Below are 144179 nucleotides of genomic sequence, written 5' to 3'. Positions count from 1 at the left end.
TTTGTGTGCATGCATTAATATGGATACTACAGATTACATTTGTGATTCCTGTAGTTTCTAATTATAAACATATATCTTCAGTTCAAAAGTTGTGTGAATTTGATTTTTCACCAAACTATTGCTTTAAGATACACTGAAGGTGCCCTTAATATCCAATACGGTACTTGAAGAACTGAAAAAATACATTTTAGATGCCACAAAATTTTACTGGAGTAATCCTTGATAGTCTAAAAGCACTTGCAGGTTCATCTAACTAGCTACCTGAGTTCCATCAGGCACCACGTTTTAGCTCTAGGTTCCAGAAGGAACCTTATACAGGAACACCCACAGAGCATTAACTTTGTGCAAAATAACTTTTTCAAAAATCTGCACATTTTCATTATATTTAGTATTTAAATGCTACACTGAGATAGCACTGACCTTGTGTTTGGAATGGGAAAATAGAAGAAGCAGCTAACTTCAGCTTCATCTAATCTCTATCCACTGTATGAGATCAAGTTACAATCAGCAAACTGGTCCTCTCCGACATTGGTTTTAGCACTTAGCATAAAAATTCTGGACTAGTAACACTGACTGCCGTTCACAATGTCATAGTAAATGGGTGTATAGAAATAGGACTATGTTAAAATAGCTTTTTACATTAACTTACATTATATGTTGAGGTTGATTTTCCTTCTCCTGAAGAGTTATCTTGTTGGAGATCTAAGGTTTTGTTCCAACAGAAATATTATGCTTAACCTTAGCCTTTAATGAATTGCAATAAGTCAGTTGGCTGTTAGATATTAGATATTGCCATCTTCAGACATGTCCATGTGTACATGTCTCCACATCTAAAACACTGTTGCTAATTTCTCCAGCCCCGTGGGGACAGATGAGATTTTCCATGTGTGCAGCAGACTAAGTGCTCTAAATGCACTTGAGCCTATATCTGCAGGGAGCTGGTGAAAAACACTGCTGCATGAAGTATTAGCAACACTCTTATGATGTCTCAATGGCAAGCATGTTACTGCTGCTCTGTTAAACGACAGGTGTTGTGTGTTTGTTGGAAGTGTATGTGGTTTGTTCTGATAGCTTTATCAAACGTACCGATATTCAGAGACTTTGTCCTCTATAAATCGGTTTAATCTGCTCCAGAGTGGTTACGATGCACGAATGTGTATGTTGACCGTAGTGAAATTCAGTAAAAGAAAAGCAGAAATTAGAAAAGCTGACAATAAAGATAATTTAACTAAAATAACTGCACTAAAATTACTACAGCTAGCAGGGCCCTTTCTGTTTTTATGCTGTATTCTGCATATTAAGCTGGAAATTGTGTGTTAAAGTGCTATCAAACTTGTAGTGGAGAAGTTGTTGGGTGTTACTCCTTTTGATGCACAGCACGAACAGAGATTATAAATCACTTGTCTTCATAGAAACTGTAGACTAGGTCCATATGGCATCACTTTCACTGTTTATCCTCTGTTGCTCAAACTGATTGAACATGTCTGTGTTGACTAGCTCAGGAATGTGAAAGGAACAGCACTTTTGTCACTGCTTCTCATTTTCTTTACTATTAATTTTCTTTGTCACATTTCATTGTATGTGCCTATTTAATGTGTTATTTTGAGTCAAAATCGTAATATGTTTTTCTCTTTCACGTGAAAACCAACAGTACTGTTTTTTGGTCAGTGGCTAAAATTTCAGTGCATCCCTTGCAAAATATAGCAGCGTGTGGAACTGGAGTGTTCTGTGTGCTAGCATGCTTTCCATCCATATATAAAAGAAGCTCCATGCTGCCTTTCTAAGCAAGCATACATTCAGAATGCAATTCATATTGCTATGGGAACACTTACTATTGATTTATTTTAGCAGAGTAACAATAAAAGTAAAGACTGAAGTATTCATGTTTGCTCAAAATGGTAGTTTCTCAAAATAAATGTTTTTTTTTTTTGCTTACATGCAAAGAAAGCTTCTATTTCAAGAAAACTTGCAAGCAAAATCAGCATTTTGGTGAAAGTAACTCTGTTACTTACTGCTGTGGAGATTGTCAACAAATTGTTAGTGTGGTAAACTGACCCCTATTTTTCTAAATTGTTTCAAGCTGTGTCCAAGTTTAAGCAGAAGGTCACCATTGTCAGCATTTAAATACAGTGAAGAGAGGAGCACCTTAAAATAATCACTTTAAAACATGCAAAGCAGCCGAGACACAGTGGGCAGTGTGAATATTTATGAGAAATTGGATTAAGGAAATGGAGAGAACAGAATAATAAGACACCCACAGTAATAATAAAACACCCAAAACTGCTGATATGGTTAACAATGAATGGAAACCAGTGGAAATGAGGACAACTCAGCATAGTTTAAACATTAAAGTCTTCAGCATTCAAATGGCCAATTTTACACATTTTCACATATTACACGGTTGGACATGTAGAAAGATGTAGGAGAATGTTAAGAAAATGTTGGTAAACAAAATGTAATGAGATGTTATAACACACAACAATTTAGTAAAAGGACATATATTTAGAGTGCGTTACTAATTTCCAATTATATTTCATTACGTTATATATTATACATTTACATTGTTAATATTTATTTATTTATTTATTTATTATGAATGTGAAAGGCCACAGACCCCATATAGTGTTTTTTTTTTCGTTTTGTTTTGTTTTTTGGTCATGTAATCAAGCTAACATTAGCATGATGGCTAATTAGTTGTCCTGCCTAGTTTGTATTAGCTTCAACAGCCTGGTTCTGCTCAATAGCGTAGCATTTTAAACTGGAAACCCAGTGTTATGTAGCCACTCCAAACACAAACCTAAATTCATTAAAAGGAAACTCTGACCAAACTGAAAAATGTAACTGTCGACAAACCTGTTATAAACATGTCTACTTGTCTTTAATAGCAGTGCTACAGTAGTCTTTATAGTGAGATAAACACTCAGAAGGCTCCTGATTATGTATCTTGATAGTGGAAGTGAATTTTGAAAGACTACTGCATTGTAGTGGACACTTGATTAGGGTTGTTTGAATTTTTTTATTTATTTGTTTGTTTATTTAATAGCATTTTTAATAATATATTATAATTATATATCTTTTGCAAGCTCACTGAGTAATTCAATTAAAACTACTTTGACAACCAATTAAGCTTAGTGCTGTACAGTGGCACACTGTCAGTTTTTAGCACTAGGCCTTCAATTTGGGCCATAAATGTCATAACTTGGTCAAAACATGAGGAAAAAGCCCACCTCTACGACAATGCTGACTTTTGCTAGCATCCTTATGGGATTCCAGTAGTTTTAGCGTTGAGCTACTGACAGTTCCATGTTTTACTTGAAACTTGTGACTGACATATTAACATTGACTTTACCTTCCCACTTCTAACATCCCACTGATTTGGCTGCCTCTAGTATTCACAGTCAGTGACATATCTAGGACTTCCAAAAGACCTAGAGCAGTGGTCTTCAGCCCTGGTCCTGGAGAGCTATGTGCTGGCAGAGTTTAGTTCCAACCTGTGTCAAATATGCTGCCTTGCCCCTTACTTAAGCCTAATACTAATTAACCAGCCAATCAGGGGCTTGAGAAGAAGTTGATTAGCTGGAGCAGGGGTGGCAAACTGTGGATGGAATTGGGCTCTGCAGGAAGGTAGCTCTCCAGGTGCAGAGCTGGAGACCACTGGCCTAGTGACATTTTTTTCTCATGAAATTAGTCCTGCCTGTGGAAAAGTGATTGGATGAATCCTCTGTCACTTCATAATTATGCTGATAGTTAATCTAATGTGTTAGGACTTCTCTTCAGCTCTTGAGGTCCTAACCAACAGGAGAGCTCACTTAGTTAAATCTACCTAGATACAGAGAAAAACAGTACCTAATTGGCCAATTTTCCACTCTGTTTCAAAACCCTTTTGTTTTCATCCAAAGCTTAACAATGACACATGTGAGTTTAAACACAGGCATGATTCTATTGTAAAATTACAGACATGATTTTTTTTTTTTAGTTCCCAAAAATCATTAGACCTTCTCTGAAGGCCTAAAAGGCCCTGAGGGTTCCCCTTTAGTGCTATATAACTAATCACTAATGTTAGCTAGCACCACAGACTATGTGTTCACCTCTAGATGAGTTCAAGTTACAGTCAGGTTCTGTTAAGCATTGTAAAGATTTGCAATGGTTGTGTAATGTATTTGCATCATGGAAATGCATGCATGACAATGACATACAATCGTGAATTCTGTCTGTCTGATGAGACTGAGGGTGCAATGCTGCACTGAACACTGCATAACATAACAAATAACGTATTGAATGCTATTTTTAGGCTGGAATGCCTCTAAGTATAATGGAGTTTTTGCCAGCGTTTGGTAAAGCTTGTCCAACAGTTGCTAAAGAAAAGTGCCCCTGTGGGCGGCAAATGAAAGGTCAGTTTACATTGCCTGATATTTATTAGTCCAAATTCCATCCCATAAATAGTCAATAATAACAAAAGATATGTACTGTATATCCCACAAATCTTATGATGTAGGAAAATTTAAATCAGAGTGAAAATGTGTCTTTGGCTGGATGGTGATTGTGGCATGTGGGTGAAATCTGCGTATTACAGATGAAGCAGGGATTTCAGTGCTTGCTCTATTCTCATTATTTGCATAAGCCAGACATTTAGCTTTGTAGTGTGCCTGGCAAACCCATATTTGATTGAAATATTTTGAAAGGGCACAGACTCTCCAGCAGAGAGCCTAACAGCTCAACTACATAGCTATGGAGAATATCATCACTGTGTATCTGCAAAATGGTAGCATGATGGTTACAGGAGAAGGGAACATGTTCATTAACGTACATTAATATAATGAGATTTTAATATATGTAATTTTGGACCATTATATTGGTTCATTCATCATCATTAACTATTCACACTACATAACGGCCAGCTGGCTTTTTTATACAGTGTATAAAAAATATAATGATGTGATCGTGATTATGTGGAAAGAGAGAGAGACAGATAGACAGGTAGTGACCTCCTGTATTGCCTTGTAAGGTCACCTCTGCACTCCACTGGCCAGATGGTAATTTTGTGTACATTGCAGTCACTGTGTGTGTGTGTGTGTGTGTGTGTGTGTGTGTGTGTGTGTGTGTAAGAGAAAGAGAGAAGGAGCGATGCGAGAAATTTGGCAGAGTAACAGCATGTGGAGTAGTGTGACAGCAGGGAGAGAAGAAAACAGAGATGGAGGAGGGGAATCCTCACTCCCCTCATCTTCCCTTCTTTCCCTTTTCTATATTCCACTCTAAATTACCTCCTCGCTCACCTCATTTCTCTGATATTCCACAGAAGATGATGATGATAAGAAGAAGGCAGCACATTTCTTCATACCCTAGGATGCTTTAGAATTGGATGACAATATCAATATACCAAAATCTGATACACAGATACCATCAAACTAGATCTATCAGATTGAATAATGTAATGAATGTCGTATATGTCATATATGTCCTTATATTTGACACAGATAGACATACAGCACAGGTAGACGTATAGCACCATCGCCACATTTTGGCACCCCTGCTAAACATGAGCGAATCAGGCTGTAAGAACATTCTTTGATGCTTTTCCTCTTGACTTTTCATATAAAATATCAACAGAAACATGTTATATTTCAAGGACAATGACTGAAAGAAAAAATCTAAATCTTATCATAAAAAAATATTTTTCTCAAATCTATATGTGCCACAATTGTTGGCACCCCTAGTAATTCTTCAAAATGAAATCTAACTGAAATATATTCCCATTCATATCAGCAATTAGGAACACTTAAATGGTCAGCCATGACTTCTTAATTCACTGTGGACTATAGATGAAATGAAGCACAAACCAAATTCCCTTAGTCATCCATCGTTATGAGAAAGACCAGAAAACACAGCACTGATATATGACAAAGGGTTGTTAAGCTGCACAAATCAGGAAATGGCTACAAGAAAATAGCTAAACAGTAAAAAATGCCTATTTGCTGTGTCAGAGCAAGTAATTAAGAAGTTTAAAGCAACTGAAGATGTTAGGAATCTGCCGGTAAGAGATCATATGTCTATACTGACCCCACACACAGTGAGGAGGATGTGGCCAAAGCATCTCCAAAGATATTGGGTGTCAGAAAGTCTCCAAAACTACAAACACCACCTATAAAACCTATAAAATCACAAGTTGTTTGGAGGGATGCCAGAAGAAAGTTTCTGCTGTCAAGGATCAACAAACTCAAGCTCCTACAGTCCTTTCAGTGGGACTGTGTTTTATGGTCAGATGTGACCACAATAGAGTTTTTTGGCAACAAACACTAGAGGTGAGTTTACTGTGGACACAAAGATAGCCATGCAGAAAAGTACCTCATCTCCACTGTGAAATATGGTGGTGGATCTTTCATATTATGGAAATGTTTTTCTTTTAAAGTCCCTGGACAACTTATTGGGATACATGGCATCACACACTCCGGGAAGTACCAGCAGAAATAAAGTCACGACCTTACTGCCTCAGCCAGAAAGCTTAAACTGGGCCATAGTTTGGATCTTCCAGCAGGGCAATGATCCAAAGCACACCGCAAAATCAACATCATAATGTCTCAGTGACAGCCACCCCGGTCCCCTCGCCTAAAATCCAGAGAAAACTTGTGGGATGACATGAAAAGGACGGTCCACAGGCATGGAATCTGTAGGATCTGGAGTGGTTCTGTATGGAGAAATGGTCTCAGATCTCTTGCCATGTGTTCTTCAGTCCCATTCAGCATTATAAGTGAAGACTCAGAGCTGTTACACTTGCAGTGGGAGGCTGCACAAAGTATTAAATGAAGGGGTACCAACAATTGTGGCACACACAGATTTCAGAAAAGATATGTATTTCTTTCAATCATTGTGCTTCAAATAAGGTTTTGTTAATATTTTGAATAAAGGATCAAAAGTATGAGCAATAAAGAATATTTTTTTACAGCTTGTTTTGCTCACGTTTACCAGGGGTGCCAATATTTGTGCAGGACACAAATATGACCACAACAATATATATATATATATATATTATATATATATATATATATATATATATATATATATATATTGTTGTGGTCATATAAAAAATAACTCCATTGTTTTCAGCTTTCATTTACTGCTTTAGGCTTTAACATGCTATGACATGCGATGTGTATATATAATATACCTCCAGTTACTCATTGCATTGTGTTGAAACTTTGTGATGAACAGACCAAAATAAATGGTCCAAAATTACTTACATTAACTTCCATGAGTGAGAGAGTGAGACAGGGAGAGAATATGGGATGTTGCGAGCTCATTGAGAAGGGAAGAAAAAGGCACAAGCTGACACTTTGGGCACAGACTGGAACACAGTAGTCGAGTCCATAGAACTCCTAATGAATCCCATATAACTCAGAGAAGCTGTAAAAGAAGCTTAAAGATGGTAATTTGCATCTGAAGGTCATTCACATCGTCAAGTCCAGCAGCATTTGCCTTTGCACTAATTAGACAACAGTGGACACTCACGAAAAACTCATTTTTATTAGGAAGCACAAATGGCTCCTTCATCATAAAACGTTTTTAATTTTCTGTCTTTTCACAGTAAGGATAAACGACCACTTTCAGCTGAAAGTAAACACAACATTTAAGGAATTAATCCAGCATTTTTCACCTCAATTTTTCTCTGCCCAACCTATAGCATACGGTTGACTATGATAGACAATACGTCTGAGATGTTTCTCTGTCCTTAGAAACAAAGCCAAATGTGTTTTGAGTCAACAGATTTTCTGTTCATTTGTGAGTTAGGGACTGTGGTAAACAACCATACACTGCAAATGTGGCAGGTAGAGAGTAGGTTGAAAAACATTCCTTTTAAAATGAGTATATAATAATCATAATGTACACACACATTATATAACTACTGGTATAATTGTTGGTATTATAAATTGGTTCAAATAGTAATAATGATATATGCATATCATCGCTGTCCAAAGAAAAACAAGTATGTCAGGTTTACAGGAGAGGTCAGAAATGTTGTTTACTTTCAATGTGAGTTAATGTACACTGTAAAAAGTGTCTCGTCAGATCTACTTAAATTACTTCTTCTGGTAACAATTAAATCAACTAGTTTTTATTCAACCTAAATAGATACTTTGAATGAACGATTCTTTCAACCATATCATTTTGGATTATTTCTATCAGTCCATTTTCTTCACTATATTAAGGACAACTGCTGTGTTCAAATGCAGAAAGGGGATACGTGAAAAATATGATACATGCTTTTCTTTGGACAGCGACAACATTCCAATTTGAATTCTGCCATTATAATGAGGTCCAATCCTACGCGGAGGGGGACATGAGACGTTGTGTATATCTATTTCTGATCTTAGAGATTTGAGAGTAATGGGTAATAATGAGGATATTCATGACAGAAGTTAAATAAATGCTAACTAGGTTTGAAAAAATAAGGGAAAAAAGTCTCTCCTTACTGTCAGTTAAATGTGCCATTAGATCCCACTTTAAATGCCAGCCATGGCATCAACAGTGACCAATTAGGCCTTATTGTCACAATGGTTGTCATTCAGGCTTTTTCTCCCTGTGTATTTAATTTCTGACACAAGTGATGAGAATCTATCCATTTGAGGCTACCAGAGGTCCTATTTTAAATCCCATGGAAAACCTTGAACCAGTACACTAGTGTTACCATGCTTCTGTCCTAAGAATATAGCACCAAAAAGGTTCTTCTACTGATACAAGCCTGACATCATAACAATGGCAGAACCCTTTTTGGTGCTACATAGAACAATTTACAGCACACCCTCCAACAGTCCTTTAATCATGCAAAGGGTTCTTTGAGTGTTCATGGTTGTATATAGATCCATTTTCTTGACTAAAGAACTCTTGAAGAACCATCTTTTTTTAGGTGTGTACAGTCATTAGATGGCAGCCAGATTCACCCCAAAGCTTAATATGTTGCTAAATAGGTGGCAGCTGCTGTTTTGTTGTGTGGATGTAGGAGCTGAAATAGTGGGAAGTGATTCAGTGCACAATTACATGTTGGGCAGATTAGGTACTGTGCATTCAGTACATTGAAAGCAGTTCTTGTTGACTCTAATGACAAGCACACCAACTGTCATGCGTCCCAACTAACTACATGCTCACTGATGGTACTCGTTTTACATAAATGAAAGCACCTGGGTAATCCCTCTTGACCTCAAGAGTCAGGAGGGGTCAGACCAAAGGAAAACTGAAGCTGAATGCTAATGCTGCTCTTACGTGCTCTGCAGATGGGCCTGTTTCCCATTTCAGAAATCATAATTATGTCTTTAAGTAATTACACCTTTTTGTTCAAGTGCTTTGTTTAGAAACATGAACAATTTGCTGTCTAAGCCTATTTGGTAAACACATCACTAATCTTAGCTCGCTACACTGTAAAATGGCTCAACCTAAAAAAATGAGTGTAGTTTAATTTTATTCAACCTAAATAAATACTTGAATGAACAATTATTTCAATGAAAGGTACATTTTTGAGTTGAATAAAACTACTTCAATTGCTTTTTACTATATGAGGTAATTTTTTAGGTTGATCTGACCAGCCATTCAGCTAACCTGAACTGTTTTGGTATCTTCCGAATATTTCCCAGTGTTATGAATGTTTATTTAGCATACAAAAATTCCCAGTTTAAAAACGCACACAATGCAACCAGCAATTGCAGATGTAAGTAAAAATCAATGGCCTAATTGGTGACTTTTAAAATGACGTTGTGTGCGAAATGAAAGAATTATGGTTTCAGTGCCATCAACCATTCCAACCATCCTTTGCTCTATGCTTGATGAAAAGGGTTCAAAGAAAAAGAAAAGGAAACGAGTTGGAAAGTCAGGTATTGTTTCCGAGACTCGAGCTTGCAATTAACTTAATGATTCCATAGCAACTTTAACATTCAATAGCAACTTTTAAGGTGTGTGAAGCCAGTCATGATGTCACCAACATTGGTGCTTGTGACAGCCACAAGCTCTCCTAGTCAGTCAAGAATCACTTCCACACTAAACAACAGGAAATCCCTTTCGACTGAATTGTCCTTGGCCTGGTCTGCGGGTGTTAAAATGTCACTAGCAGTGGTTGCTGCTGCTAGCTCTGTACTGTAATTTAGATTTTCCGTCACTTCCACATGCCCCGCCCTCCTGACATCCCACTCACAGCATTTGATTGACAGGAAGCTTTGTTGACAGTAATAATGTGATCGCAAACAGGTTTCCAAATACATTTTACTTTTGCTTTCCCATTAAATTTTCCAGCCATCACACACAGGAATGTAAACACAAATACGTGTTTTGCATGTGAATTCGAATTGTCTTAAATACAGAACTCTCACATGGGAAATGCAAATGAAAGTACACAATTTAATTAGCATTTTCAAATTTGCATTTGATTTTGAAAAAGTTCAGAATATGCTGCCATAAGCTCACTCTTTGGGGTAGTATAAAAAAGTATAATATGTGTACATCACAGTCCTGTTTTGGAAAAAAAACCCAAAAAACATGAAATTGGTGTTTTACTGAACTGTTGGTCTGTATATTTTATCCTATTTCCCACCTTAGCTTTTCTATTTTAAGACTGAGGCCCTATAAAATGATCGGCTAACATACATCAACCTACACTTTTTTTTTGCTCGCAATCGCAAAAATAAACTATTTAAGAAGCAACAGAAGGGACAGGCAAAGAATTGTTAAATAAATTAGTAAAATAAGATGACCTCATAACAGGCTGCCATTGCATTACCTTCTTGCTACTGTCTTGCTATAACTGTAACTCTAAATATGTCTTTTTTATGAAAAATGAAGTTGTTCTGTGCTCTAGAAGTACCGAATATATAGTCAGAAAGAAAGTATTGCGACATTACCCATCATGATAACCACATCCCATCATACTGCCCACCCCTAGGAGCCCATACGTACGATAATTTAATCCGCACATGAAGGTTGTGCCTGTGGCCAGAGAAGAGTAAAGGCACCCGCAGCGGCTTTGCCAGCCCCCGGGCAATGTTTTCACTCTGATGGACTGAAATGTAGCTTCAGCCAACATTACTCTGCAGAAGCCTGGCAATCTGGGCTAATAACGAACGAGAAACGAGAATCAAAAGTGCCAGTCGGGTCATCTGCCGTCGTCTTTGTGCCTCGGCTCACATCTCCTCCTCTCCGTCCATTTCCCTCTTCCTACTCTTTCTCTAAAGATACAGACACATCTCCTCTCTATATTGCTAAATTATGCAGCATACACCAAAGTGATCCTGCATGTATTGCCTGGAGGCTCACCACACGCTGCACATGGGGTTAGATCTCCTAGCTGGGTTTGCAGGGATAGAAAAAGAAGTCATAAATCAGGAAAAAAACCACCTGTTTGAAAGAGCAACTAGCCTACATGCTTTAAAATGGCAATGGTTATATAAGCATGACGACATAAAGAACCATTCACTGCTTAAATGATTTGCCATTCTAGTCATGCTACAGCTGACCCACATGGTTTTAATGATCAGTTGTTATATCAGTTGTGATTATTATTATATTTATTTTATGAAGCATAGTTAAAAGCAATGGTTCTTTAAGGGTTCTTTAGTAAAGAGAATGGTTCTATATAGAATGCTCTATATTACATGATTAAACAGTTCTTTGCATCGTGAAATTGTTCTTCAGACTGATGGAGAATGTGCTGTAGATGGTTCTATATATCACCAAAAAGGGTTCTTCTGTTGTTACGATGTCAAGCTTGTAACAATAGAACAGCTGTTTTACCATCATGTTGCTGTCCTCGGGCGCTGATGTAATCGAACTGAATAAGCAGACAACAGAAATATGGTATAATTTCTGATAATCTGTAAAAAAAAAATGCTATTGAAAGTCTGTTTGACAACCTGTAGCACATATGAAAAGCATTACCATTGTTCTTAAGAAATGAATTAAAACGTTCTCAAGGAAAATATTAGGTTTTTTTTATGAGGTTTTTTGTGAGAATTGCATTTAAGAACATTGGGCCTCATTCACCAACCGTTAAAACCCACTTACACAGTCTCAACAAATATTCTGATATTCACCAGTGCTGTCTTATTTGGGATTTGTTCTTTGGTAAGAACAGAATCTACACAAACCAAAGAGCACAAAGGTGCAAACAGTTCTGCGGTTTAAGAACACGTCATGAATCTGACTTTTTTAGGATGTTTCTCAAGAACAAATTAAAGGAAAAAAAGGAAGATACTGGTCAATGAGGCCCATTTTTAGGAACTTCTTAGTGTCTTAAGATTCTTTGCAGGTTTTTTTTTTCCTTGCGAAAGCTGTTATGGATCTGGCTCCAGGTAAACATTTGTTTTTAAATGGTGGTTTAATAACGACTGAATTTCCGTGAGAAATTTTCATTAGACATACCAGCAATGCTCAGTCAGCTTTGATGAAACAGAGCTGGCTGCAAACAGTCTGACCCAAAGCAGTGGACGGTGCTCTACAATGAGCAAAACATCTATCTCTAAGGTGTGAGAATATGTTCCCAAGGTAGCAAGAAGCAAAGTGGAGATATTCTAAATTAGTTTTAGCTAAGCTGAAAACAAATGTTGTGGTATCTGATGACAGACTCCGTAGCATGGTGACTGTGATCAGGCAAGGTGAAATAGGGACAAGACTGACAGTGTGACAAATGGCAGTGCATTGACGCTCTGAGAGTGAGTGTGTGTGTGTGTGTGTATGTGTGTGTATGTGTGTGTAGAAGAGGGATATGGTGCTGGCAGAATGTTCACAGGTGTCAGCATCTTCTGTACTCTGGGGAGATAAGGAGGAACTACCATTAATTGCCACAAGAATACCTAATCAACGTGACACAGCCACTAAAAACAGCTACAGGCTCCCAGGAGAGTCTAATGCATTAGTACAGTTCCTTCAGGAATGGATGGATTTAACTAACTTAAATCAAGCTTCCATTGCAGCACCATAAATAAAGACGGCTGTGTAGTTTTCTCTCCATAGTGGTAACTTTAGTGGTTACTTACTGCGGATTCCAGCATTTACACATGACACATGACGTTTTTCTGACAACCTACACTCCTAAAAAAAGATGGTTCTTTAGGCGTTCTTTGGCGGCCTAAAATGCAGCCTTACTCAACTGCATCCTCGGCTTTGAAACACAGCTAATGGGAAGCAGTTTCCTCAGGCAGAAGAGATAAGCCCATTTTATCCCCAACATACTGTTGCAACCAGCAGTGCAACATATTGCTGGCATGTTTTATGGAACTGTGGTCCCACAGTAAAAATATGAAAATCTGTGGGGCAACTTTCTATTGGGAGGTGGCTGTCCCTAACTTTTCATTTTCCTTGAATTTTTTTTTCAATTTCTTTTAAAGATTTTTTGGATTCCTTTAAAGTAAGGTTTAAGATTTACATTTATCATGAGTTTAATTTTTAAATGAACAAAAATTTTAAACATCATTAACGTAACATGAAGAATCGTCACTTCTGAAAAACTCATTTTCTGCATGAGTTTTCTTAACTAAACTTTTTTACTAGAAAAAACATGGTTTAAAAAAAAAGAAAAAAGTTTTAAAAAAGTTTCAAAATTGTGTGTACAGCTGTTCAAAGCTGTGTTTGCTAGTCATGTACATTTGGTAAAGTTTTGGCAGAGTTATGACTGTTTTAGTATAGAATGTTAAGTCATAATTAAAGTTTAGGGTCATTCAAAGCAAAAGGATTTCAGTCTAAAGTCCAGGCCCAGTTAAAAGCTGGAAATGGGTTGCAAACTCCGACTTGAACCAGTTTGTTAAAGATCCACATAAAACACATAATGAAGAATTTAGTCTAACACTGCAACAAAGTTAATAATATGTTAGCTGAATTTCTTTGAAGAGTCATATATCCTTATTTGTGTTAGAAATGGCTAGAAAAGGAGGGAAAGTCGGTGTTTAGTGCCGTTAGCTTGGCACTAATGTAAAAGTAATGTTCCCATGTAACATAAGGGCCTGTTGCCCTTTACATTGTATGTACATTTCATGGACCAAAAGAAATGGTCCCAGGAGTACTTGGAAAAAAGTCCAGTTACATTGATTTACATTTTAAGTAAAGTATGTTTTTTTTCTCCTGTAAAGTTACCATTTTGACAGCAGCGATATATATTTATAAAGACAGACACCAATCTGCCCAGTAGATTGTCAGCATGCTCGGCAGATCTCTTTTGACATCAGGTAAAACTCGTGAATAAATGTTCAAAACTCACTTTATAGCATCGCTGCTTCGGCTCAGTTCAAGATGTTTAACTGACAGAATTTTTGACAGAATCCAGTGTTCATCCAGCTGTTCTAGGTCACATCTGTGCAGTTAAAGAATACTCTAGTGTCTTTCAACCTGAACTCCATTTACAGCATCTGTGAGATACAGCTTATTACCATGTATAATTTCTTTTATTTGGTGGTGATAATTTCATATTTATTCTTAATTAATATCATTTAGGGGATACAGGCTTTACTTCATCTTACTTTTAGTGAAATCCAAATAACAGTATGATAAATATAAATCTACTCTGTAAACCGAATTTTCTGTCATTTAGGCAATAGTTATAAGTTTGGAATCATTATCATCAGTAATATAAAACAATTTGCTCACAGATACGTGTATATATTTATTCTAATATGCTATTACTGTGCAAATTCACAGATTTCAAATTGTAAACAATATAAATTGTTATTTATCAGTTAATAACTTCCCGATATACTTGACTAAAACATCTAGGAATACATTGTGTCTAGTTTATAATGTTTAAATATACATTTGACCTTATTATTTATTATTATTATTTTAAAGGAAATAATATGACCACAGATTCCAAATTTTGAACGGCCATGAATGATAATATAACAGGTGCTGTTTTTCAAGCCTAAGTAAATCAGAGGGCTATTGCCAGTTTGGAAGCACAGTGAGTTCAGACAGCACAATCATCTGGCAGTTGAGGCTATAGACTGGCGTAATCAAATTTGGCTCACAAACCCATAAACTCATCCGTCCTCTCGTTGCTATTCTCAGCAGTTGTGGTCTGTAATGTCTGTCAAATAGGGGACAGGCAGAGGTCACTAGGAACAAAGCACCGTCCTCCACTGAACAGAGTTTGTGGGGGAAGGGTTGCCATGGATACGTCAGGTGGTAATTGGGTGGGATCTGATAAGGTCATAAAGAAGCGCGGCGATGAGGAATGGGAACGTGTGTGGAGATTCTGCTCTCAAATTCCAATTAGCTATAATGGATATGTCGGCCCACTGGTAATGGGGTAATAGGCTTATAATAGCTAATGCATGAACATGAAGAGATTGGGTCTAGAGTGGAATCGCCTCGGTACCAGACGCCTGGAGTTCCGCAAGGACACCCGGTTCCCAGAAACGTTTGCTTTGGAATTGAATCTAGTGGCATCTGGTTGGCTGCGATGGCTCCGATCTCTTGTCTGTCAACCAGAACGTCCTGCCCAGCCTTCATGACTGCCCAGATATTCCATCCCTCAAACAAGCCCCCATAGCAAGAGGGGTCAACTAGCTAAGAGATGAGCAGTCAGACAAAGTGAATATGTTTTTGATATGAACCTTTGGGTCACAGTTATTATCATCTGTGAAAACAAAAGTGAGGCATAATATGATATTAATTATTTCTCACTTGTAGCTTTTTGAAACAAGCCGGAAATTCTGTGGGAACATCAGTTGGGTTGACTGTCAAACTTTCAATCCGTACCACATGTGTTTGTAAATACACAGAGTTTTATTATGATTTGAATGTAATGACGAGTTGTTGGTGTGTGTACAGTCCTGGTTTGTGGAAGGAAAGACAAGTCCTTTGTTTTTTTCCACATTTTTTTGTCGCTGACATCAAAACAAAAAAGAAAATGCAGAAGTGCAGATTTGGAGGTGTTGATACGGAATATAAATCAAATATAAATGTAATTCTCCATAGAACAAATGATGTAATTATCCACGTACAACAAAGGGCTGACCTTTCTAAAGTATATCACATTCATTTGACCAAAGTGATTCAACTCTTTTGTTGTGTGAGGAAGAACAAGTCAGCTGATGATCCATTTACCAAACATTGAGTCCATGCTGAAATCCTCACCTTGATTTTTGACCACGCCCTAGTTATCTGTGATTCGCTAGAAGCAAATGACTTGGAGGGCTAATTTTTCACAGTGGTGCTTCTATGAACCTTGTTGATGTTGCATCAATAGCCAGTACACAGTGACCCCAAGAAAGACCTGGACATTTGTGCCGTGCAAAAAAAAATGTCAGACTAAATGGCATTTATTTTAAACCGACCACTCCAAGACTCTTGTTTTCTTTTTGGTTTTCTATCAAAAGGCAGCTGGTGTGTTTCAGATTGTTGTTATTTGACTAATCTCTGTATATTTGCATACAAAATGCATAACACCTTAGTGAAAATGGTTCTGGATAGCACCGAAAAGGGGTTTTCTATAGTCATTGACATTGTCACAATAAAAGAACCCTTTTTGGTGCTAGCCCAGCTAGCAGGAAAAGTTCCCATACGTACAAGTTCTAATAATGCTTAAAGAAAACCTTTTAATCTGATGTTTAAAGACCGTTTTAAGGATGTTTATCATTTCAAATAATGTTCCTATAAGGTTAAATATTAAATAATGTTTAACTGCAACATTCAGACAATGTTGTAAGGATGTTGTCAGGGCCACAGATTAGGATAAGGCACCAGTTTCAAAAAGGTTCTAAATGAAACCATATACAAAATAGAACAATTGTATTTACCAAAGAACCCTTGAAAGACTGTCTTTTTTAAGTGTGTAGCCTAAAGAATTTAATCAAAGATTACCAATGGTTAAAGCTCTTTTTGAGGCCCCTATGTGTGTGTGTGTGTGTGCGTGTGTGTGTGTGCGCGTGCACGTGCGTGTGTGTGTTTCACACGTACTCATACATACACACACTTCAAGCCAAACAATTGAGTGCAGCACTCTGGAAAAATAAGCATGGATATTTTATTTTCTCAAGAGTTCATGTATAGTAATGTGTTTACCGTTGATAAAACAGGACAAAAGAGTGTGAATTTTTGTTTTATACTCATGTCCAGTGTTCAGATGCTCCTGAATCCTTGTTGAACTTTACCAGGTTGAATTAGGAGTTTGCAGATAATTATGCTGCTCAGTGTAAGGGATGGTTAATAACAAAGGCTGTAAAGGCTTTTCCCATGTAATACACTACAGTTAGTGTGCATCACTGCAAACCAATTGAATGTTTAGGAAAAAACGTCTGGTTAAACATGTCGTATTGTTGGCAAACAGACTCTTTTGGAAAATCTTTTAGAAAAAAAAATAGCCATATCGTTCGAGGTCTACATGCACACAAACTTTACTCATAGTTTTCCAGTATCCCACATGGTCCCAGTGGAGATCTAGAGTCTAGAATGAGGAACGCCAGTGCTCTGTAAAAAGCTACACTTATCCTATGGGTTAAAAAAGAGGGTTAAATAAGTCTCTGGGAGACACACACATGTGCTGCTGCTGAATTTTCCACTGAGATCAGACTGCTGTGTTTTGATGTTCCACACTGGGCGGATCTCTTCAGATGCTCTTGAGGTTAATCCTCCACACACACACACAGAGAACACACTGTCCCTGAACCAGAGGGAGGAAAGATGAGAGATTCTAAGAGTTTAATTGGACTCGCTTAAATGAGTCATTCCAAGTCTCTTTTTCTCTCACACACACACCCACACCCACACACCCACACCCACACACACACACACACACACACACGTCTTACTACCTTTATGGGTGTTTTTTATGTTACCATATATCATCAGTGCATAAATACTGATTATATGTTACCATAGCCAGTTTTTTTAGATGTACCACCAAACCTCCAACCTGTCGGGTAACAATTACACAATCAATTATACAGTCCCCTAGGTTCTACGTATTAACAAGGTAAGTGTAAGTTACAAACTCTAAAGTACTAGATAATTATTTGGGGTAAGATAATGGTATGTTCTGAGACAAGTATGTGTGGGGAACAATCCAAAGTGCTGTGTCATTATTGTGGGTAAAATGAGGGTAAATACCAACTACATTACACCGAAATGACTGACAGGTTGTAGCTATTAGGATATAGTAAAATATCTCAGAAATATTTGCAGTAAGTGCACTCATACACTACATTTCAATGTAATGTCATGTTAAAGAGGGAAAGTAGACCTCTTAGCAAAGGTTATTATTATGTGGCAAAAAATACAGTTTTATGCCATTATTTAGTTACTTTTCTGAAGTACCTACTCAGAACACAGTAAAACTCAGTGCTTTTGTTTGCAGCCCAGATTTAATGCATAATCTTTTTACATCATATAACTACCTGGTACTTTTTACTCAGAACAATTTCACAGCACCATGGAGTTTGTACCACAAACCTACCGAGTTAATACCTAGAACCTGATGGATATTTCAGTCTAAATTAGTTAAACTGCTTTAGAATTTACCGCCATGTTATCCAAAATTGGTCCCTTTTAATTTGGAGCTTGTATCTCAAACCTATTTGGACAATACCTAGAACTTAAAGCAGCATTATGTGAGAATTGCTATTTTTTGCTGTTGGGCTGTGGAGCATGGTAGCGCAGTGGATAGCGCTGTTAAGACCAGGGTCCTTTCTGTGTGGAGTTTCTGAGCATGTTCTGCCCGTGTCTGCGTGGGTTTCCTCTGGGGGCTCCGGTTTCCTCCCACAGTCCAAAGACATGCTGTCAGGCCAATTGGACATGCTAAATTGCGCCTAGGTGTGAGGGAATGTGTTTGTCTGTGTGTCTGCCCTGTGATGGACTGGTGACCTGTCCAGGGTGTTTCCTGCCTTCTGCCCAATTACTGCTGGGTTCACATGCATGCACATCACACAGGCATATAGAAGCTACAGATTACACTAGCAATTTCTACGTATCTATATGTAAACAGCTGAAACTGGGAGGGTAATCTGAAGCATCTGTGTGCCTGCATGATGCACGTGCACACAAAGGGGAGTCAGATTTTGCCAGCAAGACAGAATTTGGCAAAACATCTGCAAAGATGAGAAAGCAGCTTGTCAATTTACAAGGTCGAATAATATTACAGGATTTTATTACAGTAGGTTGCAAACTTTCAAGGCTTATTTGGTGTAAGATTGCCAAAGACTGACCAAACATTCTGGCTTGAGAAGAATTTACTTTGCATGCTAGCCTGAAACGGGACTGAGGTTAGATGGCTTTTGACTTCCCATAAAACTACCAAGCTCAGTGAGACAGGAATGACAGATATAGTTACAGCCTACAGCCTTTGTGTGATGATGCCATAAAGTGTTGAGCAGTTCTCATGAGAGGTCTCATCCCGCTCCTCCTAAGTTACATATGCAATAGCAGGCATTCCGGGCCCACAGTGGCAGTGACAGAGACAGCATACTCCCTATTATAAGTCAGTGTACCATCAAAATGATTTTGAAGATGTTATTTTATGGTAAAATTGTTACATAATGTTGCTTTAAGGGACTATAAAAGAAAGTATTACCAAGCCTGCCTGGCTAATTTTCACAAAAAATCTGTATATAATTTGTACTTTTTACTGAACCTCTTGTTTTCTTTGCAAAGGAATTGATTCCTTTATAACAATCAAGTACAATTTAAATAATTATGAATTTATCACCTGTAAAACTACTGTTCATTGTTCAGATTATAACTATGTGACCATGTGGTGTTCTGGCGCAAGCTTTGTAGGGAGACAGTAGGTAATTTCCTTCCAATGTAGCCATAGTCATACATGTATTGGTATAATTGGGATGTTATTTGATGCTGTGCAAAAAAATATTGAAAAGTAAATAAATAAATTAGTGAGTGGGACCCCATATAAAAATTGTTTTCAATTTAGCGAAAAAAGAAATGATCATGTAATTTGTTTATTTGCTTGCTATTGTTATCTTTTAGCCACATTGGTACTCTGTTAGATAACAGTCGAAGTACATTGTCACAAGTCATAGGTATGAAATTGAGAAGAGAAGCAATAAAAGGGCTTCAGTAAAGACGTCACCATGCCTGTACTGTCAGCAGTTACCCTGCTATGTACATGGTTTTCAGAATTAATAAGGGTATATTTATCATTGGGTTTTATACTGTGGTGAGCCAGTGAAACTGGTAATTGTCCCATCCATACCACATCTGGTCCCCTTAAGGAGAGCAAAACAGTTCTACGCCTGCACTTGCTAAAAACAGACTCTCTCTTCTCCACTCTGTTCCGTCCTCGTCCGCCCACGCATTCCTCACTGTACCCATTTTCATCAGTTTGATCCTCATTTTCTTTTTTTCCTTGTCAGAAATTCATCTTCCATTCTAATCACCAAATCATCCTCCAAGCCAACGCAATCTTGGCAACAGCACCAGCATGCAAACCCAGACATTGACCTGGTTATTCAGAACGCTCTGAGCGGCTGAACTCTAACACCAGAGCTGGTTGGAAACACGCTTTTCATTCTTTGATCACTCCTACATACATATGTATGAGAACTAATTGGTGCACATAAAGTAGCTGCTTATTTTGATTGAGAAGGAACAGACTTAATGAATTACGGCATTAGAGACAAGGGAAACGCTTGCAGGAATAAAAGAAAGCAATAAGCTTTGAAAGCCCCCAGACTAAACAAAGGCAAATTATTCATTCAGCCTATAAAAGCTTTATTTGCTCAGACTCATTCTGTACACATGTACAAGACACGCTTCCTTTGGCAGGGATTTTGCTTGGTTACAGGATTTTCAAATGGTGCTGTTAATACAAGTTAATGTTGTTTTAATCAGGATCATGAATAACTTTCTACCAAAATATATTGCAGTGTTCACAGTTCACATGTACTTTTATATGATACATACATGATGTATAGCAAAACATACTAGTTTGCACCTGCTTTGGTAGTACAAGCTGTCTATGTCTTCATAATGAAAGACAAATTTCAAGCCCATATGCCCTGTTAAATCCTCAAATTGAAAAATACTGACACAAAATGAGTTTTCCATGTCAATATGATGTGTTTCATTCTTAATCATTCTGAGACACTTGGTAAGTATGAGGCAGAAAACAACTTAAAAATGAAGGTGGGGGGTGGATGGTCCTGTCCATGACCAGTGATGTGAATACAGTCAGTCAGATAAAGTGTACAAACAGACATCATGCAAGTTGATGAGCCTCAATCTGACACAAAACAGTAAACACGTACACTTACTGGCTACTTTATTAGAAATACCTACAGTTGTACGCAAACATGTATTGATTACTTTGATTTTTGTTTATTTTTGAAGCAAGCAGAAGTAAACATTAGAAGACTCTTCCATGCAGATCATGTTTGTACAAGTGAACAGTGGTCTACCACTCCTGTGTCAGCTAAAGCTTCCAGCACATCTTTTGCTGTCATATGGGGGTTTTTGCTTTGCCTTTCTGGCCAGCGTATGAGTCTGAGAGTTTCTTGGTTTTCCAGATCTTGCCTTAACTTGCAATAGTTCACCCTAACTGACATTTCTTATTGACATTCCAGTGTGTGGAAATTTGCAAGCTGGAAGGGCTTTTATATCTTTTTCTAGCTTTCCCCTGCTTTGTAGGTATCAATTAACTTAATTCTCAGACATTCAGCCAACTGCTTAGAGTTGTTCTTTGTTAGCACAAGTTTGAAGAGTCAGAGAATTTATTACACTCTGGAATGACTATTCCTAATGACAATTCTTAACTTCCCTTCCATCAGTTAGGGCCTAATAAGACTTTGAGAGAGACTTTGAGACTTTTGTTGAGTTGAGACTTTACAACTGGAGGGGGGTCCAAACTTTTGCACGTCACAATTACTATGTTTTTTTCTAATTTTTCTGTTGTTGCTTTTTTTCTATTTTTAAAATGAGAACTAGATGAAAAAATTATTTTGGTCCAGCGGAGGTTCCTTTCTATTGATGGAGGTAATAAATTGTGCAACAACAAAAGGACTACAGTCAACAAAGTTCAGCTATATGGTAGGTGTTTCTGATGAAATGATAATTGCAAGTACAAGGTAGTTGTTTCCAAGGGCCTTTCACACTTGTCCCGAATACTTGAGTCTGCACCCAGGATCGATTTATGGGAGGTACTAGGTACAAACTAGGTACTAGTTTGCTGTTTTTTATTATTTTCCTTGGATATGAACCACAAAAAAGGCTCTTGTGTGAAAACGCCTCAACAGTCTGGCAACTCAGTGTACGCACCAGCAGAAATTGCACATTGATTCTGGCATAAAGGAATGAACAGTTGATTGAAAGACATGCAAACAACAGTCGGTGAATCCAGATAAGACCTGTTGTAAAAATGTAAATGTCTTTAATTTGGATAGATGTACAGATCAGCTGATCTCATAATCTGGCAGGTGTCAACTATATCCACCTACAGTTGCTGACTCAATAGTTACTTCCCTAGACAGAAATGAGAGGGGGAAAAAAATCAATTTGTTCTCCTTTGAAATGTCACTCCTGCTGGGGCCGTTTATTCATGAAAGCATAGATCACATTAATAGACCAAAGGAAAACATAAAATGACAGACTTGAGCTTCTGCACACACAGAGAAGGTCATATCTGATTTAGCCCTGTAACTTCTTGAATTCAAAAGTCTTAATTGCTCAGATCTCAAGCTAATATTTTGAGCGGAACTGATTAAAAAGCCTCAGAGTCAGTGATGTTTTCCGTTTGCAGGCTTTAATATTCATTAATGTTCCAAGAAGCGGTGCAGGAGTACAGGTGGCAGGGGTGACTATTGTGAGATTGGCAGTTAGATAGAGGATGGGTGCTGAAAGCTAATCTGTGTGTGTGTGTGTGTGTGTGTGTGTGTGTGCGTGTGTCCTCATGAATTACCTGTATTTTATTTAATTAACTTATTTTATTTGTTGATAGGGACAATACAGATAAACACTACATGTTGCATACAATGCAGCATATGTAATGCAACCAGCTTAAGCTAATTTGCAGCCAGTCTCTGGTTAGAAGAAAAAAAAACAAAAAATAACACAGCATGTATAGCAAACATGCATATCTATCTGAATGATTATATTTGAGTACATAAATGCATTTTTATATCCATATAGCGGTTAGAACTGGCAAAATGTTCGCAGGTTGTATCTTTTTGAGCAAATGTTTCACCTTTGTGTTACAAACTTGGAATTCGTTTTGTGTTTTGATTTCTGAGAGTTATACATTCCATAACTGTACTCCTTTAACTGTAAAAGATGACGACTGACCAAAGGCTATTCTGTACATTGGCATTCTACAGTTGCTGCTAACTGCTCACTCCATTGTTTTCCTGCTTTGTAAAAAACTGGCAAAGTATTTATGGGGCAAGATTGTTTATGAACTTATAAGTTTGAAGAATAAAAAAAAAAATCTAAAATTGTCAAAACTCAAACAAATTGTATTTCATCAGAATTTGACAGTGATGCCATTTCACTGGTTTCTGATCCATTGTATGCAAAGCCTGTTTTATATATATATATATATATATTTGTTGTTGTTGTTTGTAAGTGTATATATAACAATTTTTATGGGTTTAACAGCTAATTGACAATCTTGACAGTCACACAGTAAGACGTAGGTAATACAATCATGGCACACACATACATCTGTGCAGCCTTGAGTGCAATGCAAGGTCTTATCAGTTGAAAACAGTTTAAATTGGTTTTGATAGTCTTGGTCAGTGTCTGTATGTGAGCATTATATTTTAATTGGGGATCCAGTGTAACTCCTAAATATTTAAACCCACAGAACAGTTAAATTGGATTACACAAAGCATGTTTTTTCCACAGCACAGAGTACCAAAATTATGCTGTTCCATTGGCCATCAGTCCAGAATGTTCAGGCTTTATGGTTTTTGGTACCAACAGGACCTAACTGTACTCCACCCAGATAGCAAGCATATATCGGTCCGCTGACTTGATAAGCTCGTCACTGTGCTGACTGTTTGCCACTGCTGGTCCACTCTTGGACCACCCTGATTGTCCTGCATACAAGATCTAACTAGTTTCTAATCTTAATCTTAATCAAATAGATTTTAAAATCACATAGGCTTTTATTTTGGAAAATAAACCAGTTCTTTCAAATAATTAAGAAAAAATGACCAGGCCTAATATAAAATAATTTTTCACTGAACTAATTTAAAAAGGATAAAGACAAAAATGAAGGGAGAAGGGAAAATAAGTAAATTGGGCTGTGAGGGGGGAAAATGAGCACTGAAAATTGGCTTTGTTGTCTATTACTCTGCTTAACCACCTGTGGGCTACCCAGGCTTTATAGCCAGTGGTCCGCCAGCAGGCCAACAGTGGCCCACTATCCTCTTGCTATCTAGGTGGGGTGTTCTCCTCTGTGTTTGCTAACACTTGCAGCTGAAGCCAACAAGACATTAGCGAATTCTTAACTTTTCCAGGTGAAGATAAAGTCGCTAAGCACTAGTAAATGACCAGTGCACAAGAATGTAAACTAGAGTGGTATGTTGGTGTGTTTATTGCTATTTTTTGAAGTACTTTGTAAAGAGTTGACTAAGGAGATTTACGCTAGCTAGGAAGCTAACACTAGTCGCAGTTATGCTAGAAGACAAACTAGTGGTTTTGATCATAATTTCACACAACCAAATGTTAGCAGGATAGCTCATGCATCAGCTAACACTCTCGAGAGAAGCTTGTAAGCTTTGCTTGATTCTACACATGATTTTGTGTACTTGTTCTTGTTTTTATGTGTGTTTGAATGAAGAAGTTACACAACTAGCAAGCAATACAGCCAATTAGCCAAACTAGAAGCTTCAGAGTGGTTGTGGGTCTGTCCAGCTGTCTCTCAAGCAGGAGGAAGAGGTAGAACTGTGATTCTGCTGGTTCTCATCTGGGTCAGTTCTTGTTTATGATTGTGCAATGGAAAAGCACGTCACTGTTTATCTCTTATTGGACACTGTTTGACCAATTTCACATGTTTACCAAAGTCTCTGTGTGAAATTTTTAGATCTGTTTTAAATATTGTTTGGCATTTCATACAACCTAGATTATTTGTTTAACAATATTTGAAAACACCAGCTGTCCTTTGCCTCGTGTGAACATTTTCATGGTCAGTAGACCAATAAAAATAGTACAAAATTTCATAGAAAGCTGACATTTTCAAGATACAAGACTTTGTTACAGTAGTGGCAATAAACTGTACATTCATATAGACACATTGCATGTAAACAAATATTTAACAAGTTGTATGAAGCCAAATCTGGAATGAAAAAACAGAAGACTAATTAAATTGAAGAACTAAAAAAGGATTTGAATGAGGCCTGGGCCTTACCTCACCTTGCTGCCAAGTGAATTCCAGCAGGAGCCCAGGTGACTCTGAAACTTTGCGAAGCGTTGGGTGAAATGCTGCACTACTACAAACTCTGCACGGATGACGAGTACCAGATGGTTCTTATGATTGTCTCTGGGCTGACAGAACCATGGCAGGATCTGTTAGGGTTCATACCAGTCAACCCGACAACCTTCAAACAGAGGCTAGGACACAGTAGAGTGAGTTTAACTTTGTTTGAGAAAGTGAAAGAGGTATTAGAGCACTGAATTCATTGGGTTTGAAGAAGAAAAAAAGATGGTGCAGATCTAGAAGATACCAAAAGAACACAACTATCCCTCTATAGAGCAATTAAGACAACTACAGTGACTAATAATGCAGATTATTTTTGACTGATCTTGAGGATTAACACTTAAGTCTAGAATTATTACAGGACCTGTTGCTATGCATTCTAATTACATAATCATTTAAATGCAATGACATTCACTTACATAATGAATAACATTTACATTCAATTCTGCACTGACAGGTTCGAGTTTGTCCTGTTTGAGCCACAGCTTACTCTGCAGGAGCACCTGTGTTTTGTCAGACTGTGTGAACTCCTGTTTGCCAGAACTCTCATGGAAGTCATCAATAGGAACGTTTTAAAGTGGGTCAGTGCACCCACAGCCTGCTGGACAGGAATTTGTGATTCACCAGAGCATTCGTTCGCTGCGCAGAGCTGTTTACTGTAGCTGCAGTGCTGCCGGTCTCAGCACTGTTACCGACAAGCGGTATCCCAGAACAACTCCGGGTAATCTCCCAGCGGTATTTGCTGAGCCTTTGCCAGGTCACGAAGATGTTTCTCTGTTTTCCAAAGCTTATAAATTGAGGCTGAGGCTGTGAACATGACTGACAGGAAGCGTTGTTGATACCTTGACACTTGCACTTGCAAAGAAAAAAAAAAACACATTTTAGGTTAAAATGTTTTTAGTTTTTGAATTTTAATTTCAATTTTGCACAAATTGTTGCACCATAAAAAAAAACTGTTGTTTTAACCCCTTAAATGGCCAGGGCTCACCGGTAGGCCCAAAGATTTATAGCAGAGTTCTATAACCTAAGAATAGCTTAGCTTAGCTTAGTTTGCATTGAAGTCCTTGTAGTTACTGAATAATAAGCCTTAGTATGTAATAAGCCTGGGATTTTAAGAGTTTAAAATAAGGTAACAGCTGGCTTTTAAGTTAACCTGACTTTTTTTTGCAGTGTAAGTGATAACTTACAAAATGAAATGAGATTACTCTTAATAGCCTGCATTTGTGTGACACAGCATCCATACAAATGGAGCCGTATGTGGACGATAGGACATTTAATGTGGAAGTATGAAATATTAGGAGGTGCTCAAGCTCAAAAGCACCCACGGATCTGGCACTAACAGCTTAACTTCTCCCAAAAAAAGAAAAAAAAAGAAAATAGATGTGAATTTTGATATGTGGACTGACAGCTTATGTAGAGTAAGCCAAGACAAGACCTTTTTAAGTAAAGCATTCACAATCACTCTAGCTTTAATGTTCCTGTTTCAGGGGAGTGAGTCGTGACATCCATAGTCATAAGTTGGAATTAATTTCCCTTTTTAGTGTTTGGCAAAGTGCCATCAGAGTCAATCAAGACAGTGAAAAGGCCTCCTCGGCCACTGAGGAAAGGCATAATGGGGCCATGGTTATTTTCTCGTTTTCTACCTGACAGACAGAAGGAATAATGAAGAGTCTGACAGGAGTGTCTGTGCACCAAGTGGATGAACAGAGTGCTCCCCTGAGATTCCATTAGGTATCTATCAAATGCTACTTTCGAGGCTGGTGCCCCTAGTGGACCCAAACCGTTACTACTCACAGCCTAATGTAATTTATGCTTCATCATTTACATATTTATCAATGTCAGTTACATATTTATGACCAAATGTATTGACAGTGAACGTTTTCTCAATCTAAAATCTTAAAAATAAACCTTCCTAGATGGTCCTGGGACTGTATGTGTGATTCTTGGTAAGAACCTTTCATTAGTATAGAACCTTTACATTATGCAGTGGATCTTTAAACCTTAAAATGGTTCTTCACACTTAAACACCCTCTATACAAAAATGCTTCTTTAACAAAATATCCCTTGAATGGTTCTTTAAGGAACTAAAATGAGTTATTCTCTGGTATTGCTCCAAAAAAAAAACTTCATTTCCAAGAATGTAGTCTGGCTGGATACATTATACACAGTCATAAAGTTCACTACTGTAATTTATTCTGTCAGACATTATTACTAAAGGAGCTCCAGGTTCAGAAAATTACAGAATGACACTGCAAATTTTATATACATTGCAGATTCACACTAGAGTAAAATCATAGATATTATCAGTAATAACATGTAATAACAACTCCACATGTGAAACCAGCTAAAATAGGGCTTAAGATACAGTGTATAACACAGGCATTCTGTGCTGCCATGTGCCATTCAGGTCCCCTTGGTAAAACAACACATTTGCCCTTCAGCACTTTCCCAAAGCAGAAGAAAAGGTGTTTTCATCGACCATTTAAACTGATACTGTGCCAAGACATCACCCTGTCAACATTACTCTGCATAAAAAAGAGAAAATGCTGTTGAATAGTCCACAAAATGGACCGAAAACATTATCAACTGTTGCAATGATGCATGTAAGAATAGCGGGGGCGTCTAATCAGGAGCTCCTCATTTGTCCTCATCATGTCCCAGTGACTCATTAGGGAAACAGGGACTGTGCACTCTTAAAACTAAAAATTTGTGCCAAAAGTAGTTCTAAGCCATAGAACTACTGTGTTGTAGTGAAGCCATAGAAGAACCACCATTGGTTCCCTAAAAAGACTTTTCAGTGTATGGCTTTTAACTGAACCATTTTAAAAGTTTAAAGAACCTTGGCATAATGTAAACCAATCAATCCCAATACCACATTCCTACAGCAGGGAACCACACATCCCAAAAAGGAACCTATTTTAAGAGTGCATTTACCTTTAGGGAGAAGGTTTGAATAAAGTTTTAAAGGGAATATTAACTTATTTTGGTAATATGTTTATGACTTTAGCTATAGGCTCCTGCATGAATGTACTATCAACTGTAAAATAAAGAACCATATTGGTCAATTTGAAGATTTTTGTATTTTTGTGCTTTCTCAGTTTAACTTGAGTTGGGCTGGACTATATCAGACCACAAGTGATTTCTCAAACCAATCAGAATTAGGGCAGATTTTTATGTTGCGTCACTGTGTTGGAAAAACTGTCATTCTGCACATCATAGCGGTACATGGCTGATGGTGGCATGAAGCCACACGAACATTGCCATGGTGACAGAGTGCTGGCAGAAATGGGTGATTAGAGGAGAACATTAGCAGTGTAGATTGTTTATTTAAGGCAGGAAGACTCTCTACATTTTGTTTCTTTTATTTTTGTTATACAGTACTGCGTTTGTATGGAATTCAACAACGAGACGTTTGGCATCCAAGTTGAGAAAATTGAACTCATGGTGGAGCGTTCTGCTTAATACTGCGGTCTGCTGAAAGTTGCCACTTGCAGTGGCAGAATTTTCTGTTGCAGCTTTTTTGAAAACAATGTAATGTCCAGTTGGCCGTCGTCCGTCTACTGCACATACGTGAATGCAGCATTAGTCAGTGACTGCTTACCACACAAACAAAACTCTAGTGAACTAGCATTATAAAAAAAAACTGTGATGAAATGACCGATGCACGGCTTTCATTAAAAACTATGCGCCTCTACTTTTATAAAAGATCGGCTCCACAATTTCTCAGTTTAACTTGAGCTGGGCTGGACTATATCAGTGAAAATAAGCTTTAAACAGCAGTGTGTTGATAGAGCTGCCCCTTCTTGTCTGAGATTTTCTTTCTGCATAGGTTTTCAGCTAATTTAACTTAATTAACAAGTGCTACCTTTGTTTGAATTATTTGTTGCCTATCAAAGCCACCAAGCCACAGTGCTACACTTTGGCAAATGCTAATGGTGTTTAGGTGATTCGCCAGATTCCTACTTGTGCTTGCCATTAAAACACCACCATGGTTACTGTAGTCCTGGGACGTGGGAAGGTGTTTTAAAGTGGGGGTGCTCACATTTTTAGCAGCATATATGTGATGAACACAATGACGTCATGCTAGTTATTATGTTTGGGTTTTCTTTTCCTTTCTCATCTGAAATATTTGGAGAGAGAATACAAGATGCACACACTGCTGCTTTGGCTCTTTCATGAATTGAGCATCAACCAGTGTGAGGCAACAAACACTAGTGTCAAGCTTTGTGCATATCTAGCAGGTGATTATTAAAACGGTTGACAAAATGGACAGGAATGGGAGATAATAATATGGGTTGAAAACAAAAGTTTTTAAAAACAATATTAGGCCACTTCAAGGCACAGAACTAGCCTACAACTCTGCTTGTGTTTTAGCAACCCACTCAGAGCAATACACAGGTTGTACACCACAAAAGCAGCCAACAGCTGGAGAAAGAGGTGATTCATTTTGGTCTATAATGCAGTTGTAACAGTGCATGGAAACTTCAGATTTTGAGCACATAAAATTAAACAAAATAAAAATACAAACTCCACCCTACAAACAGCACCCATAGCACTCTTAAAAAAGATGGTTCCTCTTTAGTAAAGACAATGGTTCTATATGGAACCATGAACACTCAAAGAACCCTTTACATAATTAAGGGGTTCTTTGCATCATTAAAGCGTTCATCAGATTGATGGAGAATGTGCTTTTGATGGGTCTATACAGAACATTTTTAAAAATGGTCCTATGTAGCACCCAAAAGGGTTCTTCTATTGTTTCAATGTCAAGCTTGTAACAGTAAAAGAACCCTTTTCAAAAAGGTTCTATATAGATCCATCTATAGCACATTCATACATATTTTCCATCAATCCTCCCAACAGCCCTGATGATGCAAAGAACCCTTTAATCATGCAAAGGGGTCTTTGAGTGTTCGTGAAAAATCTTTAGGATATTTTTAATATTCACAGCCATGTTGTCAGGCCCCCTGAGACTACATGGGCAAGTTGGTTAATGTTGCTATAATTTATAGCCTCCAACCCAAGGGGCATTATAAACTGGCAGTAGAGTGGTACGCCTGGTGGTCTGATGCCCCCGGCAATTGTCTACTTTGTTGTGCCCACGCACCAACCCAGTATGCTTCTCTCTCTCTCTCTCTCTACCCCTCCCTCCCTCTCTCTCTCTCTCTCTCTCTCTCTCTCTCTCTCTCTCTGCATCTGAAGGGGGGGTAGGGAAGTTAAGGGAAGCATGTTCAGTTGGTTCAGCTGTATTCAACTGTTCATGTTATGAGGTTAAGGTGAGGTCAAAACTGAGTGAATCATTCGTTCTTGGTTTCTTTCTCCATCTGTCTCTTTCATACACACAGCACACATTTGCATGTTGATGTCAGTGGGGAATCCTCAGGGCCTTCTAGGTCTTCAGAGAAAGCCTAACGATTAAATGGTCTTTAAGTAGATGCAGTCAAGTGAGGTTTAACCATGGTCAGGACTTCAGGAGCTGAACAGAAGGCCTTACACATTAGATTAACTACCTAACAACCAACATAATTACAAACTGATATATGAATCAACCAGTCATGATTTTATTACAATGAATGAGCCAATTTTGTGAGGACAATTGCCACTCTAGGCTTTTGGAAGTTGAGTGGTAGACTGACCAATGCGTTTCAGTCAGGTGTTAGAAATGGAAAACAGAGGCAGCTCAAAGCCAGGACTGTTTACTGATTGAGATCTAAAGGGGCATATTTAATAAAAGAAGTGTTAATTATTTAGAGCATACACTCTGTGCTGGTGGGTGTGGCCAAATTAGTGGGTTATCTTTCTAGTTAATTCATTTCTATGTAAATGAACAAAAGTGCAATTTCGTTATTAACATATCACCAATATAAACCCCACTTTTCTTTGGCCAGGTAGGAGTACAACTGTGACTCATTAGGCCAAAATAATGACTTATTTTCTCAATTTTTGATTATATTAATACTTTTTTCCATTTTAAGTTATTATTTGGAAAAAAAAAATAAGACATTTTGTAGTAGTGAGTCAGAAATAAAAGAAAATAAGTCATTTGATCAAAACACAGTTTGATTTTCAGCTGGTGGGAGGGGCTGCACTTTCTGTACTGATTGGAATCTGTGATCTTGTAAAATCTCTGCTGAATTTCACTGTGTGCCTCCGGATTTTAATAAACTGTGATTCTGAACTCAGGGTGAGCATGCAGTGCTTCAGAGGCTGCGACATTTCTGCAATAGAAGCCACAGTATGCATGAAGTAATGAGGTAACCATTAGCGTTAATGCAGAGAGTGCAGAGCCAAAGAGTTTCGGTGTGTGCTTTTAACTGTCGTCTGCAAAAGAAAACTGTCACGCCCACTATTTAGGCAAAATCTTCTCTGAGGATACTTTGAGTGTTAAAATCTACTCAAAGAGTCAGAAAATAGCAGTTAAAACGTTGTTTTACTGAAACACCTCTGTTTTGAGGGTTTATTATTTTTACTTTTTTTACTTTCATCAAATTGAGAATAATGTGACACGGCAGCTGTTCACAAATGTTTTTCCCATCGAAAATCAATGCGTTGGATCTGCCCCACATGTCCGAAATTGTCCAGACATCCCTTATAATGTGGGAATCCACTTACTTTAAGGTGGGTTTGAGGCTGAGTAGCAGCCATACATGAGCCTAAGGTCACTGTGCCTAATGCCAGGCATCAGCTGGTGGGGTTTGAAGCCCCCCAGCACTGGGCTGTGGAGCAGTGGAACTGCGTTCTCTGGTGTGATGGAGCTCCACGCAATAACTTGGGGATCAGTAGGAAAACTAATCATCTAACATCAGTACCTGAGCTCATTAAAGCTCTCATGGCTGACTGCAATCAAATCCTCACAGCAATGTTCCAACATCTAGTGTAAAGCCTTCCCAGACAAGTAAAGGGCTGTTACCGCAGCAAATGGGGAGAAACAACGGCTTTAATTTCAGAAGAAACATGTAAAGTAGGTGTCTACAAACTTTTGGACACATAGCGTATCGTGACTGCGATATCACACTGGCATGACTGAAGACTGGCCTATATTTTAGTGTACATTGGGTTATCTAAGTCCTCATTCAGCAAAACACCCACAGCACTCTTGGGGCATGTTTGAGTTGGTCCGGATGCTCACAGCAGCCAGTGAAGCAGTTTGTGATTTGTTAGAAGCTCATTTGCATACAGCTCTGTGATATCAGTATCGCAAAGGCTAATAATGCTATAATTAACAACTGATGTATTGTGCAGCTCTAATTCCACATAGAACTATGACAGCAAGCTTTCACTGTTAATCTATCAGCGTAACTTAATAATGTTGCTAATGCCAACTTTGCAGAGGCAGATAATTCCTATTTATTGAGAATTTAAAAAAACTCAGGGCTTGAATTCTCGCATTACAGCAAGAGTAAATGAGTAACTGATACTGTGCTGGATCATCACATCAAAGCTCTTGGGTAAAATAATCACTGCGAATGAACATCAAATCTACATCGGCACACGATGTAAACCTAGAAACTTTACTCCTAAATCAGGAGGTTCTGAAAGATTAGAGAATCTGAAGCTTAGTTTCATAATGCTTTACAAGCCCAGCCTTAAAAAGACAACAACAAAAAGACTTTCAGGTTGATTGTTGAAGTTGTGACGTTGTTTAGTGGTGCAATAGCTTCACAAGCAACTGTCATCTTGTTTGCACTTTGACTTTGTAGAGAATTGTTAATATTTGTCTCTTTGGAAAGATTTGAGACTAAGACATACATAAAATTGCCCGTGTTAACCCTTTTGTTGCCAAATGAAGGCTAAATCAGAGAGCTAATAGCAGGTTTTACAGTGGTTATGGCTGTGTTTGGAGCTTATTTCTGTGTTGTGGGATGTTAGAGCTGGTATCTCTCACTCTGGCTAGATCATGTCCCTATTACTAAACCTTTGTTTATTATATGAAGTCTAAATAGCAGAGATGTAATATAACAGTAGCGAGGGGGGTTTGGGTGACTTTGGAGCTGGATTACTGGCGGATGGATGGTCACAGGTGGATGGTGAGGGCAGAGTCTGATGAGTGATCTGATATGTGAATCATGTCCCTGTTTTAACCCTTTGTTGGAATATGAAGGCCAAAAAGCAGAGCAATAATATCAGTATTTCAAGTGATTTTCTGAGCCAAATTACTTACTGATGCTGACATCACTGCTCAATGATGTCATGCTTGCTAGTTAGCGGTGGGTCTGCTGAATGTCCTGATGTATGGGTCATGTTTGTACCTCAAACCATTCTGAAGTAACGAAGGCTAGAAGTGACCTACCGTTTTGCTGTCCTTAAGGGTTAAGATTAACATACTTTACAATTAACTCTCATAGGGACTCATACATGGTATATGCCATTTAATTGTATTTAACCCTCTGAGGTCTATGAATGCACCCGTGCATCAAATTCAATGTTTCTCTATATGTTTCTATATATTTGCGATAAACAGTGCAGAAATACAGTTCAAATACTTTGAGAATCTATAGAGTCGCCCTTTCCATTTCATCTTATGGTGAGACTGTCATTGCCTCACATTCTGAGTTATCAGGCTATGAAGAGAGGCTGAGATACACGTTATCTGTCTTCCACTGTGGTGGATTTGTGCATCCGTCTACATTTTGTGTGAAACTGACCAATGGACATTTAGGAAATCTGAGTGATATAAAATGTAAAATGGTGTCCAAAGAGTTTACAGTTGCACAAGTTGCTGCAGCTGGTTTGGAGAATGGTGACGAGGATAACTGACTTTTCTGATCTTAAACATATTTGTATCATATTATATAAAAGTGTATTTAAAGGCGAATTTAAGAAGATACGCAAAAAAGAGAATTTTTTTTCTCATTTTTAGCTCATCAAAACAAGAAGAGGAATTCTGTTGAAAGTGTAAATTCTAAACTTCCCATTGATACTACAATTGTGTTTGTATGTAGATGAGATTTTATTATGATGTGAATTTGATAGTTATTGTTGTGTTGTTTTGCAGAAAGAAAAACCATTTACATTTTACATTTACATACATGTCATTCTTCTCATTGAAATGTATCAAATTAAAAAAGGCAGAGGTCTGTCAATACAGAATGTAAATATAATTCATTATGTAATTAATGTATATAACTGTGTGATTGGTATTGTTTACATAGTACAACAGAAGAATAATAATTCTCATTAACATGATTAATTGAATACATCATACATGATCCTATTTACTCAAACCTGACAAGTTGGAAGCTTTAAGCAGTTGTCAACAACTTGAGATGCATGACATTCCTTGAGAATGAAGTACGCAATATTTTGCATTCACACAGAGGCAGTTTGTGTAGAGGGAATTCTTCAGTCTGCAACACAACAGCATTAAAAATGAACATGAGTAATGAATACATGTCAAATATGGATGTACAGTACAGTGCAAAAGTCAGACACCACCCTTCATTTATCTCATTTCCAGCCAAAGCAGCCATTAAGTACTCATTTATTTTTCAGCATCAGGGAAAAAAAAGCAGAAAACACGTATCTAATAGAAAATTACACAAAAGTCGCAACTAAAATCATTATTATTATTAGTATTAATTTTTTAAATATTTACTGTGTTCACTCTTTGCCTTTATTACAACTGTTATTCTTTTCAGGAGTCTTGCTTTCAGTTTTTCAAATAAATCTGCAGGGATTTTCTTCCACACCTCCAAAGTTCAGTCTTAGAAGTTGCTTGCATCTTCAACAATCCAAGTAATCCCAAACACATTCAGTGAGGTTGAAGTCTGGACCCTTCGGTGGTCAATCCATTGTTCTGAGAACACCAGCAACTTCTTTATCCGATATGCAAATATTCTTCTTTTGTCAGTATCAGCTTCTTGACAGCTACACATCTTTTCAGACTCATAGTGTTGTTGTCTTCTAACAGTGGAAGGATGGACAGAAACACCTGTGGATGTTTTCAGATCTGAAACAGCTTTATTTTCTCCTCTCCCTCAAAGATGAAAGCTTTAAAAGCTGTTTATCTGATTTAGACAGTTTTAGTGGTTTACCAGGTCTTGTTGTTAGGAGCCCCATTTTCTCTGTAACATTAACATTTTTTTAATCTCGTGTTTTTTTCAATTGTTTTTCTTTGACTTTTTCCCTTCCTTATACAAGTGGATTATCTTCTATCTAATCTCTCTGAAATATCTTCTAAAAAATGAATAACTTGTACCGTTTTGACTGGCAATTACTTTTGAACAGTACTGTACACAGAGAAAAAGGTCATTTCAAACACAATGGATATCTGTGTGTGTGTGTGTGTGTGTGTGTGTGTGTGTGTGTGTGTGTGTGTGTGTGTGTTCCAGAATCAAGAAAGCCTGAAAAAGGGAGATATTAAATATTTTAGTCTCAAAGTGCCTTAAGAGCCGCAGATTATTTTGCTCAGGTCAGGAAGTCCTACATGTGTTTGATAACTATAATTATCTCTTCATTGGAGCCATCTCTCGCTGACATCCTGAATCATTACATTATGTGTGTGCGGGAGTGAGAGACATGGAAGAGTGAGTGTGAGTGTGTGCGCTTGCAAGCATTTTATATCTGCAATTTGTCTTGCTCGGTCGACTGATTCTCTAAAAAGTGAAATGTTTCTCGTATGCTTTAATAGACTGACTGAAAGGAAAATGGGCCACTTGAGAGTCTCTAGCTAAGAGTCCAATATTGTGATCATATCACTAAACCAGGGGCTCCAAACCTTTTTCGAGGTGCGACCCTTTTTGGGGTTAAAAATATTTCATGGTCCTCTCTATGACCAAGCATCTGTAGAGTGACGAATCACGTTTCTCTATCTGGGTGTCCGATGGACGAGTCTGGGTTTGGTGAATGCCAGGAGAACGTTACCTGCCTGACTGCATTGTGCCAACTGTAAAGTTTGGCGGAGGAGGGATAATGCTATAGGGGTTGTTTTTCAGGGGTTGGCCTAGACTCCTTAGTTCCAGTGAAGGGAAATCTTAATTCTTCAGCATAGCAAGACATTTTGGACAATTCTATGCTTCCAACTTTGTGGGAACAGTTTTGGGCTCTTTTCTGTTCCAACATGACTGATGCCCTGTGCACAAAGCAAAGTCCATAAAGGTGTGGTTGGGTGAGTCTGGTGTGGAAGGACTTGACTGGCCCGCACAGAGGCCTGACCTCAACCCCATCGAACGCCTTTGGAATGAACTAGAACGGAAGTTATGAGCCAGGCCCTCTCATCCAACATCACTGTCTGACCTCGAATTTACCTGAAAATTTAAATATAAAATTACAAAAATATGACTTTAACATGTTCAATAAGCAGGTCACAGAACAGGAAAAGTACTGGAAATGTTACTTGTGGGTTTGCATAAACTGTTATGATGTTAGCAGAACAGAGACAGGACTAGCATTAGCTGAATTGCTTTCATTTAGGCCTGGCAAAAACCCCCAGCATGCAGTCAGTGCGTGAAATAACCCCTGGTATTTGGGGGTCCTATGTTGGCTGGCTACTCCAGCATTTGTTGGCTGCTAATTCATGCTGATGCTAGCTTCAATGGCAACAAAATGCTTGGTTTGACACTTCTTCTTTTGGAAATGCTCTTTTCTAGCTTGGTAATGTGATGTTCAACATGTTAACCAAAATCTTCTTGTGTCTTGGGTTTGAGAAATGAGTAACAATTCTCTCTCTTTACCAGTCACTCGGGAAACTGGGCAAGTTTTCAGATTTTTTTTAGAGGTATCTCAAGCATATTTACATTTGCTAGGCTATGAAGGATCAACTGTGTAAAACCAATTTGCTACAGCGCCCCCATGAGGCAGAACAGCGCTGCATCTCTACTTAGTTAAAAAATACCAAACACAGAAGCTAGGTGATTGTGGGTGAAGCAGCTAAACAGTGACCCTTCCCTGAATGTGTATTTGAGCGTCTATTTTTTCTAACGGACAAGATAACATCATAAGTTTTTTTTCAGGGACGTCCCCAGAATTTGAATTTTGAGACATTCAGGAAGTCCAAGAGGTTAATTAGGGGATTCCGGACCCCCCAGGACTCTCTGTATTTTACACCGTGCATGTAGTTCTATCTTTCTTATAGCAGAAGGAAAACAGATCAAACTGATTCAGACGCTGTTAGTCACCCATTGTTCTGTCCAGCCAAAGCTTGGATAACTATTATGTTAGCACAAAGAGACCAAACTACTGTACTAGCATTAGCTAAATTGATTTTGAATTAGGCCTACATGAGTGGTACAACAAAGCCCACTGTCAAAAGCACCCTGCAGTTCTACCTGCTCTTAAGTGGAGGCAACAGAGACGATTGTTATGATGATGGCAGCAGGGGAGCGTATTTGTTCCCAGGGTCCTACATTCCTTCAACTTTATTTTACATTAAAAGGACACTGTGGCCCAAATGAAAAAGTGTAACCCTACATCTGAGTAAACGTGCTTACTCACATCAGCAGTGCCACGGTAGCCTCTAGAGAGATATTTTCCATTTTAAAGACTAAGTTCTCAGAAGGAAAACCCCCTTCTGATGATGTATCTTGAAGGTGGAAGGAATATTTAAAAAAAAATACAAATAAACAGTCGTATAACTGTGATAATTGTCTTCAAATCTTCATTACAGTGGAAAGAATGGACAACTTAAAAGGAAAGATGAGGAGGACAACAAGCTAAAAGCTACAGATTATAAGGTAGCTATATGGGTATCTAGATACCATACCTCACTTTGGCCTCTTTTCTCTGACTGAAAAGCTAAAAAAAACATCTCTGGTGTCCATTTTGCATTGAGTAAAGATAAAATCGCTGTTTTCTCTACGATTTCGTTCAGTGACTGAGGTAATGCTTACAGGATTAACTGAGCAGGGATTCCCAGTAGTTGCATAATGTATTTGTGTAATGCATGCTGGGTTTTGTAGTGAGAGAATGTTGATGAACGAAAGCATGAATATAATCTAAATTAATGAATTATGTGAAAACAGTAAGAGACGATGATAATTTTGTAGTGATAAAATGATGATGATAAAACAATCAGTAGGGACACAATACTGTGCCACACAACACTGCATAACAAGACAAATTATATATTAAAGCTTAATTTTCTGAACTTTCTGCATAATTAAATGGATAAAATGGAAACAAAGTCATTCAGAGTGGTTTGATGTGAAATACTTGAGGACTTAGGTCAGAATTGTTCACAGTGATGGTGATAGGAACCAGATGTCTGAGTTGTTTAACGCCCCTTTCTTTTCACAGAAAGTTATTACACAATTGCTACAAGTACAGTGCCTGATGCATGACACACTGTTTTATGATAGTTTTGAGGATATTTGGCACATGTAGGGTGTTGTAAGGCAAAACCTTCCCCAAAGAACACAATTTTTCATATTTACTATGATTTTTTAACCTTCAACATTACATATAAACACACAGAAGACACATGTAGGTTCAGTGGTGGTTTTAGATAGTAAATAAAATGGCTATGTTTGTGTTGTAGGCATTGTGACCTCTGGTTCCTATCACCACCACTGTAAAGATATCTGAGTCTGTAAGTTTCTCTACAAATGAACCATCGCACATCAAACCACTCTGAATGAACTTGTTTACATCTCAACTATAGACTGGTCATGGAATCACTGAGGGTCAAACCATAAAATAACTGTAGACACATTTCTTTGAATCTATGGTGGTTGTAGTGGCTTATATTAAATATTAATGTTGGTAATGTTTAATATTAGGACTTTTTGCAGTCATACCTGTTTGTAATAATGTTTTGCAGTGTTTAAGATTGTCACAAAGCTCAAACAAATCGTTTAAACCTTGAACAGATTTTCGTTCTTTCATTCTTGCTCAAATAGGAAGTCCATAAAAGCACTTTCATGTTATGTTTACCAATGATCCCAATGAGGGAACATAGAGATGACCTTGGCAGTCGGAGACAACTGAACTGGTTTTGGATTAGGCCTACATAACAGAGGTACAACACCCCCCCCCAGCAAGTCTACCCTGGAAAAAATGAGGAAAAAGAAGCAACAGTGATGACGACACAGTAAGCCAGCCTTGGTTCCCTTCGGCCAAAAGATGGGACTGGCGTTAGGCAACCAGTGCTAGACACTTTGGTGCTGTTGATGGGCTGGATCAACATCTGCTTGTGCCAGCTGACAATCTTTTTGCCATTCGTCTGCATCACGCCTCAGTGCTTATATGGCTCACTAGAAAAAACACTGAGATGAACGTGAAACCATCTCCCCAAACAGAAGGGCATATTAAATGTAGCCTAACAGCATTCGGCTCAGAGAAGCAGAAAAGTACAGAGACTGGGAGAAGGGATAGAGTGAACGCAGAGTGGGTGAGCGCACATGAAACGTCCTTGTCTGAATGCTTGAACGCTACGTGGTTGTTAATCTTGTAGTGTTTCGTAGTTTTGTGGCGATAGTGCTAGCCTATTAGCACTCGCAGCATTATCAGTGCAAACATGGTTTGTTAGCTTAACCTTGTTTGGTGTAGAGGAGGCACCATGGTGCACCACTTGATTTGTGTGCTTGTATGCCACATATATGTTTGTATGCTTTAGGGCTTCTTTATTACTTCTGTTTCAGACAGACATTACTTTATGGAGGAGAAAGTAGTCTGTTTTCTCTCTAGGGTGAAAATGCTTTATAGCCTACATCACCCATTAGGAGCAGGTGTGTGTGTGTGTGTGTGTGTGTGCATGAGTGTGTATGCTTTTGTGTTTGCCTGTTTCAGTGAATGGGAGCAGGACAGGCAGGTGTTCAGTACAGATGGAATCTCAGATTGAGTAACAAATGGCCACCATTGTGTTCTCCCTTTAGCCCCCCCTCCCCACCTCCAGCTGAAAAAAAAGAATAGACATACAGAATTAACAGGAAAACAGAGAGAGACTATGAGTTAGGGGTGGGCAGTACGACAGTATTTTATCGATATTGTGATATGTCGCGGTACGCTTTTCTGAGCATATTGTAGATATCTCAATTACTACTTGTACTACTACAAGTTTCATTACAAAGTGAGCCTGTTTAATTGGATATACTGCAGTGCAAAAACATAAATAAAAACACTATGGTTTTAGATTTACGGTAATAATAACTCTCATTATAGTATTTTATGTGGTGTCAGTCCTATTTTGTGTTTCTATTAAATCTGAAAAACTATCATTGCATATTGCATATCGTGAAAATGTGCTTGAAGTATCATGATATAATATTTTGCCATATCACTCACCTCTACTATGAGTGAGTGCTGTATGCCTGCAATGTAGTGGTACTTTCCCTCAGATGTGTCTGTGGAACCTCACCGTGCTGTACCTGTAAAATAAATAAGTTTAAACGTCAGATGCCTGAAAGTTGTGATATCTCTGGCCTTCTGCTAAATTGTCTTGGCAGCCTTGGTAACAGCATTTTAGGGGTTAACCTTTAGAGCAGTGGTCTCAAAATCTGGACTTTGAATCCAGTAACTGGCCAAAGCTTACAAAATCCAGGACTGGAAACTGGATTTAAGGTCAGGATTTGAAGACCTGTGCGTTAATCCACTGGTTTCAAACCCCCAGTCCCCAACCCAACTCTCAACTCCTAGGGATGAGGAAAAATTTGGACCTTCTGGGGGGCCCTGAGGACTGAGGTGGGAACCACTGCTTTAGAAATTAGAGCTTGTCAAACGTTTGATTATGAATATAGACTACAGCCACATTCTGGTATGGAGAGTTGTTTTCTTTGCAGAAGATGTGAGGCAACAACAGCCTCGGCTGCCTTACAGTCAGCCTCAAGGTCATTACAGAACATCTGTTTATAGTGAGCCAAACCCAGAACTAGCTGCCATGCTAGCCCCTGTTTAGGCAATGACTGTTTACAATGCATCTCTTAGTCTATGGCTAAGCAAATCTTTAGCCAAGCTAAGATGTTTAGTTCACCTGTACATTAGTGCGTTAGTACCTTCAGACTTTAGTTAGTAACGATGTCTTTGGCCAGTTTTAACAAGGACCAGATTTTGATAACATGGGAAATGTAATGTCTAACAGAAGTCCTACAGAATAATCTGGAATTAACTCAACCCCATTCTTTAAGGCACATGTTTAGACTTCAACATTTTACAGCTTGACATATGATCAGCAAATACCAGAGTGGTCTGTGGCCTGTAGCCTGGGGCAAACCAATGTGCTAAGAAATGTCCCAAGATAAGGGACGTTATCTTTGCCCAGAGCAAAATGAAGATAAACATAGATTTTTGTATACATCAACCTCCATATCATAAGTTAATTCCAGTGATGGCTTGTTTACAAGCGTTTAAAGTCCGGCCTAGTCTCAGCAACTTAGCAGCACTAGGACCATAGATCATAACATTAGGTGTTTCAGTGTTGACTATATGTCTGTTTATAGAGCCACATCAATTATACTATATGGAATAAACACCTGAAGGAGTGAGTGCAAACCCTGTGTTTGCCATATTATTTTCTATACTATGTTGTAATTTTAGACAAAAATACACACACACACACACACACACACACACACACACACACACACACACATTTTCTAAGCCGCTTATCCTCCTGGGTCATGGGTATATACAGTACTGTGCTTCTTTATTTAATTTCCAGTCAAAATGGCCTTAGAAATATTTTTTTTTATTTAGTGTGTTCACTCTTTGCCTTTATTACAGCTTCCGTTCTTTTTCTGTGGTCTTCCTTTCTGTTTTTTAAAGAAATCTGAAGGGACATCTTTCCATACACAACATTGTTCTATTGTTTTAATGCTTATTTCTTTTTCTCAGTAATAGCTTCTTAACAGCTACACATCCTTTCAGACTCATAGTGATGTTGTCTTCTCACAGTGGAAGGATGGACAGAAACACCTGTGGATTTTTTCAGCTCTGCTGTAAGAGTGGAGCTTGATTTTCTCCTCTTTCTCAAAGGTGAAAGCTTTAAGTGCTGTTTATCTGATGTGGACAGTTTTGGTGGTCTACCAGCTCTTGTACTGTTGTTAGGAGCCCCATTTGCTCTGTATCTATGAATCATTTTTTAAACTTATTCTTTTTCCTTTGCTTTTCCTCTTCTTTGTGTAAGTGGATTATCTTCTAATCTCTTCATAAGTGTCTCCTGAAAAATGAATAACTTGTCTGAATAACTAATGCCCATTTTGACTGAAATGTAAATAAATGAAGGATGGTCTCTGATTTTTGCACATTATCATTACACTTTGTAATAATACATTAATAAGCCACTGGTTTCTACTGCACTGACCTCGCTTTAATTGGACTGTTTTGTTCTTGTTTCTTCTCTTCAAATGTCACCAAAGGCAACCTTAACCAGACAGAAACCAGATTTCCAGAAAGGAATTTTATGCATCTCAACTGTATGGTCAACACAATCCACAGCGCCAGTAGATACCGCACATTGCAGATTAGAAGACTATCAGAAGACTACTGATAGTGAAATTCAGTATCACTGTGAGATGACAAATTGGCCAGTGCTGGCAAAAACACATTATACTTAGCTCTAAATTAAAACATAGAAATATGTTTCTTTTAGAAAAGACTGTTCAAGCCTTTTTAGAGATAATAGTGTGTGTTTGTGTCGCTTTCTAGAGAGGCACTCCCACCACCCTGCTATGTTAATACACCTGACTGCTGCAGTCAGTAGAAAGCCTTTCCCTGAGCCTCACCTGTGTGTGTTTGTGTGGTTGTGGACTGTTTCACTGATGAGAGGCTGTGGGTCTCTTAAGCTAATTTAGAAGCCAGACCCAGTCCTTCAATTCAGAATGATCTTTGTTTCAAGTCTGCACACAAAAGTTTATAAGTTCGTTTATGCTAAATTATAACATAATTTATTTTATATGACTGTTGGGCAAACCCCTCTTTGTCCATTTAAATGGCATGTCCTTGTTTCTGTGCCTTTCAGACTGCGATATTTAAATGATTTCTGCTTTGACTGGCTGTTTTGTATTGTGCTTAATTTAAAACCAGTCCAGGCTGAAACACTCCTTATAGCTTCAGTATGAATGGGCGGTTGTATTTTCTTGCCCTTTGTGCATACAGTAGACGTTTTGTCACCGTGATTCCCTTCTCTACAGTGCAGTCCTAGATCTTGGACCATATTATTTTCTATTTGGTCAGTTAAGAAGAATACTGTCTGCTTTAATTCAAAGGTACTGAGTGGCCCTGAAAAGTATTTGAATATTAGTGCCAGACCTAAAGCTGCACTGTGTACGATTTTTTATGTTAAAATGGAAAGGATTTGCATTACTGTAACACCTAAAATAATCATTTAAAAGTCATCTGAGGTTTTTCTGACCACGCCATATACCTACACATATTAACGTCACACAGACTCAAAAAGAAGGTCTTGTCCGACGTTTAGAAAAACAGCACTTACAGCTTTCATCTTTCAGAGAGAGGAGAAAATCCTTCCACTGTGAGAAGACAACTCAACGCTATGATGTGTAGCTGTCAAGAAGCTGTTATTGAGACAGGAAAACAGGCAAAAAAGAAGATAAAATTCCAAATCAAAGAAGCTGTTTATTTTGTGGAACAACAGACTGACCAGCCCAGAGTCTTGACTTCAACATCAATGAAAAAAATGCTAATAAAGATATGATAAGAACAGTAGATCCTTCACAGACGTTTACATTTACATCACTTACATCCTTGGATGACACGTCCTTCACCAAGAGTTCTTTCCAATGTTTCAACACACTCACAATCATTCATCCGAGGAAGGGGTCCAAAGAACCGCCGACATTACAAAATATTCTTCCACACATTTTGTGGAATTACACATTGCCACCAGAGGGGTCTCCAAATCCCCAAATCTTGCATAGTGTAGCTTTAAAAATGGATTGTGTTTGGAAATAAAATGCCAAACCAAGTGGCACTGATTTTAAAGACTCATTCTCTTTTTGGTAAGGTATTCTTTTAAAAGGTGGCCAGTGTATTTCAGATCGTTCTCATTTGAGTAATTTCTTTGCAGTCTTTTGCAGGATTGCTTCCAGAATGTCAATTGTACACTTTCATGAGTTCATGATCCCAATGAATGCAAGCAATGTAAATATAGCGAAGTGTTGTAACTTTATTATACAGTTTGAATTTTATAATGCATAAATAATCAGTAAATTACTGTAATTTTACACATTAACTTTTCAATTATCAAGTCATATTAAATATCTCCTCTTCAAGAAGAAATGTTCCAAAAAAAGGTAATTTAGATTCCAAAGGCAAGCATAGATGTGTCAAAATCTTTTAATAAACAGAAGAACACACTAGTATATAGTCAGAGGGTTCTACATAAGTTGTGAAGCAGGGGTCAGCCTCAATAGTAGAAGGCCAGATTATAATTTGTGAAATATTATTGTAGAGCCTGAGAGTTCTGGGTGGGTACTGAAGTGTTTCAGTAGGAGGACAAGCAGGTTGCAGTTTGATATTGTTGGTTACCTGTAGCTCAATGAAACAAGCAAAAAAAAAAAAAGTGTAGATTCTAATCTTTTAGTACCACATTTTTGTTTGTAAGCAGAGAAGTAGATGTTAGTTAAAAAAAAAAAAAACCTTTACATTTTTCCCATGTTTTGGTATTAACATTTAAAGCTGTGCAGACTCAAAGCTGTGAAAGCAAATGTTTGTGTAACTCACTATATAATTAAAAGTCTACATACTTTTGAATAGTATATTGGAAAATGAAAGTAAATAACACCAGAGTATTAGAAAGTTTGAAGTTCTGAATTCTGGAAATAAAGTAAACACTAGAATTATACTGTCTTGACAAATATGTCAAATAAATTGTAACATGCTAATGATTTTGATCAAATTAGCAACAGGCACTGGAATACTACACACTAGAAACCAGGTTTCAGCTTAGAATACTAGTGTGTGTGTGTGTGTGTGTGTGTGTGTGTGTGTGTGTGTGTGTGTGTGTGTGTGTTATTATATGATATAATATATATATTATATGAAGCCATTCACAAGTGTTCTGTTCCAATCATCCAATTCTGTGAGACACAGTCAATTACACTTAAATTTGACTGTGACCTTCCAAAACTGAATAAGGTTACCAGTGTGCAGGACGCAGTCTGTATGAAGACTAATTTAACATGAGTACTCTGTACAGTATTGTATACAACCTTTAACAGTCACGTTGCATGTTTTGCACACCTTTAACAGATAAATCGTTTTGTATTTACTCTCACTGGGCACTTTATTAGGTACAGCTAATGAAGTGCCCAGTGCAACACACACTAACACGCCACCACCACGTCAGTGTCACTGCAGTGCTGACAGTGATCCGCCACTCAAATAATACCTGCTCTGTGGTGGTCCTGGCCACTGAAGAACAGGGTACCAAAGTATGCAGAGAAACAGATGGACTACAGTCTGTTATTGTAGAACTACAAAGTGCACCTATATAGTAAGTGGAGCTGAAAAAAAGAAAAGTGTAGAAACAATGTAGGTGTACCTAATAAAGTTACCACTGAGTGTATCCCATAAAGCCCTGAGTTCCTATGCAGCAGGCATTTGATTACATTGGGGCAGCTACCACACCCATGGCCCACAGTTGGATTGATAGCTGGAATATGTAGCTTGTTACCTACACTTACTATAATGCATTTCAGTTCTGCGTTTCCACTTATAAATGTTGTTTTGACATCTGATATTCTGTTTTCTCAGTTAAAAAAAGGTCTATAAATGCAAGGCTGTTCCAACAAAACTGTGTAGTAAGTGATTCACAACCAGGGTTTATTGTACATCGAAGCAATTATTTTGTTAGACAACCCACAGATTCTAATAGGTTCTCTTGCAACAGTGAAATTCCGCTCCAATCAGAAGCTACACACCTGATCTTGTCAAGCTTTTTGAAGACAATGAAACTTATTTGTCAAAGTTGCGTGACTCTTGTGTGTCTGATTTATGAAACTTTCATATAACAGAAATAAGTGGAGATGGGCAAAGTATGAGCCAGTTTTAGTGCGTGAAATCAAGTGCTAGCCTACCAGCACCTTATTTACATGAAGCACACTCTAATTTGTACAGATGTTTCAGTATGGAGCAAGTAAAAAAAAAAAAACGTTCAGCTGCTTCTCAGCCAATGGCTGAGTTTTGATTGTGCTGCTCCCCCTGCTGACCAAACTTAATAGTGTTTCAAATATAATCTCTGGAAGAAATACAATGTAAAATAAACAAAACTATTTTTTTAAGACTGTAGGATAATGTGATTGTGTAGATTATTTTCTAAAATAACAGATTTAAACACTGCAGTATTGCAGTGTATGAGACGCTTCTACACTAGCTGTTTTTTGTATTGTTTATTTTGTGCATGGTGTCAGTGGTATAAAACAAAAATACAGTGTAGTGCATCTTTAAATGGAACATAAAACGGTTGCGGCATTTGTTTATATCAATGTGCTCGTAAAACAAGTACATCCACTTTTGTACTGGATTGCCATGTACATAAATTATTAGTATTACTGTTATTTTCTAATTTTATTCTTAATATTGATATTACAGATGATATTGTTAATAGTTTTGGTTAGTTAATTACAAATCAAGCATTTTTGAGCCATTGATGTTTTGGATCAACTATGGTATGTTAGAGTGGGAGCTAAATCAATGATTCCCAGTCCTGTGAGGAGCATGGGTTTTCCAGGACTAGGTCTGAATTAAACTCTAAACTCAGATGACACAATGTAACAATCTCAACCTTAGCAAAGTTTCTGTTGCCAATACAAACTACTTCTTGCTTCTTTAAAGCACCTCTCTGATAGAATTGTGTGACAGGGCCAAGTTGAGGTGTTCCACAATAGATGTGCCTATGTCATTTTCCTTTTAGGTCTGCAGGTGACGAGATTGAGACTGACACCTAAAGTAGCCCTCTGTGAAATGGCAAAGAAAGGTTACTTTTGTTTGCGTAGGTCAGACAAAGTCTAAATACAGACTGTCTGGAAATGAACTGACATGACTTGTGGATTTGACCTCGTCTGCTACATACTGTATGTTATACACAGATCAGCCGTAACGTTAAATCTACCTCCTTGTTTCTACGCTCATTGTCCATTTTATCAGCTCCACTTACTATATAGGTGCACTTTGTAGTTCTACAATTACAGACTGTAGTCCATCTGTTTCTCGGCATACTTTGTTAGCCCCCTTTCACCCCGTTCTTCAATGGTCAGGACCCCCAAAGGCCCACCACAGTGACGTGGCGTTAGTGTGTGTTGTGCTGGTACGAGTGGATCAGGCACTCACTGTCCACTCTATTAGACACTCTTATCTTGTCTTGTTGGTTCACCTTGTGGATGTAATGTCAGAGACAGTAGCTCATCTTTTGCTGCAGTTTGTGTTAGTCATTCTCTAGTCCTTCATCAGTGGTCACAGGGCTGGATATTTTTGGTTGGTGGACTATTCTCAGTCCAGCAGTGGCACTGAGGTATTTAAAAACTCCACCAAATAAAACCTGCTCTGTGGGGGTCCTGACCATTAAAAGAACAGGGTAACAAAGTATGCAGAGAAACAGATGAACTACATTCTGTAATTGTAGAACTGAAAAGCGCACCTATATGTTAAGTGGAGCTGATAAAATGTACAATGAGTTTAGGAACAAGGAGGTGGTATATATATATATATAAATTTGAGGTTCAATGTTTTGTGTCAATGTTACTGATAAGTTGACTCTGATTGGCCTTTGTGTAATGTCCAGTACTTCTGCTTTAGGAAGAGAGCAAACTCTAAAATGGCTCTTAAGTGCTTTATTGCACAATTACGTCTACAGGTTACAACATGTTGGCAATATTGTAATAAATTACGTCACAATATGCTTCTCTGAGTGCACTGTCAGTACTTGTATCATTAAAAAAACAGATTTAGGACAATTATAGAGAGCCTGTAAACAACAATCGATGTATAATAACTGCATCAATTGCATAGTAACAAGGAACTGTTTGGATGTCAGTCCATTAGTCCATTTATTTATTTTTTTAACTGTTTGATTTTTCCTTTTATTCCTTTTTAGATTTTAGTTTATTTTTGCAATGCCATATTCATCCAAGACCTAATTGTACTCATAGGTTTACACAACTGCTTTTTAAATGTGGCACTACTGTTTTGCTGGGACATTTTGTTTATTCTAAAACATTAGCACACTTCAGAAAAATGATATATTGTTGTACATATTCAGACACACACACACACTGTATATATAAAATGAACTGTATAGTAATATCATAGTTTTGCTTTATCGCCCAGTCTCAAGTAATGCTAATGTCCTTGGCCTTGGACAGCGAAAAAGCAGGAGAATGGAACACCCAAACTCCTTGACAGGTGGAAGCAGGTAAACCCCAACTTTAGTCATTGTTCCAAGCACTAACCCTGAGCCATATGCCCTGACGTTGAAATAATCTTGGCTTTGAAAGTCCTGATGCCTCGCACTGGTCCCTTGAATCAAAACTTAGGTTCCAGAAGACAAGCTGCACCAGCCGTGAATGTTTCTATTGAGCTGGACATGCCATTCCAACAATTCCTTAATCTTCTGCTCAGTCTCCTGCTCCCTAAGGGTAGCTCTGCATCATTGTCCTCCTCAGGGCTCTTGGTGTCGTTCGTTTTCCACGGCATGAATGTCTAAACAAATAAAGGCAAGGCAGTAAATTCAATTACGTAAGATAGACCATAATAAATACAGGGAAATTGAATAAACTATTAAACAAATCTATTGTAAACTTGGATCTTTGGCATTACACAGTAAACTGAATTCGTCTGACCAGAGTAGGAATCATATGAGCACTCTGGTGCTTTAACTGTGCAGCAATGCAGCCCCTGAAATCTCTGAGGCAGGAAAATGATAGGAAGAAGAAGAGGTCCCCCTTCTTCTGTATTCCGTTTATAGAACATGAACACAGAGGGAGGGCATCAAATCGGAGAGCTGGAATTTCTGTCTTCTCTTTAGGCTTCTGGCTAAATCTGTATGGGGAAAGAGCAACGTTGTTTCAAGAGATTCCAACTCGCTTATCAAAAAGACAAGATAATGGATGCTTTACTGAGAAAAGGCTGAGGAAGAGATGGAGGCAGACAGATAAATTATACATAGAATTTTAAAAAGAGGGAAAAAAGGAATGCCCACGATGGCGAGCCATGATGACAATATTAATTAAAACAACAACAAAGCACTCTGCAATTTTACAACGTGTGTATTGGAGCTCACACAGCTCCTATGAGAGCAGAGGCAACCGAAGCTAAGCTGGGTCACTAAATTAGAGGAGTATTTGTTGTAGTAGATTGCTATGTTGAAGAAGCACCCAGTAAAACCTATATATAGGAAGAGATTGTAAAAGCTTCATCAGCAGCGCCTCAATATGTTATTAGCGCTCTTGTTCCCAAAGAAATAGAGCTGGGACGATTTCCAGTTTTAATGATATGAAACCCAATAATAATTATACTGTTTTAGAATGTAATAATTCTGCTAACCCTGTACAATTACTGTCATTTTGGTGGAAGTCATGGTGGGAGTAAACAGCTTTTGCTCCAGTCTCCCTGCAAGCACATGCCAGGACAACGCATGTTTACATAATTATAAGCTGAACAGTAAACAGTACTAGTGCTGGTGGTCATATTATTTATTTAAATTGCATTTGATTTTTTTGTTATAAAGAAATACAAAACATTCAGTAAAAAAGCCTAACAGTATAACCTGTATTATACTTGATTTCACTGTTTATTACTGCTTTTTGAAAGCCCTCCCAAGCAGTCACTGGGCAGAAGGCAGGAAACACCCTGGACAGGTCACCAGTCCATCACAGGGCAGAAACACAGACATACGCACACGCCCCAGGGGCAATTTATCATCTCCAATTCGCCTAACTGGGAAGAAACTGGACTACTTAAAGGAAACCCATGCAAACTCCACACAGAAAGGACCCTGATCGCCTGCCCGGGGAATCGAACCCAGGCCCATCTTGCTGTGAAGCCACTGTGCCACCTAGTACAGTTAAAAAGGCTACTTTTCTGCCTTTAAGGCTGAGATATGTAGGTGAGCCCTGCTCTGATTGGTTCCCCTTTATAGTGCCATATTCAAAAAGCAGTCCAGACTGAAACACTTGTGATTGTGTACAGACATGGTTAAACTGTAGGCTGAATCGGTGGCTATACGTACATTTGTTGGTTTTCATGACATCACAAAAACAGGGAATTAAAAATAGTATGTTTTTATAGCTTCGTGTCCATCTGCAGACTGTATGGACTAGGGAATAAATGGTACATTTTGCAACTTTAACAGTGTTTCCATACTACACTACATTATTTCAAAAATGCGTGGGACATTTTTTTTTCCTGATATGGGTCCTTCAACCATACTGTGACAATACCAAAATCTGGTCACCAGTATTATGATATGAAGACATTGATTGACTTTGACTGACAGACATTACTCACTGTTTCTTCACTTATTTACTGGAAGGTGGCCATAGGTGCCATATGCTCTTAACAAAGCTTCTGCAGCTACCTCTAACAGAGGTTTGTTTGGACCTGTTAGCCTCTCTCCCCCTGCCTGACAGGAAATCTCTTTAAAGAGCAGTGAGGATTCAACCCATCCATTTTCTCAGGCTCTCGCTGACGTTCTCCGTTTCTCCTTTCCTTTCCTCTCCTCACCGGGCCAGGGTAATGTGTATTGATGGACTCTTCAGCATGTCAATATGAAGAGGATCTGAGTGGGAGGATGGGGCGCAGAGATGGAGCGAAGCTGAAATGGGGATTAACACGATCCCTCTGCATTGATTGGATGAAGGGGGAACCTCCGTCTCCTTCTATGCCTCTCTGGGCCATAGGGAGAGGCCTTTTGTCCTCTCCGAAAGCAAAGTTCTTGGGAGGGATTGCCTGGGTTTTCTAGATTGACCCCCATTTCTTTGCTGCTGTGATCACATTTCCCTCTCTGAGGAGCACTGGAAGAACAATGTACGTTTTCTGATCTTAAAGCAGAAGACGACGTCCGCTCACCTTGTATAACCTTGGCTTTCTTACATTTGACTTAGCTCGTTACAACTCACACATTCATATTCAGTTTATCTGAAGCACTTCAAAATGCCCTTAGGCAGAAGGGGTTAGCCATCATACTCTTGAGCCCGGTTGAGTGTTTAAGATAGTGACAGTGTCTTCTCTACAGAGCAATACATGCAGCAGGAGCAGAGGAGGTTCTGACCTGAAAGACAATTACAGTATTGCTGAAACCGAAAGCAGAGATTACTTACAGAAAAATCAGCATGCACTTGGAAATAAAACATAGAGGCTGTTATTTGACTGAGTTTTTTTTATTTTTCCAGTTTCAAGTCTTCTTTAGGTTTCTGGCTAGGTCTGTATGGGGAAAGGGGAATTGCTACTAACATTTAATTTATTTCAGTTTTCTTCAGTTTTGCTGGCAGAAGGTGCATCTATTGCTTCATTTCAGTCAATTTCTGTTGTATCTGTGTAGCACGATTTACAACAGACCTTGTCACAAAGCAGCTGTACAGTGCCACTGCATGTTCTCTTCACACCCCTCTGCTTCTCTACCTCCATCTCCGTTTCTGTCCTGGGGTGACAGGCAAGCTGATATCAGCTATAGGCACCTGCTCACCCCATGCTCCTCCATTAATCCCTTTGTTTTCATTCCTTCATCCACCTCTACCCTTGTATTCGTTGCTTCTCTCCTGACACCTCTTCATTGTTCCATAGTACACAGAGCTAATGCTTTCCTCACTATGTCTTATTGCTAGTAAACAAACCTTGTTTTTTTCATGCTTATTTCACAGTTTTAGGTCACAAGCCTGTTTTCCCACACAGTAACAGCGGTACAGTGCACCTCATTTAATCAAAATGTAAAAGTGCCACATCTTCTATGCGAAGGAAAACCCCAGAGTCTTGTTCAGCAGCAAAAGTGTGCATCTCCGGTCATTTTATGTGTGTTGCAATAGAGCGCCACAATGTTAGCTGTATCAATATTATGACAGGGGAATCGACAGTGGTTCTCAATTGATTTCACTTTCTTTGTTTGTTTGATATGCTTGCACAGAACCATTAGAAGCAGGTGGAGTGTTGTTAGAAGAGTTTGGCGGTTTAACCAGCGTTTCTGCTGAAGGGGGAACTGAGAATTGAGAAGCAATTGACACGAGATCGAGAAGCTTGATGTTTACAGGAAGTAGCAGCTTGTGAAGGTTCCTGTAAATCAATTCACCTCACCCTCCGATTCTCTCTCTCTCTCTACCCCTCCCTCCCTCAGGAAGAAAGATGTGATAATGATCCTGCCTTACGTTCTCCCTAATGATGACATCGCAGAGGTGTCATCAAGGAAATTTGCCATTGTGCGATGTATAAACCAAATTCAGTCATTACCACACCTCTTCAGCTCCCAATTATGCTTTCATTCATGGTGCCTTGTATGAGTCCTCATCCTTTCTTTCTTTGAACCAAACCAAACAAGTGCCAATTTGCGCTGCTTATGAATTCCTGATTAAGCCTCCTCTTCCATCTCCACATTCAGCCTTGCTGCACATTTCTGCATATATTTTTGATAAGCTTTTGCATTACTCTTTCCAGCTATTCCCAGGACTGTTTGCTTGTTATTTTCTATAGAGGAAAGGAGAGTATACCTTTCCTCTCAAAACACAACCATTTTCATTCCAGTTATGCTTCCAGTTTGGCAAGCATTGGAGCACAAAAACACCTCACAGGGTGCATGTGAACTACTCAAAACAATAATGTAGCAGCTAGTAAACATCTATTTTCCAATATAACTCTATACTCTTTCTTTTCCTAAATGATTGGCACTGCAGTCTATGTAGGTATACGTATTACAGTCTAAAAATAACATCTACCCATTTTCTTTCTAAAAAAATATTTCTATCTATCCAGCCCACAGTACCCCACACAGTGTCATTAATTCTTTCTCCATTGAATTTGCACATGAAAAATGTTTAAGGATATTGCAGACAATGGGTGCTTCTGTCTTACAGGGACATAAGCATTAAGATTAGAGTCATTAATAAAGGCAGGGAAGAATTGACAGTCGTATTGATTTAGCCATTTTGGAACTATAACACAGTGTGTAAAAATTACTCCACTTTGAGAGTCTTAAGCTCTGTTTGAGCTGGATTTGTTTTACCTGGGGATGTACTATAATTTAAGAGATTACCGTCAAAATGCATGATTTTAACCCAGTATGTATCTTTCCAGCTTGGCATGAATGACCTTCTGTAATTCTCAGAACCTGGAACCCTCTCAGTAAAAGCCATCATGCTTAAATTACCCTTTTGGAAATATAAAAACAAACTTGCTAAGAGGCGTATCTGTGCATAATATTATTGTTATTAGATGTGGATCTTGTTGCAAAATCCTCACGTACACGTCCAGGCTATGTTTCTATCTGGGCTTTCTGTAGTAATTTAGGGACATTACACAGACACTTTATCCCATAGGACCAATAAAATCCCTTCTTGATTACATCACAAAACCTCCTCTGGTAAAACTCAGCTCAAATAGTGCTTAGAGAAGCAGTAGTAGTCCCTTCTTCTTCAGTGTGATGGTCATAGTTCCCCAACTCATAGACCACAGCTAGGCCACAGTAAAGTCAGGGGCTCTACTTAGGTCCTATTAACCCAACCTCCTAACTCCCAAGTGGCATAGAGGGGTTACAAATGCTGTCCTCCAGCAGCTCATCCTCACTCAGGCTGATGTGAAGGCAGGTCTCGTTAACAGGTGAAGAAAACGGAAGCGTGTGCTCAAAGCTGTTAGGCGTGGTCAGGTGGGGCGGAGTACCAGTGAAGGGGCGGTCTTCTGGTAAACTGCTGCAGGTACTGGAGGTTGACAGGAGGGCAGAGCTGCGGTCCTCAAATGGGTCCTCTCCAGGCTGCGGGGACGTGAGGGACTTGTTGTCAGAGCGGACACCAGAATCCTCACTGACCGAACATGAGGCGCTCCCACCATTGCTGAGGGAGTAGAAGTCGCCGGGGGAAATGGTACAGGAAGTGATGTCGGGGAAGGAGGAGCCGTTGGCCTCCGAGCCTGGGGAAAAAGTTCTATTTGGTCGCTTTCTGTTGATTGGCGGAGGGGGTGGGTCTAGCTTAGGAATGATTTGCTTGAACCTGTGGGGAAACAGAAAAGCAATTTTGGGCAGAATGAGATCCTCAAACAAATCCTCAAGAGACTAAGTAACATAAAAGGCTGAGAACAATGAATGTGGAAATGCTAAAGCAGTAAATAGGATGATTGTGTTAGGGTGGTCTGTGGACTCACAAGTGCTGCCGAAAACAAGCTCTTTAGCTACAACTCTCAGGCAGTTCCAGTTCTCAACTGCTTTGTTGTGCGTGTATATGTGAGAGCTTGTGTGTATATGTGTGTGTGCACTTATCTCTCTCCCACAGTTCCCCTGGTGGGTGAATGAGGGAGGAATATGAGAAAGTGAGAGTGAGAAAGGGAGAGAAGTGAGAATAAGAAAAGAGAGGGGGCTACAGTTTTAGGTGCTGATTGTCGCTCTACTAAAAATGCAGATGCAGACTGCAATGCAGGCACTTGGCATGAGAGAGGAACAGGAGCACACAAACACAAATGCAATATCCTACCACACAAAACACTACGATTCTCATGCAGATGCAATTATACACCGTAGCCAGAAAAGCAGTGATACTGTGACAGTCAGTTCTCTCTCTCTCTTCTTTTCCCTCTCTCTCCAAGCCACTTCCTGCCTTTCTCTCATTCTGTCTCTCTTCTTCATTAGCATAAGACTGGAGTCAGCAATCCTGTTCTGTGGCATACACGACAGTCTCCCCCACACCTCTTCAAAGAGCCTTCCATCTCTCTCTCTCTCTCTCTCTCTCTCTCTCTCTCTCTCTCTCCTGTATGCACACAAAATGTTTGTCTTTTCAGTTCAAAAAATAAAAGCTGCCATAAATAACATATTTCAGGCAATCCTTGACATTTAAAGTATCTGCTCAACTTCATGCACTGTATGTGGCCTTACATGCACATTATCAGCCCTTTGAGTGTAATAATTCTTGAAAGATTTCAGCTATACTTGATTTATTAACTGTTTTTTTCTGTTTCACAGACTACACAAAACATTTTTTGAGCTAGATTAATGACCTGCCATTTAAGTCCTGTACGAATCTTTAATGTCTGTAATTTATATATGTCTCACCGTAATAATTCTGCAGTGAATGACCTCCGGTAATTTGGAGTTCCTTTAGAAACAGTGGTCCTGTTAAAATTGCTCTCAAGCTAATGGAATATCAAAACCTGGTAATAAACATGGACATGCACCATGCTGTCATTGTAATTGAGTGTTGCAGCTGTTGTGTAACATTCATGTGATCATCCAGGCTAATTTTCACCTGGCCTAACTGTGGTAATTTGGGGAAATTACTTCATGCCATACAAATTGGTCAGTCAAATCCCTTAGAGATTACACTACACTCCTCTGATAAAATGAAAAGTGCTTTAGTATGTACAGTGCTCTGCTGAGTGGTTCAGTGGAAAGCTTATATGGGTTGCTGTTATTTGAAGTATGGATATAGGATGAAGGGAGAACACCGGCTGGGTTTTTTGTTGAGGTTAAAGAGCTGGACTGTGTGTAGAGATGCATTATACACATCACCGGCCACTCTAACTGCTCCCTGAGGGAGCCTGAGAGACAGGGCAAGAGAGAGAGACGAAGAGAAAGACACAGTTACAAAGAGAGACACTGAGACACTGAGAAAGAGAGCTGCAGAGGCAAAGAGGGAATAAAAGAGAGGTACATATGAAGAGAAAGACAGAGAAAGAACGGCAGAGGAAGTAGAGCTGCACAATATGAACACAATACTGTTTTGTGATAACACTGCTACATATTGTGATAAAAATAAACTTTGTCATATTATATACTACTTTTATATTAATACACATCAATATATATATTAATCCTTGATGGGACATTAATAAAAAAAAAAGGATTAATAAAAGATTCGCTTTTGTTGAGTCACATGAATGTTTGATTAACTCAAACACTTACAGATTGTCTGTGATCAGACAGGATGCCAACAACACACAATAATAAGTTGTGATTGGTTAGAGGGTTCATTTGCATATTTGTAGTTCATTTGCATCAGCAGTGCGAAAGCTGATACTGTGATAATAATAAAAAAAGATAAACTGTGCAGCCTTGAAGCCAAATTCCATTATTTTTTTTCTGCATAATTAAATGGTTACGATGTAAAGTAAGTAATTCAGAGTGTATTGAAATGTTTAATTCTAGAGAAATTTACCAAGTCAGAATTGTTCAAAGCAGTGTCGATAGGAACCAGACGCCTGAAGTGCTTAATGCTTCTACAAGCTACATAACAAAGTTATTACACAAAATACTGACCAATAATCTACCTGATGCCTGAGACATGGGGCTACAGTAATTTTGAGTATTAGGTTTCACTGGTCATGTAGGTTCACTGGTCATTTGGGATAGGAAATAACATGGCTAGATTGGTTTGTAGACAAAGCAACCCCTGATTCCTTTCACCACTACTGTAAAGATCAATACATTGTTGCACATTGACATTCGGATCAAAGCACATAGAATGACTTTGTTCACCTCTGAATGATTTAATTATGTAGAAAGCTAAACTTGGTGGAATTCCCCTTGAATAGAAAGACAGACAGAAAAAGAGAAAACAGAAATAAGAGATACAGGGAGAGGAAGGATCAGAGTAGCATATGAAAACAGAATTGAAAGCGATAGGAGACGAGGAAAAGACAGAAAGAACGAAAGACACAGAGAAAGGAATGCAGAGAATATAAGTAGTGGGAGAGATGAAGAGAAAAGCATAGAAAAGAACACGACACACCAAGAGGGGAAGAAAGAATGGCAGAGGGAAAGAAAATAGAAAGAGAGATAGGAGAGAGAGAGTGAGCCTGGGGTGTTTTTGTCTGATGGTGTGTGTGTGTATGTGTGTGTGTGTGTGTGTGGGTGTGTGTGTTACCAAGCGGGTTTCAAAATCCTTTCACTCTCTGGCAATATTTACCAGCAGGGAGGACACATGCATGCACGCACACACACTTCTCAGTTCATTAATCAAATACATTGCAGCTTTGATAAGACAAGCTTTCTACATCACCCCTCACACAGACACATAGCAAATCCACACTGTACTGCTCATATTGTCACGTCAGAATGGCAGCAATCTGATTGCTTATGTGCACTTTCTTGCCATCATAACACCCCCCCAACGACCCCCCACGCACATACATACACATTGTGACCATTCATGCTCTATTAGCATGCTAATGTGACTTAAAAGGCAGTCTTAATTATACTCACAGAAGGTTGGAAAAGTGGAGAGGAGAGAGGGGACAAGAGGGGTGGAGAGGGAATATATGGAGGTTCGAATGTACTTGAGAAAAGAGATAAATGAGAAAGGGAGAGAACGAAAGGATGAGATGGGGAGAAAAAAACATAAGGGTGTTATAGGAGGAAGAGAATGAGCAGAAGGGGAGGCTCTTCACAGGTGCACCTGAACAGAAAGAAACAAATATAAGAACTCTTTCCCTCTCCTCCCTCTCTCTCTCTCTATTTGTAAAAACAGGGTGAGTTCCATTTGAACTATTTTTGCTGTTCAAATATTTGCATTTTTCAACAAATAGTATTCAAACATCCCAGTGAGCAAATATTTCTTATTGTTATGAATAAAACAAAGCACAGAAGGTTTAACATCATTTATACAGCAGTTATTTCTGGCAGCACCATCTGACTGGCTGAGTAGGACAATTGTGATAAATACGGATTCATCAACATCTTTTTTTTCCAGGCCAAGTCAGAGTACAGGTTTTTTAGTACTTGCCGATATCGATCATGTACAGACAAACCCTTCGATTTATATATTCACACTGTGTGAAAACACTGGGTCCGACTGACAGGCTACGTGAAACACAGCACTTACAGACAGCTTTATCTATGGACAACTATCAATAAAGCTGTTTCATTCAACAAACAACATAAAGCACGCCAAGTACTGAGCAAACAAATTGCGAAACTGTGTGACAGCAGCTTTGCTAACTTGTGCCACACTGTGCACTGAAACTAGGTGGTGAAGTATATGGGTAGGACAATACAGTCTCTCGTAGAGTCTCTACAGCCTATTTTAAAAATGCAATTTAAAAGATCCTTGTGTCAACGTTTACACTTTGGCGTTCTATTTAGTCAAATAGACTTTGGATGCACAAATGTTGACTTTTTTTTGCCTGCTCAGCATTTTCCTTTCAAATGTCCCAATGGTTCAGATGAGTTGTAAAATTATGAAAATATCATACTTAAATACTACTAAAATATAATACTTGCATTTACGGCATCTGGCAGACGCTCTTATCCAGAGCGACTTACAATTTTACATAGGTAGGCAAAGTAGTGTTAGACGTCTTGCCCAAGGACTCTTATTGGTATAGTGTAGGGTGCTTACCCAGGTGGGGACTGAATCCCAGTCTACAGCGTAGAAGGCATATTATATTAATAATATGAGTTAATGTTAAAAAAGAATGGAAAGCAGATCTAAGCTGCAGTGTACCCTGATAATGACAAAAACAGAACAAAATCATGATTTAAGCCAGATGTCTTCAAATCTGGACAGTTTCCGGTCCTGAATTTTGTACTCACTGGTTGTTAACTGAACTACTGGTGTAAATGATTGGCCACATAGTGTCATATAGCTGTTGTTGGAAGAAAACCTCGTATCTCCAAAATGGTAACTTTACAGGAGAAGGAAAAAACGTACTTCACTTTCAATGTAAGTCAAAGGAATTAGACTTCTTTCCAAGTAATTTTGGGCAGTTTCTTTTGGTCCATTCATCATGAAATTTACATACAGAGTAAAGGGCAATAGGCATTTTAATTATGCCAAAAACTGAAAAACGACAAAAATGGAGATACAAGGTTTTGTTCCAACAGCAGCGATATGTAACTATGATTAAAAATACGGGACCAGAGACTGGAGATCTGGATTTTAAGACCTCTGATGTAGGCTATGGAAATCAAAAATCGAGATGCACTGAGATGCAGCAAGAATCATATTATAACCACATCTAGGCACCTCAAATCAAAATCAAATCGAAACCCAAGCCTATTCTTCATGTAATGCCACAAGAGTACATAATGGGGTCAAAATAATGCATTTTTAAAAGGGATGCACTGATATGTGATGTGTGGGTCCACTGCCGATATCTTAAATTTTTCATGTACATATCTAATGATGCCAATACTTAAACATTTATTAAATGTAGAAATTGGGACTACATTCATCTGGATTAGCACTATGAAGAAATATAACATTTATTTCTGTAGAGTTACAAATATGGTAAAATGAACAGAACAGAACAGAAGCGCATGCACAGAGCAACAATGTGAAACTGCAGTATGTGGGAGTGGGGCTGGAATACACACACGAACACACATGCTGAGAAGCAGGGTCTCGCAGAGCTGAAGTCTGTCACATCTTAATTCAGCAGAGGCTGAGTCAGGAGAGAGTGATGAGGGAGGAATGGAACAAAGAAGAACAGAAAGATGCATGATGGAAGGAAAGCAGGGGGCTGTAACTCGGAGCAAAACAGAGGCAGAGAGAACGATGGGGGTAAATAAACAGTGACAGGACAAAGAGAGTGAAAAGACACCAAGCAGGGACGTTTCACTCAGAGAGAACGTAGAAAGAATGTGTGAGGTAAGTTTTAGAACCTTGGCAACAAATAAAGAGCGAGCAAGCGGATGAAGAGAGATAGAGAAAAAGAAAGACAGATGCACACACAAAACCCACACTGCTCAAATATAAAAAGACAGGCAGTATACATCCCACAATCAAACACAGCATCTAATTCTATTATTCACAGAATCAAAATTTGATTTACTTTTGCTATACAGATGCAAATTCTGGCAAATTCTTTTGACCGATTAACTGAGTGTCACTAGCCAGGGTTTAATTGTTGACCGGCAAGCCTAAAATTAAGGATGTGACCCATCAAAACAGACACATCTCAAAGTGAAGGCTGCAGTCAAGGTAGGAGAGACCTTGCTAGCCCTGGTACATGACTGGTCTTCAGTGTTCGTTCATGCAATTCGAGACGGCCTGAGCAGGCTGAACTGACATGTCATGGCTTATTGACGTCAGCTACACAACTCATGTAAATCTTGGGTTTAAAAGCATTCAATTAAGTTTTACATTTCATTACAAAGTCTGGTACTACAGCATCTCACTATTTATGTCTGTTTCTGACTTTTTTCCAAACTGTTTTGTGCTATGCATAAAGGATTGTGGGTGAACAAAGGTCTGAAAGAATATACCACCTGCGCTCTTCGATTTCTATGAAATGAAGACTGTGTTTATTGGCCACATTTCAAGGATTCTACAAAACAGGACAGCCTTTGGTGATGTAATGGCTGAGATATGCAGCCTTCCTCAGTAATCCCTGACTTTAAGACATGGCTAATATCAATCATATCATATAGACCATGTAACAGCCCTAAACCATATGAAACATACTCTACATAAGAATCTGCTTATATATATATATATACAGTGATGGGCTGCTAAAATTTCTATATTCTAAAGTCCTCAAGTTATATTTACCACTCATTATTAGCCCAAATTAAAACGAACAAAACTTTCTAGGGTTAGCTTTGGCTCAATGTACCTCGTTAGCTCACAAAAGCTGTTGCCGTCCACCACGACCTTGTCTATAATCTTGAACACCCATGTGTGATTCCTCACACCACCATGCATCACACTATTTCTTGGAGAACATGGATGAAACTGTTCGCTTCACATATGGTACACTGTTGTAGCTAATGTCCTCTCGAAAAGCAGTCCTAAATAACACTAATTTTAGCTACATGTGTCATTTCTTGTAGGCTTGTTTAGTGGAACCAATTGCCTATTGCACAATCAGGCATACAATTCAAAAAAGGTTCCTTAACTTCAATGACAAATCTGCCTATTGAAATAGGAATTGTTTATTGGAAATGAATTAAAATGTAAATTAACCTATATTTATTTACTAATTATGTGATGTGATGTTATTTACTATTTATTTACTAATTATTTTACCAATTACTTATTTCTGTGTGTGTGTGTGCGCATGTGGGTGTGCCATGAGAGACATTTCATGTTGTTCTTGGTACAGTATGAGTCACTGGTAAGTCTTGCTTTGAGAGTGGTCACTGTGTGCAGGCGTATGTGTGTGTGTGTGTGTGTGTGTGCGTGTGTGTGTTTGTGTGTTTGTGTGTGTGTGTGTGAGAGAGAGAGACACTGTGTGTGTTTAGAAATCCAGTTATAAACAGCCCAGAGTCGACAGACATAAGAGCTTTCTTAGTGTTTATAATGTTTCTAGTGTTTATGAGAAACATCTGGGTGTTTGAAACAGTCAGACTGCGCTGCATACTTGGCAAAACTTTTTCCATCTTTTCAGCTTATTTTTCATTCTGTATTTACAAGTGTTGCATGGATGCTCTTCCATTTTACTTTCAGTTTCGCTATGCACAATTTTTCTGTGGTCCATGGGTCACACAGCAATCAAAGAAAACATTGTGGAACATGAGTTTACCACAGTTTTTTTTTTTTGCAGAACTGTTATGCCATCATGTTCCAATTAGCACATCAGTGTTATCAAAATAAAATGTAATAAATCGATATTTCCAATGTAGACAAGTGTCTTTTGTCCAAACACAGTGCTTGGAGTGGTTTAGCATGGGAAAAGTGCATAGCTGAGCAGAGATAATGGGAACTGGCAGAAAAACGACTTTAAAGGGCCCATATCATGACAAATCTCCTTGCTTTTTAAACATGTAAACGGGTTTAATATTTCAAAATGTACCCTTCAGTCCCCTATCCATATGGCCCTTTGAAATTAAGCTACAAAAACAAACTTGAATTTACTGTTTTTGTGATGTCATATGTCATCATTGTATGTACAGATATCTGCCTATTCAGTCTACAGCAGTTTAACTGACCCACTCATGTTGAAGTTATTAGAATTGTTGCTTTTTTGAACGAGACGCAGTACAGGACAGCCAATCAGAACAGAGACCATTTGCATGTACTTTTACAGGCATAGTAATTCTAAGGGGTAAAGAGAGATTGGTCATGTATGGTCATGCATATAACTAAAGACCCACCCCTTCCCACCAAAAAGAAAAAGTGGGCTTTGGGGGGAAAAAATAATAAATAAAAAATGTAAGATTAAAAAAAAAATTTAATTAGGGGGACCAGGTGAAAGTCTGTGTTCCAAGTCAACAAGTTCTAAAAATGGTCTGTGGTAATTGACAAAATGTGGCATGTAACAGATTTGGCAAATAGAGACTGTAAAATGCTAAAATAGTCCTTTGAAGCCATATGAACGTAAAAACAATTTGATGTTGTGGTGATGTGTGTTGTGCACAAGGATGCAAAACTATTTAAAGTGTGAGTTTTATGCATATGTGTGCGTATGTAAGGTGGCTGTTGTCATAAAATACAAAGGAAAATGATTGCAAAATTCTAAGAAACTCCCATCTCCTTCAGTCACTGCTGCTCCATCCATCAGATTTCTAGTGTAAACTACCTGGTAGCATCTATAACACTAACACTAGTAGACTAACAAGCTCACTAGTCCAATGGAAAAATCTGAAGCACAGAGAGGAATACATTCAAAACACTCTCATTCAGAACTACACTGATTTTACAAGATGTTCAGTGTAGGCATGTTTGAGAACAGATAAGATGTGCATGTAGACCAATTTAAAGTGAACAAAAACAGACTCTGGAAACAATGTGTATCAGACCAGGGAAATCATTTAGCCACTCGATGTTTAGACGGCAGGTTTTCATGTTTAATAAAGAGGAGGTTTTAGCAACGGAAGCTTTCCCTTTAGGTGAGCTAATTCTAAAGCTAACACTGGAGCTAGTCAGAGCAATGTTAAGAAAATCTAATGGATCTTAACATTTTTGTAATTTTATTGATTTTCTGTCATGTTTATGACTTTTACCAAATACAGTAACCCAGATAAAGCTCAGCCTTTCATCTTACAACCAACATAAATCTGACTGTTAACAGTTTCGCTGCTGAGCTGTGACTGACGTCTTCCACATAGTTTAATTTAAAACTCTTTCAGCGCCAGGAATGAAATAAACCACCGCGCTCCAGATGATCAGGACAGCATGTGTCAGACATCACATTTCTCAGTAGCAGCTTTCCACAATTTCTTCGTCTGATAATTAATACTAACTTACTTCCAGCGGCGCTCTCACTGCAGGTTTGTTCTGAGAATTGTATCTTTTGCCTGACAGAAGAAAGAACGTTTAGAGAGGATTGTGATTGCAAACGGTCAATCATCCTTGCTGTGTCTGGGGAATTAAGCAGCTACCACACCAATGAGACACCAGTGTTGCTTAAAAACTCTGCTCTGCATTTACATTCACTTCCCTAATTACTGCCACACACCAAATATTGATCCCCGACGAAAAAACAAGAAGAAAGCTAACAACTAATCAAGCCAATGAAACATCTTGTCAGGCTCAAGAAAGTGGGCAGTCTGGTGCGAGTATGTTTGTGTGAAGCGAAAAACAGAGCAGGTGGTACTGTGGGTTCTGTCTCTGTAACACATACACACTAATTAATCCTCAGAACCTGACACAGGTCAAAATTTCCATTACCTATTACATCAAACTCCCACTCTCTCTCACACAGACACACACATCTATTTATATTATGGTCAAACAGAGGGGTAGGACACTCCATTGGTTTCTTACAGACTTTCATTAGTTTTGTTTGCATTTCCGCAAAGCAATATCCATCTCTACATGTCTGCTGTCTGAGTGGAGAGATGGATACAGAGAAAAGTAGGACGGCAGGAGTTGAAGAGTGTGATAACGAAAAGAAGAGGTGAAAACAACATTATCTAAGGAAGGGGGATAATGCTAGGAGAGCAGCCAGAACTGAACAACACACTGTTATAACTAACCTTAGAGAATGATGAGTTTCGATTTAATCAGAAACACCATTTTGTAGGTTTACAATAACTGACTATAGCCCATCAGTTGCTGCACAATTAATCAGCCCCCTCTAACATGATCATTAGGAAAGGAAAGAGACCACCATAGGACCAGTGCTGATACAGACATTACGCACCAAATAAAGTGGCGACTCAGTGTATTATCCTTTGCTAAAAATCTTTGATTGTAAATTTGGAGACTATTGCAAACATCCTTTGAAAATGAGTCATAGTTCTGTAAGCTGTGGCCAGCTTGATGCACACAAGCTTAAAACTTGCTCTCCTTTTTTTCTTTTCTCAGTCTTTGTCTCTTTTTATCTTGCGTTTGTTTTGACCTGCTCTGCTCCACAAGCCTGTGCTTTTATTTTGTGCAGATGGAGGGGCTCAAGTTTCAGAAAGCCGAGCTGCTATTGGTTATGAATCAGTTTGGCAGGAAGTGGTTAACATTTATACACACACACACACACTCAGTCTGCTCATGTATACAGTGTGTGTGTGTCTCATCTAAACCTAAATCTAAACCTTGGAAAGAAATTAAACAGCCGCCACTAAAGAACAAACATATGCATACATAAAAACATACATACAAAGGAATCTGCCATCACACTTTATAAATGCCTGCCGTTCTTTCATTCACCCTTCTTTCTCATGTTTTTGTTTATATGAACCAGACTTGACATCCCTCTCTCTGCCAAAACATCTGTTCTCCTTCTTTCTCCCAGTCCACCCCTGTTTTTGTGCAGTGTCAAGGTTACTTTTTCTTCTAGTTCTCAGCTTGAAGTACCCACTTGCTTGTGAATTTGTTTGTTGTAAGCATGTTGCTATAGAGACTGTTGAATACGCTTCCTGGACAAATAAGGACAGAGTGCTTATGAATAAGGACCTTTGCATACAATAAATAAACTCAGTGCTGTCTGCATGTGTATGAGAGGAAATGTTGTGTACCGTTTGTCCAGTGTGGATGAATTCATCCTAGTGATGTCACTCCTTGCGCTGTCCAATCCCTGCTCACTTCCTGCATCCGCTGGCTTGCCATTGGCTGTGGCGGGTCTGCCCAGTTTGAGCAGGTTGAGGTAGGACTCACAGTCCGCTGTATGGGTGATCGGGAGACAGTTGTCTGTCTCTCCCGCTGGCGTGGAGGTCATGGGCTGGTCTGAGCTGGGCGTGTAGCGGTTCTTCAGATTGAGTGAGAGAGAGCAGGCAGAAACACCTCTCCATGGTGACTCTTCATCTGGAGGATAGAAGAGATTTGCGATGACTCGTTTAAAAACTAAAAGTGTAAGTGATGTAAAAGCATTTGTGACACTTTTTTTGCTGCCTGGGGCTGCGTTATTTTAAAATCTAGTTTGCTTACATGGTCACCAAATAAGTGAACACAGTGCACAAATGTTAAACCACCATTCATTAAATGTCAAACCATCTATCTAACAAGTGCTAAATGTTAAACAGTGCTGCAAACTAGGAGAGAGGAGCTGGTTAGCATTAGCTTAGCAAGCAAGCATCACAGCTCTGCTCACCAAAGAACATGTTCAATTCTGTCTAATTAAAGCACCGACAAGGAAGTTCAGCTAATGATTATTTAAATCTGAGGGAGTGAGGTTGAGCAACTGTTTGAATCTGTAGCCTGATGGACTAACGTAACGCTAGATTAGCAAGCAGGCTACAGACCCAAACAGTGCCACACATCACATTATCAATAAACCTTTATGTAAACTCAGATGAGGGTGACCTTTATTTACAATGTAGCCAAGCCATTACAGAAATCAGTGATTGAAGTAGTGAAAAAAATTGATTGTGATTGAATCAGTGATTGAAGTAGTGAAAAAAATTGATTGTGAAAACATTTCATATACGGTACAGGTTTGATTCTGACTAAGTGGTGCTTTGCTGAATCAGATGATAAAAACTAATGTCTGAGAAAGCCAAAGTCATGTGACTGGTGTTGGAGTGACAGAAAGCTGAAATCAAAACTGTTTTGTGGTGTCTGGGGCTGTTGCATTTTTGCTAAACTAACAAGAGCTTAGTTATCAGGCCAAACACACCATACACCACAGCACAAGACTGGTTGCTAAACGATGTTAAAATGACAACCATTGTTTGTGTTGTGTTGCTCTTAGTTGTCGCTGAGATGCTATCACAATTCGTTTTTTTGAGATTTTTTCTGGTTCTGCCACCTTTTTTCTAGCACTGCCACTTGTTTACTAGCTGCAAATATACACTGGGTCTGAAAGCTTAGAGAGGGTGCTGTATTTTTGTGATAAATCAAATGAAAAAGGAGTGTACAACTCCAGAGGGATGCACTGTTGTATTTAACCAGAAAGGATGCATACAATTTTTGATTAAATTCAGTTACTTGGTTTTGCCATATTTCATCCACAGGCCTATTCTACTGGAGGTAGCCTTTGAGCAAACATTCCTGTCTGGCTAGTTAGTACAACTACAGCACAATACTATCCCCCATAGAAATCAACATTAGATCACATGTAGCTTAGAAGGGGCAGTCAAAATAAATTGTTTAAGACAAACAAATGAACAAACGTGAATCACCTGACACCTCAGCTAACCCAGTCACAGCATAATGTCACCTCTGACCCTTTAGTTGGAGAGCAGCACGTATTGAAAGGTAAATTGTTCATTGGTGGAGGTGGTATCACTGTATGTCACCTCATCATGAAGCGGAAAATGGCTTCTTGTTTGCCAGCTTCTTGTTCCATGTTTTCCGTCTCACCTTATATGTAGCAGTTACATTCGCGCGCCCGTATAGTGTTAGCGAATACCAAATATAATAAATCCACTAAATGGATAGTGAAAGTTTTATTCCATGAGATCTATATGATTACAGCATAAAATGAGTTTGAGCTTGATGCTTAAGCGCACTCTCACTGCGATTCTTTTTATGTGCTGTTTAACTAGAGATGCTTCTAAATAGCTGATTAAACCTTACTTTCCTCTCTGCTTTTCTTGATTTTGCTCTGATCTTTGATCTGGTAGTCTGCCTGCTAGTCAGCTCTGTAGTTGTATTTACTGAACTCCATGAGCTACAGATCAGCCAAAATCAAGAAAAGCAGAGTAAAGGAAGATTCCTGAAACTATTCTAAAAAAAGCCTAGACTAACTAATCTTGCCACAGTGGTGGATCACCCACAAGACACTGCATATAACATCACATTGCCAAGCCCTATATTTAGGGAAACTTTTGAATTTAGAAATTTGATGTCATAATTCTCAGACACCATCATAATTTTTAAATACCGGCATCGTTTGTAGATATTGTTTTATATTACCCTTATACTGCCCAATCATAACAGAAACAAGCAGAGAAATTCTGTTGAAAGTGCAGATTCCAAACTTTCAGTTGATACTAGGGATGTCAGAATCAGCTAACACTGGAATCCAAACAGGCAATCAGCTAATTTATAATTTTGATTCTGGCTGATCTGAGTAGCAATTTTATGAGGTAAATATTGTGAGCCAGGTAAGTGCACTCATGCTGTATTTGAATTCTGCTGCTACATCTATATTAAAATGTCTTGGCATTTCCATGCTGTACTAAATACCCAGTTGCTTCTTACTTCTGTGTAGCGCTTTTAGCAGGATTCATGTTTAGTTAAATATGCTGATTTTCATTTAAGATTTAAAATGACAGTTTGGCCAATTAAAAAGGAAATAACATTATTTACGTTGCAAGTATAGCTAATAGAAGTGTGTTCATTTAGCCCATACAGAGTGAGCTTTAGGTTTAGAAAGAGGTAATAAAAACTGGCCAAAAACTTCGGCTATATAAAGAAACTGGAATCTGCCATAAATTCATGAGCGGTGCACATCTAGTCGATGCCACATTTGTGTTTGTAAGTAGAAAAGGGGATATTATATTATGATTTGAATCTGATGATATGTTATTCTTGTGTGCACAGTCTTGTTTTGCTGACAGAAAAACCATTTTACATGTTTTTGCCATTATCATTTCTTGATATCAAACAAAAAATCGGAATGGCAGACTCAAAGCTGTCGATACAGAAGGTAAATCAAACAAATATAATTCATTGTGTAATTCACTCTGTAATTACATTTGAATACAATAGCAAAACAATAGTAATAACTCTTGAGGGTTGAAAAACAAACAGGCTTATGCCTAAATGTATACCTAAATGTACTTAGGAAACACACAAAGTATTTATCCTCCAAAAGCCAAGTGAGAAACACACACACACAGTCTGTGTTTGGCAGCAGGCCCAGTGTTGATGCACTAGTGGACTCTGTGTAACGAATTAGTGGAGACAGACAGCCTCCATAACACCATTACATCCCAGCCAAAAAAATGATGTGTCAGACGTGTATGTGTGGACTCACATCTGTGAGTGTAATTCAGTCTAATCTCTCTCCGTCTCTCTCACTTACTCAGTATCTCTCTGTTAAGATCTTAAACACAAACAGAATGTTGAACATTCTCCTTATTTTCTTCAGGTGAGCTGACTGAACTCTGTACTCAAAGCTGGCTTTGTGCTTGTCCCAAACACTCAACAAGATACAAAAAGACAAAAGGAATGGATAGGCAGAACTGTGAGTTCTTTGTAATGTTCTCTTTAATGTGTGTAGAGGCCCATTTCAATGATGCCCTTCTGTTGACACAGCAAATGTACTTAAAGCCTCAGAACAGAATTTGACAGCTGCGGTTCTGAGATAAGCGCGCACACAAACACACACACACACTTATATGTATGTGCTTATAATGTATGTACCTATGTGTATATATATATATATATGGATACACTGTACCCACAAAGGTAGGAAAACAAACGGCACTGCAAACGTCTAACTGAGTACTCACACCCGTGCGCATCCCCATTAACACCATATTAGAAAATTCTGGAAAAACCTTCATAGCTAAAACATAAGTGTGTACATCTTACACTGTGTGGTTCCGTTAACTCTGGACTCGAGCTCACTAACGTGTTTGACCAACAGTGCGATGTGTTGCAGTAGGTCTCGATTCTGCAGCAGCAGTTGGTGGGTCCTGGCCTGAGCCTCCATCCTTGCAGCAGTCTCTGCCGCCATTTGGTCTTTCAGGAGCTGCACCTACAGAGGGGACACAAGGGGTCAAGAGTGATATATATATATATATATATATATATGTTATATATATATATATATATATATTATATATATATATATGTGTGTGTGTGTGTGTGTGTGTGTGTGTGTGTGTGTTATATATATATTTATATATATATATATATATATATATATATATATATATATATATATGTATGTATGTATATATACACACCCAGTTCACTATGCCCCTAGACGTATTTCTACAGCGCACAGCTAATGAATAAAGCATGAGATTCTTTTTTTAAAATGCCAGTTTTGTCATTTTAAAATTGACTGCTTCAAATAGATCACACTATTATGAAAAAATCTTTTTTTATTGCTTCCCAGTGTGTCATGACATTTGGACGATTGCGGGTGTGTGTGTGCGTGTGTGTGTGTTTGTGTAGTACATTGTATGAATATTTGACAGTAACAGTTTCCATGCACCATAATGGAGCAGCTGGTCACCGGTGCCAAATCTCAGCAGGCACTGGCTCTGAGAGCAAATTCTGTTATTCCCCCTCAAGAGCGAACATTACATTTATGACCATAATCATAACGTCAATGTGCATTACACCAAACAAGGCCAGACGAGACGGACCAGTTATACTGAGAGATGTTTTCTCAACCATAGCACATTACCAGACCACACAGCTTTGTTTCTTCTCCTTTTTTTAATTCTTACAAAGGCATATTTCTTTATCACATTCATATAGCTTAATCTGCGAACCATAAAGGCTTTTTGAAAAAAAATATTTCCAATACAGAGATCAGCAGTGTTGTGTTTCTTCGTTTATGAAGTTTCAATTTTGAGTAAAAGCACTCCCTAGTGGTGTTACAGTGAGTGACTCTCCAACATTAGGCTGTTGGTACACTGGGGAGATTGATTACTGCTTTATTTGGGTTGGAGCAATAAGACAATCATCAGGGTGAATTGTCAGGGTCAAATCTGATCACAGAGAATGAAAACAGAATGAGTGTAAGTGGCATGTATAATAAAATAAGGGTTAGTGTGTGAGAGAGGGAGACTGTCGTGCCTTACCTGTGCCACAGCAACCTGTGCTTGCTGTTGCTGCTGTAGTAACTGCTGCTGTAGCAACTGCAGGTGGTGGTGGGTGGCCAATGGCGTGAGAGATGGTGAGCAAGGGCTGCTGGGAGACAGAGTGTAGAGAGACACACCCTCCAAGTCCTACAGAGAGACAGGTAGTAGATGGTCTGTTATTAATTACACATACATTAGCCTCAAAAAGTATTTGGTAATTTCAATTCTTCAAGTTCATTTTGTTTGATGATTGATGGCAATTTATGTAACCCCTATATAAATTAGTGCAAATAGTAACATCTTACGTTATACGTTAATGCACAGCTTCACAATCAAGTTTTACTGTATATGGAAAAAAGGAAGGAAAATGTAATTGGCTAAGTTAACAAACATGAATGAAAGTGGAAAGTGGTCATCACAATTACTGAGCCACTCAAAGCAGAACAGAGAACAGGCTCACAGCTCAAAGGTTCAAAAGAATTCTCATACAAGAACAGCAAAAAGCCAAAAGTCTTCAGAAGCATCTCATTTAAGAATAGCTCCTGATTGCTCGTCATGCTGTTTAAACATGAAAATTCTAACCCCTGCACCTTGAAGGAGATCATTAAAGTGTAAGTGCTCATACACAAAAGACACACACACCCACACACACACATTGGGAGAAACTCATTTTCTCTAAGTAGCTTTAGTCTGACTGCTTAGCTTGGGGATGAGGCAGAGACAGGTCTCTGGGGATTGGAAAAAAAAATGTAGCTTCCCATTTCCAGTACACCACTTTATAGAGAATTAGCATAATGATTTTTCCCCTATGCCTGACGGAACACCTGACAAAAAACGAAGTCGTTGATTCTTCAAAAACGTAACTACTATAGGTGGATGCTAGCTGAAAACAGTGCAAATACAAGGGATAAATGGGCACAAGGCTACAAAGAGATAAGCTACCATAAAACAAAAAGAATCTTCACACAGCTTAATCTGTAGAGCCCAAAACAGACGACCAATTGTGTTAGCCCAAATAGTGGGCACATTCAACCATATTCAGAAAAACAAATCTGTCTAGCAGCAAAGGATGCCTGTTAGAACTACAGTAGCATTTTTTTCAGCTAAATATGGGTAGATGTGCAGGCTGTTGTAATACAAGACCGCTGGAGATGTGTGTTCAACACAATGGACATATGCTTTTGGAGTCTTCTGTTCAAGTACTGCACTTCAGAACTCTTCAAGGATTTAGGGGCTACAAGGGTGAAAGTATTAAATAGAAATACCATGTAAGAAGCCTCCTTTAAGTTCCTAAACAATGTGTCAGAGACTTTTTATAAACTCTAACTTTGATTATATAAGTCTAACATGGCTAATCCTAACAAACTCCGCTGGCTGTGTTTTGTTTCCCAGGCTAAGAAGTTTACCGATAAGATACAATTCACAGTAAAGGCAGGTTCTGATTTATTTGTGGCCCCAAAATCCAAAACGTATTTGGACTTTAGATTTTGGATTTGACCACTTGACCATTGGTAAAATACATATATACATGATATTTGTTTCAGGGAAAAACACTTCGAGCATCACATCTAACTGATGGTAAACTCTTTGTGTGTAGAAAGCCTGGAGAAGAACTCCAGCCATCAAATGCTTTTGCACACTTTTGAGTTCATGGTCTTCTCAATGAGACTCAGAAGCGTATAATGGCATTTTTGATGCAAACCTGCAGAAGTCAAACCAAGTAGACGCTTTTTGAAAGAATAGCTTCTGAAAGAACTGCAGCCTTGGAGTGGTGTGTTTGTTTCTTTAAACACTGAACTTAAACACAGCACAAATGTCCAAATACATTTTGGGGGCCACTGTACATGAAGAAAGGCATTTGATGTAAACAAACTGAATCATATTTCACCTCATACCTTTTAGCTTGAAAACAGTTTGTGAAGAGATAGTTAGCTGAAACTCGATAAATTTGCTAAACGATATGAAGATTGCATTCTATTCAATCTATTCAAGTAGAGTCTCAAAGGAACTTCTTGTTCATCATGTCTTTTCTGCGACACTTTCTATGTGTTATAGCTGTGCTTTGTACAGCAAACTGTGCCAGAGACCGCAGCACAGTGCTTCTTGTTCAGTGTACGACAGTCTTTAGCTGGTTGCAGCAGTGTTTCTATGGACTACATCGATAAGAAACTGACCAAAATGTAAAATATGGTCTGTTCACTGCCCCTGTTGGCGTATGAAGTTCAGACATCTCATGTTTCTTAAATATGAGAATGTATATCATTAGGGAGAAGCTAAATTGCTTATCAAAAATCCTAATTTACTATCCAGTTTTCTGAAAACGTTCATGCCTATTTGAATATTTTGATTCAGGCCTATAGATGGCATAATTCTGCTTTTTTCCAATACCGATTTTGAGACCTTGAGTATCTGTCAATACCAACCCAATATTTTGTTTTCTTTAAAACTACTTAGCTTTAAAATTATTTATTTTTAATTGGCACATTTCACCTAAGATGTGCATCTAAAAGTTGGCTATCATGCTCAATGTTTTTGAACACACTACTTTGGAGTTACCATTACACTGTCCTTCATTGTTATTGTACTTTTTTGAGTGCCAAATGCAAAGGTTGTGTTTTTTAATGATCTCATTGAAGTTCCTAAACTGTATGAGGGCAAGAAAACCAAAATATAATTGAGGAATAAAAATGTGACATTTACCCCCAAAAAAAGACTTGAGAATGGACTAAGACAAACTAACTGTAACAATGTAAATTTCTGTAAAAAGTGTGAATAAGCTTGAACATCAACGTTTAGATAAATACTTCAATACTTCAGTTTACTAAAATAACTTGTAAGCATAATGGAAAACAGAGTTTACCTTGGTTTAATGACAAAATATGGTACTTAATGATAAAAATACATGATGCTTTAAAGGTGTAAAAAAACTGGTCCGGATACCAACAGCTTACTTTCTAAGAGTCTTAGAAATAAAGTTATAATCCTGCTCAGGAAGGCTAAAGCAAATTTCTGCTTCTGCTGAAATCATTAGAAATGCGAAAGGAAACTTAATGGAGAAATATTGATTAACCTATGGAGAAAAACATACAGAGTGGTGAGAAAAGGATGAAATTAAATAGGATATTTGAAGGTGAGAATTTAGTTCCTGTTAATTGTTTTATTTTATTTATTCTGTAAAAAGTCCCACAACCAAAATGGCACATTGCTGTTTCTTTAACTTATGGAAGGCAATTTGAATAAAGTTTGATATGGTCAACCATCAAATACTTCTTTCCAACTTTCTTTCCTTAACTCAATGTGAACTACACAATAGAAGATAAAACTATTTATCAAGTCACCCAAAAGCCTCCTAAATTTGTTCCTAAAAGCTTCACTCAGATCCCCTTCACTCTGACATATCACTTCCACATCTCCTCTCAAATTCTCCTGACATTTGCAGTTAAATGTGACTGCTTAATGCTTAATAATCTTACATGCACCCCTAAATACAAATTTATGTCAGCCACCTACCCTGTGACTCGACAAATCTATCAAGGATATTTTCTGGGTGTATGTGTAGCGTATTCCACCATACTCTGTACTTATGTTTCAAAATCTCATCAGTGGTAAATAATGAAAACACTGTTCACACTGTTGTTTCTAAAGCAGGACATACCCCTGCACCAAATGCAGCAAATAACAGCAAAGGTAATGTCACATGTAATGCTGCTTTCATTTGCAATGGCTAACTGTGTCCACTAGAGGGAGCCAAATAATTACACTACACCAGTGCTGATTGAAAAGCAGTTAACAACCCTTGTCCTCCGCACTACATACCTTAGCGTTTTCCTCCTCTAGCACACCTGATCCAACTAATCGGTTCATTAACAAGCCTTTCCTGAGTTGAAGTGGGGGCATTAGAGAATGGGAACCACTAAAATCAGATCTGAGGTACTTAAAGACCAGGGTAGGAAATCACTGCTCTAAAGCAACTGAGAAAATATTTTTTTTAACTCACTAAGAAATATAGATCAGAAGTGCAGGTGTACAAACTCAGGCTGTCAAAACAGGATATTTCTCATCTGCTTATTTTCTCAAGAATCACGAATCAGTTGAGGTTTTCTCCCCCAGCCTCCGTTTGTCCTTCTGTCTATCATTCCACTCATCCAGCCCTAAGTCTTTTTTGGCAAAATAGGGAGAAAATCCGGATGGCAATTACCAAAATCCATCCACCCGTCTCTCTCTCTCTCTCCTTATCTCTCTGGAGCGGAGTCTCACAGACCAGTACAACATGGCTCACTTCCAAAAGCACACCGAACATTCCGGGCTTCAGGATTAGGGTGACTCCCTCCAAAGCCGAGCAACATTCAGCTCCTTTGTTTCATGCTGCTTTCATCTCCTCACTTCAACAGGAGAACAAAAAGCTACAATGGCCCCTCTACCTCCAATGCAAGACTTTGAGAAAAAAGGAAAAAAGGATGACAATGCCCAGTTCTTTCTCTAGTTATCTGCTGGTAGAGACATAACTGGTAGCCCCCTAGTGGTGTAAATGCCAGTGTTTATATATTGAGAGGTAGTTTTTAGCTTGTTAAACCACATGCTGCAGCAGTTTTGATGCATAGGGCAAATGTACATTCTAGAGATGCATCAAAATTCCATGCGCAGAAAATTTCCAGCGAAAAACACCCAGAAAACGGCAATTTTGGTTTTCAGTGAAAAACTCTAACCTTAACCAATAAATAAACAGGCCAACAACAAAGTGTCAAAATTTACTGATCTAATGCTTTTGAAAATGATTTTAATGTTAATAAAAATTACACACATTCAACTGACAGTAAAAATAAATGCATTCACTGGATTGAATAACCAGTCATTCTGTTGTGAAGGATGCTGAATTTCATAATCACTTCCTGTACATACCATATTAATTTATAAACTTTATATTTATATATATATTTATTAACTCTTTTTGTCAGCTCAGTTCTGTCCTATTGAAAGAACCATCATTTAAAAGCATAAATCAAAAAGGTTTCAAGCCTAGTGTGTCCTGTATTTTGCAGACCTCTGAGCATTGGCCCTATCATCAGGAGATTGCAAATTCAGCCCCCAAAGATGCTACAGTCATCCAAGGCTGGGAGTCAACGAGCACAATTGGCCTCATTCCCCGTGTGTGGGTAGGAGGGCCCTCCCTCTCCCTCCATCCCTCAGAACAATTGCTAACACAGGCAATTAGCTAATGTCACAGAAATGTCAGTTAGTGCTCTTCTCCAAGCACATTCAACTGTCCAATGGCTTTGCATTAGTGGCAGTTCAAAAAAGATGCTGTGGTGTATCACATGATTTAGAGGAAGCATGCGTTAGACTTCACCCTTCAAGCGCTGGCTGTATCATATGACAAGGGGAGACCTAGCTACTGGGTAAAACTGAACATGACTAAATTGGTTACAAAACTGGGAAAAAAATGCCCAAAAACAATTTAAATCAAAAGCTTATTTTAGATTTCTGAAACATTTATGCAACCAGAGTAACAATAAGAGGTGACTAAAGTCTATAAATTAGTTTGCTTGCTCAAAATGGCAGTGCATGAAAAAAAAAACATCTATAAATGTTTAGCTCTGTTATTGATTTTCCTTTAAAAAAGACTCAATGACAGAACTGAGATATCGCTTTATTCAATTAGGGTAAATTAAAAGGTAAAATTAACTAAAAGGAACTATTTCTCCTTCTGCATAAATTGGTGAACAGTTGTGATGCCTGAACTGAAAACACTAACACCTATTCATCACTCCTCTCTGGATTGTGGAACCTGTCATTTTTGAACCCCTGTGGGATATTAACTACATATCGGACACAGGACACCAATTCGATTTTCTGCCAGCGATGTTGCATGTGATGGATGGCTCTCAGAAGTGACTCTGAACTGAAAACTGTGGCATTTGTACTGCTTCAGCTACATCTTGTGGACATAGCTGGCTGGGCTGAGGTTGCTTCTACTAATTTTTTTTGAGTCTACAGCCACATGAATAGCACTGATGAGAAAACAGGGCCTCAGTAGGGCCAGGCTGGGTTTGTTGATTCAGGGCAGCTTTTACAGGTTTGCTGAAAATGCTATGGCACAGCTTACTGCTCTGTTGGGCAAGTTTAATTGCTATGTCTTGCTGTTTGCTTAAACAGGTTTAGGACTGACAAGTGGGCAGCTGTTGCCAACCTTGCTGTTAACAATAAGACCACAAAAGAAAGCTTCAAACAACTAAGACAGCTCACCCTATTAGCTTGGAAGTGCCTGCACGTTTTTTGGTGGTAGGCGAAGACTCATTACAGTTCCATGGCTTTTATTTTTCACTTCCGTGTAGAAGCCCAGCTCAGCTGAGCAGCTTAACTGTCTCCGTCTCATTAGAGCCATATGATTTGCTTTTGCTTCAGTTGTGGTTAAGCAATTGAAGTTAGATATGCAGTTCATAAAGTCTCTCTAACACTTTATGGCGAAAAAAGCATGTTTATGGGCCTAAGGCAAGATAACACCATCAAAGAACAACTTGAGGCATACACTGAGGTTAAATGCAGGATGATGAAAAGTGGGAGGGAAAGACGGAAAAGGCTTCCACTTAAGGGGAGATTACATTTTATGACAGCCTCGTCTTTAAATGTCTTCACTTTCACTGACACGAGATTTTAGAAAGCCATCTGTTTGGCTAAATAATGTAAAAGATTGTCACCATGTGCCTCTTATACTCTGTCAAACACACACATCCTATTTAAACTATATATAACCTTGTCATAAACAGACATTCCCACCTGGAGGGTTTGTCCTGGCTTGACCATGTTGAGATCTGATAGGCTTTGAAGGATTTCGTTCATAGCACGCTCACACACACTAGCCGACTGAGACTCTGCCCCCACATCTTTGACTTCATCCCGTTCAGCTCCAGTCAGCTGATGGCCTGTGAGAAACATCAGTAAAGAAGTGGGTTTGATCTAGGCCTGTCGCCATCAATTATATTAGTAATCAAGTCATTTGCCAGTTATTCATTAAAAAAAACACACAAAAAAAAAAACAAACACACAAAAAAACACTAAAAATGCACTTGAAGGAGAATTCCACCAATTTTTCAACATCTCTACCAAATTAAATGGTTAAAATGTAAGCAAAGTCATTCAGAGTGGTCTGATGTAAATGCTCTGCTCTAGAGAAATTTTCTGGTGACCCTTTCTGGTGACCTGTCCAGGGTGTATCCTGCCTTCCACCCAATGACTTCTGGGATAGGCCCCGCGACCCAGAAGGATAAGCGGCTTAGAGTGTGTGTGTGTGTGTGTGTGTGTGTGTGTGTGTGTTTGGTTTGTCCATTCTAGGCTACTGTAAAAAGACAGCAAACTGTAAGAACAGTTAGAAGATATGTAGATATGAAGGGCTCATTCTAAACGAACAAAATCACTACAATTTGTTGTTACAGGTGATTATACATGAATGAAAACATAGGTTTGTATACTATTGACTTTGATTAATCAATTAGTTGGGAACCAAAAACCTGCAGATTTGTGCGGCAACAATGTTTCATTTAACAAAATAAATACAATAATTATTTTTCTTTCAAAAAAAACACAACTCCCCTGTCTTCCAATAGGGTAGGTGTGTCATGTCTAACTCGGAAACAATAAAGGGACAACAAAGTAATCTTGCATGGCAGCTCTAATGATAAAGCAAAAAAAATGAAATAGAATGGACTGTTAAATGTGTGATCTGTAATATAATTATCACACTCTAACAGTCTAGTCATTAGCCATGTCACATACTGAGACCTAAAACAGCTCATCACACGGAAAAAGGAAAATAACAGGAATATAGTAAATAAAATGCCTATATTCACACTGTAGACCTCATGACCCCTGATCCCTATCACCACCACAGTGAAGAAATTTGAGTTAAGTTTCTCTACAATAATGATTATGCAGAAAATAGAAAAATATATACATATATCTTCCTAAAATATTTTGTTGTATACAGTCTAAAATACTTTATTGTAAAAAGATAAAAAGGGAAGCTTTTAAAAAGATGTCATTAAAAAAATACATAATACAATGTGACAAAAAATGCATATAAACACAAAAAATAAAAATTTGTGTCCTTCAGGCTCTGCCTTTTAATGTAAAAGACACCAGCCAAAGAATTTAAAATATGCAGTATTATTATGTAAATTGCCATTTTTTTTTAAGATCAAGTATATGAGTAATTATGATGGCCCTAGTTTGATTTATATAAAATGAAAGGTACATAGTGCTTAAAAACAAAAAAAATTCTAACACTGCTAAAGTGGGAATTTATTCCCGATTCTCTTGCACAAATGTGTCTTTTCCTGCTTGATTTCATTCGTTATTAGCAATTGTAGCTCTCTTGTCACCTAACACCCCTGCTTAAGCTAAAAATACTAGCGTGTGTTGAAGTAGGACAGAGCAGAGTAACTGTTGTGGTAAAAGCATGTAATGTTCCTGTCTCACCTTCATTAGTGGGTTCCTCTGCAGACTTATCGCTCTCTCCATCTGCAGGGCTGTCCAGCTGTCCATCCCCATTCTGTTCAGCATGCTGCAGACTCAGCTTATGGCACACTTCAAAGGCCTGTCCCACCGTCCTCACTATACGCATAGCCTGGCTCTGAGACATTTACAAATTAATTTCCCATTTAACAATTAATGTCCATGTACTAGGGCTGAACAAAATGGTCACATTACAATATTACTGCTTACAACATTTGAAAAACACAGGAGTCGTCACAGATTACAACATATTGGTAAGCATCAGAATCACACACACACACACACACACACACACACACACACAGAAACAACTGTTAGAAGGTTCACTGGAATATTGCAGCCTTCCATGGTACCAATATTGCAACAATGATACAATGATTCTAATTAATAAAGCAATAAGCCACGAGAGGCCATGGGTTACTGCAATTTTATCATGGGGAAGGGTGTTCTTTAACACACTGCCTTGCGTGGCTTATTGCTTTTATAAAACAGCGGCCAACATAAAATATATTAAAATACACAATGTTTTAGATAATTATTTAAGTTATTATTAATAATAATTGACATTGACAAGTATTCCGCCAAGCAATGTAGTTCGCCAATCACTGTAAACTGCAGATATTTCATGGTTTTTTAAAACTTTTTTCATGTAACAGTGAACATATGTAACATAGCACTGTTTAATGCAAATACTTTGTTTATAAGTACTTTTTGGTCTCCAAATTACCACTGCGAGTCTTCTGCCAGTCTGACAATGCCACTTTTCTCACATTGGGGCTGAATCTCAAACGGCTCCCCTGCTCCCTACATAGTGCACTACGTAGGAATTCAAATACTGACTCCTGCTCCCCAACAATGCAAAATATCGCTAAAATGTTCATTTGGGATTCATCCACATTCATACTCAATCAGCACTGCGGAATCTAGAATTTCTAAACTTAATGTTACACTGCACACTATTTAGCTAGGGAGTACAGAGCCGTTTGGGACTCAGCCTGGGTTCGATGCTACTTCTGACTGAAACACGGACATTTGAAGCATGTAAGCCATTCAGGTGACATTCTTTAGACTTTTATATTGCCGTTTTTCAGTGAATCATATTGTGATTACTTTAATTCAAGCCTGTGATATTAATGTAGGGGTTGTTTAGCATGTTTGCTATCTTTTAGCCTGTTGGCTAGCTGACCTGCCTAGTTCTAGTTAAGAAAATAAGTTTTCAGCCCCTCAGTTTAAACAAAAATGGGTTCTTACTTCATCAGTACACTCGGTACTCCGTGTGATCAGCATTAGCATCAAAGATTAATCCATTAACAGCAAAAGGGTTTTTCGTTCCGTGGCGCAGTAATACAGAGTTCAGTTGTTGGGAGCTGGTCAAAGCCATGTTTTATCGTGGATTTTTACAACAGTTTCGAACGCAGCTCAGCCTATCAGATTCTAGGACCGGAACTATCCGTTTTATAATAAATAACATACCGTGCTGCCCTCCAACACACTACTGCAAGTTTTAGGTTTATTTTTGTTTCCAATTTTCAAACCATTTTAACACAGTCCTAATGTCCTGTTATCATGATTTGAGTTTCCACAATAAACACATTGTTAGAGCATTAATGACAGAACAGATCTAATTACCTCATATACGCAGCATGATCATTACATTACCAGGACAAACTGTTACAAGCCTGCTTCTCTGCATTTTGACTGAACCTGCTCTCCCACACAGGAGACGAATAACTTAACCATTTGAATTAAATGGCCAACTAAAAATCACACTCAGAGACCTTAAAATATCACCCGTAACTCAGCTTTAATGGAAATTCAACTCAAAACAAAGGGGAAGACATGCAGTACACAGGTTAGCTCAGGTTAACACAGGCTAGCTGGGCTACTGAAGTATGCTACTTTACGATTCCTTCAAAATAAAGAAAAAAATGAATATATATTTATTTGGTTTTGTAGCCTTTATATAGGGAGATTCACTCGAAAGAAGCCCCGAATATTCTGTAATAACTCTCACTAGAACAAAGCAATCTGAACGAAACAGTGTGCAATGAGCTCCTCAGTATATGGAGCTTCGAACAAGCCGGGATGCCCCTGTGTCAGAGCGAGAGGGCAGGTGCCGGACAGCCATCGTGACATTTAACCTCAGTTTGCAACTTCCGGGTGCATACCCTCATACCCCTTCGTGTGTCTGGCAGAATCACTTCCAGCATCGCATGTAATGCAATCGATTACACATACGTCAAGGTATGTAACATATTATTTTGCTTCATCCTAACGGGAGTTACAACAGAACATTCAGGGCCTCTTTTAAGTCAGTCTCCCTGTAGAAAAAAGCTGTTGAGGTAATGCTGAATGTTCCTCAGTCCTTCAGTGCACAAAAAAATGTGCTTGCAGTTCTGATGTAATTTTGTATTTTGCGATTTGCTTAAAGAGGGGTTTGAAGAGAGGTTAGTTAGAGTTCTGTTAACACATCCCAAAATAAATGTCTGCACTTGCATTAAATCTAACCACAGACACATTATTTTAATAGTAATTTATCAGTTCTCATAACGTCATCATGATGTCCGACGGCTTTATCGAACATGGCATTTTATGTCAATATCATGCAGCTCTAATATGAACTAATAAATGAATGGGGGGACAACAAGAGAAGAAAGAGAGGAAGAGATGAACCACAGAGAAATTAAAAGAACAGGACATAGTCAAGCCCCCTTCACAAGCCATCATAAGCTTCCGTGTGATCAAAGAGACGATCAAGTTAAAAGTTGACATGATCAGGCCTGAGACAGGGAGGCAGAGGGAAATAATGAAAAAAAGACAGGGACCACCTCAACTCTTTAAAGTTCAGAAGCCAATCTACCTTCTTTTTGGACTTGAAGACGTTGCATCTGAAAGTGTTACTGGATCCGTCTCTGGCAATGTAGCTGAAAATCTTAAGATCCTGAGAGTCATGGGACACATAGAAAATCCTGAGAGAGACAGAGAGAGATATGAGTGGGTGATAAGATATGTTAATTTAACAATAAAATACATCATAAATCGCTTTCCTGAACACCCTGCATTGTCAGTATTTGTAACAATCTTGCTTCTTATTAAAAAACAGATTTTAACCAATGCAATTAAAACTGCACAGTCAGTGCACTAGCTCATTATGCCATCATGTTTTTCTCCATTTCCACGTTACACTGAATTCATCATATTTATTCTTTTTTTTTATTTGGCACCACTGTTTCACATTGCATTCATTCAAGTGTCACAATATTGCATTTTTGCCCACTGCTTACTAAGGACTGCTCATTCATCCTCTGCATATTTCACCGAAGCAGTGAAGCCTCTTTTATTAAATACATTTGAAAAATAAAATTTAGACAGAATGATTAAACAATTCCCCCCACTTAAAGAAGAAACCTATCAATTTTTCAAAACATTTTCAAAAAACAGTTAAAGGTTTAAACTAGATTATTGTCACATGTCAGAGTCATTCAGAGTGGTTTGATGTGAACTGCTTCGTTCTGAAAAAAAATTTACTGGATCAGAATTGTTCACAGTGGTGGTGAAAAGTTTAATGCCTCTAAAAGCTCCCTCACAGGAAGTTATCACAACATTGTTTTGAGAAGCTCGTCTAAAACAACAGCAACACTGTAAAGAAGTCTGTAAGTTTCTCTGCAATGAAATTTCTAAATGACTGTTTACATCTCGATCATTGAATTATGAAAGAATATTGAATAAAACTGGTGAAATTCCTATTTAATGATCTATACAGACAACAAAGGAGAACAGCATAAAAACACAGAACAAACACTCAAGCACTTTGAGGCTTGAATTGCACAAGGCTCTACATCACGCAGATACCTCAGAAAGCACTGTAGCTGTATTGATCTACAATATTTCAAGCAGCACATAATCCTCACTTGGCAGAGCATGCCAGGGTGAAATTCTCTTCTAGGCAAGCTCTAAAAAAATGTTGCTTTCTGTGTTCTATCTTTTCTTTTTTTAATCAATTTTAGCAAGATTACAACAAGCAGCAAATTACTGCATTGTTCCTAAGTGTGCATATGTTACATAAGTAATGACATAGTGAAGAGATAACAGAAGTGCAGAGCCAGAATGATCATTTTCTGTAGCCCAGTAGAGATTTTACAGTACAGTGGCCAAAATCCCAATTACTGGACTATACACATATGCCCTTTACTGCCATAATAAAGTTAAACAATCTTTAACACACAAACCAACAGAGAAGAGATTAAGCTGCAGTTTTGCAAAATGTGGATCATTGCGCAGGTGGAACAAATCAAATTCGTTGGACCTCAGGGATCTCAATGGATCACTCTGAGAGTGAATAGGTGAACTGGACAAAACTGGAACAGCTGGCAAATTAAATAGTAGTTTAGATTGTGATTACATTGCAGACTCACCTGTATATGGGATCATGCATCACCAGCATTTTACTTTCATCCCATGTCCATTCTTTTCTCTGTGTGAATGAAAAGTCAGGGTAAAACAACTGTTAATGATCAGTACCAACTGTTTATTTTTGAGCTCTGCCTGATCTTTTAACTGTAATATATTATAGATTACAATATTGTAATATGTTTATGTAATACATGTCTAGCAATAAATCAAAGTTAACACCAACCAGTTATTATAATCTAGTTTGCATAATGATAACGCATGTTCAACAGGGTGCATTATCTTAATATAAGAGTTACAAAGAGGACAAAAAAAAGAATGTACACACAGCCTACCTTCTGTTTCTTGCGCAGTACTACTTTTACTCCATCCACCGAGACCACCATGCTCACTTTCTTTTTCTTAATGTTCTTTGCTTTGAACTCATACTGCAATACACAAACAAGGTACATACTGGTTAAATGTGCAAGAACAACATTCTAACCCAGAGGTCTTCAATCTGGACCTGGCTTTTGCAGTTCCTGATATGTATGACACTTGGTGACCAATCAGTTACATAGACAGTTCACGTAAAGCTGCCCTATGTAAGATTTTTTATTACAACTAAAATAAGTAGCAGTACTGAGTCAGGAGAAAAATAAATAAAATATTGTGTGCATACACTGCTTTGAGTCACCTTGTAAAGCCAGAATTAATTTAAGTCAGAAGTGTCGGACTGGATTTTGCTGGAATTTTTCGGACCACGTCATACATTTACTTAACAATCTCACTCATACACTCTCAAAAAGGTCTGGCTAAATGTTTAGGTCTCAAATGCAAAATCAACATTACACTGATGAAGATATGACGACACCAGTAGATAATTCACCCTCTTTGGAAGACACGTCCTTCACAAAGTTTGAGTTCTCTTTGAATACTCTTTTAACGTGCTCACAATCATCATATTAATCCGGGAAGGGGTCTGAAGCTCAACCGACATTAAAAAACGTTCTTCAGCACGTTGCCTGCAGTTACACACTTCCAGCAGAGAGGTCTCCAAATCCGCAAAACTTACATAGTGTAGCTTTAACTACCACTGAATACAAAATCCAGGACTGGAAACTGGTTCAAGGTCTGGATTTTAAGACCTCTGCTCTGACCATAAGTATGCTCCAGTATTGGAGCAAAAAATGCCATGGAGGCTTTGAATTTATTCCAAGTATCTCAGTGAATCAATGTCATCTGATAAGCATCTTGGCATTGGACCTCTAAGCATTGTTGTTTGCAATTCAGTTCAGGAATGGACACAACCCAATTTTGCTCTTCAGATATTGTTTTAGACATTGTCTGGGACATGTTGTAACTGAGGCTATGCAACATGGTAGAATAAGAAAGGGGGGAGGGATTAATTATTTTGTGAACATATATCTTAACCTCTTGTGGTGATAGGTGATATTGAAGGGGTAACAGTAAAATAGCTTTAGTGCTCATGTCTGGGCAGAAGCCAGCTTTCTACTTTCATTTTGACCTTCATCTCTCTCTCTAACCCTCTCTCAGTACAGAGTATGCAGTTTTTTTCTCCTGTGGAATCATATCCTTCTGTGTTATGCTAACTTACTACAAAAAAGTGTTTTGGAAAAAATCTGGAAAATGTCTGAAATACTAATCCATTCATGATGCCAGTGATTCATCAAAAAAACTACTGAGATAAATGACAGAATGGATACAAATGGTTTCAGCACGTATATAAGAGAAGAGCTTTCTGGGAACTTTCTTAAATTAGACTTGTGTCTCGAAACCCAATGTCCTCACAATTCGGGCTCAAATAATTTGACGGCTTGTTCATCTCTAACTGACTCCCCATCTGAATGACTTTCATTTTGGCCCTGTGTGTCATAAGGTCCTCTGAGCAATCACTGAATCATTTTCTGGATAAGAATCATTTTCTGCTGAAAGACTAAAGATATTCATTATTGAAGTCAGGTCCTCACGTGAACTGTGCCAGGCTTTCTCCTTCACAGACATACAATGCTGATCTTTCTATCTTTTATAAGCTGGAAGAGAACAAGGGAGCGAGGAGGGGGATATTAAAGAGTGTATGAGGCAGGCTGCCAGAACAGGATATGACAGCCGAACAGCCCGCGTGCAATAGATGACAAACCCTTGAACTTGTTGTGGTATATGAGAGAGTGGGTGTGCATGCATGTGTGAGGTAATAAGTCAGTGTACAGTTTCTGTGTCTCATGAAATGCATCGTGTCCAGGCAGAAGGATGCAGAAGCTTAAAACTGCCCTGTCAGCTTTATTTTGTGTCAATGCTCAACATTAAAACTTGAATGGAACTTATTGCTAAGACTGCTCTCCCTGCCCCACTGATCCATACAACTTTTAAAACTATCCTTTCCTTTCTCTCTGACTTACACTCTCATTTACCTTACCTGTTTTTCCCTTTTCACCCTTCATTTTAGTCCCTTAAAAGCTTCAACTACCAAAAATAGAAATGATATTAAAACATCCAGAAGCATTATGTGACAATGTTTCCTTTTTTGAGAAGAAAAAAAAACATGACAACACAAGAGAATTGACTTTCTCTTGGAATTTTGAAATGCCACTTGTTACTGCGCTCTCTACATTTAATTCTGAGAAACTGAAAAATAAGTCAGACTGTTAAATGAAAGTAAATTGCATGCCCGTAAGTATTCAGACACCCCTTCCAATCAGTGAATTCAGCTTTAAAGCCAACTTTAAAAACAGGCATAAACTGTGTCACTTTAGGGCATTTTTAAGCCTGAATAGGTCAGAGCCAACTGAATTTCATGATCGACCAAATTTCAGCTTCATCCAAAAAACCCACTCCCAAACATAGTCATAGCCCCTGCTCCTACATGGGTGAAGACACAGAAATGAAGACAAAACAGTCAAAATTCATGGTACTAACATCCGTATATGCTGACTTTGCTGAATTTGGCTGAATTTAATTGCGAGGTACAAGCTTAAATACGGTGATTTATGTAAATACGTTCCTATTTATTGCATTATGTAAGTTCAGACTTCTACATCAAAACAGTGCATTATTTGTCCAGTATGGAATTGTGCACACTGGCTGAATCCCAAATGGCTCTTTATTAGACATATGATGCACTGTTTGGGTGCAGGAGCCACCATTTTAATTCCAACATGGTGCACTACACAGGGAGAAGGGAGGCATCTGAGATTCAGTCAATGGTTTTGCTCGGGACAAAGATGCACAGCATGTTGTTTTGAATGAAATGAGCATATAAATTGCAGGCTTTGGCAGACCTATAGACATATAGTGTAAGACAAACTAATTATACCAGTCTTTTTTCACTTTAAGTTAGATATTTAAACATTCTCTGATATTTTATTCAGACTCCTGTCTCCTGGATTTTCTCTGGATATATCCTTCTCCATGTCAACCTTCCTCTGTATGTGCCAAAAACAAAAAAAATTCACCTTCATTCTACAATTGTAAACCTGTATGCATGTTGTGTTCTTAGCTTGATTCGGCGCTAGTAACAAGACTGGACAAATCCAGAATGAGAAGAGTTAAAACCCATGTATTCTTAAAAGAAAGAAAGAAAGAAAGAAAAGAAAAAAATCAGCTAAGTTTTTTGTAAATGCTATAATTTGTATTTCCTATTAGTAACATTATTAACACAGGAACTGAACTATTAGGAGATCTTTTATTTTGTCAAGTAGATAAGACTGAAAAGATATTTATGGGCCTGGCTTGAGGGCAGGGAATGGTTTGACAATGGTTGCACCCCTGGGATATATTGGATTTTGTGTCTTGCTCAAGGGCACAGTGACTGTCTTGGAGCCCGGAGGGATGCCAGCAGCCCTAACTGAGCAACCTACTGCAGTAAAGTAGGAGATTGCTAGAATCCAGAACTGGGTCAGATGCTTATTTCAAATATATCTGGCCACTTTGAACACTTTGGTGGTGGAAAAAAAGAACGGCTGAGAAGCAAATACTGAAAAAAAACAGCTCCACTTAATAACACTGATTTATTTGAAAAAAATCACATCTTTGACTCTTTAACTGTACCTTTTTGTGTAGAAAAAAGTGACAGTAAAGAAATCATAATTGGGAATTGTCCATAAAAATGTAACATTTTTAAATTTAGGATCTGTGCACCTTCTGAACACATGTCCAACTAGCAAATGCTGGGCAGGTATTTTCAGTGCGTTTTTCAGAATTCAGCAGTATCAGTTGATGAATATATGAATGGAATTTGGTATTTGCTCCAAAATCTCCTTTAGGACTGTCCTCTCTTGCTTGCTTGGAGGAACGTGACTGATGCATGAAGCGAAACCACATGCTCAATTCAGACATCTTTGCAAGAGGTGTACTAGGTTGCTCATTTTCGTTTGTGGTAATGAACTTGCAAGCAAGCCTCAGAAGGCAACCTAGTGGTTAGAGTAGCATTTTCAGGATTTGTACACGCTGCTACTTGAAAGCATGGGTCTAAAGCCAAGGCAATTTAGTATAGTGGATTTTTATTGTTAGTTTTTCTTAGTAACTAAAGCCTTTAGTTAAAGTAACTTAAAGCCGTAAGTTTTAGAGACAGCATTATCATACATAAACGAGAAATGTTCAATGTGACTGGGCCCCTGTTTTACTAATAACGTTCTTTTCAGATTCTGGTTCCATCTGTGAACAGACAGCATCATCCTGAGCTGGGAGTTCGATCTTGTGAGAGTGGCAGACTGCAGTTCCCTGTCAATGGTGTCCTGTGCGACATATACAATGGTTGCCGCTTTTGTCAATATAAAATTGTAAATTCAAATATTTGTGCAATTTAATGGATAAAAAATGCAGATTTGAATGTAGAAAATGTCCATCCTAAAAATTTATATCATGGTATAATTACCCATGGTTTCGGTATACATCACTGTATACTGTATTTATGTATTTTATTTCAAATAAAACCATTTTGGATGCAAAAACATTTTTTGTAGATTAATAATGGCATATTATTCTGGATGTCCCTGCATTTTTAATAATAATCATAACAACTGAGGTAACACAAATTAACAATTTATAGATTGATGTCAATATTGCTTTCTAGCCTTAACGAGATAAAGGCGAGAGTATATAAAGCCACTTTTCATCAATTTACTTAAAATACCTCCCTCCACACACCTCATCTTTCCAGCATTCTTTTTCCTCATTACAAACCTGAATGAACCGAACATCAGTTCATGCTGAGTGAGGCCATAGCATCAACTGGTTGTGGCATAACTGAGACCAAAAACCAGCCTTAAAACAAACAATACATGCTGATATCAGTTTCACATCACTTAATATCCGCATCCATTTTGTTGAACCGAGTAGTCAATTTTTCATACTCATCCCTATTTTATAATGAAACCGCTAAACCAACATTGATGACAGTGGCCTGATGCATTTTCTTATGAAGATCAGTCATAAATACACTTGAACCATGATAAAAAGCACTGCAGAGGAAATAGACCTCCTTAAGCGCTCTAACAGTGGAGCTTGCTGGAAACCTACTTCTAAAGAATTTTTTTTTTTACCCATGCTTGGACAAGTAATATTTTGCCCAGAACATTCCAAACTGAGAATACTAGTTTCACTTTTTAATTCAGGTCTGTACAGGAGCATCATGGTGTAATAAGACTGCAGAGTATGCTTCAGTACATAAAGAATGAGAAAGAAGATAGGGGTACTTCAGCGTTAAAAACAGAGATCTTGCTAGTCAGACAGGCCAATGAATCAAACAATCAAGTCATTTGGTTCTGGGCTGAAAAGTTTAACAACATGCCCTCTTTCAATGGATATTTTGCCCGATCCACAGCAGATGCACTCAAGGTCCTATCCAGTTTACTGTGTCGTGTCAAGCATTTTAACTTGTTTGAGTGCTTCACTGTCTGAGTACTTGAGTAGTTGACCATCTGAAATGTCTTAAATAGAGTGGTATTGTGATTTGTCTTAACAAACCACATTTTATGCACTATTTCAGGAGTGAATATAGCAGGAGTGTGATGATAAGCAGAGTAGGCATAGTAATATCTATTTTTTTGATACGGGGGGGTCGCAGGACAATACACAGTATGAATCAAATTCACAGTATTCCAATGACATAATCGTGCTGTCACTATTTTTGTAGGCAACTTCCAGGAATGGCAGTAAAACACATTAGTGTTTTAAGTGTATTAATATTTGAGTGTAATGCCTTGATTTTATTTGATTTGTGGTTGTAGTGATAAAAGATGAAAGAAGAAATCTAAATGGCTGAGATTTGTCACTGCCTTACTTCTGCTGCATCCCAAACTGCATAATAGCACACAAAATATTGTGTAAAAAAACTAGTGCAGTACTATTAGAAGTGCACTTATTAGTGCGGTAAGTGAAGTATAGAAATGTGTGGTTTAGGAGGCTGCATTAGATCAGCCAGCGAGATGAATTCAACAATCTAGCAGCTTGTCAGCTGCTCATTAAAAATGTCCAAACAAACGTTCAAGGTATTTCCTGATTAAGGATGCATTTGCTGAGGTATACTGGATGTCCACAGATTTTCCAGTGAAATGATAACAGCTTCTTATTTGTCAGCTTACTCGTCTTATGTACATGGAGCCGAAATGTAACTGCTGCACCATTTAAGATGGAACAGAAAATATCAAGAAGCTGGCGAATAAGAAGCCAATGCCAGCTTAATTGTGTTTATTATTTACAACCCTTGGCAGTTTTAGTAGCCATTTGTATTAATTTTTATAAAATCTGATGCATTGGATTTTTTTTCTTAATGCGAGGACCTAATACCTCATGTAAATACCTTAATTATGCTAACTAATTTGCGAAGACTTCACCCAAATATGTCTGTTACCGGAGTGAGCAGAAAACGCAAAGCTAAAGTCAGTCAGCTTCTCATTCAAATTTCTATCCCAGCTAAAATGGAGCCCATTTAAGGTGGAACAGAAACTTTTAATAAGAACATGAACAGGAATAGGAAACCAACTTCAGCCTCATGGAGTTGTCCCAGCAGCTACTTCTTCCCACAGGATTTAAGCAGCCACAAAGTTTCGATTCTGAATGGACAAAACTCACTCTGTAAGTATGTTTATAGCCACCAATTTGCATCTTTATTCGGTTGTAGAATCCCCCGTATCCAGTTGTGGATTCCTCAGTTTGGTGGTAGCGATTGAACCATGTTAGAAAATCCCTTCTCACTCATTTCAGCCACACTTCATCAGATAGGATTGTAAATGAACTTGTAATGCTCAGTTCATTTAACACTCAGCCTTATGTAGCCTTAATGTTTACTTTGGTTGTTCATGTTTTATGGATACTGCAAATATTTTTATTTAAATATTTATATAATTTATATATAAATAAATGTTGAAGTTATGTTTAAAAAAACGACAATAAATATGGTATCATAAAATCGCACAACATGACATCTACACAGGATCTCACACCAAGAAGAAACTTTAGTAAAAGCCATAGACAGAAATACAGTGTCCTCTATAATGTTTGGGGAAAAGGCATAATTTATATATTTGTTTATTTGTCACTGAACTTCATGGAGGGCACTGTAGCTCTCTAAGGCTCTTACTGAAATACGTAGCCACTAGCAGGATCTGCATTACATTTTCATACAACTTGGCTATCTGAATGTCTAAAGCATGTCATCTTTGACAGTAATGTGATCTTGCTATATTCGTGTGCAACACTGTTTAAGAGAAACATTTCACAGCCTCAAGTAAAACAAAAAAACAGCTCCAAATGTCACAGAAAATGAGAATAACTGAGAGAAGTTCTCTTCTAGTGAAAGGCATAACACACATGCAGTGCAGAATTAGTGCTGCTGTAGACTGCTTCCTCTCCTATTGGGAGCAGGATTAAAGATCCTGGTGACACTGAAGTACAGCAGTACTTTTACTGCTGAGACGAATTACTGAACTTGTTTACGCATCAAAAATCACAGCAGGGCAGGTCACTGATTCTGATTGAGGAATATTTGCAGTCTAGCCGTAAGTGTCCTCAACACACTTATCAAGTACCCACAGTTTATTTCCCTTTCCAGCAACTAAACTGGTCTCTGGATGTTGATGTTTGAAAGGAATGTTCTTTAAACAACGTGCCTTAAAGCACAGTTGCATATTTAAAACGGTTCATGTAAAAGTAGCTCTTCATGAGAGACTGTAATTACACATAAACAGCAAAGTAGTTCTTTGCTTTAACCATGACTGCCTAAGAAATACATATGTATTTCGCTGAGTAGACACTGCTAGAAGGCTATATTTACTTTAAGGAAGGGTGTTGGACTTGTTGGAATATTATCATTTACCTGATTATAACTCAACTTTTTGCAGAAAGACGTCTATGAAAAGATGTAATGATCAGTGAAACAAGCAGGGAGTTTTAATGTCAAACTATTTCAGTGTCACACACACTTTCTCAGACAATTTCCTTTACATAGAATGTTTCAGTGTATAAAATAGGAAGTATAGCTGTATATTATCATTCACTTATGTACACCAATTAGAAATTTGAGTATTAATTTAAGATTTCTGAACATTTCCAATATCTCTTTAGTATTATTAGCATGTAGAATGTACAGCCAATACAACTGTAGTAAGGCAGCAACTGGTGTTACAGTGAATGTACAATACATTTCTATTCCTTGGATTTCACAACGATTTTACAATAATTAAGCTTGAACTAAGCTTTACTGTTGAAAAAGTTGAGCAGTTGATATTTTTGTTTTGTTCTTGTTTTCCATATAGAACTTTTTACTGGTATGCGGAGCAGAAAAAAGGGAGCTTGTAACTGTGTTTAAAAATTTAATCTTTTCATTCCTCAAGTGCAAGTGTGTTTAAATATTTAAGATTTAATGCACTCCCACTGTTCTGTTTTTTCACAAGCTTCTCAGTAAACAATTAAAAGTTGTTCTCTCTCTCTCTATCTCTCTCTCTCTCTCTCTCTCTCTCTCTCTCTCTCTCTGTAAGTACTCAGAAAGGTGTAAAAAGCAACAGTTCCCAACTTAACTTCCATAAATAAATAAGAAAATCCATTAGTGAAGAACACTGGGCTTCATTTACCAACTGTTCTTAAGAAGAAATTTCTTCTTAAAACCTACTGACTTCATTTTCGCAAAGATTCTGACATTTACAAGTTTTCTTATTTGGGATTTGTTCTTAGGTAAGAACAGAATCTACACACTCAAGACCACAAAGGTATGAACAGTTCTGCAGTTTAAGAACACGATAGATTTTTTCTTAGAACTTTTCTCAAAAACAAATTTAAGAAAAAATTTAGGAAGATATTGGGGGATGAGGCCCATTGAGCAGAAACTAAGTATGATACAAATATAATATAAAAGTCCTCAGATATTTCTTTTTGCTGTTCCTTAAACCCTAACTTCATTCTACATGAATAAGCATTAAAAACCATTTTGCATAATGACCTAAAAGCTCGGCATAGACTGTTCAAAAACAGTCTTGAAGCAATATGAGGTCACAGTGTTGAACTCCTCTCAACTGCCCCATGCCCAGTGCTGGGCAGTATATCATCTTTACTGGGTTACCATGATCATGACATTGCTTTTAAGTTACAGTGATATGTTCTACTTTCTGCTCTTTACTCATGGCATCCAGCACCTGTAATGTTATGTCATTTTCTGAGTTTCATTTGTACACATGTCGGTATTTGGTAATTCAGAAATTTGGTATACTGATATTAAAACATGCATATTAATGTTATCATGGACACAATCAATGCAATTTGGTCAAAAGATGTCGTTAAACCAGAGATTTTTAGACAAGCTCTAATTTCAAAAGCTGTTCCATCACTGTTGGATGGGAGATGCTGATGTAACCACTCACAGTGAGTGCACCTACACCTAGGTGCAAAGTCAAAGACAGTAGCTCATCTGTTGCACAGTTTGTGTTGGTCATCCTCTAGTCCTTCATCAGTGGTCACAGGGCTGGATATTTTTGGTTGGTGGACTATTCTCAGTCCAGCAGTGACACTAAAATGTTTAAAAACTCCAGCAGCACTGCTGTGTCTGATCCACTCAAACCGGCACAGCACATGCTAACACACCACCCAAAAAATACCTGTTATGCGGTGGTATTTTGGGGGTCCTGACCATTGACAACATGGGTAAAAGGGGCTAACAAAGTATGCAGAGAAACAGATGGACTACAGTCTGTAATTGTAGAACTACAAAGTCCTCCTATATGCTAAGTGGAGCTGATGAAATGGACAATAAGAATAATGTTGAAGGGTTTATCCTCAACCAGCGTTGTTCTTGACTTTGACGTATTAACTTTCCTTAATAGAAATGGAAGAGTTCACATAAGCCTGGTAACATTATACTAAACTATTACTTATTTCAAACACAAAAGGCTACAGGTTACAGTAATGTCAATGTTCTGTTTAGTACTGTGTTATGCTTTCTCTTGCTCACTCACGTCCTTATACACACACACACACACACACACACAAAATACACAGCCAAATGACTATCACTCTTGGATATTGGGCATGAAGGCTATTTATGCAGGATGTTTCTATGGGAAATGACCTTGACCCACTATGGAACAGGCTGCATGAGCTTGCGTATAAGACAGCACTTTCTCAAGCTTGTCTGCCTGATTGGGATTTCCGCTTGACTTCAATCAAATGGATAGTGAGCGCCATTCTAACAGTGTACACAAAGGTGTGCGTGTGTGTGTGTGTGTGTGAGAGAGAGAGAGAGAGAGAGAGAGAGAGAGAGAGAGTGTGTGTGTATGGGAAAGACATGAGTGAGTGGATTGATTTGACTTCCAAACAACTTTCTTGGCAACTCGAGCACTGCAGACCTGCTGAGTGCGGGACATGGGCCAGTTGTTCTGTGCTGCACAATTTCAGACTAATCTCTTTCATTTTGATATCTGTGAGGCTTAATTGCTTTTTGCAGTTGCATTTCATGGCGTTCCCTCATTCTTTATCCAATTCACTTTTTAATTTCTGAATAGCAATAATGAGCTGCATTCTTTCCTGCTCACTCTTCCTTTTTCTCTCTTCCTTTCCTTTCTCCATTGACACTGCTCCGCCTTCCTTTGCTGAAAGGCCTGTCTCACACATACCAACTCTGTGTGGCGTGAGCGATATGAAACATCTTGCTATTAATTTCAGAGAATATTTTTTCCCCATGCTGCAGGCCAGAACATACAGTGAAAAAGCTATGAAAATCAATGAAAACAAAACAGAAACCCAAATAAAAAACAAATTCACAAAACAAATAAAATGACAAATTTCACAATAAAATAAGGAAAATGACCATTATAAAACAAAATACTTGTTTCGTGCTGCATACACATTTTGCTGTAGGTCTAACAGGCTTGAAACTAATGCCCAATAATAAAATAAGAAACTGGGAAAAGTAAACAAATATATGCTTTTTATAATTTAGATTTTTATTGCCACCACTTCAGATATCTAAAATCAAAAAAGGGCATTAATGTAACTAGGTTTAACTACTCCAGCTGCTGCTAGTTAGAACCAAAAACAATAAAGACACTTCTCTGTTCAGAGAGTCACCTTGACAAACATGTTGGCACATCATCCACTAAAGACACTGTGTAGAAGAGGAGTCAGCACCACCTAAGATACCACTATTAGCTCTAGTGTTAGCTCATTCAAGGTAGCCTCAATTACTCACACACAAAAATATATCCCAAAATATATCCCTGCATTATGCTAAATTTTCATTCGTGCTACTACGCTAGGCATTCAGCCAATGTTCAGTGTTATAGTAGTGCCAAGCTTCTGTACCTTGACTTAATACTAGTTATAGCAGTTCTAGCCAAAATGTGGACATTTTAAGCTTGGAACAGAAATTCAGCTAACATATTTATTACTTTGTATATCGTAGTTTTATAGGTAATCTTTCAGTAACTGAAAGCGTAATTACTACTGGATTGGCCTGTCAGCAATTTGCCACAGTGGTTATTAAACAAAGACATTTTCTTACTTAGAGTAAGTTTTTGGACCTTTTTACAGTAAGGGGAATGCAGAGCCTACACAAAAATTCCATCATGACATGGTGTGAATCGATTCTTAATGTTTCAAAAGAATTGCAATGCATCCAAGAATTGATTATTTTTCCCACTCCTAGTTAATGTCAACACTAGTCGATGGTTCATGTCACTCTACAGTCTTCTGAATATGAAGCTTTTAGTGAAATCAGTTCTCTATACACAGATACTGAGCTATGTAAATAAAAAACAGATTTCTTAAATGAAATCTAATTAAATAAACATAATTGATATTTTAAACAATATCACTATTAGTTTAAATAGACAAAAAAGCAATAATAAACCCACAAATCCAGTGTGTGCATTCCTAACCCTCTACGTGCACACTGCATACAGAGACACTGAGGGTAAAGTGGCCTGAGTTTCACTGAGTAGCTGATGAGTTCAGTACAGACAGGAACTCCCTGAGGTGCACATGACAGCTACAAATATTGACCTTGGCTTTCACTTGAAAGACTGTGTGTGTGTGTGTGTGTGTGTGTGTGTGTGTGTGTGTGTGTGTGTGTTCACCTCTGCTATTCTTACAGTTATCAATGTGAGTATTTGTGTGTATTGACTGTCTTTCCAGTTATTTTACAACTTTGAACACTACATGGTCTTTAAGTGCGTCTGAAATTCAATCAGATCTCTCAGAAATCTGTGATTCAGCACTTTGAACTGTGTGTGACTATAACTATAAAACAAAACTATACTGAAAAATATAAAACAGGACTGCTTTACATATCTTTACATAACCTAACACAAGAACATCTGAAAGTTTAAATGTGGAGGCCTAGAGGTTAACTTACATATTATATATAAATTACGTAGTTGTGCGAAAAAACACCCTTTGGAATTATCAGGATCTCTGCAGAAATGGTTCCTAAAATGCAATCTAATCTATCTCATTCTTTATAATAAATAAATGCACTGTTGATTACAAATACACAAAAAATCAGTCTACCTACAAATAAACACACAACATTTTACATTTCCAAATGCTGAATGAATAAATGGTAAAAGTAATCAATCAACAATCAAGGTCACTCATTGTTAATCTCCAGGATAACAGTTCACATATAGATTTATTTTTATGACTGAAACATATAAGATTATATTTTTGAAGGTATTCATGCAAATATCCAGAAACTTCCGAAGTGTTTCTTTTGGAAACTTCCTCATAGCTATAGATTAGATTTGTCTATCGCCCATTGTCTGACTATTTCAGAATGTTTATAACCATGTCCTTCAATTCCGACCAATAAATAAATAAATTATTATAATGACTGTGTATACAACAGCTCAGAAGATTAATAGGCAACGTACTCTGTCGGATTTAGAGGCCCTTACACACTAGAAGATGAAAAGGACAGTATTTAGACTGCTCTGTGTGTGTGATACGCATGTATGCCCACATGAAAGGTCAAAAACATCAGAGGCGCCATCTGTCCTATGCGGGCGACAAGAGAATGTGTGTGCAATGACCACATGCTTAGTATTATGATGATCTGCTCCTTCTTTAATTAACATGCAACTTAAATAAAGGCTTGTTCAGTCAAGGATTAAGGGCAGTTTTGTATAAATTTGAGGCAACCAAAAACTCCAGCTGATCATTGTTCTTTCACACAAAAATCAAAAACATACATATACAATATTGTGCAAATGTTTTAGACACCTAAGCATGTTACTGAAAACCACTTACCTTATCTTTATCTTAATTTTTTTGTGTTCGTAAAAACACATTATATCATTAGAATGAGTGCAAATAAACAAATATAGTACAAACTAACAAACATGCCTTGTTTTCAAAATAAAGTGGTTAATAACTTGTGAACTAGTTAGAAGAACAAACACTCAGCTATTGCATGGATTTGTTCTTTTTAATCACCAGCAAACTTGATTTAACATAATGAAGGACTGATTAGCCAAACAAGGTACTGGATGATAACTACAAATAATATTGGGCCATCACAAGGTGAGTTTGGAAAAATTGTTAAATGAACACACTGACATACATAATATCACTATTTCCTGTACTAATATCATTTGTATGCTTACTGTCCAGAAAAATATCTTTTTAAATGTAATTCTCAAGTGCCTAATATTTTGCACAGTATACTCTTAGCAAAAAGGGTTCTATATAGTACCCGAAAGGGGTTCTTTGGCTTGCAACTATAGTGGAACCCTTTTGGTGATATATAGAACCACCTTCAAAAAGGAGTCTACATAGAACCATCTACAACACATTCTCCATCAGTCTGAAGAACCCTTTCATGATGCAAAGAACCCTTTAATAATACAAAATTGTTAATGGTTCTATATAGAACCAGTTCTTTACTAAAGAACCCTTGGATAACCATATTTTTTAAGAGTGTACTGTATAGTAATCTGAGTTTTGGGACATCAGAACCACCTGTCATTTGTTGAAGTGTACATAATTGCTGCATATTTATTGATTTACTTATTTTTGTGATGAACTTTTTATTGCTTTTCACAATAAGGGATTGTGGTGGGCGAGGCAGGCCAGTAACAAGCAATGTTCAGGTGACACACCGGCCAAAGGCATTCAAAACAAGCAGCTTAAGGATACAAGGTTAAGTCAAAAAATAAATAAAAATACTGATATATATGATATAAAGTTTCCCAAAAGTTGCAGGGTGATGCACAGTTGTGACTTTTTGCGACTGTAAAACCACCTGTTAGCATCTGCCATTGAGTAAAAGAAAAAAGTATAATTACTTATTTATCATAACTTTTACCACACTGATCATGTCTTACGTCCACAATCTCACCTTAATGTGTGTTTCTTCTCTATTGTGTTAGTGCACACAGTGGCTCCACATTTGGTTTGTATGTGTCTCCTAATAACAGGAGAGCATGTGCTTGCATGGGTTTGTTTCGGCTCAGCAACACCTTGTCTCGTGTGTGATCCTCAACATTTCAGACGATGGCAAAAATCAGTCGCAAAGTGCGAGATACCCAGTCTTTTTAGAAACTGTTAAGACTTTAGAAGTTGCGCAGTGTATCTAAGACTTGAGAGACTCAAATGAGACTCAAACTTCACTAAAAAAAGAATGAAATATTGAGGCAAGACTGTGACCTTGAGTAGTTTTTACAGCAAACCTACATGGGAATAAAATACACACAACTGGAGATCGCCATGGACAATAAGTAAACAGTGACCTCTTAGGAGCTTTGAGCAAACATAATTAAAAAAACTCCCCCACACTGTTGTGCAGCTGGATATTTGGTCTTTGCAAAGACTTGACAATATTTCAGTGTGAAAGCTCTTTGTTTTTGTCTGTGTAAGTAGAAAAGTAGCACACAGGTTATGTATATAAAACTGTATAGTGACAGATGCTTTTAAAAAGCAACACTTAACCAACCGTCATACACATGCACACGCTACTTTTAGTCATACCTTAAGCTAAGCCACTAAGCGCAGCTTTTAAGGTAGTACCTCATGCACACACACAAACACAAAGAGGCAGAGCAAATGGACAGAACAGGGAAAAGCTTTCTTAAGTCCATGGGGGGATGTAATGAGACTTTTTTCACAAAAGAACTAATATTCTTGAATGCTTTGTTACCAGGGACATGCACAAGTAATTGACTAACCGAGTACTCGTTACAAAAGAGCTACTCGTCTAGTAAAACAGTACTCGAAAATTTTGCATTGCCTGATCTCAATCCATATTATATAATCAGTGGCATGGCAGTGTCACTAGACCACCTTTCCTGACAGAGAGAGACAGAGAGACTGGTAAGCTTTGTCATTCAATGTAGCCTAAAACGGCCTACTTTGACAGGAAGGGATAATTTGATTGACAACCAAAACGATCAACCATAGACCACTGTTTCTGAGCAACGTACAAGTTTCAAAATGGTGCTTCAACATAAACAGCCTCCTGGGAAATAAAGTGGTACATGGCAAAAAGGACTTATTTACTAGCCATTAATTTCTTGAATAACACCAACTATATCTTGCTCCAAAAGACTTGTTCTTTGGTGTGCAAAGTTGGGCCTGCTTGCTACTGCTAGCTACCATTTAGCCTAATACACAAATGTGAAGATATTCAGGCCTTTTTTTTTTTAAAGCAATCGCCTAATTTTCCATATATCAAAGAAAAGAACATTTTGGTGATTACACCATATGAATTTAAGCATTTTAATTTTGGCTACTCAATTTCTAATTTTTGAGTAATTGATTATGTTAAATACTGAGCACTAATTACTTGAAATTACCATTACTACGTTTTACTGTTGCAGACAACAAATTTAGCAAGCAAAGCACATGCGTATACACACACACACACACACACACACACACACACACACACACAAACACACACTGCCTATTGGCTAACTCCAACCCAAACCACCCAAACCACTGTGTAACAACACACTAGCATGCACTAAGTTAGCAGTCCTAGGCAGTGTGTCAGTCGCAACTGTGGCCAAATGGCTTGTGATGAGCTAAAATTGTGAAATAAAGTGAGAGAGAAGCAAAGAAAAGAGATGAGAGTGAAAAGATGAGAAATGGGCTTCTGTAAACTGAGGGAGAGGGAAAGTGACAAGAGAGCGAGAGAAGTTCCCAGAGTGTTTATGATGATGGATAGATAAACAGCCTCACAGAAGTAGGGCAACCATCTCTTGCTTCTCTCTATCTCTCTCGCTCTTTCCTTCTCTCCCCCCTCTCTCTACCCTAAAGCACTTTATTCAATTATAAAACAAACTAAAGTACAATAAGATAATGGAGATGCAGCATGCCTTGCCCAGTGTGTGTGTGTGTGTGTGTGTGTGTGTGTGTGTGTGTGTATGTGTGTGTATATATATATATATAGTGTGTGGGTGTGTGTGTGTGTATATGCATGCCAAGCTACTGAAGTGAACTCCACCCTCTTAACCACCTTTTGTTTAGCCTCCCCAGCTCTTGCTTGCATGTACACACTCACACACTCACACCCCCCCACTATCACCTTCCGCACACACTCAGTTGTAGAGCATGTTTTGGCAGAGACTGGAGTTGCTATGGTGATATGAGGCAATGGGCCTCATGTTACTGGTTAACTCGGTCTGAAGTGACCCTGAAACGTGAAAGAAAGAGTGAAAGAGCAAAGAAAAAAAAGAGGGAGGATCCCTGCTGCGTTCATTGACTGAATGAATGTGGCAGACAGAGACAAAGCAGGCAGATTGTTTCAGCCTGCTCCAGCAGTGGTGAATTTCAGATAATTAGACACATTTTTCAAGACACTTTTTTATACATATAGTCAGTAAAGTCCCTGGGGGAGATATTAAAGTAGGGATGTGTCAGTGTGTCCAATTTCTTTCCTCAGCACTTTCAGGAAAACTTGTAGCGTTGCCACTACAATCACTAAAATGCACCTTTTATGAGGAGTAATAAATAAACTAATTTGTCTGGAAATTCACCAGCGTGTATGGTGTTCACACTGAAAGGGGCCTGATGATACATCTGCAGACTTGGAGTTTATGGCAGAGAATAGAACATCATGTGATATTTCACACAGTGTACCTCTGGAAAAGAAGAGAGAACAACAAAAATAACGCAAAACGTAACTGTCTCAGACTCAACCAAATAGAATGCTTAGATACTCTACAGTACCCTTTAAAAAGATTTTCTTGTATAGTGTGATCATATTGAACAACAGTCAAGAAATAAAGCAGGAAAAGCTTCCTTAAAAAGTGTTTTGAGAAGGAAGTCCTGAATCAATGCAGATCTTAGAAAGCCTTTTTTCCAGTTTTGCCTGAGTGACAGAATGACGTCACTGCTCAAGTCCTCTGCATCCTCGTATCCTCACTTAATGTTCACAAATCACTAGAATTCTTCAAATAAATGCACACAGAAGGAAAACTGCAAGGACAGATTGGCATAAGGCCTTCGTTTTCATATAATGCACTGTATCCATCAAGAAAGGCATTTAAATTCAATTCAATTTTAAATTAACTGAATCTGGATATTCAAATGAGAAAATATTTCATATTTTTCATAATTATAAACCTAAATGGCAAAATTTAAGTGTAGGGATGATCCATACCTGACCTCTTGGTTGATTTAGTTATTTACCTTTGTGTTCTATGATTTAACACACTACATGATGACCTAAAATAGGACTCAGCGATATCTAAAAAGAATTACAATCAATCATTAAGTCGGCAAGTGTTTGCTCTACTGTAGCCTAATGACATATTAATGCCCTGTAACAATCCATTGGTTTAATAATCTCTGGTCTATACCAGTAAAGGCGAATAAAACATTACATCATTTTATATTATTAAGTAAAATGCTAAATTAAATTAGGTCTTCCTAATTCTTTATTAGTTCTCCTTCCCTAATGGATGGTTGCTTGTTAGTCATCACCAATATTCAATAAAATTGCCCCATATTGCCCAGCTTTAACTTACAGACTCAAAACTCTGATTTGCACATTTTATAGTGTACAAATTTGTAATGTCTGTGTGAATTAATTTACATTTTGTATCTCCGCTCACATGTGGTCATTTCGCTTGGACAATATCAGCTCCTTGCATCACATCTATCTTCGTTACATCAACTGTTTAGTCAAACACTATAAAAATAAAACAACACATGCTTTACTATACTATACTATGATGAGTTTAGATGTCTGTGTGTTTGAACTGCATGTAGCCCACTCTAGTATGCATATCCTCTACCAAAATAGACAGCTGCCAAATCCACCTTGCGTGCTGAATGGTGTTTGGAGGGCTGAAGGGATTGAGGTTAGGAGTGATGGCGGGCTCATAGACGTTAGTGCATATAGGCCACCACTCTGCATCTGTCCGTGGGCTATCCCACAACAATGAGGCCTTTCTTTCTTTCACCAACCCCCTCCTTTTTCAGCCCAGTCTACTTTCCATCTCCTCTCTCAGCTTACATCTCTTTTCAGTTCTGTTAAACTTGCGTTTGAAGGAAGAGCCGATACGAACAAGAAACAAAAAACATGATGCATTTGAAAGCAATAACAGAATGAAAAGCAGTGAAATTGTGCCGATGATTACACTATGACGTCACACAGCATGAGCGTGCAATATTGATTATTATCGCTATAGAAAACATCAAGATCATTACTGTATCACTGTTGTTTTATATCCTCTGGTTACAACATATAAACACTGATGTAAACTTTGCTGGTTTGATTTTATATTTTACATTAGGTATTTGTATTTTAAATGATAGTAAATGGTTGTATTTTTAATGGTAGATGTATAATTACTTAGTTTTGAAGAAAACATTTTAAAATATAACAGGTAGTATTATATCCCTACTTACTCTGGGTGAGGAAAATCTATATCGGGACTGCCTTCATGTAAGAGAGGAGTATATCGTAATGGCACTTTTTGCGCTTTTGTAATGGATACCAACCAGTATATACAGTCATGTGTAGAAGTAAGTACACCTCATGAAATATTTTTTCTTTTTTTGACATGTGGACATATCAGTAGTTGATGTTCAGTTAAACAATATTTACAGATAGACGTGTAACAGAACAAGAAACTATGGAAATTTGTATACCAGTTTCTGGCATCTACTGGGAGAATTTTGCCCATGCAAAATTTTTTCAATCGTGCAATGTTTGAGGAGTTTCTTGCATCTACAGCCTGTTTCAAGGGGGCCTGGCCCCCACCATACCCACCACCCCCCACCCCCACAACAGGATTCAGATCTGTGCTTTGACTAGGCACATTCGTAAGCCTCCATTTCTACTTCCTTATGAGGCATTCCTTAGTAGATTTACTTCTATGTTTGGGATTATTATCCTGTTGGAAGGTCTAGTTCTTCAGCTTCTTCAGCAAGTTGGCCAGGCCCTGTGGCAGTAAAGCAGCCCCAATCCAGAACGGTTCCACCACAATGCTTTACAGATGGTATGAGGTTCTTCTAATGCTTTACAGTTGGTATGGGGTTTCTCTGATCAAATGCTGTCTTTGGTTTTCACCAAACACTGCTTCTGGTACTGTGGCCAAACAACTCTATCTTTGACTCATCTGTCCACAGCACATTGTTCTGAAAGTCCTGGTCCTTGCCTAGATATTTATAAGCAACTCAAAGTCTCGCTCCAGTGTTCTTTTCAGACAGCAAAGGCTTCCTCCTGGCACACCTCCCATGTAGGTCAAATGTGTGCAATCTTTTTCTAATGGTATATGCATAAACTTTTTATCATCAGTGACCAGAGATTCTGTGATGACATTTTGGGGTTTGGGGTGAAGTTTTAGAGACTTCTTTTAGCATCTTACAGTCTGCTCTTGAGCAGCTATAGTGGCCTGGCCTGAACAACTTGGCAATGGTTTAAACCTCCTCCACTTGTAGATGATCCTCCGGACAGCGGAATGATTGATTTCCAATATTTTGGATATCTTGTTAAACCCCTTCCTAGACACACAGGCATCTACAACTTTCTTTCTGATGGCCTCAGAGAGTTATTCTGATCTAGGTATGATGATACCACACACTCCTACAACAAAGAGCAAACCATACCAGCTATCTGAGTTTTTCTGAGATTTTCTCTAATGGTGTTCTAATCATCAGCACCTGATCGGTGTACCTGATTTCAATTTGACATGTGTGAATTAGTGATACATGTTGAGATATACTTCTTTTTTCCACATAATAAAATTGCATTACTATTTGTTTCAATTACATAAAGAACGACAAAAAAAAATAATTCTAGTTAGTTTCACTTGTTAAACTGCATCACCTTCATCAACACTGTTTAAAAGAAGATTATATATCTGCATCTCCAAATATGTTGAAAAAATCTAAACTTTTCTTCATGGGGTGTACTTACTTCTTCACATGACTGTTTTTCCATATTATGTATGACTATTTTATCGCTAACATGATAAATTGTTATCGTGATAAACACTATGCTATTCTGAGCGTGCCGTGAAGGTTGTCGGTACTTAAAGAACACTGACCAATTGTATGCTTCATCACAAAGAGAACATATTTAGTCCTGTTAGTGTAGTGCAGAATGTGAAATGCTGAATGAAAAACATTGTACCCAGTTTTTTTTTACATCTGTTTTTAAATGTGGCACTGCTAGTGTATCTGTTAAAATATCGAGATGCATTTTGTGTATTGTGAAAAAGTTTAGTGATATTTTGCCATATCGCCCAACCCTAATTCAGACACAAGATTCTGATTAGCAAGGACAAGAGTTAAATTCCGTAGGGTTGTAAATACACAGGTGGAAGAAGCAAATAAAGACTAACGATGCAACTATTTATTATACTGATTAAGTAACCCACCTATTATTTAGACAGTTAAGACTCCTCCTTAGTAGCCTATGGGACACTGCGTGGTGACGTCACCAGAGCAGCGTGAAACTTGTAAGGGAACTGGTGAGAGAAAATGGAGCCTGTTGCATTGTGTTTGTTGCTTTTTCATTTCTTCATGCAAATGGAGATGTTCTTATGTAGTATAATAAACTACATATATACAAATACTTCTAAATAAAATACGATATTTGGACGAATGCTTTAATTAATCGGTCATTTTACACTTTATAAGGTAACAAAGACGAATTTAAGTATGTGAGCACCTTACATTTTAAAACAAGTTCTGCTCCAACGGCTTTGTTTTTTGCCATTTTGTCCGTGCGCAGAGAACTGTGGGTAACCGAAGGCCCGGAAGGATACATCTGATGATATAGACACCTGATCATCTGACATTTATTTCTGAAATAAAGGGTTCCAGTAGGGAGTTTGTCTCCCCTTTAATGCAGTTACAGCCTCTACTCTGTTGATAAAGCTTTACACAAGACGTTGGAATATTCCTGTGAGGATTTGATTGCATTCAGCCACAAAAGCATTAGTCAACGTTGATTAGTTCTGGATCACAAACTCCATTCCAATCCCAAAGGTATTGGATCTCCACTCTAGAGTACTGCAGGTTCCAATGCTATACAGCCCAATGCTGGAGGTCTTTACACCCCTATAGCTGATGCTTGGCATTGGTCATAATGACCTTAGGCTCATGTGCGGCTGCTCCAGAATGTCATATTCGATTGGCAGTGCTTTTCTATGTAAATTATACAAGCCTCGTGTGGGCATACCACCCACTGCTACTTTGTAGTTCTACAATTACAGATTGTAGCCCATCTGTTTCTCTGCATAATTGCTAGCAGTTCCATTACTATGTTGTTCAAAAGCAGGACTCCACACAAGACAACCACTGAGCAGGTATTGCTTGGGTTGTGGAGCATTCTCAGCACTGCAGTGACACTGACATGGTATGAGTAGTATATCTGTGTATCTGAGGCACCAGTAAGTCAATAATTCACCAGTAATTCAGTGACGGCCCCCTAAAGTGGATGTGGGAGCAAACACAGTGACAGAGTGCGAGTTGGGACTTAATCTTTGTTAAATAAATATGCAATTCATTAAAAGTCCTAGTTGTAGTAGACTGTCAACTTTTATTTGGCCACAAAATTGTCATTAGTCTAGTCTGAAAGACCGAAATTGCACATATTAAGAAAACTTTACCGTCCAAAAAAATCAAATGAACGATATCTTTTAAACCAGCAACACACACGTTTTTATTGTCACTGGGAGCTGCTTCTGCAGTAACTTGTGCTACTTATTAACAGTGGGTTATATTCTGGGATGTCCCTTCTTTTTTTGTTAAGAAACATTTTTAACAGCAAAAGTAAATCTGATCAATTTTATTATACAAAACAGTGAAATCAAAACTTAACAATATATAGATAAACCTGTTATAATATTGATTTCTAACACTAGCCTAGGCCCAGCGAAATGTGGAATCTGGAAAATATTAGTCATTCACACTTCAGTACCAGTTAGCGTGGTTTGCACCTGCACTTATTTGTAGCATATTGAGACCCTTTTTGAGACCTTAAAGCCTGTTTCACAGTGTCAGACAGGTTCTATTTAAGTGATGTTTAGATTCAACAGGTCTGGCAGTAATCATGCCTGTGTGTGGCTGTGAAATTGAACCCAACAGTCAACTGAATTTGGTTAACAGTAAATTTAGTAGCTAAGGGGGCAATTACTTTTTCACATAGGGCCAAGTAGGGCTGAACAGCATTTTTCCTTCAGTGAAATGAAATCATCATTTAAAAGCAGCATTTTGTGTTTACTTGGGTTATCTTTGTCTAACATTAAAAGTAGTTTGATCTGAAACATCCAAGTGTGACAAATATACAAAGATAGAAGAAACTGGGAAAGGAGCAAAAACTTATTCACAGCACTGTACTTCTGCTTTGACAGAAAGCCCTGGCAGGCAATTTGATAAAATAGGAGCCTCAGAATAAACCTGTTTATTACTGCATTCTTTTTATCCCCAATTTTCTCAGCCGTTTCTGCTTTTACTACCTAAGACAGTCACTATTTAATCATTTCTTAATTGGTGGGCTGGAACAAACGATTAATTAAAAAAATAATAAAACTGAGCAGTGAGCTAACTAACTGGACAGTTTATTAGCAGTCCAGGGCTGGATTTTCAGAGTTGGAAATGTTTACTTCGCTTAACTTAACATAAAATGCATCATAAAATGATGAAAGTGAATTCGAAATGAAGTCATTGTACATTCATGAAAAAGTTAAAAAGTTCTGAATGTACTAGAGAGTAAAAAATCTGTAAAGTCTTAAAACTGGGTAGTAAGCTAAGTTTCTGAAGTAGCACATCTGCTAATGGTCACCTGTTTAGCCCAAACCTGTTAAATGGTTTGTAAAGTTAGTTGTTAGTCTGGCTTCCTTAACTAATTAAGCAATAAAAAAGAGAGCAAAGCTTCAACATTTCAATACATTTCACAAGACTTTTTGGCTCTTTCACATTTCATATGAGCAAACATTAGCAGTACTGGGCTGGATTTTCAAAGTTGGCAATGTGCATTTTATCACTTACTCCAACTTAATATAAATGCAACATAAAATGATGAAAGTGAATCTGAAAGTTACATCAACTTAAATAATTAATGAAAAAGTTGAGAACTTAATAGAAAAATGTCATGAAGTCAGACTAATACCTACACTGAACTGTATTTCACCTGACAAGAACACTTTTCAATACAATCAAAGCACCCATAATGCAAGCTATGCATTATTAACAGAACACAAGTTCTACATATGGCTCACCCCTAAGGGACAAGGCCATAATAACATTTCTCATTCATGTTTTAAAAGTTCAGGCACGCAGATGCACACCCACGGTGACTCAAGGCTTGGCTCGAACAATCAGATTCGGTGAGAAATTAACTCACAAAACAATCATAGCCTCTCCATCATGTGTCTATGCAGTATTCCCATGTTGCAGAAGCAACTTTTTTCTAATAAAATAAAATAAATGAGAATGGACTCGTAGATTGCACAATAAAGAGGTATACACAAAAAGAGGAGACATATATGGACAGACAGGACTACTTGTTGTTTATTCCACTGGGAACGGGCTTCTTTCACTGGTTATTTTTAGCTCTAAATCCAAAGACAACTAACAAGGAAGTGTCATTAAAGTGCGGTTAAGAGCTCCTTTACCTTCTGAACTTTCACCCCAGAGTCTCTAGCGAGAAAGATAAGTAAAAGTATGAAAGGAAAAGAAAGAAACACATACAATGCTTCATTCTCATTTCCTGAGTTTTCAAAAAGTCTCAAAATCACTGTCAGAAATATGTACAGTTTATTCACTCAAGTTTCAAAGAAAGTTATGAACTTTAAAAAGGAATTCCACACATTTTTTTTAAATCTCTGCAGAAATTAAATTGAAATTTTGTAGTTATTTGATGTGAAATGTCATTTTAGAGAGAATTATAGGGTCAGTCTTGTTCACAGAAGTGGCGACAGGAACCAGACATCTGAATAGTTTAATACCTCTAACAGCTGCAGCATAGAAAGTTATTAAATGAAATGATCACGAAAATGTGCCTGAATCATTGTTTCATGATAGTTTTGAGATAAGGTTTTGGCCTTAAACATAACATACATGCAGATAAAGAGGTACATGCAGGCCACTGAAAGGCAAAATAGGAACCCAATGAAACTTTTCTTTTGATTTTTTTCAGATTTGCATGTAAAACTCGGAAGACATGTTTGTTCACTGGTCATTTTGGATAGCAAATAAAATTCTCTGTTTGTGTTGCAGACACTGTAGACCCTGGTTCCTGTTACCACCACTGCAAAGAAATCTGAGTCTGTAAGTTTCTCTATGATGAACGTTTTTACATCAAGCCACTCTGGATTACTTTGTTACAGCTTCTTCTAATGCCAGGACCAAGTCCTAATAGTAACTCTTATCTCATGGAATATGGACACATGGCTCAAAGCAATATGTCTCAAATTATTGTTTTCCCAGGTTCATCACAATAGTAGCTAGAGTTGGGACACTGACGTATATAGTAAAATATCAAATATCAGCGAGAATATTTTGCATACTGAATAAATACTTTTTTAATTTATATTTCTAAGTAAAGACATTTTTTTTGTATTGTGTAAATTTGACCTGCACTGGAAGTATATTAAATAACAACATCAAACGTGTCTTAATATTTGTTTACCGACAATGGCCCACATTTATCAAGCATTTCAGTAAGAACACTGATCTAATCTAGCACTGAGCACTGATCAGGTTTTATAAGGTCATGGAATTTTACTAAACGTTAGATAAAAAGAATAAGCTGATCCTGGATCAGTATTATTACTCCAAGAAATCTGATAGATGTGGGCCACTGTACGTACGAGCAAAAACAGACAATGGGCTTCTGACAGTTTCTTGCTAACTCAAAAACTGCCATCTTTCAGGCAATGAGCTTGTGAAACCATCACATATTTTATTTACTTATTCAAAAGAAAGGTTTTTAATGGGTCATTTTTATTCCTATGTGTCAAAACAGGGCCAGTCTATGTCGTAGAAGTTTGTTTTCCACTGTTTGGGTATTCAGATCATTGCAGACACGCATACACACCACCAAAGGAGTTGGGAATGGGAGGCTTCTCTGCATACCTAAATTTCTAAAGCCTAAAATATCTCCACTGTGTTTCAATGAGCTCAAAAGACCTCATTTACCCACCAATAATGAAAGCAAGAGAAAAAAAGGAGAAGAAAGAAAAAAAGGAGAAGAAAGAACATGGGGGGCTGCGGGGAGGACTGGAGGGACAGGCCAAACCTAAATACAAGATAATGTGCACACATATAAGTCACCAATGTTTACGAACAGCAGAGCACAACCTAAAAAAGAAAAACTGTACAAGACACACATTCTCTCGGAGGGATGCCAGTAACCTAGAAAACATCAGCAGAGACAAACATCATTAAATTAACCAAGTCTGAGTTATTATCCCTGTTTACACTTTCTCAGACCTTCATCTTAACTTTCAGAAGTTGTGGTTCTCTGCAGGTTTATACCAAAACATGGTATAAACTTATATACCATCTCACTGAAAACTTGTTGAAACAAACAGAGAAAACCAAACTGTGGGTTTCTCAGAATGCAACATACTGTCTGCGGAAAATTCTCAGTAATTTCCACACAGATTAGGTGTCCTGACGGTTCAGATGACTTGTAAAATTATGAAAAATGTTATAGTGTAAAATGTAATGGTTTGCCACAGGCTTCCATAGCTGAGCTCCAGAGCACTTAGATTCAATGGAAAACGTTAGCAATTTCTATAATATGTAAAGTGGGTGTGCGGGTTTGGACCTCAGTGCTGATGTGTAGCACTCTGGAGTTTCTCCAGCAGGGGTGCTAATAGCATGCTAGTTGCTTTTGGGTGCATAATTTTAAGACAAGAAACAGCAGGATCTAATAGCTTTGAAAACTAGAGGTGAAATAAGTTGTAGGGGTCGACCAATAATCGGCTCGATTTTTCCAATAATCGGAATTGGCAAAAAAGCACTTTTTGTTATTTATGCGCATATCTGACACAACTGCAATCGAAAAATACACCTCTGTACTCTGGCTCAATGCCCCGCCTACAGCCATACTGGATTGCTTGAAATGTGGATGACTCATCGAGTACAGCCAACCAGCAGTTCTGTACAGTCTCTGTGTCCCGCTCGTGTCCAGTAAATCTAATCAAACATGCTTTTCAGTGTTTGTGAGAGATGTGGGAGGAAGTAAAAAAGCACTGCCATCACTTCCACAGCAAGAGGAAAGGTAAAAAGCCAGACAAACGTGACACGCATGCAGCTCGAGTCCTGCCCGAAACATCACGTGTTTGAGAGTGAGGGTTCTGTGTGCAGAGCAGAGACGCTGTTCTGTAGTAATTTGAACACATTCAGAATGTGAGCGCCTACAGTGGAGCTTCAGTGGGCCAGCAATGCAGACAAGCCTCCAGAAAGCCGTAAACTATTTGTAAAATCATAATGTACCATTTTACATGTAATAAATAAGTTATACATAATTTCTGGTCATTTTAAAGTATAGACAGCAGCTTCTCGCTACTTCCAAAGTTCCACCTCTCTGCTTAGACTGTACAGGCCGTTTCCATCGTATCATGCAGCGAGGAACAGCCTATATCTGGTACACTCAACACGTCCAAATACTGCTTGTTATCGCATGAAATACATTTTGGCTGAAGAACAAAATGAAATAAACACAGTACCATTCATATTTCCTCACTGTTGTTGCTTTTTACAAGGTAGTGACCATTTTTACTGCATGACTGCTCAGAGGCTTACTGTAATACTTTCACTGTAATATATTTACCGTTCTATGTATTTGGTTAGTGTAGGCTTTACATAGTTTTACTGTGTACCAATTATGGTAAATGAATATCGGTCCCAAATATCGGTTATCGGTGATCTTGATAAACTGATAATCTCTATCAGTACCAGCCCTGAAAAAAATTTATCAGTCGACTCCTAATAAGATGTTGATGATATTTAGTGGAAATGCATCAATACCATTTTTTTTTCCAGACCAATTACATGTACACATTTTATGGTACCACACTGAGTAACCTACTTAGAATTAAATAGTTGTTAGTGTAAATGAGTGCAATGTACCTTAAAAGTTAAATTATTTAAATCTAGCCGTGCATTAGCTAGCTATGCTACATTAATTACCTTTAATCGGGAGCATTGCAGTGGAGAACAGCGGGTTTTGTTCCACATCAGAAAAGCACTTCTGTATAGCTGTAAGTAAAGTAAGTTTCATAGTTTTGATCCTCAGCTGCCTTTTTCAACAACAGCCTCTGTAGCATAGTGACAGCAGGAATCACAGCCAAGGTTAATGTAATCGAGGGGCTCACTTGTCAAGTTTTAGGTCTTGCTGGAGTCTTTTTGCCCCTACAGACAGTTCTGTCTACGTACCATCAATAAAGCTGTTTCATTCAAATTAACACACCACATATCCAAGTACTGAGCTAACACGCTGAGAAACTGCTACAGCAGCTTGGCAAACTACACTATGCACTGAAATATACATGGTAAACAGTCTCTCTACAGGCTATTTTACAAAGACAACTTAGAACTCACCGTATTAATGTTTATACCTCTTAATTCTATTCAGTCAAACTGAGTAAAGTCAGCATTTACAGACTTTTGTGGCAAATGTCAACTTTTTCACCTCCATGTTGCTGTGTCTCCACCTGTATTGGGGAAGTGGTTGTGTGCATTTAAAAACAGGCTAAAATCGCGTGTATTCATGGTGTATTCATGGCTGGAATTTTCACCAGGCAGAATGTTTAAAGTGACCAATGTCACAGTGTCAGAAACACTTCTCTGTACGAGCAGACCCTCATTCACTGCCAGCTAGACCCCTTTGCTTATTAGCGCAGCAGCATACACTAGGCTTACATCACATATCTGGATTTTTAACAGGTCAAGTACAAATAAATGAGCATGGGATCGGGCTGATACCCAATACCAGTATCCGTACCAATACATCCCTATTATTTAGCATGTGATTTCCATTAAAGATCTTCATTAAAACAGTTAATGCTAAAAAAGCATGTATGTTAAAGACTGTATAGAATGTAGGTCTAAGCTGCAACAGAGCTGCCACTGAAACTGCTTGAAAACATCCGTGCTGACCAGCACAGGATAGCAAAAGGAACAAATCGCAGTGCATCAAATGTAAATGTAGATCACTGTGTTACTAGCTATGTAGTTAATTATGTACCTATGTAACTACCTTTAAATAATATAGTGAAACAGCAATAAGTGTTTATAATAACCTGACTATTTTTACTGATAGTTATAACTAATAACGTTATAACCAGTCATAACATAGCTCTTACTGACCATGCTTGTTTTTTTATGAGCAAAGATAGATGAAGATGAATAGCAGAAACATGAAAGGTACAGAGGTGTAAGAAAAATCTAGAGCAGAGGCCCTCTGATCTCCTGACATCCTCTCTGAAGTTAACAAGCAACACACACACACCCGCGTACACACCCAGCAATTCCTGCTTCAGAGACAAGCGATCAAGCAGCAAATCCAATCTAATTAACAGACAGAGATGCCCTTCATTCTGAACTCTTAGAGAAAAGAAAAGAAAAAAGGAAGAGAAAGAAAGAGAGAGGGAGATAAGACTACACAGAGAAATACTCATACATCTCATACTTTTTGGTAGACAGAAAGAGACATATTCTTCATACACATCCACACAGTGACTACTCAACCAAAACAGCAACAGTCATCCCTAATTTCTGCAGCCAAAGGATTCCCTCGTGGACAGAGCCCAATTACTCAGTGACTCTATTCTCAACAAGGATTACAATATGTGTGTGTCCACTGAGTTGTAATCTCTATTTTATTCATCATTATGTGTTAAAGATGGATTTTTACTCATAAAGCCATATGTACAGCAAATACCATAAACATGATTAAGCTGTCGAACACAAACATCTGCTCATACGTGCAGTCACAAGCTCATAAACGCGTTGAGTGGAGTAGCTGATGCAGAGGGGCTACATAAGGAATATTAATTTTCGGTCCTAGAGGGCCAGTGTCCAGCATAGTTTTGGTGATTTCCCTGCTCACCACACACCTGGCTCAATTCATCTATTAATTGCCAGGTTCAGGGAAATCACCAAACTGTCCTGGACAGCAGCCCTCCAGGACTGAAACTGAATCCTCCCGGTCTACATATAAATATTTACTCATGAATCATAGTGCAACAAGAATCCTCACAATTTGCTTCTGTGAAACAAAAAATAACAATGAGATTGTTTGTTCACACAAACAATAACCCAATACTACACCACTAGGACTGGGTATCGAATTCCTTTTATGGTACCTTCCAAATTACAAATGGCCCATAACTACAAATACTAGCAAAAACCAAAATATTGTTATTTAGTATCAAATTTTAATATGTCAGTCGCCGCCAGCGTGCCAACAAGCATGCTTGTTCCAAAATCTACACTGCTAATAGTCTGTCTCAATTACATTCCATATCATTAACGTCAGCATGATCAAAAAAGATGAGTAAGCTGGGTATGACGTTCGGAACCAATTTTTTTTCGAACTGATTTCAGTGTGTATTAATACCAAGAAGCTAAACAAATTTAACCTTAAAATATGTAAACAAAAAGTATGTGTCATGAAATTACCTAACAACAGATGTACACATATACTACCACTCAAATGTTCGCAATCACTGTTTTCAGTAATACAAAACCAATTTTGTTACGGATTCATGTACAAAATGATTCTACTATAATGTTGCAGGAAGCTGTAGGAAATTATAGACGTGTCCAGAATTATGAACAGAGCTGTAGATGATTCTATAGTTACTAAGAAACCTGTAAAACGCTGAGAATGGAGTTATAATAAAATTATCATCCAGAAAACCCTGCATTTTGAAAAATGGAGATCAAATCCTGTATTAAGACAATATTTTTTATATACTGCCCCACAGATTTTCAAACAACTTTAAAATATCTTCTGGTGTCCAGTAGGGCTGTACGATATTGACATAAAATGCAATGTTTGATAAAGCTGTCGGATAAATAGTGTGCCTCTGACTGGATGTGACGCAAATATAGACTTTTTGGTTTGGATGTGTAAACAGAATCTAACTAACCTCTCCTTTGACCAAAAAACAAAATATAAAAAACACAGTACTGAGTGAGAGAACAATCTTAATATTTAAAGCATTTTTACAGGTTCGTAGTTCAGGATGGAGTAGTTTTTGAGCTACGCGCATCTGCATTTTGCAGTTCGCTGTTTAGCCTAATGGTTAAGTTAGGAAGGTTCAATCCCAGCATAGAGAAGCACTCATTAGGCCTCTTACATTTTGTGTCAGCATGATCTCTTCTGTCACCACAGCTCTTGACGATGTGTTTAGCACAGAAATTCACACTTTAATAACAATAAAAATAAAACTTATTGTGCACCTCAAGTGTCCAGCTTACAGTATTTCTACCCAGCATATACAGTTATAACTGAAAAATATATTAGCAATTATTAACATGACAAGTGATTCCAAACTTTTGAACGGTAGTGTATATTTTTATATATAATATATACTTTTAATTGTGTCTAAATATAATATTAATATTATTATATTATATTAATTTTACAGCAATATATGACTTGTAACTGCATATGGCATCAGAAAAAGAATTGCTGGAGAATCAGATCAAAATCAAGGTGTCGGTATTGGTGTTATCAACAAAGTTTGAATTAATCCCCAGGCCTACACACCAGTGAAAGTTCTGCAGACATGATAATGTTCACATGATTACAATACCCACATAGCACACACCAGTCAATGTCAACATTTCAGCTGATACTGTCATCTGCAGTTTGTTAAGCTCGTGCATGATGATGATGCCTTTGCACTGTGTATGTGTGTAAATATGTGTGCAATTTTATGTAGCGTATTGTGTTCTGTTACTGTTGCACCCAAAAAATCTATTACACAACACACAAACTTCCGATGAAGGAAATAACTTACTCTGATTCTCCTCATAGCAGCAACAATCTCCATACGACTGTTAGGTCTTGGGACATCCAGACTACCAACATACTGCAAAACAAATGAAAATATGAAAATTACTCACATATACTGGGTGGCTCCTTTTAAAACCTCAACAAACAAAAACCTCAACAAAAATGACTACATCCACCTTATAACATCACATAAGAACGTAAATATGTAACATGTTAATATCTGTTTACTTCAAACTGGTGAAAATCAAAAAGCAAACATGGATAAACATTTTGAAAATGCAAAAGCCTCACATAGTCTTTCAGTGCATTTCACTTTATCAGTTCTGCTATTCTCTAGCCCTTTATCTGTGGTCTGTTTCTGACCATGGTTTTCGTTTGGAAACTTTGGTGTTCAAACAAAGGAAGTGCATCAGATGGCGTAATTGATGTCCATTCTCCATGACAAACTGTCACATATCAGAAAAAATAAAACATAAAATATAAAATGTACCATAACTTCTGCATAGACCACATTTTATGTTTTTTTTTGTAGAGAATGCAGAGGATGCGTTAACTTATTTTCACTTAGAAAATCAACAAAACGTCATTTAGCCAGGGTTGCCCAAACTTTTGTATATGACTGTTATGTAATAGAGGTGTCACAATATGCAAGATAATACTCAATTTTTTTCATTACAGAGGTTGCAAGACAAGACATGTGTGATACCAGGAATAGTTTCTATAGTTAAATTTAACACAGTTCATGATATTCCTAAAAGTGATAACCACAAAAAAACTCTGCTGTACAGCTCCTGGGACAAACACTGTACTATGAGTTTGGTTACCCGTTAGATTACCTTGGCTTGATTAGCCAAACTGTTTGAAATGATGATCAGAGATAGCAAGACTGGGCTGGAACAAGTAAAATCACCCTAACATTTATCCTCTGTGTGAGAACACTTCAGTTTCCCACTCGAATATAACAGCGATGGGCAAAGAGTGGTAGACTTGAACAGAGACTGTGTGCCAACGTTGCTCAGTGTGAGTTGCAAATACCTGCGCTAATAAGTAAAACACTCAACATAATAACAGATATGACACATAATAACAGATGTTTACCAAACACACATGTGCAACATGTAATACAGATTTTGCACTTTTGTTATTTTTTTTAATTATATGTCTTCTAAAAAATGGCACAATAAAAAGCACTGCTGTTGTTTTGGGACAACCAAAATAGAATTTGGAATTACCAATGAATGAATATGAATGAATGAATGAATGAATGAATGCATCTGAAAGGTATGTTACCATTTCTTTTTTAATTCTGTATCAAAAACATTCTGTATCATGATGCAAAAACAATACATATCATATTGTATAATTTGCTTATCATTACATCCCTAGTATTTAACACAACGTGTCTCATTCACCAACCATTCTTAAGAAGAAATGTCTTTTTAAAATTGACTTGCGCAGTTTTCATAAAGATTTCACCAATGTTTTGTTTTTTTATTTGGGATTTGTTTGCAAGTAAGAACAGAATCTGCACACACTCAAGAGCAAAAAGATGCCAACAAATCTGTGGTTCAAGAACACATCTTGAAGCTGACACAGCCCAATGCCTTTTCAACTCATCATCACTTTCAGGCATCATTTAGGAATTGAAGCCCTCTAACTGTAAACCTTATACAGTAGATCTTACATTTTTAAAAATCTATTTTAAGACTTTTTAAGGATCCACAGGAGCCCTGACACACACACACACCACACACGTACGTTAAGACTTAATAAGGGTTGAGTCAAAAGCCTTGTCCTTGAGAAGAAAGGGAAAACACAGCCTTATTCTGTCAACTGTAGACTAAATATATATGAGCAAACACTGAAATAGGATTTCCTGCAACATCTTTCTTGTTTTCAAAGTGGAGAACGGTGAATTAGAGTCTTCAAACTAGTCCAAGTCACTATTAACAAAACATATCAGAGCACACAGAGTGCTTTCATCTATGAAGTCACTGTTCAGTCACATTTAGAATGAAACATTCTGAGCTCCAGATAAATACAAATTTAAACAGATCTACCATCGTCTTACCTGACTCGAAACATTTTATTACCCGAGGCACAGCAAAACTGGCCTTGGATCGGTCTAGAACTGCAATTTCTCCCTGCAATAAAACTTTAAAGGAGGCAAAGCTGCGCAGGCAGCAATTGCCGCTTTTGCACAGAAGACATCTCAGAGTTAATCCTCCATCGCAAATTTGAGCTATATAAGGCCCCTTAGGTTGCTGAAAATATCAGGCTTAGAGGTTCCCGAGGCACTCAGCAACGTCTGGAGATTTATAAAAAGCGAGGTACTCAGCACTAATACCAGTAGATGTGAACCTCTGAGGAACAGACTTGGCGCAGCAGCTGTATCCAGTAAAATAACCAGTGTTACACTGACACTTACACTGCTGAGCAGTGTACACTTAACATGAGTGATTTTGCTTATGACTTGTGTATCTTTTCTCATCGGTGGTCTGTGTATTTGGGTGACACCATACCAGAGAACTATACCTACATAAATACAGTAGCCTTTAACATGATTAATGTGTGGCTGGCTGACTTGGGCCCAGGCAAAAACAGATGGATTTCATGCGACTGTCTGTGTTATTCTCCAGGGTATATTTTGGTTTTTCCATCTGAATTTACATGACCAAATGGTAAGGCAAATTATTTAGTAACTGCATGAAATAAATGTCAATTTTTATTTTTTTTATTTATTTATTTTTTGTAAAAGCTCCCCTCAAATTAACAGAACATGTGTTTTATGATCATACACATATCGCTATATGCTTACAATTTACTGCTGAAAGCCAAAAATCTTAGAAGCTCTTTGTATTATATTATAAAAATAATTTTTACAGAGTATATCACTGAAGAGACTCCATCTGTTTATACTTTATAGCCCAGATTTGTGGAAAAATGGGTCGACTTTCAGTAGAAAAAAAAATTGAGTTCAGCTTCTTCTATTATAAGGGTTTAAAATTACATTAACCATCTATTTGACTGGAAAGAAGACAGTTACAGCTCTCATATGACACCCACCTTTTGAATGTAGCTTATGAAATATGAAAGTTATGAAAAATATGACGAAGTGCATTTTGGAACCACCGGTGGTCTCAAGGAGTTGAAGAGGTTAAGAAACTTTCCAATCCCTTATCTGAAATCATTTGAGAGTCTGTTTATTCCTTTCCCTCAACAGGAGACAAAGATAATCAGTTTCTTCACAGATATGTTCATAACTTTCTTTTTTTAATCTGCTGGGTGATGTAGGCCTCAGACAGACTCATCAGTCTTCTTGTACAGTGTGGCCCACACAGCGGAGCACTTAGTAACCGCCTGTTTTAAGATATTAGCTTTATTAATAGGGTAATAACTAGATGATGCTCACACAAAAGGTCTGCAGTATTCAGCTGACCTCTAAAAATGTCACAACTTTTTGGACCAGATCTTGGCTTCAAGTTGAGCTGGTTGTTTTAAATGCATGGAGAAACTAACACAGTGAGTTGGATGAAGCTGGATGAAGTCTTAGATTTGTGGACTGTGAGAATATTTAACATATTCCTTTCTAAATTTTATTTGAATGAAACATCTTAGAAGCCTGTAAGCAACTCCATCCACATAAACAAGAGTATCAGGGCATGGCTATGGCAAATTAAATGTTATTGAAGAAGCACAGGTAGGTATCATGCATGGCGTCTTAAAGGAAACGTTTACCGAAAAATCAATATTACAGAATTTCACGCTTATCCTAAATGTAGTCATGAAGTTGAGCGTTTAGTATCTGAAGTTTGCTTCTTTAGTTTTGCAGTGTAGCTATAAGGCCATTAGAAGCAACGGGAGACTTTGGGTGACATAGACGTATATGTGAACATTACATTAGCCTAATAACTCATAGCAAATTTGATATTTATCCATGAACCGTTAACCATTCCTTTAAGAACAGACATAAACTGACCAACGGTAGTTTGTCTTAGTTTCTGAATGCTGTCGTAGCCGCAGTTCAAAACAGTGGCCTGTACTAACGTTACAAATCTGACCATTTGTTTCTGAGGACAGTTCAGCCTGGACTGCTGACTGAAGACAGACAACAGGAACCCGCTCCGCCGCAGTGTTGCAGGCTGCGCCGTTATCGTTACTTTACCTTGGCTTGGAAATGTATTCCGTGCTGAAAAGCCTCGTCGTTATGAAGTGGCACCCTGGAGTCCGCCACATCGTCCACAAGGTTGTACCTGTTCCTGCCGGGCATTTTCCAAAGGGACGTGCCCGTCCCTGGCCAAGAAATGTGTCCACCAGCTGCCCACCGTGACCGTCCACCAAAACACTGTTTTTCTTAACGGTTAACCAGCCGCGAAAAAGGCGCGAAAGCGAAACGTCCGCTGCGCGAGGACACCCATGGTGATGATGGGCTCGTCTCGGCTGTGGAGTGAAGTAGCTCGGTGCGGTTTTTTTTTCCTCCCGAAAAAACACCGGACACGTTTTTCTTTCGTCCCGAGAACAACGGTCAAAGCGGTTGTTTGAGTGAGGTCCGCCGTCTCACAGCGCCGCCGGTCAGTCACAGGCTCCTCAGAGCTCCTCACAGTTCGGCTCTCCGTTTTATTTACAGTGTCGGCTCGCCGAGCTTCTCCATTGGACCAAAGTTCTGTCACGTGACGGCTTTCCATAGAGATGGAAGCTAACGTGATTTCTCCCCACCCGTTTTTCGACAAGACCCGCCCTCCTCTTCTGGGATTGGCCAGCACTCGCCCGTTTCCTGAAACAGGATTGGCTAGTATGAACTATTATCCAATGCCAGCGCAAGGATGCACGCTTTGTAAGAATACAGGTGGAAAAAATGGCTGTCAGGGTTTGTTGATGTTTAACAACTCACTGAACTCAAAGTGCTAAGATATTGCATATTTTTGGTACAAAATTGATCTAACCTTGAAAAAAGGAAAAAACGCTGCTGAAAAAGACCATTAAGGAAGGCTAAACTGTGAAACTGTCGAAATACGTAATTGCGAAATTGATCCAATGCCCGTTTGATCATATTTCTGTATGGAGCTGTGGCCAGAAATCTGAATAAACGTTGTGAACTTACTTGGATTCGCCTAACAAGACACTGAATCAAACTTCAGACACTGAATCAAAAACCCTCTCACATGATGGGTCGTAAATGGTTTAAGTATGAGTCATCTAAAAAAAGCCTTTTCAAGAAAATATGCATATATGCCATAAAGTTAATGTAGGAATAAAACATAATTGTTATTGAAGGAAACCTCTTTGTAGGTCATGCAACATGAAGATTAAATGATACTTAAGTCTTTTTTAACCTACTCAAAATCAAACTGTTTTAAACTGGAATTTGGGAACATCAGAAAAAGACATTACATAATAATTCTTTTCAGAATTTCTGCATGATTAATTTTTTTAGATATAGACAAGACATTGTGAGCATTTTGATGTGAAGTAATTAATTCTACAGAAACTTACTGACTCCAATTTCTTTAAAATAGCAGTGATAGAAACCAGGGGTCACAAAGTCTACAACACAAATGTAGCTATTTTATTTGCTATCCAAAACAATCAGTAACCTATATATGACTTCTGGTGTTGATAATGGTAAAATAGCAAGAAATCTAAAAGATTTCTTTGAGCACTACTTTGCCTGCATGTACCTCTCCGTGAGTAGATTACAAAAGTATGTTTTAGACCAAAAGCTTATCTCAAACTGAGCATGCAATAATGTCTTAGCCATCAAGCAAAGTATTCTTAACTATTTAATGCAATTACTTCCTCTAATGTAGATTTTAGAGGGATTAAATGCTTCAGGTTCTTATCACCACCACTGTGCACAATTCTGACTCATTCTGACAATTCTGAGCATTTCACATCAAACCACTCTGAACAGCTATGTTTACATCTTAATGATTTACAAATCTTTTTCATCTTAATGATAAATTAATGGAATTCCCTTTTAAGGACTGTAACATAAATTTAGCCTGAGATTTATGCTTTGATAAAATGCAGAAGATTTAAGGACAGATACTAAGCCATGTGATATGTGCAGATTCTTTTTCTGTTGCTTTTTGTGAGCTATGCATCTAAATGCAAGTTAAGTTGATGAAGAATTAGGCCTGTGAGACTTTTTCTTAAAAGGAGACAGAGCGCCATCTGCTGACTAAAATATGGAACCTTAGTGTGAAGACAGAAATTTCAGTTTTACCTGACTTTTGTATTAGTCTTTAGCAAGTGATTTCTTTTTATGTGGAGCCATAATGGGGCCATAGTTCCTGTTCTGGGGCCAAACAAATGCCTTCAAATTCAAATAGCTCCATAATTATCTCTTAATATCTCTAAATACTTATAATTTATTATCCACATTGACCACATGCATTATTTCGCGTGTGTGTGTGTGTTTAGGACTTGAGCTCCAGAGGAAATTTTAGTATTTTTCAATAAAAATAAGCATAATGGTCCACTCTGAGAATAAAATACAAGGACACAAGTAATTGTCATAAGACAGGGCTGCCCAATCCTGGTCCTGGAGGTCTACCAAAACATATTCCATCACAAATCGTAGACATATGTCTCTAATATTAAGATGCCCTTAAAGGCCTTCATTACGATCAGGTGTGTTAGATAAGGGCTGGAGCTAAACTCTGCAGGGTGCTGGCCCCCAGGACCAGGACCCTATTGTAGAACAATTCTGTTCAATGAGTTCAACAACTATGCCAATATGTCAAGTCCAAAATTGTACTCATCATTTGTTTAAAATAAGCCATTGTTTAACATATCAAGGTCGAAAGGTCAGTATGTGTGAAATTTGTCAGAAATTTCCTTTTGACATAAAGCCTCAACAGTTATTTTAAATAGAAGACATTCTAAAAACTCCACATATCATTTGTGTTCTGTGTGCTGAACTGCCTATACTGGCTCCATAAGGTTTGAGGTGCTTGGATCGCCATTTGTGATGTAATTTGCAGATAAATCTGCAGAAATCAATACTGTACCTTACCATTTAACAGACGAAGTTATTGTTTTGCCATAATCTTTGGTGTAGTGACTTTTGCCCACCTCTAAAATGTCTTCTGAGTTTTGATTTTGTTAACTTGCTCCAGAGCTCAGGGGAAAATAGTACTGACCAATGATATCAAATTTCCCCTCTCACTCTCCCATCACAGAGCAAAATTTGACTCGGAAATGGGTCACAGTACACAATAAAAAACATTGTTATTTCACGATTCACTGCATAATTAATTCATTAAAATGTTAACAAAGTCATTCAGAGTGGTTTGATGTGAAATACTCCATTCTAAGGAAACTAATAAGCAAAATGGCTATATTTGTGTTAAAATCATGGCAACCCCTGGTTCCTATGACCATCAATATAAAGAAACCTGAGTCTATAAGTTTTTCTAATATTTCTTTGTTTACCTCTTAATAATTTAATTATGCAGACAATTTGAAAAATGTCAATGGAAGATGTCTGATAGGGTTTAAAGAAGGCAAAGAATTAGTTTGGAAGATAAACATATAACTTTTTATTGGAATTTGACAAAGTTCTATGATTTAACTCTAGGCATGGCACATTATGGAGGGGAATTTTGCTTCCCTCCATAGATAACTGCCTTTCTCTCTTTTTGAATGCCATCTTTTCTAAAGAGGAGCACTCTATTGCAGCTTCAGAGCTGTTTGGGACTACCCTAAGACCAGCTGCCCATGGAGCATACAGGCCATTTAGCAGTTTAGTTGCCCTGGCTGTGTGTGTTGGATTATTGTAATGTTAAACACATGACATTTTCCTTATGCTTTTTGGCAGAGGACAGCAGTTTTTGTGCCAAAATATCTTAGCAGCTCTCTAACAAAATGCTGCCCCACGATGCTTTTAGGTGAAGAGCTGTGTTGGCTTTGCACCAAACATCTCCTGGAATTAGGGCTAAACACTTCAGCTGTGGTCTCATCAGATCAGAAGACATTTTCCTACAAGGTTTTGAGTGAATGTATCTACTGGCATAATTTAAATGAGCTTGAATATTCTTATTTTGTTAGAAACAAACACCCTAACACACAGCCAGGTCTTGTGGAGAACATGTGAAATGATTGTTATCGGAGTTTATAATGCAAAGAAACAGCTACCTAGTAAGCTGGCTTTCTCTGCTGATCGCCTCTTTGTATTAATTCAGCTCTGAAAACTGAATTAGGGTTAACAGAATGTGTGCTCTAAACCAAAGACAACCAGCCAGCCATGTGTGGTTAACCCATTCAAATCCCAGGCCTTTTACATTCCTTATTATTATGCTTATTATTCAGTAACTACATGGTCTACAATGTAAACTAGCTGAATTACTCCTAAGTTATAGACGTGTCAAAAGGTTGGACCCACTGACAGTGTCCTAATATGTGTAGTGTTATTATTTGTAACTAAATGATCAGCTCCCACTCCCAGTTTTTGAAAGCTGAGAACTGATTGCCAAAGTCTGAGCCAGACGGACCAACAGGAAATCTTATGAGCCAGTACAGCCTTTCAGCAGATAGAACACACATGAAAGCCAGAGTTTTCAAAAAGACCTCAATTTATAATTACTGTTGATGAGGGGTCCCAAATATGGTTACTACCAGACTGATCTTTTAACTTGAGCAACAGATTTTTAACAAATAGGGCAAAATCCCAGGAGAGCAGTATAGTAAGTTGTAGTAACTATATTGTATTGCGTATTGAAGTCAATGGACTGAATCATTCTACAGCAATTACTTGTTTCACTGTGTTTTAGTATCGAAGCTTTTAATCTCAGTGAACCACAATTTTTAATTTTCCTGTTAAAATCGCTCATTTTTTCTGGGGTGCTGTGCCTTGATTTCTGAACTCCTCATGTTTTTCACTGCTCACAAGTAAACACAAACTCACACAAATTATACTGTAAAAAATTGCCAGCTTTTTGTTTGAATTACTTCCATATATTGCTACACTTAGATTTGGCCAATTGGATATATGTGATCAGGCATAACATTATGACCACCTCCTTGTTTCTACGCTCATTGTCCATTTTATCAGCTCCACTTACTATATAGGTGCACTTTGTAGTTCTACAATTACAGACTGTAGTTCATCTGTTTCTCTGCATACTTTGTTAGCCTTGGGCATAGAAACAAGGAGGTGGTCATAATGTTATGCCTTTTCGTGTTTGCCCTGTCTTAAATTCTTGATGGAAAAGCCTTGGAGAAATTATTTTAACTATTTTTCTCGTCTTTGTTTAATTTTTATGACTTTAAAAAGACAAGTAATCTAAAAGTAATGGGAAGTAATCAGATCACATTAATATTATATAGTAATCCTTTGGACTGAATTACAATCCTTTTTTTAACAGGTAATCAGTAATCTGTGATGTAATACATTTTTAAAGTAACCCACCCAAACCCGTCAGTATCACTCTGGAGTGCGTATTTCTCAAAGAGTATTTTGTATTGTGCACATTCCAATTGTACAAACTGATATTGTTTCTACACTCATTGTCCACTCTATCAGTTCCACTTACCATATAGGAGCACTTTGTAGTTCTGCAATTACAGACTGTAGTTCATCTGTTTATACTTTGCTAGCCCCCTTTTACCCTGTTCTTCAGGGGTCAGGACCACCACAGGACAACCACAGAGCAGGTACTATTTGTGTAGTGGATCATTCTCAGCACTGCAGTAACACTGATATGATGGTGGTGTGTTAGTGTGTGTTGCGCTGGTCTGAGTGGATCAGACACAGCAGTGCTGCTGGAGTTTTTAAACACCTCAGTGTCACTGCTGGACTGAGAATAGTCCACCAACCAAAAATATCCAGCCAACAGCGTCCTGTGGGCAGCATCCTGTGACCACTGATGAAGGACTAGAGGATGACCAACACAAACTGTGCAGCAGCAGATGAGCTATCGTCTCTGACTTTACATCTACAAGGTGGACTGACAAGGTAGGAGTGTCTAATAGAGTGGACAGTGAGTGGACACAGTGTTTAAAAACTCCAGCAGCACTGCTGTGTCTGATCCACTCAGACCAGCACAACACACACTAACACACCACCACTTAAGTGACACTTCAGTTTTCAAAGGTTTGTCAGTCATGCTATTTCTAATCAAAGAAAATCAATTCAAACAAACAAATGAGAGAAAAATATTTATTTGCGAATCTCAAACATGTGTGAAGTGATTAGTTATTTGGGAGATACAAAAATATTTGTGCATATTATTTATTCATGGATCTCGTTTATTTTTGTGAATCTTGTTTTACTTTTGTTGATCTCATGCTATTTATTTTCCAACTATGAAACAAATCAAAACAAAAAAAAAACACTGGTTTGTAATGTAGGTCCTCACTGCATATTAAAATCTCATCACTAATGATTTATTATTCAGAGTTCCATGATGACAATAATGGATTTTGTTCAGTGGTGTGGAACAATTTTTTCATTAAAATAAAGGGTTTTTTTATGTTTGGGAAAAATGCTGGTGTGGTAAAATTTAGAGACAAATTTCTTTCAATTATGCAGACAAAGTGAACGTTTGCTGCTTGTGCTTTTATGTCTAACCATTTATTCATTGATTCATAGGCTGCCCGACTCCATGCAGTCTTATCGCTGTTCTTTTTGTGTTATTATTTACGAATTACATTTGTCACATCACATTTACACAAGTGCATAGGTGAGTGAAAAATGTAGGTGCATAACAAGCTTGTAGTATTTAAATACAAAAAAATAAGAAAGAAACATATACACACACATTAGACTCTAAATATGTACACAGGTACACTGTATACACATTACTATACACCAGTATTGCACCATTGTCAGTGTACAGAGGTAGATGAATGAGATGCAGGGTACAAAGAAGAATGAATATCGATATATATATTACAGATTAGGCAAGATATGGATAGAAAACATACAAGATGTCAATCTTTATGTGCAGGTGTAGATTTGCTAGATTAAAGTTGATGATTCAGCGTTGACTAAAAGACAGAATTGGTGTTAATGTGTAAGATTTCAAAATGTGACGCTTTTGAATTATTCATTTGTTTATTTTTGTCTGGGAAAACTGTGAAAAGGCCTTAAGATTTTGTCACCCCTGTAAACACTGGGCAGTGAACAATAAGTCTTTTATTTCAATAGAAGTTTTCTGTTATATGAACCCTTTAAAATTACAGTTAGGAAATGAATGCACAATTCAGTTAGAGTTCATTGCGTGTGCTGTTTTAATGTTACTTTAATGTACAAACCCAGTTCAGAAAAAAGTTGGGATTGTAAGTGGAATGCCAATAAAAACAGACAGCAGGGATTAATAAATTCTGATGTTTGACAAATATATAATCATTCCAAATATGATGTCTGCATCTTTTTCCAAAATAGTTGGCACAGGAGCACATTTACTACTGTGTTACATCACCTTTCCTTTAAACAGCACTTAATAAACACTTGGAGACTGAAGACACAAAATGATCCACTTTTAAAAGCAGATTTTTTTTGTCTACCAAGGCCATGTGGTGATATCCATCACAGAAGCAAGACGATTTTCAATGCAGTGTAGCCTAAGAGGTCGAAGGTCACAGGTACTCAGTTGAGGTTTTTGGCAAACAATGATGTTTATACGCTAAAACACTAATTATCTTGTCTTTGTGCTGTTAGTGTTTAAATACACATCAAAGTGAATCTACAAATCACTGCCCCCTGTTTTTATTTGCATTTTACTTACTGTCCCAACATTTTTGGAATTGGGTTTGTAAACTGAATGGCCTGTTATCAGTGGATGTTGGTGAAATACTGCAGTACGATGTTGCAGATTATGTTGTATTTCATTCTTTCTCTTTTTCCTCTCTCTGCTCCTCCTGTTGCAGCTCCAGCAGCTCACTGAGGACCTGTAGGTCTTCATCATAGATCTGTAAAGCTAAATGATAACCTATTTACTTGTCAAACGATGTTTAATCAAGACAAAATAGATTTTATAACGGAGTATAAAACACAGACATCAGATCTGACTGGTAAGAAATAGAATGAAGGATAACTACAGTAAGCAGAGATTTCACTATTTAAGCCTTTAATGTCTACAGCAAAAAGCAGCCTTTTCTGTCTTTAATTTATTCTTCTCCTTTAAAAACATCATTTCTCAATGCTGCTTTTTGATGTAACAGTAATATGTAACAACGCTGAAAATTTATAGGTGTTTATTTTAAGATATGTTTTTGAAACAAACATACAACCCTATCAAAAAATTTGGGACACTGTGCAAAATGTAAATAAAAACAAATTATGTGCAAATTATTTAAGCCCTATATTTCATTGAAAATAGTACAAAGACAACATTTCAAATGTTGAAATTGATGAATGTTATTGTTTCTTGAAAAATATATATGCCCATTTTGAATTTGATGGCAACAACATGTTTCAAAAAAGTTGGGATGGGGGCAACAAAAGGCTGGTAAATTTGTGTAATGCTAAAAAAAAAAAACACTGCTTAATTGGCAACAGATCAGTCGCATGATTGGGTATAAAAAGAGCATCTCAGAGAGGCTGAATCTTTCAGAAGTAAAGATGATAAGGGGTCCACCACTCTGTGAAAGACTGCACAACCAAATAGTGCAAATAGTGCAACAAAAAAGAGTTTCTCAACATAAAATAGCAAAGAACTTCATCATCTACAGTACATAATATCATTAAAAGATTCAGAGAATCTGGAGAAATCTCTGTATGTAAGGGACAAGGCCGAAAACTAGTATTTTCTGGTCAAAATCTTTGGGCCCTCAGACGGCACTGCAATAAAAACAGACATGATTCTGTAGTAGAAATCATTGCATGGGCTTAGGAACACTTCTGAAAACCACTGTCTGTGAAAACAGTCATCGCTGCATCCACAAATGCCAGTTAAAAATCTAAAATGCAAAGAAGAAACTAAATATAAACAGGATCCAGAAATGCTGCCACCTTCTCTGGGCCTGAGCTCATTCAAAATGGACTGAGGTGAAGTGGAAAAGTGTCCTGTGGTCTGACAAATCAACATTTAAAAATTTTTTTTGGAAATCATGGACACTGTGTCCTCCGGGCTAAAGACCACTCAGCTTGTTATCAGTGCACAGTTCAAAAGCCAGTATTCATGATGGTGTAGGTGTGCAGTAGTGCACATGGCACGGGTGACATGCACATCTGTGAAGGCACCATTAATGCTGAACAATATACACATGTTTCAGCAACATATGCTGCCATCCAGACAACGTCTTTTTCAGGGAAGGCATTGCGTATTTTAGCAAGACAATGCCAAACCACATTCTACATGTATTACAACAGCATTGCTCCATAATAAAGTCTGGGTACTAAATTGACCTGCCTGCAGTCCAGACCTGTCACCCACTGAAAACATTTGGCGCATTATGAAATGAAAAATACAACAAAGGAGACCCCGAACTGTTGAGCAGCTGAAATCCTGTATCAAACAAGAATGAAAAATATTTCACTTTCAAAACTACAGCAGTTGGTCTCCTCAGTTCCCAAATACTTAAGAGTGTTGTTAAAAGAAGAGGTGATGAAACAGAGTGGTAAACATGCCCCTGTCCCAACTTTTTTGGAACATGTTGTTGGCATCAAATTCATAATTGGCAAATATTTTTCAAAAACAATAAAATTTCTACAACATTTCAACATTTGATATGTTGTCTTTGTAGTATTTTCCTTTAAAAATATGGTTTACATGTCATTGCATTCTATCTTTCCAACTTTTTTGGAAATGGGGTTGTATATTTTACAAGCGTTGAGTAGTTGAGTGAGTGTGGTGGGAGCTTACACATCTGGGTGCATTCTATTTATTTCTGTGCTGTTTATGGCTCAGTTACACTATTATATCACCACTGTATTGCACAACATGCTGCAAAATCATATCAAACCTAAAAATGTATTTTATCATTACATTCTGAAGGACAATTAAGTGCAGTGTGAGTGTGTGTGCGTGGGTGTGTGTTGTTCACTTGTCCAGGGTGGCGGCCTGGCGTTGCAGCGTGGTCAGATATATCTGCATTAAAGTCAGGCTGCTGATCATATTCTTCATTTTGATGTAGTCTGAGTTGCAGAGAGACTTTCTGAGATGCTGCATGATCTGGGGGAACTTCTCATCTCTCTTTATGTTCGTGTTGGACCATTTCTTTAGTTTAGACAACTAAATGGAAATAATGTGAAACAAAACACTTCATTAAATACCTTTTTTAGTTTTCTCCCCAATTTAGTCATGTCTGATTCCACCTGCTAGTTAGATCTCCCCTTATCAAATGATGTTACGGAGCTGGGAGAGTGAAGTCTAATACATGCTTTCTTCTGAGACACATGAAACACCACTGCCTCATTTCAAAGTGCTTTGTAAAAAAAATCTTCTTAGTCCTTTACAGGTGTTTTCTGCACAGTTTTGTGCAGGAGAACTCTACCTGCACTCCCCTGACTCTCAAACACCTGCTTCACTCCTTTTTTCTTCTGCTTCTGCCTTTTCAGTGCTGCCTCCCGCTCCTGCAGAGACTCCTCCTCACCCGTTTTAGTCATGCACTGTTTTGCATTAGGAAGAAGAAAATATGCATATTACCCTTCACTCCAAAATGAAAGTTAATGTTAGAATTAGCATTCATTTTACTAGCACTGTTAATTGATGTTAAGCCTTAACAAAGGTCACATTAATGTTCATTTTAATGTTAGGGTTATTTATCATATTTAGTCTTTAGGCTTAATCTTGATGGTAGTGGTAATATCGCTCCCCTCTATGTGGGGGATTCTGTTACAGTACTTTTACTCTCGTACTATTAGTATACAATGGGTATCAGTCAGTAATAATTTTACAGTTATTTTTCTATTTACTTTTTAGATTTACTGTTTCTTTATATTGTATATGTTAGTCAAATACATTGTTCCAGTCTCTTTGGGGAAATTAAGGGATCTTGTCATCTCCAAAATAGATTTTTAATTTAATTTTAATGGAAATCTATGACATGACCTGTCAGGCTGTAGAAGAGTTGGTGGGGAATAACCCACAGTTCAGTGACAGTATATCGCTGTTGTCGGAAGAAAACCTCGTATCTCCATTTTTGATGTTTTTCAGTTTTTGACATAATTTGAAAATACATGTTACCCTTTACATTGTATATATATTTCATGATGAAATAACCAAAAGAACTGACCCAGAATCACATGTAAAAATGTCTGGTTCCATTGACCTACATTAACAATAAAGTAGGTGTTTTCCTTCTCCTGTAAAGTTACCATTTTGGAGATACGAGGTTTTCTTCCAACAACAGCGATATGTAGTTTATTCTACTAACTAATATATAACTAATATTATTAGAACTGGGTTTGATCACAAGTTTCCCAGCGGTTTGTAACTGATTGCAGACAGACTTTACCGCACTCCATTTAACATACTATAGTTATACGTAGTTATATAGCATGAAAAACAGAGTCACTACACTGGGATAAACAGAGAAAAAGAAAAACAAGGAACTACATAAAAGCTCTTAAGAGCAGTGAAGGAAAGAAATCAGATTTGCAGCATTAGGCTGCTGCCCCCTTGTGGTGGCCCGAATCAAGTGTTTATTAACAAGGTCTAATTCCTGAAGAGCATTCTTCTCTTTTTAAAGCTAGGATCAGTAGTGTTGTGCAGTAGTGTGTGAATATGGTCTTATAAACATATTGAAATATTTATAATAATCAGAGCTGGAATCAGGATCAAAGGCCTATTTAGCAGAAATGTGACCCACTTTATGCAGTGAGTTTTGGGCATTTTGTGAATCGTAAGACCCTTAAACTGTAGAATTTAGCCTGCATTCAGATATTCTCTAATATAAAGGGAAGTTGTGGTCAATCTCTCTTTTGGCATTTGGGAAAAGTGTAACGTTCAGCTCAGCCAATCAAATCTGACGCCGTAAACTGTAAGTCAATTGTTTCCGGCCTTGACATCAGTGAAGCTCTTCCATGTTAGGACAGTTCTGCTTAGCAACCAGAGAACTTGTAAAGAAGAGAATGTCTTCTGGGTTTCTCAAACGCTGGAGGGCGCTCCCAAGCGAGTCCAAAATGAATGGGTTAAGATGTAGCATTTGAGCAAAATCATAGTTTAAATGCTTAAACATTTTTAATATAAAAGAATACATTTATTATTTGAACACAGAACAGCATAAAACATCTTAACACAGCTGTTGTATTTTTAAGAGCTTTTAAACTCCAGTTATAGGAGTTTAAAACAGTGCCTCATGAACGTCCATGACGTCAGTGAGCACGAACAGCCAATGAGCTGCTCCGCTCACCAACCAATCAGCACTCACTAGCAGTAACGTCAGCGTCCAAAACCCGTTTGCTGTAGAAAAAAGGAAACATATAGGTAAGTTTTCTTAGCTTTTTTATCGAAACGTGTCTTTTATAAAATTAAGAAAACGTTCTGGGCAAGTGATTAGAAACTATTTTAACTTTTCGTTTTTAGCTATTGAGCGCCATTTACTCCCATTCATTGTGGACTTGCTCACAGTCACCCGCTGGTGTTTTGCAGTCATGTTTTTGATATAACATGGGAAATAGGAAGTAGCTAGGTTCCTCATTAAACTGGCTCTGTTAGCAACGATAAAACACGTCATGATCGTGGGACTGAAACATTAATTAAAAAAAAAGTTAGTTTTGATGACATCTTTACTATCACTGCTATTATAATACTCCAAAATACTGATGGTTACAAACTGCAGTCATTCAAGTCTGCAGTTCCTGCACATATTTGCAGGATATTCTACAAACCATGCGAGTTTAAGTATCAGAGAATGTGCAGCGAGCAGAACTGACACCCAGTAATGTCTGACAGGTTTGAACGAATCCACACTGAATGGGATCCTGTGGAGCTTTTTGTGCAGAATCATAGTTTGTAAATGCTTAATCGTTTTTTATTTTAAATGTGGTAATTTTCTGAATAAAATATTTTAACACTGCTGTTATATTGTTAAGAGCTTTTGAACTCCAGTTATAGGACTGTATAACGGTGCCTTATGTACGTTGACGTCAGTGTGCAGAAGTTGTGTCCACCTGTGGAGGGCAGCTGTGTCCAAGTCAATTCAGCTGAATTTGCCAGTAAAGCCTAACGAAAAGCTCGCTCACTGTTTTCAATCTACTGGCAATTAATCACTGAAGCCATGGAGAAGGAGCAGCTGTTTTAAAAACAACCTTTCAGAGGTTTGAATGTTTTCTCAAAGTGCTTGAGGATCCACTCAAATGATAAATATTCGTCCCGGAAACTAGAGCTGAAGTCATGTGTTTCATGGTGGGCTGCCCAGTGAGCTAGATAGTCCTAATCTGAATCCTGCATAAGTTTATCGACTGTGACTCCATCATGTAGAAACCTTATTTAACTCTGAAAGTGTTTTAGGATCCTGTGGTAAGCTACCCTACTGGATATCTGAGTCATCTTGAGGTGTCCAGCCAGGGTCATTTCTTAACGTTTCAGGGCCCTAAGCAACGTCCTGCTTGGAGGCACTCACCCACCTCAGCCATATCATTTTGTATGGAAAGATGAAAAGTAATTAATATTTAATTAATTGTGATCCAGAAAAAAATAACAAACTAATAAATGAAAGTGGAAATAATATAAATAAGGTGGGACAGAGTTGGACTGGTGGTGGGACAGGGTGGGCCTGGATCAGAATGTGGAACAGAATAGGACAGGAGGTCAGAAAAGGATGGGATGGGATGGAATAGGACTGGAGGTGGGACAGGGTAGGACGAAATAGAACCGAAGGTGGGACAGGGTGGGATGTAATGAGACTGGAGGTGGACTGAGGTGGACGATATCGAAAAAATAGTATATTGTGGAAATGTTCATGATACACGATACATACTATGATATTTTTGAACACAGACAAAATGTGCCAGTGGTGTCATTTTTAAACACGGCAGTCAAAAACTATTAATACAGTTATTATTCACCACAGATACTAAGCCCAGTTAAACTGGACTAATATGCGCTTCTTATAATGAAACCTGCAGTTGGTCAGTTCTTTTTTTAAGTACCGACGATGTCCAGGATATGCTATTGTCCGTCACAATAACAAAAATGATCACGATAACAAAATATCATCGTGTTGCCCACCCCTAACATGGACAGATCCGTGATTTTCTATATGTAAAGTGATATTAAATTCCTGCTGTCCTGAGTAATAAAAACGTCTTTAAAATTTGTGTTTTTATTCTAAAACAGGAGCTGAGGAAGAGAAGAAACGCGTTTAAGGCAGTGATGTGCCTCCACGGACGCCGTCCTTTGCGTTGTCAACGCTACCAAAACAGTAACTCCGCATCTGCCCCGCCTGCTGCTGTCAGACTGAGCGGCCCGGCCGGCCAGGCTAACGCTCACCTCACCTACACCGCCCCGCACCGAGCCACACGGAGGGAGAGGACAGTACAGAGGAATGACTTCTCCTGAACGGACTCCTCACATTACAGCGGCGTGCGTACTTCAGGAAATAACTACATAGGAAGCTGGTTTTCCTCACCTAACCTCGTCTCTTTGTTGAGGCAGAACAGAAACTGTACCGTTAACGGCGCTCAGGCGATTCTAGCTAACGGCTAACAGCGGGGCGATGAGCACTGCCGACCGTTAGCGCTGTCACATTATGATGGTGTGATTTATGCCTTCTGTTTAATAATACGTGTTGAGTATGATGGGATAAATAACGAGTCTAACGAGTCTTTTATTATGGAATAATTGGCTTGGTTTGGATATAAACAATGCACTTGCAACACGTAGGTTAATGTTTAAAGGCTTCTCACATTAAAACACATAGGGTGACAGTAGTTAGTTAATATTGGCTGGTGGTCGTTTGGGTGATTTGTGATGTCAGCTGGCCCACCTGATTTGGGGTTTTCTAGCAGAATGTTATCTGCCAAAACCCGAAACACTGGCCTTGCCTTTAAAAAGGCTAGCTATTAACGGTGTTTTTATTTATTATATGCAAGAAAATGTAAATTTGCTTTGAGCTTCACCAGCTGTTACCATGTTGGCTAGATAACATGTATATTCGCGTACCTAGGTTAGCTAGGTTAACTAATTAGCTATATTAACGTTACCACCGCGGTAAATGCACTGGTGTAACCTTAGTCCGTTCACTGAACCGCCACCCCCGTGTTTAAGGAGATTAATGAACCGGTTGGCACCATCACCACCTCCGTGACATTATGAGTGAGCACTATGAGAAGGTAAAAGTGCAGCTTGAGCAGATGAAGTCTCCGGCTGAGGATACGGGTGCCGAGGCTGAGGTGGCTCCGGCCGCTGCGCTCCCAGTCTCGGCCAGCGTACCAGCCTCAGCCCGGTCGGCCCGGAGAGAAAGCTCCAGGACCTCGATTCAGCCGAGAAACCGCAGCAAAAGCCGGAGCAAAACCAGCAGCCGTGACAGAAACGCGAATGTCAAGCAGGACTCGGACAAGTCGAAGGCACCGAGCCGAGTGGGCAGCGACCAGATGCTCCAGATAAAGGGCACGGGGAAGATCCTGCAGGGCAAAGCGGAGACGAATGGCAGCAGAGAGGAGGATAAAGCTGCGATCGGGAAAGAGGGAGGGAGCAAAGTCGTGCAGAAGAGGAGAGCTGTCACAGTGGATACGTCTAAAGCCAAAACATCACTGGAGGCGCTAAAACTCAGCATCAAGCAGCTCAAGTGGAAAGAGGTGAGGAAAACAGAACAAGGCTCACACCCACACGAGGCAAGACTGTGCTTAAACCTTATATCGGCAGGAGTGGAGACGTACAGCACTACAGCAGCCCAGTGGTTTTCACTTTAACACATTACTGTCACTAATGCTGCACATACCACGTCATACCACTACAGATAGCTCTCAAAATAACGGCTCTAGTTTTGATAAGGGATGCAAATTATATGACAACAGAGTGAGTTAAGCAATAATGCGCCTTCATGCTTTGTGTCAGTCCTGTGTTATAAGGGCAATTCGACCGATTTCCTAAAATTTATGCATAGTTTCATTGTTGAGATGTAAACAAAGTCATTCAGAGTGGTTATTGTGTGAAATGGTTCATTGCAGAGGCTCACGTTTCTTTACAGTGGTGGTGATGGGAACCAGGGGTCACCATGTCTACAATACAAATATAACCTTTTTACTATCCAAAACCACCACTGAACCCACACGTGTCGTCTGAGTTTTCATATGTAATGTCGATGATGTCTGAATCTGAATCTGAATAAATATGTTTTCTTTGGGTAATATTTGGCCTTACAATGCCCTGCATCTTCCCCTCTACTATGAACGGATTAAAATAATTGGATTAACAAGATGTTTTAGGCCAAAACTATCATAAAATAATGTCTCAGGCATCAGGCAGCGTATTCATAATCATTTTGCATAGTAACTTTCTGTGAGGGAGTGTTTAGAGGAGTTGAATTCTTCAGACATTTGGTTCCTATCACCACCACTGTGAACAATTCTGACCCAGCAAGTTTCTCCAGAACGAACCATTTCAGATCAAACCACTCTCAGTGACTTTGTTTACATCTTAACCATTTTGAAAAAATTGGAAGTTCCCCTTTAATATCTGTTTTGATGGAAGCAGCCTCTTCCAGGACGACAGTGGCTCTCACCCCATCCCTCCTTTCACAGTGCAAAAGTTATGCCTGAATGGTTTGCAGAGCTACAGTACCGTATAGCAAGAGCATTACAGTTCGGTCGTGGTGGGCTGGTCCAGCACAGTTTGGCGATTTTCATGTTCAAACACACCTACCAACTCATCTGGCAGTGAACAAATAAGTTAAACTCCTTGCATAACAAGGGTCTTATGGGACCCCCATAAAAATACTATAAATAATTTTTTTTAAAAAGACTAATTTGCCTGTTTACTCACTGTTACTATCCGTCAATGTCAGTGTCGATGTCGATGCTCTCAATTAGACTTGTTCTGATATTGATTAATGAGTTTTACTGTTATCATGGATGAGCTGCATTCTGAATAAAGGGAAATAAACAGGCGAGGTGAGTAGAGTAGCCTAAACTAGGGATGTGCACTCAGCCCACTATTAGAATCTCATACATATATATATTGGGTTAGATATTGGGTTCATGATTTGGTATTCTTACGATATTTTGAGCTAAATTTGAAAGAAGAGAAATTACGATTTTACTAATCACACTAAAGCTGAGCATTGGTAAATCTACCAGACCTACCTGGGACACCCACTGCCCAGGGGCACCAAAAGGTTTTAAATTATTTTAATTTGTTAACCCTTTTTGAAACAGTCAATTTACTTTAAACCTATTTACACAGCAACAGCCTGACAATTCAGTCCAATCATAAATATCCAAAAACAACATCATTGTATAAATTGGGCAGACAGTAGGTAAAACATAGACAAAATCATTTTGACATCTTATTTTGGCATCTTGTAGTGAAACCTGACTGATCTTGATCTGAAAATCATAGCTGAGGAGTCAACTCTCATTCAGTTTAGTTATTTTGTGAAGAATAGAATGAGTCTTCAGCAAAACCAAGACCTTTTTCATAAACTGACTTAGGTTATTATCAGTGGCTTTGTGAGAATAGTGCACTAGAGCTCTAATGCCAGGGGCACCACAAGTGGCTGTGGAGCTGGATTTGATGTTCTCCATGATGCACATTGTCACATTTTTGCAGTTCAATACCGCAATAAGTAAAAGTACTGTGACTGTTGTGAAATAATGACTCATAATTAAAGGTAGAAGTAGCTTTCCAAAAAATTAAAAATACAAAAGTAGCAGGTCAAAAAGCTATTTTGTAAACACATTGCTACGTTGTAAAAGAAATGATGTTTTAGCTTAAAAAGTAAGTAATCCGGCTGGCATGAAATTTTATTGAACAAGTAATAACAGAAATGTAAAACATGCATTATTTTTCTCTCAGTTTACTTTCAAAAGTTCAGTTAACTCAAAAAAGGGCAGATACTTAATTTTAAAAGGGCCATATCATTGAAACCTTTTTCTATGTAAGAATAAGTTAACATATCCTCTATGACATTTTTCCGCAAATGTTTGAAAATTGTGATATTGGAAAAAAAAAATTAATGTAAAATGTGCCATAACATTTGCACAGGCCACGTTTTATGTTACATATATTTCCCAATATGTTAAATTCAGCAAATAAACAGTAACTGTGCATTAAAGTGTAAAGAAGTGTGTTCTCTGTACCTACTTTCACCTAGATAATCAACAAAACATGTGACTTGATCGAAGCACCCAAATATTTGCACAATTAAATATATTTATTTATATATTATGGCAAACATCAAGGTATTAACCTTTCAGCAGTGTCTGTATTTTGTTTCATTCTGCTGTCTGTGAGAGTCAGATGGTATTAAAAACCAACCCATGACTCCCATAAATATATTAATTAGCTGTCAAACTAAACCATGCCCTCAACCTTACGTGCTTATGTGTCAGCTGCCTGGCGCAGGACGGTCCATACGCACACTGAATGAATGTCATCAGCCCGGCTCTGTATCCACTCGTGCACTAGGGAGCATTGTAACCTTATGCCCTTCTCGTAAGGCTAGGGTTTCAAATTAAACGGTATCTGCTTCACCTTTTGTCCTGTCTCGTCCAGCAACGACAAAGTCAAAGGTAGGAGACGTTCTCTGCTAATGGTAAAGACAATGACTGGTAAACAAACACTCTATTAAGTTACTAATGCGTGTCAAAGCCTGTTGTATTTCCTTCTACAGAACTTTGTGTCAGCACATTTGTAAGGAGTGTAATAGTAAAACTGATGGCTTGAGAAATTGATCTGAAGCAGACCTAGCAAGTAAAAGCCTTAACCTCTTTCACTAGAACCCCCTACTTTTTTAATTAACATATCGCTGCTGTCGGAACAAAACCTCTTATCTCCAAAATGGTAACTTTACAGAAGAAGGAAAAAACATACTTTGCTTTTAATGTAAGTCAATGGAACCAGACTTTTTTACAAGTCATTTTGGGCTGTTTATTTTGGTCCAGTCATCATGAAATTTACACACAATGTAAATAACAGGCACTTTCAAATTGATTTATAAACTGAAAAACAACAAAAAATGGAGATTTTGTTCTGACAGCAGTGATATTCAAAATAAATATATTTCCCTCTGGGTTGAGCTGCTAATGAGCAAAAGAGGCTGAAACAGGAGGGGTGTGAACCCCCTGTTGTGAAAACAATTTATACCTCTTCTGGTATAAAATAAAACAATGAAACAATGAAATAAAACAAGCTACAGCTTTCTTGATGTAATAAAATGTCCACAATTTTGCCACAAAAAATAGCGTTTAAAGACATTAAAAAGACTTTTATAAACGTTGACTTGCTTGCACACCTACAAAGCTAAAAAACAGTTTGCTTTTGGTTTTGCATATTATACATATTCTCTCCAAATATGCTCCTTCAAAGTTACGCATAGTGCATAAAAAATTGCATTTTACAGATACTCCAAAAAGGGGCAATGGCTACTTCAGAAAAGGAGTTAAGCTAATTCTTCTGTTTTAAAATTCACATACCTTAGCTATTGATAAGTAAGAACTTTGTGAGGCCACTGATGAGCATATAATTTTACCAGGCAGCAGTATCTCTTTTGTAACCGAGTAAACGTTTGGCAAATGACATGTTTTGTTAATTTAGTTACGTACTGAACCTCTATCAGGCCATAGTGATAGGATGAAATGGATTATTTATCAGGGACTTGATCTGTGAGCTAAATCTGGCACTAGCCATTTCAGTTTGGGAAAGTCGTGACTAGGGCCTGCAGAGCCTTCTGATTCACGGTGCAGCTAAAAGAAAAGTATGACAGGACCGTTACAAAATGTTGGTCTTTGCCAGAGGAAATGAACGACAACTTTTGCTCCTTGCAAGCCCGAGGGCCAGTTTTTGAGGTACAGATTGGGCCTAGTCCTCAACTAAAGGGATTTTCAGTGAAGGATCCCAACTGACATTGTAATTAATCCAAGATTTAGGGTAATCTGTGTCCAGAAAACCACCCGCAGTGTTTCAGGCCTCAGGATAAGGCATAACCAAGGCAAGGCAGCTACACATACGAGTAGTCATTGATGCTCAATGATTTATCTCTCATTTTCACTGTGATACTGTGTCAGAATCAAAGTGCTACTATAAACTCTTTAATAAATCCCTTAATCTCACACATTGTTAGTTATACCGATGGAGATGTGCTTGTTAATATTGAGAAATCTCAAGAATGACATTTAACAGCCTGTTGACAATTCTGACTTTATATCTGAAAGTGAAGGCTGAGTAAAAATAGTACAGTGAAAATGGTTAGCTTTTGGTGTGTCATGGTCAAACCGCAGCACTTTTTAGGCATATGGTCATGCTTTAACAGTAGGAAATAATTAAGCATAATCTAGGATAATCTCAATCCATTCCTTCCCCACCTCCCTTCCTCAGTTCTGCAGTTCATTGCAGGCTAACGCTGTGGAAGAATACTTGGAAGTCAGATAGCATTTTATTGTGGATCAGTCTAATTAAGACTGTGTTTACTTCCTCTCATATACACGCATGTCTAAGACTAACTTAAAGAATGTTGGTCTCAAAACTAAAAACCTTCTTCTCAGAAGTCCTTCATTCTTTCCTCACCTTCCAATACTAGCTGTAATGAAATCTGCTCAAGGTTTGTGTTATAAATTTTTTAGTTTGTGTCTTTTTGGCTCTTGCGAGACTTTTCTCTCATTTGCTTCATGCCAATCTCACGTGTCCTAGTTGACCTGCTAAATTCTGCCAAGTGATACCAATTAGCTCAGGCTAATAGTGATTGGCTGGAAGGCCCATGACCTCATTCACCGGGTTAACACTAAAGCAACTGAGTGAGGCACAGCCTCATTCACATACTACACACTGTTGAGGGCTGGGGGCTGGTGGGCAGAAGATAAATAGCTCAAACGTCTTTATAAGTGCTTAGTTATTAGTTTGTTAGTAGATCCTGTGTAGAGCTAATGGGTAGAGAAGACGTTGAAATGTCTCTTGGGGATGTCTCAGTTAAATTTGATTCCTTGATTTAAAAAGTGATTGGTTACAGTTCACCTTCTCAATACATTGTCAATGATTAGTATTTGCATGATTAATTTGCATGATGATAATGCACATTTCAAATTCTCCTGCTAGTCTCTCTTAAAGAACCTGCTGGATAAACCCATTTAGATGCATTTTTCTGCCACCTTGTGTTTTTAAAATACATTTTTCAACTTAAGTTTTTTCTTAAGACATGCTTGTTTCCATAGCTTTTTTTAATTTTAGTTATAAAATCTCAAAGCACTTTAAACAGTTAGATAAGGAAGACATTTTTACTGCTTTATTGTTTGAACTTATTACTTGATCAGTTAGTTTTAAATATAATTGCTTGTGTCAGCTCTTGTGTATATTTGAAAAATCTTTAAAATTAAAATTTAGCATTAACCCAGTAATGTTATAAAGAATAAAGAATAAAATCAAGGCTTTGGAACTCTTTAGCATTGGTCTAATTTACTGCTTGACATGCTCAAACATGCGGATGTTCGTACAGTACTGTACAGTACTGTATGACACAGTACTAACACTGACCATTTGTTTAACTTAGATTATTCATTTTTTACCATCAGGAAAAGGCATAACACATATTTAGCAGGAAAGGACATTCTTTTTGACAGACTTGCTTTGAGTTTTTCAAAGAACTCTACGGGGATGTTTTTCCACACCTCCAAAGTTCAGTCTTAGAAGTTGGTTGCATTTTCGGCTTCTCACAATCAGAGTAATCTCAAACACATTCAGTGATGTTGAGGTCTGGACTCTGGGGTGGTCAGTTCATTGTTCTGTGAACACCAGCAGCTTCTTTGTTTGTCAGCTACACATCATTTCGGACTCATAGTGTTGAGTTGTCTTCTCACAGTGGAAGGATGGACAGAAACACCTGTGGATCTTTTCAGATCTGAAGCAAGAGTGGAGCTTGATTTTCTCCTCTCTCTCAAAGATAAAAGCTTATGTGCTGTTTATCTGATGGAGACAGTTTTGGTGGTCTACTAGATGTTGCACAGTTGTTTGACTGGAAATTAAATAAATGAAGAATGATCTCTGACTTTTGCACAGGACTGTATAGGTGTGTGCCTTCCTCATGGATCTTGTGGAATATAAATATACACACATACACACACACTCAGCCCACATTCCTAATCTGATCACAGATCCTACTTTCTTTGGTGTGCCAGGTGCCTAATATAGGAACACTGCTTCAGTCTCTATTAGCCTGTTAAACAGTGACATAATCCTCTGAGGATCCAGCTCAGCCATGTAATCTTACATACTCACTATACAACATATCGTTTATAGCACAACCTAAGGAGATAGGAATGCTTATATATGTAATGCTCATTTTTTTTCTTCTAAAACAGTGTAATAATATAAATATATGGCAACAAATGCACGCACCATATCTGTTAAATGAGGGAAAGATACCTGTGTGATCTTGTCATGTCAGTGTCATTGCTGTGGTGAGAATAGTCCACCACGCATATAATATTTTGTCCTGTGGTGGTCCCCTAACACTACTGGATAAGGTAGAGTGATAACTGACAAATTGTACAGTCACAGATACCTATATGGTAGGTGCATCTGATAAAATGTCCAAAGAGTGTAGACACAAGGTTTTTTATTATGATTGATGAGGTGAATGTGTTATTGCATTAATTGTATCTTATTTTCCTTTTCTTTCTCATTTTCTTCAGTTTCCAATGGGCAGACGGTCAGCCTGTGATATTTACTGGCATGGAGTCTCCTTCCATGACAATGAAAACATTGTTTCCGGACAGGTCAACAAGTTCCCAGGTAAGCCACATACTTTGTTAGTCAGTGGTTCTGTGTTCATATCTCGGCCAGTGTTCTGAAATAGACTCATGCCTGTTTCCATATTACCTTTCAAATCAGAATTTAGTTTCAATGACATTGAACACTTACTATGTACGTTTTGTCTGTGATCATTTTAAGGTTCTAGAAATTATATTAGTTTCAGAGATACAGCAGCATTTAAAGGTTTGGAATCACTTGTCATACTAATAATTGCTGTCATTTTCAATTTAACAGTACAGTCTAGACTGAAATACTATAAGCTAGACAATAAAAGGTATTTCAAGATGTTTTATTCAATTTTTCAAATGTTCTTTGGGAAAGACCACAAAGTTAATAAATAATAACTCATATAATATAATTATCTGTTCATAAGATAGTCTTGATAGGTCATCTACCCAAGTTTTGTTCACCACATTTCAAATGTGAGGCATTCTGAATGTCACTTTAGCAGAACACTTTTCTCAGAACTCCATTAGTGCTTTTACAGCTTTCTCAGTCATTAAGGAATCCTCGACAGCTCTGTTCATCATACTGGATCTGAATGTTTATTTTTCATAGCTTCCTACTAATAGTCGAAATCTATAAAATTGTAGAGTAGTGGCATCATAATAGAATCATTATACATTTGTCATCAGCATTTTTTAATTTTTTAATAAATTAAGTTTATGGAAAATGTTGATCCCAAAATTTGATTGCTAGTGTGTGTCCTAAAGAGTAAAGGGTAGAACATGTTTATGCCACATTCTGCCATTAGTTATTGCAAATTTTGTGCAATGTGTTTTTAGTTCTGAAAGTCTGGTTAAGCTTTTCTTTGTAGGCATAGGGTGGAAAATCATCCTCAGTCAGTGAGACCTCATGAAGTTTTCTGCTGCTCAATTATAGATTAAACCCACTGCACTGATATAGTGACTGTTTTCAGCACAACACACTGACAGAAGCCTGTGGACATTTTTTCCTATATTGCCTGTTCTTCTTTTGTTCCCGGGTCAGTTATAGTGAATTAGTGTTTTTACTATTTTAGCAGTACCACATCACACTGTCTCTGTTCAATTGCAGGGATGATAGAGATGTTGCGTAAGATAAACTTAAGTCGTGCAGTGCGCACCATGCAGGAGCTGTTCCCAGAGGAGTACAACTTCTACCCACGTTCATGGATACTGCCTGAGGAGTACCAGCTCTTCTCCACTCAGGTACGAAATCGCCCTTGAAAACAAAGGAACAAGAACACACTTTAAGGCCATAGTACTACACTAGACAATATTATGCTTAAGTGATTTGGTAACCCTATAAAGTGGGGGTACTCTTGTGGTTGCGAGTGGCTGCAGCCCAGAACAGTTTGGTGACTGATTTCCCTGAACTAACACATGTAACTTGGTAATTAAGAGTTGAATCAAATGTTTTTGTATAGGGAAGTTACCAAACAGTGCTGGGCTGCAGCCCTCCAGAGCTCAGCACACATGATCTAAATTTGTAAATGTGATGTATTAAAATGTTCACTTATGTGCCAGTTTGTTAGGTAACTTGTAGCTCCTCAGTCATTTTCTCAGTCATTTGGAAAATGACTTTTTTTAAGAAACACACTCTATGTAGGTTCACTTTCTAAGTTTACAGTGACTGTCCATTTGTAACTGCACAATTTGTCAGCCCTCCTCAACCCTGTCCACCACAGCATCAGAACCAACTTGATATTATTACCAGCATGTAAGTGAGCTCCAGCTGTATCAGTTGGAAGCTAAGTTTTGACAGCTAGGAAGCAAGTTAGCTAAACAGCCAGTCTGGGTACTTCAGTTATAGTACTTATAATAAGGATGCATCGGAACCAATATAGGAACAGATGTTTGCTCAAAAAAAAAGAAAAAAAAATGAGATCAGCAATTTGACAATTATTTGTTGTTATTTTCGCAGATCTGTGCTGTATTTGAATGCAGCTATGTTATGTTATGAAAAAAACAGTTATGTTAGAATAAATAATAATAATAATAATAATAATGTGGCATGCCC

At 38.0% G+C, this 144179-nt stretch overlaps 2 protein-coding genes across 2 annotated transcripts in view; one reads left to right on the top strand and one right to left on the bottom strand.

Annotated features, from left to right (window-relative positions):
- Positions 1-52156: 52156 nt before the first annotated feature.
- Positions 52157-119926, bottom strand: si:dkey-34e4.1 (carboxyl-terminal PDZ ligand of neuronal nitric oxide synthase protein). Its single transcript, XM_036579927.1, has 11 exons — positions 119489-119926; positions 115328-115399; positions 83738-83830; positions 83408-83466; positions 81853-81961; positions 78957-79110; positions 77259-77404; positions 70485-70631; positions 69259-69424; positions 65295-65580; positions 52157-54462 (listed from the first exon to the last, which is right to left on the bottom strand). Exons 1-11 carry the CDS (start codon positions 119591-119593, stop codon positions 53985-53987), a joined length of 1815 nt encoding a protein of 604 aa, XP_036435820.1. The 5' UTR covers positions 119594-119926; the 3' UTR covers positions 52157-53984.
- Positions 119927-133679: 13753 nt separating this feature from the next.
- ttll11 (tubulin tyrosine ligase-like family, member 11) overlaps positions 133680-144179 on the top strand; it is a 35170-nt gene continuing 24670 nt past the window's right edge. Inside the window, exons 1-3 of the mRNA XM_036579926.1 lie at positions 133680-135013; positions 142058-142157; positions 143235-143368. Of these exons, the coding sequence (XP_036435819.1) occupies positions 134528-135013; positions 142058-142157; positions 143235-143368 (720 nt within the window). The 5' untranslated portion in view covers positions 133680-134527. The remainder of the gene's footprint in view (positions 135014-142057; positions 142158-143234; positions 143369-144179) is intronic.

The sequence above is a fragment of the Colossoma macropomum genome, unplaced genomic scaffold, assembly GCF_904425465.1.
Source record: "Colossoma macropomum unplaced genomic scaffold, Colossoma_macropomum, whole genome shotgun sequence".
NCBI classification, from domain to species: domain Eukaryota; kingdom Metazoa; phylum Chordata; class Actinopteri; order Characiformes; family Serrasalmidae; genus Colossoma; species Colossoma macropomum.
This window is presented reverse-complemented; position numbering and strand designations above follow the sequence as displayed.

Excerpts from the sequence above, each read along its gene's own strand:
- si:dkey-34e4.1 (XM_036579927.1), bottom strand. The coding sequence starts at position 119,593 with ATGCCCGGCAGGAACAGGTACAACCTTGTGGACGATGTGGCGGACTCC. Across the intron at positions 77,405-78,956 it reads AGAGGAACCCACTAATGAAG|GCCATCAGCTGACTGGAGCT; the intron begins GTGAGACAGGAA and ends TGTTTCTCACAG. Across the intron at positions 65,581-69,258 it reads AGTTAACGGAACCACACAGT|ATGAAGAGTCACCATGGAGA; the intron begins GTAAGATGTACA and ends TCTATCCTCCAG.